The sequence below is a fragment of the Diceros bicornis genome, chromosome 23 (genome assembly GCF_020826845.1).
Source record: "Diceros bicornis minor isolate mBicDic1 chromosome 23, mDicBic1.mat.cur, whole genome shotgun sequence".
NCBI lineage: Eukaryota > Metazoa > Chordata > Mammalia > Perissodactyla > Rhinocerotidae > Diceros > Diceros bicornis.
Genome location: NC_080762.1, coordinates 14,283,262 through 14,427,440, shown reverse-complemented (window position 1 = coordinate 14,427,440; position 144,179 = coordinate 14,283,262). Strand labels below are relative to the sequence as shown.

The following is a 144,179-nucleotide window of genomic DNA, read 5'->3' as shown; positions in this document are numbered from 1 at the left end:
ATATATTTACTTCATTCCCTTTGTACATCTTTTTTTTTTCTTAAAAATCTAATTTGTCTTATTTTATACAGTGGTCTTTTATAATAACAAATTCCTTTTAGAAGCGGGCAGGCTATCAGTTATATAGAGAATAAATAATGAGTTCTGCAATTTTTTTTTTTTTGTGAGGAAGATCAGCCCTGAGCTAACATCCTATGCCAATCCTCCTCTTTTTGCTGAGGAAGATTGGCCCTGGGCTAACATGCATGCTCATCTTCCTCTGCTTTATATGGAACGCCGCCACAGCATGGCTTGACAAGCAGAGTGTCCGGGCGCGCCCTGGATCCGAACTTGCCAACCCCGGGCCGCCGAAGCGGAGCGTGCACACTTTACCGCTGTGCCACTGGGCCAGCCCTGAGTTCTGCAATTTTTGATTGCAGATTACTTTCCTTTAAGTGCAGCAAGAGGTGATCTAAAACAAGAGGACTAAATAACCTCTAATATCCCTTCTTCATCTAAATTTCTATTATTATGATTGGGGTTTTGAACAACTATATCCAACGTTTCCATCAGAACAATGAAAGTTGGTTTTATTTTAAATTAGGGGGTTGAGTAAATTCTAGAAAATTCTAATCGTTGAAATAATCATGAGGGAGTTGCATTTTTAATATTGTATAGTCGTATACAGTGTCTGATAATTCAGAATCAAGAGATCTGGGACAGATTTTCAGGAAAGAAAGATCCTTGCTTTCTTGAATGGTTTTCCACAGCATCTCACTCACTCACCTGAAACGTTGCCTATAAGTTGCATTTGTCATCAAGAAATAGGATTCACTTCAACACTAGGATTATTGTATAATGACAAGAGACATGGTTTTTCTTAGCGTAAGAGAAGCACAGCTTATGGAGTGTAAAACCGTGAGTTGAACCACTGAGTTAAGGAGGCAAGGTGATGTGCAGCAGTGCTTCTCAAACTTGAACATGTTCATGAATCACTTGAGAATCTTGTTAAATGCACACTGTGACTCAGTAGGTCTGGCGTGGGATCTGGGATCTTGCATTTCTAACAAGCTCCCTGATGGTGCGGATTCTACTGGTCTGGGGGTCTAGTATAACAACGATGTACATAACTCTGATATTTAGGGTAGGTAGGGTTAATATTTTTGATTTGAGATCTGAGAATGTTTAGATTTGAAATATACAAGTGTTTGGTGGTCACTTTCTCTTGTGAACTTGCACACACTAAAAGTATTGATGATAAAGGTGTGTGGTGCCAAGTAATGTTTTCAGCCATAAATTGTCCCTTTACTGAGAGCATTTGTGTACTGGATTGAAACCAAATCTTCTAACACATCAGGCAACTGTGTCTGCAGATCTGTGCACATGAGTTTCAGGGAAAATTAGAGAAGTCTCTCATGTATCTGTGCTATTTAGTTTTCTTCATTTTGGATGCCTCAGATGGCTTGATATGAACCAGGGGGCAGGGCGGGAAAAGATGCAGCAAGTTTATATACTTTTCCTTTTGAAATATACCAAAAATTTGTATAAGCTCTTTGCATCTAGCTATAATAGAAATGTTCTGTGGAAAAATGGGGACATTTAATAATAAGGACCCGTTAAGTCATTTAGTTAATGTAGAAGCTAAGAAGACTATCACTGTTGAAGTGAGAAATAATTTTATTTGTCCCCCTATTTGAGACATACTATTAGTGTTGCTATTAATGGTGACTTTATCAGACGATTTCCAGAGCATGACTTGGAATAAGCTCCCTTATTGATAATGATTAATGAATAATTTATAAACAGATAACATTCACAATTGTCAAAGTACTTCAAAGGCAATACAGATAGAATTTCAAAATAATCTTAGTTGAGACTGTCCTTGTTTGAATCTAATGTAAAAAAAACCTGTCTTAATTTTAGAGAGGAATGTCAACACTCGTTACTATTTTATGTGAAAACTTAGACATGAAAACTTAAGGCCATAGAAGTTGTCAGGAACAGAGCTGAGAATAGAACTGGTTATCTCAGAATTGTGTCCTCCACTAAATTCTCCAGATAAGTTTTCCTCTGAGCAAAATGTAAGTGAACAGAATTTCTTCTTTTTCCTTAAGATTTATTTCACTCAATCCAAAACATTTGTAAAAAGTCCATTGTGTGCTGTGAACTATTACTAAGTGTTTTGTGGAAAAGGATTTATATGAAAAATAAAACAAAACAAAAACAAACTAAAAAGCAAAAACAGATTACTTGGACTTCTCCTTCTAGTCAAGATGGGATAATAGGGAGCAGATCTACCCTCCTGCCTGAAACAACCATAAAAGTAGGCAAAATACATGGGACAATGTTTTCAGATATCAAACATCAGGCAGCACAAGATTGTGATCCCTAAGAAAGAGGAAATAAAGGAGGTAAGCACTATGATGGCCTCAGCTCAGTGTTTGAAGAGAGTTTCCAGGTAATAGTGCAGGGAGGGGGAACTCAGGCTGGGGGTGATCATTTCCCAGAGTTGAAGAGATAGAACTGGTCATCTGGGGAGCCAGAGCACCTAGAAATTGCAGGGCAGAGCCCCTGTGCAGAGAGAACTTAACAGAGAAAGAGCTCCTAAAACCTCCAGAAGATCCGCTCAAGTCTTCCGTTGGGTACAAATCAGCTTATGCATGTAAGGAAATGAGAACCAGCTGAAGGAGCACAAAGTCACCACAGCTCACACAGAGCTGAGAGTAGTTCATGTTCCTATACATGGGATTTTAGTCCTACTTCAAGATACATTAGATAGACTACTCAAAAAGTTATCATCTCAGGAGTGGAGCAAAATAAGCCCTAGACTAATGACTTCTGTCTTATCCTACCTCATAGAACTTAATGGAAAGCCTCAAAAGGATAAACTGTTTCAAAGTAACTGAACTATGGCTAAGAACAAAGTTCAATAATACTAATAAGAACACAGAAATAGCCATCACCCATCGAACAAGGCAAAATCATAATGTCTGGCATCCAGTAAAAAATTACTAGGCATGTAAAGAAGCGGGGAAATATGACCTATAGCGAAGAGAAAAAGATGTCAATAGAAACAATCCAAAATTGACACAGACAATAGAATTAGTAGGTGATGACATTTTAAAAGTTATTGTAGCTATATTCCATATGCTCATGAAAGTAGAAGACAGATTGAACATATTAAGTATGGAAGTATACACATGGAAAATATGTAAAAGATGCAAATTAAACTTCTAGAGTGAAAAATACGATACTTGAGATGAAATGGACACTTTAAAGAATTAACGGTAGATTAAACACTGCAGACATAGTCATAAAACTATTCAAAATAAAACACAGAGAGAAAAAAGACCAAAACCAAATGACTGGAGCATCAATGACCTGTGGGACAACTTTAAGCGGCCTAGGCACATGTGTTAATTGGGATCCTCAAGGGGCAGTGGGCAGAAAAACTATTGGAAAAAATGGCTGAAATGTTTCCAACCCAAGAAGAGCAATGGACCTCAAGTGCATGAAACATGATGAAAACTACACCAAAGGCATCATAATAAAGTTACTTAAAATCACTGGTACAGAGAAAAATCTTAAAAACAGAGAAGAAAAGATATATTTTGTACATAGGACAAAGTACAGCAACTTTTTTAAAGTATTCGGAAAAAGCCTGTCAACCTGGAATTCTATATTAAAGTCTTCTTTATTACTTAAGAAAAGGAATCTTCATTAAATAGTTTGGAATCAGTCAGGAAAACATGGGCCTTGTCTGATAAATCTTCAAGGTGATTGATTGTAGTCATTCTTTCTTCTTTCCTTCCAAACCTCTCCCTTCCTTTGTTTATCAATACAAGGTTGGGAAAAAGATTTATCTTATGCATATCTATTAATTGGTAATGCTAAGGTCTGATTCGTCAAGAAAGATGTCCCCCCTCTAGATATCAGAGTGCTGCTTAAACTCTAACTTTTGGAAATTAATTGTTCTCAGATATTGCTATCATCCTAAAGTTCTCTTCTGCAATGTCGATTACTCTGCTCCACTCCCCAGACTGTTGATCCCAAAGAGTGTTGCACAAGAAGCTACTGAGAGGGTCAGTGTGTTTATAAACCTACTCGTGGCTCACAGGAGAACCTCAATGGTTGGGAAGGAGAAGATGAAAAAGATGCAGAGAGGGGACAGTCTTTACTTATTTTAAATTTTGTCGAGGGCTGCAACTAATAAGGAGAATCATGGGTAAGATGCATATAATCCAAGAAGCTCAGAGAAATGTTCATGCTAAAGATGATATTTCAACTGTTAGGATATTTTAAATTAAGGAATACAATTTTTTGTTGTTATTTCCCTTAGATTTAAGGGCTAATGTTAATTTTTTTTACTGCCTTTCTAACACTTACATAGTATAAGGAAAATAACAACAACAGAAGTGTCCCAATTGGGTTAACTTTAAATTCTCAGTTCCCAGGAAATTTTTAAGAGGCTAGCCTTCAAGTCCAATGCCCCCAGGAACATCTCAGAAGCTTCCCTTTTTAGAAGACTCCACCCACCCTAAGTTCCATCAGTGATGCTTGAATTATGTTAAATTAGAGTTTGCCCAAATCAAAAACGACTCAACTCATTTTATAAGACAACTTATCATTCATTATATTTATCTACAGTTATGGAGTAATTCAGGACCATAATAAATAACATCTACTATAAATAATATAGTAGATACTATGAAAATGTTACTGGAGTTATGATAAAATATATATTTTCTAATATAATAAGAGAAAATTCTAGAGACACTGAGATCCTGTGTGTTAGGACTAATGAATTAATTTTTTAATTATTATGATCATCTAATCCTAAAGCTCCTATCTCTGATTTTGAATCTGTACACAGAAACAATTCATATAACAGTATGTTGAAATGTTTTCAACTATTTCTTATATATGTTGTTAAAAATAAAGTTTATTTGGGCAAATAAGTTACCACATACTGGTGAATCACAAAGATATCTTTGTTAAGTTTTAGATTTCTTTAATTTCTTTTGATGTTTTTGCCAGGTGTTAAGGTCAACATGTTGAAGAGAGGAGGAGAATGGTAGGTATTTTTATGTGTATATATACATAATTATGGTTCAGTAGAAAGGTGTGGATTAATTTACTTACATATTTATGCAAAAGTATTTATTGAATGCCTACTCTGGGCCAAGCACTTTGTCGATGCGGTACTGATGGATGGCTAGATGGTTAGCAATTTTTTGTTTTTGTTTTTTTTTTGGTAAGGAAGACTGGTCCTGAGCTAACATCTGTTGCCAATCCTCCTCTTTTTGTTTGCTTGAGGAAGACTGTTGCTGAGCTAACATTTGTGCCAGTCTTCCTCTACTTTATATATGGGATACCGCCACAGCACGGCTTGATGAGCGGTGCGCAGGTCCGCGCTCGGGATCGGAATCCATGAACCCGGGGCCACTGAAGTGGAGCACGCAAACTTAACCACTACACCTCTGGGCCGGCCCTGCAATTTTTTTTTATTGGTCCTAAAACATTCAGACTTGTCTCATTTACTGGAAGAAATTAGAAAATACTATTATGGAATATAAGAACTTCATGATAAGAAATTTATAGTATAACTAGGAGACAATACACATGAAAAGGTTTTAAGGACATGCTGAAAACTTAAGAGAATAATATTTTTCTTTTAATTTAAAATTGCTATACTGCCCAAACACAGGAAAGACAGGCTATAAAATTTGGATAGCAACTTGGCAAATGTTTGAATGAATTGATTGCTGACCCCGAAGAGTGTTGCACACGAAGCTACTGAAAAAATATGGAAAAAATTCATCAATAGGCCTCCATAAATAGATTACTTGTGAAAAGGAGTTTGAAGAAATTAAGTGACATTCTTAAGAGCAGAAGGTAGTAAAAATAAGCATACTCTTCCCTTGCACCAATTATGAATGTTGAAACAAGGAAGCCACATGGAGTGGCAAGTTGATTAGCTTATCTGGAAAACAGGATTCATGTTGGGAAATGATAAGAATTGAAGTGAGATGGAGATGGGTGGGTAAAGTGTTCTAAATGTTGGGCTGAGGAGTTTGAAATTAATAAAGAAGCCAATTCAGAGACTTACAGAATTTTAGAGCAGGACAATCCTTTAGTCCTATACCTTCCCCTCTGAGAAAGCTGACTTCACTGAGATTACACACCATTGGTGGCATTGCCACTGGGATTAGAGCCCAAGATTTCTGTTTCTGGTGTTCTTTTCATATACTCTGCTACTCTGCAAAACGATGCCCCATTGACCAGGAATGGGATAGAAGCATGAGTACAATGATAATTTTGAAATACTTTCTTAGGAAATTTGTACTGTAAACACTAAAAGGAAAGCAGTCTCTTCCTCTTCCCTCTGCTTCTCACTCTACAGCCTCTGATCTGAAAACCAGTCATGCCTTTTCATTGCCCAGCTCTCCCTCGGTGGATGTGGGTCTGTGGCATAGAGTCTGCCACACAGCAGGAGCAGGGTCACCACTGGGCAGTTCAGGCTCCATCCTCTTCTGCCATTGGCCACTATATCACATACCAAGCTTGGTTTCAGGGCAACTTCCTTAGAGGACACCCAACGGTGGATGCTCCTCTATTGGGCTCCAAACCTCAGTCCAGTTATGCTACTGTCCCGCTACCACAATTTGGGATTCTCTCACTGTTACTGTTCAGAAAATAATGGATGGAAACTTTGATGGAATTTATGGCTCCTGTTTTGTCATGAGCAGAAGGGAGAAAGGACCAGAGTGTGATGATTTTTAAGGAGAGTTCCATTTGGTTGTGGCAGCTACTCAACCATTTCTCAGAGTGCCTGTCAGCTAGAGGAGGAGGATGAGACAATACAGTTAGCATCATTTCCACATTTCTTTCTCCCCTCTCTAAGGGCTTTTAAGATTGTCCTCTATAAGGCATGGCTTGGGAAGCTAGCTCAGCCTCTGCCACAGATTCACAAGGTTATTCTTCCAGCTCTTATAAATCTCATATTTTTAGGAAGGGATGAAATAAATGTGGTTATCCTGTAAACTTTCCTTTAGTACCAGGGAACCACATATGTCCTCTGGAATGGAGGATGGCTGGAGAGAAGGAGTGGAGAATTCCATTTCCTCAATTCCCTGTAACCAGACTCGACACTATCCCAGGAATGAGCCTATTCTCCCCAATCCCTTTTTGTCCCCAAGGACAGATTGCTGCTCTTAGGGATGTAAAGTCTCTCTGGGCAGTTTTAATCTTCTGATTTTTTTTTTTTTTTGGTGAGGAAGATTGAGCTACCATCTGCTGCCAACCTTCCACTTCCTGCTTGAGGAAGATTCACCCTGAGCTAACATCTGTGCCAATCTTCCTCTATTTTGTATGTGGGTCACTGCCACAGCATGGCTTGATGAGCAGTGTGTAGGTCCACGCCCGGGATCCAGAACCCACAAACCCCAGGCCCCATTCTTGTGCATTTTATATGTATTCAATTTCATGGTTGGAAAGCTTTGTAAACATTGATAAGCCTCATATTGTTATAGCTATCCTGGTTTGCCAATTAGACCTGAAAAGCTATTAGCTTTTCAGGTCATTGTCATCCAGCCTGGCTATTCCTGTGGCCCCAGCCAATTTCACTGTAGTGGACTGAATGCTGGTCTCCAAGAAGATATATCCAAGTCCTAACCCTGGCACCTGTGAATGTAACCTTATTTGGAAAAAGGGTCTTTGAAGATGTAATTAAGGTAAGGAGCTCCAGATGAGATCATCCTAGATTAACTGGTAGATCCTAAATACAAAAAGTGTCCTTATAAGAAGAGGAGAATACAGACAGTAGAGGAGAAACAGAGACTCTGTGGAGGTGGAGGCAGAGAATGGAGTTATGCAGCTACAAGCCAAGGAACACCAAGGATTACCTATAGCCGCCAAAAGGCAAAAGAGGCAAAATAGGATCCTCCCCTAGAGCCTTCAGAGGGAGGACTGCTCTGCCAACACCTTGATTTTGAACTTCTGGCTTCCAGAACTGTGAGAGAATAAAATTCTGTGAGTTCAAATAACAAAATCTGTGGTAATCTGTTATGGCAATCACAGGAAACTAAGACACTAGCCTACAGAAACATGGGGTAGGCTGATGGTGGCTTCTGTCTGCCTCTCCTGCCCAGGTCTCAGCTAGCTTGGCCCCGAAGAGAGCAAAACTAGATGTCATTTGAAACCTTGCAGCCACACCCTTTCTTCTGCCATTCTTGGTCTCCCCTCAAAATAGGATCTCCTGCATTTCGTCTCTCCCGTACTCTAATCCCCAGAGGGTTCGTGCTGCTTCTTGCTTCACCTCTGCTCCCACTTCTCCGCTTCCTCCAAACAAGACTAGCTACAGAATTTTCGGGGCCCAAGGCAAAATGAAAATGTGAGGTCATTTGTTTAAAAATTATCAAGAATTTCAAGGCAGGGCACTAAGCAGAGCATTAAGCCAAGCACAGGGCCTTCTTAAAAGTGGAGCCCTGTGCTACTGCTCATGTCGCATAACCGTGAAGCTGGCCCTGCCTCCTAAATCTATCCACTCTGACCTTGCAGAATCCTCCTTCAATATTGAAAAATCCTACTACCCTCATAACCTAGTCACATTATGCTTCCTCCATTTTCTTGCTTTAGGGGAAAATTAGATTTCTTCTGAGAATAGTTTCCCCTAGATCTCCCTTCAATGTAGACTGCTTATTATCTCACACCCTAGGACCAGGGGCGGCAGCACTGGCATCCTTGTAGCTCCCCGGTACTGCTTTTGAACTGTGTACCACCTCTTCTACCAGCCCTTGATCCGGTTAGGCTCTTGCTCCCTGGATATGTACCTTCTGCCCCAGTTCTGCACAGTCATCCACTCAGTTCCAGATCATTCCACCACATCATCAAAGTCTTTGGTATCTGACTCGTTCCTTCTCTGCCCCTACATGGCTTCAATGTCCATGCAGATAGCCTTTTTAGTCCCTTAGTCTCCAATTTCTTGATCTTCACTCTATGTCAGCCAACACGAGCCACAGTTCTTCCATAAACCATGCCATCATTCTACTACTAAATCTTTCAAGAAAACTATCCCATCGCCTGACTACAACTTCCTATCTTTCTCTCTCTCTCATTTGATCGAGATTTGTAGTTCTTTGACTTCTTCTTCTCTCTCCTTTTATGTCTTCACTTATTTTCCTATGTAATCTTAAGTTAACCTCATAGCCCTGGCTTTCATACACTCTGTTACAAACAGCAGCCAAGCTTTCTCCTGTCTTTCTGTCAGACTACTTGATGAAACACCAAAGTTCGATTAATTAAACTTTCTGCAGTTAGAGTCATATATTTTACACAAATTCACACAATTGTGTGGAACTACTGCTACCACCAATTTCTGGACTCAAAAATACTTCGTTGTACTTACGGTGAGGTTCTGTCTACCATCCCCAACAGCAGCTACTGCAAACCTTCAGGCCATTTACCAGACTCCATCATCTCCCTTACTCTCCTAGTAGAAATGAGAGGCTAGCAGCAACCTTCAGGCCACTGTATACGAAGGCAGTCTATAAAAGTGTTTTCTTTCTTTCTTTTTTTTTTTTTTGTGAGGAAGATCATCCCTGAGCTAACATCCGATGAGCTAACATCCGATGCCAATTCTCCTCTTTTTTACTGAGGAAGATCGACCCTGGGCTAACATCCATGCCCATCTTCTTTTACTTTACATGGGACACTGCCAAAGCATGGCGTGACAAGCGGTGCGTTGGTGTGTGCCAGGGATCTGAACGCACGTACCCCGGGGTCCGAACCCGTGAACCCCTGGTGGTGGAGGAGGAGCGCGTGCACTTAACCGCTTGAGCCACCCGGCGGGCCCCAAAAGTGTTTTCTTAAGTCATTATTTTGTCTTAATTGAAGAAAATGAGGTTATATTTATTCATTTAACAGCTGCTTATTAAGCAGCTATTTTGTACAAGTACTAATTTAGGTACTGAAGATAGAGCCTTCATGGAGTGTACATTCAAGGGGTTCTGATGATTTCAAATATGTAACTTAGAAGCGTATCAGTGAGGGCAATGTTTTATTGAATTTACCCAAAAATACTGGTTTTACAAAACAAATTTTGTGAGTATAAGGAATACAGTTGCAGAATCATAAAAATACAATCATGATAGTGTAACTCATAATCCGAACATTTTAGATCTCTCTCTAGCATAGACTCTCTAAAATAAATAGGCCTTACAATAATTTACCTTAGATAATAATAATATTATATATTATTATATAAGAAAATAATAAGAAGCCGTAGAAATATATTTGATAATGCCAACTGAGTTTTGAAGTCATACTAAAGATATAAATAACTCTCAATTTCTTTAATTAATATTTATATGACCACACCGATAACTATGTTTTTAGAAAACAAACATGCAAATGCTGGAATTTAGAAAAATCATGTGCTTTATTAACAGGGTGTAATTTAAAAATGTCAATCAACCTTAAAGGCAGAAAGACTTGAGTTCAAAAACTGATTTGGAGTCTTCTTAGCTGTTTTACTTTATTCAAATTATCTAAACTTGCTGAGCCTCAGTTTATTTATCTGAAAACAGAGATTATTACCACATTGTGGGGGTAGGAATATTAATTGATTTGAAGAGCCTGATTGTAGCACCATTAGCAGACACTTTAAATAAAATATTTGCCTGATTATATTGTCATAGCTCACATAGCCTTTGCCTAAAAAGGAAATTTGGAAGTGGTCAGTAGTGAAGTGGCAGGTTTCATAGGCCCTGGGTAGGAAGCCTGAGCACAGTATCAATGAGCATATTGGTGTAAAGAAGTGTTTGGACACTAATAATGACTTTCAGGAAACCAGAGGAGATCTCAGGACTTCAGAGAGGAGAAACCATCTTCTCAGGAAGCAGAGAAGAGCACCTTAATTTTATCAACAGTACTGTCATCCATTTAATATGGTTTTTAAAAGACACAATGGGACTTGAATAGTAAGGACCTCATTTTCCTTAGTGAGAACCTGAAAGTGAACCTTGATATACATTATTTTCTGCTTTTCTTTGCCCAAAAGTTGTACGTTGCTTCCCAATCTGTTAAAATAATTTGTTGAAGAAGACTCAGATTCCGGGTGCAGATAAGAAAACTATGCACATTCTTACTTCTCCAAACAGCCACGATTAGATCAAAGGGCAACCTTATGACACAGAGCAGAAACCCTCCGGGCGCGCACATATGGATCCAACCAACAAGTTGTAGCAGCCACATCAAGCAAATTCTTAACAGAAGATGAACAACTACCCAGGGGAACTGAGAGTGGCGGGGGGCGGCGTGGGGGAGGACACGGGTTCTGTGATGATCTCTGATGAGTTGTCTGCTAACGCGCACGTAGGAAAAAAGAGTCGTGCCCAGGGCGCCAACAGGAAAGAGCCCCGTCGCTCTTCCCGAGAGCTCGGCGGGGCAGGGGCTGCCCCGAGGGCGGGACGCGGCCAGGGGAGCCGCGCTCTGCGCTCGGGGGCGGGTCCCGGCGACCGCTCCCTCCGCCCGCGGAGTCGCCGCCGCCGCCTGGCTGCGCCCCAGCCCGGCTGCTCAGACGCGGCCGCGTCCCCGTGGACCGTAGAGGCGGCAGCCAGCTAGAGCCCGCGACGCAGCTCCGGCCCCCGAGAGGCTGGGCGAGCCCGAGCGCGAGGGGACCCGGCCCGGGCGCGGCGGGCGGCTCTGCGCGCGGTTGGTACGTAGCCGGTGGAGGGGCGGGGGCGGGGGGCGGCTGTCGCTGGTGCGAGGATGGAGGGACAGGACTTCGGGAGTCGGGGGAGACTGGGAGAGCGAAGCTAGGTAGGTGCAACTTGCCCATTCTCCATCCTGGCTGCACAGCACGGGGGGAATTCAAAGCAGATGCCCCTTTTTGCTAGGGCGACCACACCATCAACGCGCAGACGGGGGTACTTTTAGAGTGAGAGGGGGCGCTCAGGTCAACAGGCGTAACCAGGGAGGTTTAGTCACCTGCTTTTGCCCACTGTGTCCTGAAGGTGGACCTTGGTGACCTCCTGTCGTAAGTTGCTGAGCCCTTCGCCTCTCTCGCCGGCAATGCCACGTCGTTTTCCTTGGGCTGCGCCTTCCCAGCTCGCGGCCAGGGTGTCAGCAGAGACCCGGGTTCCAACCGGCTCTGCCAGCGGAGAGCTGCGCGGCTTTAGCCAGGTCACCTCACCTCTCCAGTCTGTCCATTCTGTGATAAAATGCGATGACGATTAGAGCGGATGGTGCCCAGTGTCTCCTGCAGCTATTGGACTTTCTCTGAGCCTAGGAGGCCGGCCGGCAGCCAGAGAGGGACCCCAGTGTTAAGGGGTCGCGGGGGCTTAGGGGATGGTAGGCAAGGAGGGCTGGGCTGCTGCTGCTGCTACAGCCCCTTGAGGAAGCTCCTGAAAGCGCCTTTTGGGGGAGAGACCCTGCTTTACCAGCTGCCCCAGCCGGCAAGTCACTGCCCAGTGAGGCTGAGATGGACGGGCCAGTCCCGTCTTCGCAGAGCTCATCTCAGGGAGCGCAGCCGAGCTCGGCTCCTTTGGAAATGCGCTTGGCACCAGCGGGGCACACGGGAAACACTAAAAAACAAAACAAAAAACTACAGGTGGCATTATCAGTCGGAGTCTGTGCAGGACTGGAAAGTGGAGATTCGAAGTAGATGCCTACTTAAACGTTCGTCTAGATAAAATCAAAAACTAAAACCCTCATATTGTTGGTTTGGATACTGAAAAAGTGTTGGGTTAGAATTGCTCTGAGTATTGCATTTCCCTGTGTGTACATGTAGATTCAAAATCCATCTGTCCACCTTATCTCTTCTCAAGATGCCTTTCTTATTGCCGTTGCCATTAAAAAAAAAATTCCTCCTGGGATTTAATATTCAGAAAGCTCAGAATTTGGATTATGAAAATGAGAGCTGATGGCCATAAAGCTCACAGGAAGTACTGTAATGAGTAGGTTCTGGTTCAAGGTTGGTTACACCAGCATTTTGAAAACCTTTTTTGTTTCCTGTTAGTATACACTATCTCAAGGGAGTTTATTTTCTAAAAAAGGTGTTTTGGAAGATCAAATGATTCAATTTTGAAGGGAAGTATACTTTGGAAAAAAATTTTTGCAAAAAGTTTTTAGTAATTGACCTTTTAGTCTTATTTTTACCACAGCTTTCTTCAACAAAATATCCAAGGCTAATGGAGTAACTTATGCAGGATATTTAAGAATGTGTCAAATTTGATTTTTGTTAGCAAATTTTTTTCTCCTTTTTAGTCAATTTTAAACTAGAAATTTAGATTTTTAGAAATTTACCCCTTTCAATGATTTTTTAAAGAAATTTCACCAAGTTGTAAAATCATCACGGTAATTCCGTTTTAGAAAATTTTCATCACCCCCATAAGATCCCTCATGCCCATGTATAGTTAATCTCTGTTCTCACCCCCAGCTTCAGACAACCACTGATCTACTTTCAGTCTCTATAGATTTGCCTTTTCTGGACATTTCATGTAAATGGAATCATACAATACATGGCCTTTTGTTTATGGCTTCTTTCACTTAGCATGTTTTTGAGATTCATCCATGTTGGAGCGTGTATCAATATCTCATTCCTCTTTATTGTTGAATATTTTTCCATTTCCATTGTATGGATATACCATATTTTGTCTATCCATTCTCCAGAGCATGGACATTTGCGTTGTTTTAAATCTTGGCTATTATGAGTCATGATGCTAAGAATATTCACATACAAGTCTTTGTGAGTACATATGTTTTTATTTCTCTTGGGTAGATATCTAGCAGTGGAATTGCTGGGTTGTATGATAAGCTTGTGTCTAACTTTTTAAGAGCATTATAGAATGATTTTTATATAGAAGTTATATATTTACAAAATGTAGACAATTCTGGAAAAATAAACGTTTCTTACTGGATCGTACATGATTTGATATATAGTAGAGAGAAAGTTGGGAGGAAAGAAACACTTTGCTTCCTTTCAAATTTAGAGCTCAAATACAATCTTGAAAAAAATGTAACATTTCTCAGAAATAAACCATTTTTAAAGGTAATTTTTGGAGCAGTTTTAGATTCACAGCAAAATTGAAAGGAAGGTACAGAGATTTCCAATATACCCCTGTCCCTATATGTGCATAGCCTTCCTCATTATCACAATCACTCACCAGACTGGCACATTTGTTACAATAGATGAACCTACATTGACACATCATAATCACCCAAAGTCCGTACTTTAGGGTTCACTCTTTTACATTCTATGGATTTGGACAAATGTATAATGACGTGTATCCATCATTATAATGTCATACAGAGTATTTTCACTGACCTAAAAATCCTCTGTTCTTTGCCTATTCTTCTTCCCCCCACTGTCTTTTTTTAATGCTAAATGAGAGTAAATTAGGCTTAATCAAGATTAAATTTCCTTCAATATCCATTGAAAACGAGAAAGAAAACAATTTTAAAATTGTATTTTAAGATGTTGATGAGACTCAGACCCTAATGGCTTGATAGTAAATTCAGTGGTTTTCCATTCCTTCAACACAAGATTTTAATTGAGTTAGAAAAAATCATTCCTTTCTGAATATCAAAAAACTCACAGAACCTATAAATCCTATGATAAAATAAACTTCCTTAACCATGATGCCACATAATTCTTTTAAATAATAATTAAACATGTTCTATTGTTAGATGTAGAGATCTAAGGCCCAAGATTAAGTGATTTAAATGTACAAAAATCATGTATTAGGGATAAATTTAGGGCTCCTGTCTTCCTGTTTTAGAACTTCTGCCATTAGTACATGCTCTTCTGAATCCTGTTGGTCTCAGAAATTTTCATATTAATATACTCTATGTACTTTTTACAAGTCATTATCAGTTAGTGACATTACGGTTGAAGAAGTCCAAGTTAAGCATTTGAACATACACGTGGAAACAAAAGTGGTTATTATAATTTTTTCTTTTTATTGGAAGTACAGTTGATTTTGAGAAACCAAATGGATAGTTTACTTTTTTACTCAAGTGAGATGTACTTTTCATTCTAGCCTCAATGGCAAACAGCAGTTTTGGGCATCTGCCCAGGTATGGTGCAGACGCTAAGGACTCTATAGAGCAGAGTTGATCTGTGTCCTTCAGTCATTTCTATCCTTAAAATGTGATGGTGTCCAAGAGTTGGGTGCTTGATTGGAGAAGAAGTTCAGAGCTGTGTAAATAATAAAACAATTCAGATTTGTATATATTTCTGAACAGCAGGAGGTGATCTCCCCCAGAATCCTGGATCAGCGAGAATAGGATTTCTCAGGCTGGAAATAGGGCCCAGGGAATGGACACTTTAAGATTCTGTGGTCTGGAGCCAAGACAGCTTGAACACTTGCCTGGGGAGCAGCAGCAGAAGCATTTACAGACAATGTAAATAGAGCTAAATGCCTTCTTCTAGCTCTTGGATTCTCCCTCCCGCACTCTCTACTTCCTTCTAAGCCCTAAATCTACTCTGCTGATGAAAAAAAATCCCCATGTGGGAGTGTGACAATTAGCATAGTTAACTGTAGGTTTTTTGGGTGAAGTAAAGGAGGAAACAGGTCCAGTGTGATGGTTCAGCAACAAAACCATGGAAGACAGGAAACAGTCTTCCCAAGCATGCTTATATTTAAATGACCACCAAATAATTTACTTCTAGACTAATCTTTGTGGGCTGGGCTAATATGTCTTAGAAAAAGAAAATACTGTTCTTAAAATTAGTGTGTGTGTAAATAAGGATGGCTTACAACTCATGCAATTGCATGAATTTATTATGTTTGTTTATCATAAAAACGAGAATAAGTACTTCTATCATGGAGTCTCTGGAGCCAGGGATAATAGTACATCTCAAAACACTGAAATAAGCCCCTCTTGTTTGCCTTTTCCAAAGAGACCTTGAAATCTTTTATTTTTCCTAATAAAAAGCCAAATTATAGATATGATGGATTTTGTCACAGTCTCAAGGTTTGTAAAGAGTCTGTCAAGGCAAAAGCAGATGTTACAAGGGCCAGGGTTTCCACAGAAACCACTCTGCCTCTCAGTTCCTCCATCCCTGAAGAAGGATGTCTGTCATAATTGTGTGCCTTGCAGTAGAGAAGCAATGAGAAAAGTTAGAAAAACAAAAAATAAAAAACAACTCTACTTCTTTCTAATGTGCCATGAAGTTGTGTGTGTGTATCTCTGTATACTCTCGTAGCTCTGAGGAAGTTGGATTTGAGGGTTATTGGACAGACTGTTGTTGTGGTCCAAGAAAGAGATGCTGAACAGTGAGTCAAGGGTTGGGGATGAAGAATTAGAGATGAACAATAGTATTCAAAGTCTAGAAATATTAGGAGCCGAAAATGATCAATCTTGATGATAAGTGAGATATGAAGTTAGGGAGAGGTGGAATGAAGAGTGCTTCTTAAATTCTTCACTTGAGGTTGAGGGCTGGCACTATTTACAAAGATGGCAATCCAAGAATGAGGGCAGATTTGGTGGGTTTACTGGGTTGGATAATGTCTCTTCAAATTTCATGTACTTCCTGTAACCTCAGAATGTGACCTTATTTAGAAATAGAGTCATTTCAGTGGTAATTAGTTAAGATGGGGACATATTGGAATAGGGTGGGCCCTTAACCCAATATGACTGGTGTCCTTATCAGAAGAGGAGAAGAGACACAGAGATAGAGACACATAGAGGGAAGACAAACGTGGCGATGGAGGCAGAGACTGGAGTTATGCAAGGAATTCCAAGATTTGCCAGCCACCATGAGAAGCTAGAAGAGAGGTGTGGAGCAGATTCTCCTTCTGAGTCCCCAAGAAGGAACTAAGTCTGCTGACACCTTGATTTTGGATTTCTGGCCTCCTGAACTGTGTGAGAATAAATTCCTGTTGTTTTAAGGCACTTGGTTTGTGGCAATTTGTTATGGCAGCCCTAGGAAACTAATACATATGGGGGAAGATGATGAGTAAAAGATGAATCAGAGGTGAAGCTATCCAAGAGGCTGTTGCATAACAAGTTCAGCAGACATAGATTTAGTTGACATTGACATCCAGGAGGTAAATATAATGATAAGACCTACGGTAAGCACATGGAATGACAAGGGAAATGGGAGAAGGTGGAAACCTAGGAAGCGAGTTCCCTGGAAGCTCAAGAAGGCAAGCTGGAAAGGGCATTGTCATAGCAACAAGGGTATGTAGAACTTCAAAATGTGTGGCATGATCAACAGGTCATAGTCATCAGAAGACCTAGTAGAAGAAGGATTTGAAAGGACTTTTGATTTGACAAGTAGAAAGTGAGTAATGGATTTATGATTGGAAGGTAGAAGCCAGATTGTATTGGGTGAGAAATGGGAAGTAGTGAAATGGGATCAGCCAGTGTTGAGTACTCATCCCAGGATTACAGCTGAAAGATGGAAGAAAAATTGGGGTGAGTAGGGGGGGTCAGGACACAGGGTCAAATTAATATTTAGTTAATGTTTCAAGGAGAGCCTTGGTTCTCTCCTTAGATGTTATGAAGGAGTCATTAGTGTGGGAGAGGCTGAAGGTATGGAGAAGATAATTCACGGAGCTGATTTCCAAAGGAAGAAATGGGATTAGAGCAAAGGAAGATGCCTTAAACATGCATTATATTTTTCAATCTGTAATAGAAGCTTGAAATTTTTCTAAGGGACAGTAGTTATTTTTTCTTTCCATAAAATCGATGGTAGTACATGTTGAAAGAAGGGAAACTACTATGTACTGAACAACATAGGCCCCCAATTAAGTGCTTTCACATATTTCCTTGATTCTCCAACCTGTGGTGTTGGTCTTATGGCTCTATTTCCTAGATGAGTAGGTGAAGAGAGTATCTACCCAAATTCATTTAATAGGAGTGGCAGAGGTGAGATTAGAAGCCAGGTTTGATTGGTGCCTAAATCCCCAGCCTTGCTGCCATTCTCACATACTCATATCTGACATTCTTAAGAGTCACTTCTAAGCATGGCACACACTCAGTGCTCGTCCTCAATATCAGTTGTAAAGATGGTTACCAAAAAAGCAATGTGATGACTTTGGCAGGGCATCCACTGTATCCTGACGTGGTCAAAGTCCTGTATCACCGAACGAAGTATAGGTCTAAACCAGGTTATTTCAGGTTTTCCATTCAATTGTACCATATGGATTTGGCAATGTGGAAATGGGACTAGGCTACAAGTCTAGGGGTGAGTTTTTATTCAGAGAGGGGCAGAAGAAAGTTTTCAGGGGAAATGAGGAATACTGTCCTCACAAGGTAAATCTGGGCCAGCTCCCTGAAATGTTTGTGGACTTTGCCAAAGAATATTAAGCTTCAAGTAAAACTCGGCATAGGTTGTTCCAACTCTGAGAAGTCCATGTTTTGGGTTCTAGGTTTGCATGTTTTGAAAGGAAAACAAAACTTTCCGTTTTAACTGAAAAATGGGAGGAAACAAAGCATTTTTTTACCCATAGATGTTTACTTTAACCAACTCTTTGAAAAAATGTTTTAATTTATCCTAATTTATTTAAAACTTTTCATATTATCTGTCAATAATTATTATTGGTTTTAATAGTCAATTGGTTCAGTTCTTCGCTTTGTAGGTTTTATCTCAATGTGATCCACTCGAAATGTAGATTAATGAAATGTGGATTTTTGTCTAATGACAATAGCTTAGGTTATATTTAAGGACATCTCAAATTATGTTACAGAAGGATTGTTAAAAGTTTATTATCTTACTTCTTTGGGACATTTTTATCATAAAACCATCACACTGTTAAGAACACATTTTTTTTTTTGGTGAGGGAGATTGGCCCTGAGCTAACATCTGTGCCAGTCTTCCTCTATTTTGTCTGTGGGGTGCCACCACAGCATAGCTTGATGAACAGTGTGTAGGTCTGCACCCAGGATCTGAACCTGCAAACCCCAGGCCGCTGAAGTGGAGTGTGCGAACTTAACTACTATGCCACCGGGCCGGCCCCCCCAATTTTTTATTTCAATTCTAATATTCAGTCATAATCATTTCAATATTGAGTGTCTTCCAGTCTTTGTACATTTTTAAGGATATATAATGTAATATTGGTGTACAGTTTCTATCCTACTTTTTTTCTCTTAAAATTATTATTGCCAGAATAAAAATGAATAGGAACAGCAAATTAAAAAAAACAAATAACATTTTTCCTTATTATGTAAAGTGACCCATGAAATAGTTTTTGATGAGATAAAATTTCGGATCTTAAGGATAGGACACAGAGCATTTTCTAGTTTACTGAAAGGCTACATTCTAATTTTGCTGCATCCCGTAGTAATCATTGATTTAACACAAAAATGGGAAAATAAAATAAAAGAAAAACATACCCAAACCATTAAAATAGATTGCTTTGCGTATTAGCAATGTACAAGTGTAGAATTCAGTCTTTTCAAGGACAGCATATGCTTGCTATTGAAAATTCTTCACCAAGAATCATAGATGTGAAAATATAATGTGATTTTTTTTCTTTCAATCATCCTTTTGTCAACTGTCCATCCTAACATTATAATGAGTTATTCCACATGTTATTTTCTGGGCAGGTAGTATTTGCTACTTAAAATACCACCAAGTTTTAAACTTTAAAATTTTTAAATAGTGTTTTTGAAATAATATATATTGCAGTGTGAAAATCAGAAGTTTCAGAATAGTATTAAGAAGAAATTAAGGTCCACCTGTATTTCCACCAATTAGAAGTGATCATTATAAAATTATTCTTAGCATATATGTAGCTTTTTAAAAACAAAAGTAATATCAAATCATATCTCCTGTTTCCCACTCAATAAATCATCTTAGTGTATCTTTCCAAGTCAAAAAAATCGTATTTTTAGATGGCCACATAGTGTTCTATTAAAGTATTTAACTAGTCCTTTATTGGTAAATATATAGAATGTTCCCAAATTTGGCTTTATCAACAGTTTCATAGTAGATAACTCTTCATAATCTTTATAACACTGTACACACCTATATGATTAATTCCTTTAAATAAATTTCTAGGCATAGAATTGCTAGGTCAGAGGATATTCACTTTTTAAGGATTTTTGGATACATTTGCGAATTTTCTATTCAGAAAGCCTGTAGCAATTTATACTCAAAATAACATTTCTGCTAACATACTATTTCAAAAATTTAAAATTTAAAAATCAGTAGGAAAAGATAGCTCATATTTGTATTTCTTTGCTAGTTAGGCTGAATAATATGTTTATTGGATATTTTGGATTTATTTTTATGAATTGCTTTTTTATGTTCTTTGCCTATTTTTCAATCTATTGCCTATTTGTTTGCAAGAGCTTTTATTCATAAGGATATTAACTCTTTGTATATCTGCGATGTTGCAGTTTTTAAATCAGTTTCTTTTTTGCCATTAACTAGTTAGGGTGCATTGCTTTGTAGAATACTTAAATTTTATGGATCTCAAAGCTATCAATTTCTTCTCACATAGTTTCTGGTTTTGTTAAGCTTGAGAAGGACTTTCCCACTTGTAAAAATATTCACCTGCGTTTTTTTATAGTACTTTTGATCTTTTTTAAAAACTTAAATATTTAATCCTTTGGAAGTTATTTTAGTAGGGAATGACGTAGGGAGTGTAACTGTATTATTATTATTTTTTAATGACTAGTCTTGTCTCAAATCCATTTGTTCTGTACCGGATTCCTTCCCTACTGATTTGAAATAGCATCCCATGCCGCCTCACCCCTCCACCTCCTTGGAGACCTCCTTCCTTATAGCTGTCCTGGCCATTGTGAAGTCCCACAGACTTTCCACCCCGTGATCTCCTGGCCGCCATTCCTGCACGTGACTGCAGCTCTTCTATTATCTCCCCAAGCTACCTTGATCCACATCTGTCACTCACCACCTCACCCCAGACAGCAAAGGAATTGCACGGCCCACATCACAGCTGCTAGTTCTTCCTAAATTCCCACATTACCAGTTTTGGACCATATAATTATTTTAGCCCTGCAAAATAGGTAATTTTCTAATGCTTCAAATCTCTGTTTTTATCATTTGTCTACTCATTTTTCCTCTCTGCCTTGAAACCCTGTAATGCTTCGTGCTACGTTTCCCTGACCTAGTCTCGGTTTTTTATTCTTCCTTCTAAACCATTCCATCATGCCTTCTGAAACACCTGTTCAATAACAATTAACTCCTCTTAACCTTCACTTTTTTCCCTAGCCCTGAAACTTGACTCTCCCCTGGGCGTCTCGGTTCCGCTTCAGCCTTTTCTATTGGAGCCTGTTTATTATTCTATAGTTCATCAATCTCAGGGTAGGGAGGTGACTCACGTGCCCTCCATACACCCATATCCCACCTCTAGACCATTATTTCTCCACTCTCTTATACTCATCCCTTTTCCTTTGAGCCATCTGTCTATACTGTCCTTTACCATTGCCCATTCCTATCATCTACCCATCACCTGAACAAATTCCTCCTCCACTGAACTCCAGCAACTGGTGTGCAGTCATCTTCTCCCACACTTCTCTTGTCCTCAGTCTGGGTGACTTCACGTCTGCATCCAACACCACAACCTCAGTTTTTGACCTACATAGCTCGAGCAGTAATCTTCTCTTTTACCCCTTCTCACCCAACCACTCTGTAGCCACACCCTGGACTTGTTATCATATGCATTGTTCCTTCCTAAAATCTCAAATTCAGAAACTCTCTGGGCATTAGCATCCTATATTCTTTTTTTACACCAATCCAAAGATTCACACCTACACTTGTCCTTTGCCTTTATTGGGATGGCTGATTCTTTGACCCATCTATTTTCACTCTCTATGCTCTTAGTGTTTGAAGTAAGATGTTTCTCAGTGGCTTCCATGTTTTCATCAGCACGGGTTGATGGAGAACCTAAGAATATTTTGTGCTTCTGGCTAGTCCCTTACCACCCTCTCCCCTATAACCACAGCAACCTCAGAGTCTCATCACCACCTGCTTTGAGTCCTCCATGACCTAATGACCCCTTATCTTCCTGTTTATGCAAGTCACTGCAAAAATCTGTATACTCCCCAGTAGCATGACCAACTGTCCTGGTGTTCCTGGGACTGAAGGGTTTCCCAGGATGCTATGCAGAGTAAGTCCTTGACTTAAAGGCTCCACACTTTTGAAAATTTTGAAATTCCTTATTTCAAAACATCACCTGTTTTCATCTTCACTTTCAAGCTATAAGCTATTCTTTCATCTGAAGTATGTGATAGCTCTTACTGTTCCCTCCTTTCTATATGATCCTTTTAATCTGCTGTGTGTTGAGAAACTCAGATAACTAAGTGCGTTAGTTAGGAATGTTACAGTTGCCCATGATAGAAAATCGGTGTCAAATTGACTTAAGGAGAAAGGGAGAATTTATCAGATTTATGAAACCCAGCTTTCAGTCACAGGTTGACCTGGAGCTCAAATTATTTTGTTAGGAGCCAATTTCCTTCTACTTGGCTCTACCCTCCTTCAACTTGGCTTCATTCTCAGGCTCTGCTTGGTGACAAAATAGCTATCAACAGCTCCAGACCTAACTTCTGAAGTTTAAATTCAAAGGGAAAATAGTGTCTTTAGTTAGTAGCTTTGGCACCAGTCCTAGGATGGACTAACTTGCATCATAAGCCCACTCTTCAAGCATTTGCTGGGTTGGAAAAATGTAGTAAGCCTGTTGGGGCAGGTTTGAGTCGCATGCCACTTCTAAACCAATTACCGTGGCTGGGGGCATTTGGAGCTCTGATTTTTTGGGTCTGGGTCTCAACTCCATTCTTGGAAACAACTGAATCACATCACGTGGAGTGAGGCTAGGAGGGAAGGCTCCCCAAAGGGGAAATGGATGTTGGGTAGGTAAAGTTTTTACTATCCTCCAAACTGATGACAAACATGTTAAAAAGAAAACAGAGGCATAAACAGGCTCTGATTAAACCTGTAGGACTGTTTTATGGGCAAAACTGTGAACATTATTAGTGAATAGGTTTTATGACATTAATTTTGACTGAACAGCAGTATTTTTTAGTACCCTAATTCTTGACTGTATTCTTTGTAGTTTAAGTTGCAAAATAAGTAAGCTTTGTGTAAGTAAATTTTGTTCAATATAACTCTCTTTAATCACCATTAATTTTATTTTAAATTTTGCCTGTTCAAATAATATTTTGAAGATAATAAAGAAGAAAGAAGGGAATCTTTCTTTTTTACATAAATATTTTTGCAGCTAACATTTAAGAAACATATTGACACACAATTTTGGAGATAATAGTGGAAAACAAAATCACTAAACTGGGAATTGAAAAGCTTTGTTGTGAGGCCAACTCAACTTTTAATTAGTCATGTGACCCTGAAGAAGTCTCTTAGTCTCTAGAGATTTCAGTTTTTTGTCAACAGGATTACACCAATATGAATAATATGGTTTCAGTTCTTCATCTTGAAATCAGTACATTGAAAAAAGGACTTGTATTATTCTAAATAGAGTCTATAATTCCATATTTTAATGCCACATATGCCCATTCATTTCCAGGTTCATTTCTGTGGATGGTTGTATATGTCTTTTATTTAAGTGTCTAATGAATTTTGGAACTCACTACATGCATCTCTGAGATGAATAATTAACTAAATTCAAACAAACAAATATTTATTAAAAAGCATCCTCCTGGACTCAGGTACTCGTGTTTAGTGATATATTGCATAGAGGAGTGAATGAGACTCCGTCTTTTCTATAAGAAGCTTAGAATTACATCCTTTTGGGAGAGGGAGGGAAAATAATACACACAACTTTTCTGTGAGGCAGACTACAATAGAACTAAAACGTGCTGTGGGGTTTCAAAGAAGAGAAAGATAAACTTTGAAATTAATCAGAAAGACTTTATGAAGGCTGTACTAATCGGGATGGATGGTTCTTGAAGGACTGATGGAATTTCAATGAGTGGGTGAAACATTCCGGATTGAGAGAACAGCATGAACAAAGGTACAAATACAGAAAAGAAGAGAACAGAACTGTGTGGAATTTTAGGGACTGGGAGAAGTTAGGGGTGGAAAGATACACTGGGGCTGTTAGTGAAGGCTCTTAAATGCTATAGGATGAAGACTTTGGACTTAAATTTGTGGCTAATTTGCATCCTTGAAAGTTTTTGAGTAAGGAGTCATATAATCAGTGCTGTACTCTATGAGTCAAAAATTATTTTGACAGGTTGTTTATATGTGGATAAATACAAGAGTTGTATACATTTTTAAAAAGAAATCAGACAGAGAAGAAATGGTTATTAGCAGAATCTGTTAAAAATATACTAAAGGATTTCGGTTTATGGCCGATTCAATATGAATTGGTAATGTCCAGTGGTTGTCCAACAAAGGTAGTGTATTTTTAAGTTGTATTAATAGCAGTATCTTATCCGGAACAAGGGAAGTGATAGCCCATCTCTGTTCTGCCCTGGTCACATTGTTCTGGACACTCTACTCCTGCAAATAAATACACACATACGCTTTGATCAGGATGATGAGTTATTGCACAAATGATAGAAGGAATAGTCATAAAGTGGAGATATTTAGCTAGAAGAAATGAATACTTGGGAAAGAGGGCATGGAAGTGTAGTATAACATGATGTATGAAAAAAGGGAGAAACGGGCCGGCCCCGTGGCTTAGCGGTTAAGTGCGCGCTCCGCTACTGGCGGCCTGGATTCGGATCCCTGGCGCGCACCGACGCACCGCTTCTCTGGCCATGCTGAGGCCGCGTCCCACATACAGCAACTGGAAGGATGTGCAACTATGACATACAACTATCTACTGGGTCTTTGGGAGAAAAATAAATAAATAAAAAGTAAAAAAAAAAAGAGAGAAACAAGCACAAGCTTTGGAGTTAGATCTGGATTTAAATCTCTGATCCTAACTAGCTGTGTTATTTTGGGAAAGACACCCTTTTGTGGGCTTAGTTTCTCTTTTTATTTTATGGCATAGAGATGATACTATTTACTTGCAGTTTTAATGTTATGATTAATGATTGTTAAGTACCCAGCACATTTCCTGGCATCCAGTATACCTGCATTATTTTTATTTGAAGGACTGTCTTGCATATAAAGGAGTTTAGACTGGTCCTGTGAGATTCCTGCAGAAAGATTTAGAACTACTATTGGAGAGAGAGATTTTTACCTCAAAATAAAAAAGATGTTATAAAGGTCAAGCAGCAATAAAAAAGTAATAGTATGTCTAAGTGGGGCAGCACTCTCTGAGTTCAGTGGTGGTAGTGGTGGGCGAGAGCCAAGGCTGTGTATATCTTTTACATGCAAGTCAAGCAATGTGCCCCTTAACATAATCCAGGAGGGATGCCCCAAGAAAAGGGCTTCTCACTCTTTTCCACCAAAGAATTCCTGGAAATCTGAAGGCATAACTCAAAGTGCTCCATGGAAAAGTACCAAATTTCTTTGAAATGTCATATTCATCTTAGAAGTTTGTATAAATTTTGCGTTCTAGTTTATAATGTGTCTATTTTGTCTTAATATATAATTAATGCTTTAAGATATATACTATCAAGTAAAACTGCTTTGATTACAAAATTTATCATGTTGTTGTGAGTTCCTTCTGGCCTACAGTTAAGTATTTCCAAGGGTACAGGTTTCCTAGTTGAAGAAGCACAGCCTTAGCAGTATGTAGGACCCACAAGCTCGTAATAGACTAAGAATTCTCTCTCTAGACGAAGTCTATACAGATAGGCTAACAAACTACACAAATGGGCTAATAATTCCAATTTCCACTGATTAGAATTTGTGTTGTATGTATTAACCTCATATTAATGCTAATATCAAAATATTTAGTAATATAGTTTCGTAAATATATATGTGAACTTAAGAAGTTGCAGAGAAAGCACAAAAGCATAGTTGTATTTAAAAATGGAGGCCTGTATCTCTAGCTCTGGAGGTGGTGGGGGAAGAGGTTGAGTGGCTTTGTGATATCGCACTAGGCTGCTGCATTTGTGGGCTTTTGTGTATTGTTTGCTCATGTTCTTATTTAATTTTTTAATTAGTGCTTTGAGGGAGACAGATGTTGACTAAATGCTGTTTTGTGAGGTATTATTTAAGAGGTTTTAAAATTAGAATAACTTTTTCTTGCTTTTTATTTAGCCCTAAATTTTTTTTTTGGTTTCTTTTATATTCTCTTTCCTACTTTAGTTGCATCAAGATTCCTGCAAAAATTGCTTTAAGAGTTGCTAATCTGAATGGGAAATTATGTCCCCAGAGCAGCTCCAGACCAGCTTTTAGTGATCACGTAGTTCTCTGGAGTTGCATGTTATTATGATTCTAATAAAAGGGGCGCAGACGGTCTGATGATTTTGGCCATGTTATTGGACGGATTGGGTCACTGCAGACGTATCTGCTTATTTTCCTTCAATGATTCATCCTAGTTTCGGGAAAAGAAGACCAGCCCAGAAGACAGGAGATTAAGTTTTTGTTTTTGGTGAATTACTTTATTACCCATTCCTGGTTAATTAAGAGGTTAAACATACCCAATCCTCATTTATTTTATAATTTTGCCTACAGTACTGTTCTCTAATCATTAATAAACTATAGTATAAACACCTCCTTAATACTAAGGAATATGCCAGGCATCGAGGAGACCAGGTTGAACAGAACAAGATCCTAGCCTTTGACAAACATGGGGTTAATGTTGAGCAGGTAAATAACTGTAAAACATTGTGACTAATGCCACTGTTGCAGTATGAATCAGGTATGAAGACACTCAGAGGTGGTTATAAGTAATTCTAAAATCAAGCATGGCTTCTCAGAGGAGGTGATGTTATTGCTAGATCTTGAAAGATAACCAATATTTTACCAGACAAAGGGAAATGTGTCCTTGGAAGAGGAAAGAGACTCAAAGTGCATGATGTGTTTAGGGAACTATAATTAAATCAACATAGGGGGCAGTAGCAGATATGGTTGGAAGTTCAATGGGAAGTAGATTCAGAAGTGCCTTGCATGTCATGCTAAATAGCTTGGACTTGACTGAAGGTCTTGAATTAGTGGGGCAGTAGAATCTTATTTGTACTGTGGTGTACTGGCTGCAAATCCCTGTCTCTTGGAGCACATACGTCCTCCTCTACAACAGAGAGGTAAGGAACAGTAGGCGAGATGGGCAAGGCAGGACTTGTGTTTTGATGTGTGGGTAAGTTTTTAGATTGGTTGATCGAGTCATAGCCTTTGTCCTAAGAGGTTGGATATGGATGGGAAAATATGACTAATTTAGATTTATTGGGTTTAAGAGTCTAGACTGGGGGCCGGCCTGGTGCCGGAGTGATTAAGTTTGCATACTCTGCTTTGGTGGCCAGGGTTCACAGGTTCAGATCCCGGGTGAGGACCTACACACCACATGTAAGCCATGCTGTGGTGGCATCTCACATACAAAACAGAGAAAGATTGGCACAGATGTTAGCCCAGGGACAATCTTCCTCAAGCAAAAAAAAAGAGTGTAGAATGAAGGAGACGTTGATGTGGGTTTAACTATAGATAAGAATTGCACATCTTTCCTAGAAATTGCTATACTTAAATAGGATTATGTGTTAAAATATTTTAGGAACAGGCTTGTCATAAGAGTAATGTGGTTTAATTCTTATGTTTTTCCCCTTTTTGTCTGTTAACAGAAAATACCTAAATAGCAAAATGCTTTGAAATTTTGAAAGCTCTGAAAGTCATATTTCAAAGGTGCTTTAAAAAGGAGTGGCCTCCTTTCTGTGTGAGTGTGCTTTTTTTAATAGACTTTTTTAGCTACAGATTTTGGCTCTGATGCATTAGCTTTCCGTCAGCTTCTCTAAAGATCCAAGGATGGAGTTTAAATTAAGGATACATTCAAGGGTGCCCTTCAGAGTAAGGACTAGCCACACTCTGATTTTTATTTAGCAATAGTTGGAGAGCATTCGGAAAAATGTGCATAGATTATGTAACCAGTCACTGAGGGCCCCTGGCCTCCTGTTAACTTGGCCCTCTTGGGAGGCAGTGCGCTGGGAGCAGCTGGGTCAGACTCAGCCCTGTTGCCTAGCAGTCCCAGAGGAGCAGTCACAAGAGGTTGTTGCTGAGCAACCAGGGGGCTTATGGTGGCGCATCATCCCCCATGGAGTTTTACAGTAGTGGTGGACTTGCCCCCATGTGAAGCAGTACAGTCTGGCAGGGGGCCAAGCCTCCCTCAGAGGCACAAGAGTTGTTAGCAGTAAGTATTTGACCTTAGGATCAAAGACAATAACTGATGTTCTGTGAACATGCAAGCAATTTATGGAATTATTGATGTAAATTTATTTATTTTTTTAATTCTTTTGTGAGGAAGATCAGCCCTGAGCTAACATCCGTGCCAATCCTCCTCTTTTTGCTGAGGAAGACCGGCTCTGAGCTAACATCTATTGCCAATCCTCCTCCTTTTTTTTTTTCCCCGAAGCCCCAGTAGATAGTTGTATGTCATAGTTGCACATCCTTCTAGTTGCTGTATGTGGGATGCGGCCTCAGCATGGCCGGACAAGCGGTGCGTCGGTGCGAACCCCGGGCCGTCAGTAGCAGAGCGCGTGCACTTAACCGCTAAGCCACGGGGCTGGCCCTGATGTAAATTTAATTAAACATGACCTTGGAGCAAGGCAGGTAGCTGTGGCAGCTGGAGTTCTTATTTCAAATACTTTCATTCCAGTTTCTTTCTCCTTCAGGTTTAGCTGCAAGGTAAGTTTTCTGGGTCAATGGAAAGTAATTTTTCTTTATGCCATATGGAATATATAACTTGCCCTAGTAACATTATTTAGCAAAAGCAAATATTTACATTTGAGAAGAACTAGCAAGCTAACACTGGTATGGTCAAGTGAACCTGAATGGCAAAGTATTTGACTCAATATCAATGCGAGAACTTGCTATTAATATTTGAGATACCACTTTGAGTTTTCTTTCTGTATGGAAAAGTCAGAAGATAATTCACCAGGACCACATCTTATTTTATATTTAATATTTAACACAGTCCATAAATAACCGCTCAGGAAAGTTGATAAAATGTCGAAACTAATCATCTCTCATAAGAAGGCTGACTTCTGCTTTTAGGACTTAAAGTTGCCCATGTTGAGCAATGGTGTCTCCTGAAGATCCAGGCTCATATTTTAAAGCCCAAAATTGAGCTCTTTCAATGTCTTGGAACAACAGACAGTTGCATCAAAGGCTAAAGTGTGAAGAAGAGGAACGTGCAACCATCAGATTTGAGAAATAATTAACATTGGCCGGCTAGAAAGAAGTGATGTAAACCTTTCTTATCTCCCTCCCTCCCACTACTTTTCACCCAGTACTTCTGGCCTTGGGCTGTAACTGTTTGCCTGCTGATCAGGAGGGTTCAGGAGGCAGGGCTTCGCTCTGGGTACAAAGGGGAGGCTTCTTTGTTGTCTTTGGGGTCTGCATTCTTTGAGAGATCTATATTTAAAAAAAACATACTTAAAAACTTAAAAATTTGTATTAAGAATTGCACACAGATTTTTGTTTTGCGTGTACGCATGTATGCTCCCTAATGTGCCTAAGTCATTCAATTAGAGTACTACTGAGATATTGTATCAATAGTAATAAAAAATGGAAAGGTTTTTCTAAGATACTTTATTTAAAGCTACTTAGCGTTTCTTACCAACTTAACATTTAAAAGTGATCTTTTTACTGTTTTTATCATATATCTCATTGGCAAGAGTATTCTATCTATCTTTGTTATGTAAGAGTATTAATAAACTAAAATATATTAAGCTCAGTATGTACCAGGCATTGTTCTATATGACTTAAGTGTGTCATTTAAATCCCCCAACAATTCTATGTTATAGATACTATGATTATGGATATTTCACATATGTAGAAGTGTAGGCCTTCCCAGAAAGGGTGCCCAGGTTAAATGTACACAGTAAAGATTTATAATCAGAAAGTCTGTCTTCAGAATGTGTGGTCTTCATCATTACAGTATACTTTAAGTACCATATCATTTCATGGTGACAACCCAGTCGGTATTCACAACAAACTCGTTTTTAGGTTATGATGATATAATGAGAGAATGTAAGAGAGTGAAAACTATGAAATCATTTACATAACTAAGTTTCTTATTTTATTCTTTGGGCTTATAGCCTACAGCAGGAAGCCTTTTTAATCAAGCTTCTTTATATCCATCCAAATTCTATGAATGTGAAACATAAACTCAGCAGGCATTTAGCACTGGAGCTGTTTCTCTTCACTGTGAGATGTGAAGTATATTTTCTTTTGTATATGAGACGTGAAGGAAGGGAAAATGGTTAAAAGAAAAATCAGAGGAAATGAAGAAGAACTGTTTTTGAGTCAATTCTCCAAAAAATTCATTTTCTTAGAGCTTTGAGATAAGAAGCAAAATAATAAACATCAAGGAACTGCTGTTTAGTCGTAAGAGAAACATAATATAGAGGAAAAGTTATACATAAAAGCTAGGTCAAAAGTCCAAGAATATTGTGAGTCATTATGGTGCATAGTGGATCAATCACAGACTTGAGAGTCAGACGGACCTGACCTTGATTCTTGTCTCTGTGACTTATTAGCTGTGTGACCTTAGGGAGCTGTCTCACCATCTCTAGGTTTTGAAGAAAGTCCACTATGTGGTAGATTAACTGTGATGACTAAATGGAGTAAAATGCGAAGTATAAAATGCATGGCTTGTGACGCAAAACAGGTGTTTGTTAAATGTTAAAGTCCCTTTATCTCCTCTGCCTCCCAGCAACGGCAACAACAACAAAGTAAAAAGAGGGTTACCCTGGGACCTGAAGGGTCAGGGAGTTTCACAATGGGATTATGGGGTCAAGGTTTCTCAGCATTTTTAAGACCCTTGGTCAGCTTTGCCAAATTGCTGTGTAAAAGCAGTTGTACAATGCAGGCATTACATTTTTTAATTAGAAAACCTGATTTTAATTTGCCTATTACAAATGTTGATGGTATTTACTAAGAAGATGGTTAGACTGGATGTTTAACTATTTTTTATTAACTGAATCTGAAACATGAATATATTTCTGATTCTTAGTTATTTTCATCAGTTCCTCTTAATTCATTCTTCAGTTACTGAGGCTTCAATCAAAAATTTTTTTGAATTAATAATTTCAGATAAGTTAGAGATGTACCACTTAGATAAAATTTTGATTTTGGTCATTTGTGTATATTTCTTATCAATTACTCTAACTATAATCCTCTGTCCCCTGAAATAGGGTCTCTGTTTCCTCCACGGAATCTACCACGTGGTAGACAATAATATTCGCTGAATGAATGAATGGATGAAACAGGTTATTTGCAATTTTATGCATGTAAAATAGCTATTAAAGCTTTTGAAAATGTAGCAGTTGCCAAGGATCTCGTTAGTAGGTTAGTTTAAAAACTATTAGGGTTGTAGAAGTCAAGTGTATATAGTAGGAAAAAAATAGGAGAGAAAAGGCTAAAAGTCAATAAGAGGGAAACTTAAAAATAAGTAAATAAAGCAATTTGAATAGAATACTGCTAATTTTGTAGTGAACACTTTTATAAATGAATACACGAGTTTTCCATATTTTCACAAAGTTATAAATTTATGATATAAATTCATCTTTTTAGAACTACATGGAGCAAGAGTGAGTGTAAAACATTTGCAAATATTCATTTTAAAGTTATGATATACCTTTTACTCATGTAAGTAAAGATGCATGAATTTTCCATTCAGTAATCACTAATTGAGTAACCATGGCATATCATGCTAAGTACCAGAGATGGCTGAATAAGACATTGCCATTCAAGCCGTTCACAGGCTGCTGCAGAAGAATGATACACACCCCCTAGCTGTAATGCAAGCCGACCACGATAAGTGTATCAGAGAGTTACGAACAAAGTGATTCGGGAGTGGGGATTATGATTAATATCCAACTAGAGCAATTCCAAAGAGCTTTACAAAAGAAGCAGCGTTTGAGTTGGGCCTTTAAAGATGGCCTAGAGCCTGCTAGTGAGAGCAAAGGGTGATGTACATTCTACGCAGAAGAAGCAGCATGTTTTTTTGTATGGCCTGTTTGTGCAATTCTTTTGGCATTTGTTGCTAGCCTCATGTGGCCAAGGGATCCAAACCAGCACATCTTATCACATCCTGTACAAAGTCTCATGCACAGGAGGCACTGTAAGTATTGGTTTCTGAATATCTGAATGAATGAATGAAGAAAATTACATACCCTTCTTAATATGGGACAATAATTTTCAAATAAAAATTTATACTTCATTGAGGGCTGTTTTTCTTTACCTCATTAAACCTATACAATTCAAGGGAAAAGTAGAGCTTTGTGAACTCTAATTAACATTCATCTCACCAAATTTTAAGAAAATATAGCTGTGGTCTTTATACTTACCACTCTGCTCTTCTCGTTCTATACTTAATTTCTACACTTTCATTGGTTTGTTTAGATGCATGAGTTCAAATATATCCCTCTGATTTTTTAGTCTAAAATGAAAACTTCCTTGAACTGAGGCTACAATGCTGCTTATCTGTGAAGTGATATTGGGTTGATATTTTTTATTTCCTCTTTAGAAGCAAAACAAACCCACCCTATTATACACATTCCACATTCTCCAATTAAAAATCTACAAGACAATGATAGAAAATAGGCAAGTATTTTCTATTAGATAGTATCCAGTAATATCTGGAGTCATTACCTGGGTTTTAAGGCAATTGCATTTAAATTTGTGCCACAAATGACTGTTCAATTATTTTAGTTAAATGGTAGTTTCAGCCAATTAAAATTTGTCACTGTTTTGAGCCCCTTTTCCTTTTCTTTCCCTTTTAGATTTAGCATGTCTTGGAAATTCAAGTATATTAGAGTATGATTCCTTTATTATTTTTTTTTCCCCTTTGGAAGCCAAAACAAAACTCTTTAGAACATCACAATCCCGAAAGGAAGCTGTAAGACTTAAGAGTGTGATCACGGCTACCTTTCCAGCATCCCAGTCCGAGTCTAGTGTTAGACACAGCAAGCGCAGTTTTTACCTTTGTAGTTCTTCAGGGAGGGTAATAATAATACTGCATATTTGGTATTTTATTGTATGTGATCTTCCTTGATTCCCAGAGCAACCTGGAGAGATAAGCAGGATAAATGTTTTCATCCCCATTTGATAAGCAAGGCTCTGTCATTTACCTACAAAACAGGATATGACTCCTCAGAGTCAACAGCTGATAAATGGGTGAGCTGGAACTAGAACTAAGTTTAATGTGCATCCACCTCTGTATTACAATGCCCTTAGTACTTTCTTTTACTGGGTTACTTGTAAGCTATGAGGAAATGTGAGAAGCAAAGGAAAAGAGAAGAGTGATGAAATTGTTTGAAAACTAACTTAAAATGTGGCTAGCATATTTCTGTTGGCATTTGGGGAAAAAGATACTTTATTTGAGAATCATGGTGAAATATTTCCACGACATATAATTCTTAGGTTTTATACAAATTAAAAGGTCAGTTACTGTCCCAACATGAACATGGACTGGAAGGAACAAGTCTCAAACCAGAAGGACTAGTGAGAGATGTTATCATCTCTATAAGAGTTGATGAGATGGAGGAAGGTGTGAGTGAGGAGCTTCGAACTAGATTGTACCTATGGGAATGGAGTTGGAAGGAAGAGTGAGCTGAGGAACACTATGAGCCTAGAATAGACATAATTTGGTGGTTTATGAGAAATGAAGAGAGGAGAGAAGAAAACAGCAGACAGCAATGGACTCTTCCTGCTCTGAATAACCCTAGTAAAGTTAGACAGCTCATACAAGCATAGGAATATTCACGTTACCGGCCCCACACTTTGTAGAAGAAGGAACAGATGATCTCCATAATGTGAAACAAACATGGCTCTCTCATCTAGGACAACTAAGCAGTTACTATGTGTCTGCTCAAACATGTAGACTGCCCCAGTGAAAGGGATGGTTTACCTAGTTATCAGTTGTAGCCCCACTGTCAGGAGTATATTTGAAAATGAAAACAACTAAGTTGTTTTTTGTACTATTAGTTTTAAAATGGGGGCTTTTAATATATAAATACCTAAAAGGAGATGAACAGAAAAACCATGCAAGTGGGTCGGATGCCTATTCCTAGCAAATTTTCAAGTTACCGCTTGATGCCGAGGCATTATGTGTGGGCTGGATTTTATTGGGCTCATTTTCTCTTCTGGAATTCCAATCACCATATTATATAATTGAGGAAACAATGTCGTTGCTCCTTGGCATTGGAATTCAAAGATGAACTACTGCAGGGATTTGTTGCTTTTAAAATCACACATTTGAGAAGGACTGTCACTCAGTTAGTGAACCTATTTTCAATAGAAATTTGAAAAGCTGAAGAAAAATATGTATCTTGTTATATTGTTGATTTTCCTGTTTAGTAAGAGTGTCTCTGACTGCTTGTGTTACACACTCTTAGAGCAAAACACAGGAAAGATTGCTCAGAATACAATTGATGGGTTTGAGTGGTGAACAAAGAAATAAAAAGAAACATACTCCTCATTTATAAGGGAGTATTGGGCTGCTTACACAAAGAAATTTATCCTGGTGCCGCTATAAATCAGAGAAGTGTAAAAGAAAAAGAAATCAGGATGAGGAATGAAAAAAAACAATGAATGTTGTTTTAAAATTGTGTAGCACGTTTGTCATTAAATTAGATGCTATTGCCCAAGGAAACATTTGTTTTTTTCCCAAAAGAGACAAGGAACAAAAGATGTTTATCTTAATAAATCTTTTTTTCCTCTTTGTTTCCTTCAGGGGTGATGGTATACTGAAAAGCCAGTCCATCAAGAGAAATCTGGAGGAAGCTGGAAACCGTCAAGTTATTGAGGCCACACAGGAGGCAGAAAATAGAGGTAGGTACACTTTTGATCCATTGATCCTGCTATTGGCAATGTCCCTGAAAATATCTTTGTCACTATAAAGCCAGAGGACAGCAAAGAAAAGGTAGCGTGGGAGGTCTTTATTTTAGAAAACAAATCAATATAGTTTAATCAAGCTTGATAGAATCTATTGTTAACATTAAATGAATAGCAAATAATGCATGCTAGAACTCGAGATACACATTTCCATCCTGTGTCTGCCAGTGATTAGTACAGTGACCAAGCTTGATGTTTACACTCATCTCTGGGCTTATTTAAATTGTTCTCAGCAGAGACAGCTGCCCACCAAATAAAGTTTTATATTTATAGGCTTTAAGTAAGAAGAGAAACTCATAATATTACCTATCAGCTCTTATAAACTTACTACTCTTCTAATACTAATCTCAGAGACCATAGTAATAGATTTATAGTCAGTAGATACAAGTAAGTATTCATGATGATGCTGATTGGTGGACATAAATCTCAAATACTTTTTTGAGAAACAGGTTTCTGTGCGCTGGTGGTATATATCTATATATCCATATAGATATCATATATATTTTGTATATATAAATGACACAAATGACAATGATATATATATAAATATAAATGATACCCATTTGTGTAGGTGAATATAAATATATGTAGATCTCTGTATATACTCATCTGTATATATATTATATGTAGTGTATACTATATATACTGTATATATCTGTATTTATTCATCAGTATTTATACTATATGTACTGTGTAATACTCATCTGTCTATATACTACATACGCTGTATGCTAGATATACTGTATGTACTCATCTATATATATACTATACTATATACTATATATACATTATACTATATACACTGTATACTATATATACTGTATATCTGTGTATACTCATATTCATGTATACAAATTGTGTGTCCTTTAAAGATGAGGCTACATTTATATTGCAGTCTTATTAATATTTCACAAAAGTTCTATTATGCTGGTAGGATTGCTATTTGAGGCCGCTCCAATCCCTGAGTGCTGCGTTTTTCCACCTGGAGTGAGAGACTTGCTCCCCTATTCCGTGTAGAAGGCAGATCAGAGAGCACGGAGCCAGCCTTAGCCCTGGTGAAGGCTCTAACATTCTCCTCCCACTCTCGGATTCCCATGAGAACAAAGCTCCAAGGGAACAGGAAAGAGTGGAAGACATTAAATTTGGTTTAGGCTCATTGCCTGGTTTTCTCAAAACAGTACAACTTTCCTTTCAACCCACTGTGATTTTATTTAGACAATGGCAATGGGTTCATTTTCATGTGTTATCAGAGCATTTTTACTTCAATGTTAACTTTTAAATTTATTTCAGCAGAGAATAATGTGTCTTATTTAAATCTGCCTTTTATATGAAGGAATTTCACACAAATAATTTTATCAAAAGCCTTTATATTTCTACATAAACAACTAAAATCTCCATAAGAAGAAAAAATAGCAAGTAAATTGTAAACATTAATTTTATATTTAAGGAAAATTAAAACTAACATAAAATAATTTATGGAATCTTTACTGTGGATGGAGTGTACAGGGATTTACAAACATAATCTCCTGTAATCCTCACAGTATCTCTGTGTGAGGAGGATAAGGAAGGTACGGTTGTTCCCTGCGGTAAAAGCGCACCTCGCCAAGTGTGCACATTTAATAGTGGGTGGTGCGGTCAGGATTTGGGGCTAATTTTGTCTGATGCTTAAGCCCATGTCCTTGACCAGCCTGGATAGGAAGATTTGGCAGAAGCTAAAATACTCTATTTGGATGAGTGAAGTATCTTGTTTTCATTAGGTATTTATAATCTGTGTTTGAAAATACACATTTTTAAGGAACACATTATCCCATACTTGATGAACTCTACAAAAGATAGGAAATATTTTTCTGATTCATTTAATAAAAAACATAATACTAAAAAACAAAAACCAAAAGAACCTAATAAAAGTAGCACAAAAAAGAAAAATCACAAAAATTCGTTGAAATATTAAATACAAGAATGTAGGGTTTTGTAGAAATCAACAAAATAGACTAATACAAAAATGGTGTTTATTCTAGGAATGTAAAAGTGGTTCAATATCAGGAAATTTGTTAAAATAATTTTGTAGTCTAAAGAATAAACTAAAGATTAAATACAGGGCTGGCCCCGTGGCTTAGCGTGCGTGCTCCCCTGCTGGCGGCCCGGGTTCGGATCCCGGGCGCGCACCGACACACCGCTTCTCTGGCCATGCTGAGGCCGTGTCCCGCATACAGCAACTAGAAGGATGTGCAACTATGACATACAACTATCTACTGGGGCTTTGGGGGAAAAATAAATAAATAAAATTGTAAAAAAAAAAAAGAATAAATACAACCCCTATTTTTTACTTCTTAATAGATTCCAAATGACATTTGATAAAATGCAAATATATTTATTTTAAGAAAACATACATACATATAATATAGTAATTTAGGAATATGGAGATGTTATAAAATTGTGAAAAAGCAATTTCAAAAAAACAGAAAAACATTAGAGGCTTACTACGTGCCCCATTTCATCACTTATAGTTAATATTGTTCAATAAATTCTAGCCAATGCGATATATTTAAAAGAATGACTAGCATTTTTAAAGTTCTTATAACATATGCTAGAAACTGTTCTAAATACTTTACAAATACTTAACTCATTTAATCTTAATCAATGATCCAAGCTACATGGACTACTATCATTCTCATTTTACCAATTAGGAAACTGAGGCCCAGAGAAGGTAAGTAGGTTGGCCAAGGTCACAGAGCTAATAAGTAGTAGAGCTCAAATGGTTTAACTCATGAGTCTTTAATCTTAAATAGTATAATATGCTGCCTCTCAAAGGTTACAAATACTAGAAAAGAGGTGACATCTTTTCTCCTTAAAGAAATGTATATATTTTTTGCTGTTAATAGGTGGCTTTTTCTCAAGAAGCTTAGAGGTCTTGGTCCTGGTGGTTGGCTAACGGCCATCATCAGTGTCCTCCTATAAGGAATTTTAGGTACTCATGAAGTTGTATCCTTGGCAGATCCATCCTGCTGGCTCATGAGACATGCCTGGAAATGTCTAAATTAAAAATATATGTATATACAGCTTAATCCCTAGCTCTAACACCCTCATAAACAAATATTAGTTTAAACATGTATCTTGATTTCTTCTTAGATGCATGCTTAGCATATATATTATTGATTATCCTCCGAAAAAGTCCTGGAAGTAGCCAAAAGAAATGTATAAAATGTTTTCTTCTTCTCATGAGTAATAAAAGCGAAAGAAAGGCTGAGCCACTTTGTGTTAAATAAGAGTAACAAAATCAAACAAACACAACCCTAAAGATAAAGAAATAAGTCTTGTTAATTTTCATGCTAGCCGGACTGTCACTTTTGAAGACTGTTAAAAAGCTATTTGTAAGCCGCCGTGCGTTCTGGAGGGGAAAATGGGCAACAAAGCAAATAAAACAACAACAAGAAACAAAAGAGCAGAACAAACAGATGCCCTTGTAAAGGAGAGAAAAGGGAATGCATACAAGAATGGAATTGGTCATGACAGTTTAGCATGATTGTGAGTGATCAAAATAATTGTCATTTAATGTTCATAGTGTTTGCAAAACTTATTTTCTCATTCCTTCATTCAGTAAATATTTACTGAGCACTTACACAATTTACCCTGGGCCAGGCACTGTTGTGAGCGCTGAGGATACAGAGGTGAAGACACTTGGCAATTCCCAGGGTTTGTGAACTGCCAGGATGGAAATGCTGATTTAGAGAAAAATTGACTAGAGGGCTGTGAGGAGACCCAAAAGAGGGTCATTTCAGAAGTGGCTGATGTTCAGTACTTTAAGGAGGTCCTAAGGATGACACGCTAACTTTCTTCTATCATGTGAGGAATATCATCTGCTCTGTATGATTGAGAAGGTTGAGTGGATGAGAATCAGAGGAATTTTTTTTTTTTTGGTGAGGAAGATTGTCACTGGGCTAACGTCTGTTGCCAATTTTTCTCTCTTTGCTTGAGGAATATTGTAACTGAGCTAATATCTGTGCCAGTCTTCCTCTATTTTGTATGTGGGATGTTGCCACAGCATGGCTTGATGAGTGGTATGTAGGTCCACGCCCGGCATCCGAACCCGTGAAACCAGGCTGCTGAAGTGGGGTGCATGAACTTAACCACTACACCACCAGGCCAGCCCCAAGACACGTTTTTATTCCATCAAAGGAATGGCTGACTGAAATTATAACAAGCTACCTCTGGTAACTGAGATGGTTCCAGAAGCTTGTTACCACTAGGAAGGAATGTGGCACATGGGATTCATATATGGGATGGTGAGGGGCTGGGGATGGAGGGTTGGTAATTAACTCATCTCTGAGGACAAAAGTTCCGGGAGCTGTTGTTGAGATCGTTGATGTGGGAAGGGCTCCCCTGAAGACAATACAATGAGGGGCTCTAAGGCTGCTTTGGAGTCAGGCCCAGAAGCTTTGCACTTAACTCTTAGACTTTGGCCAACTTTCTCATCTCTGAGCCTTAGTTCTTACTTCAAAGAAATGGAGATAGTAATAGTATATGTCTCACAGGACTGTAGTGAGAATGGAATAAAATAATGAGTGTAAATGAAGTAATTTAAAATGTATGATTTCCTTCATTAAGTAGTAGATAATAACAACAACAAACAAACACATAGAGACAGAGATTGGATTGGTGGTTACCAGAGGGGAAGGGGGGAGGGAGGAGGGCGAAAGGGATAATTTGGCACATGTGTGTGGTGATGGGTTGTAATTAGTATTTGGGTGGTGAACATGACGTAATCTATGCAGAAATAGAAGTACAATGATGTACACCTGAAATTTATACAATGTTATAAACCAATGTTACTGCAATAAACAAAAAATTAAAAAAAAAAATGTTTAGCCTATAATAGGCACTCAATAAATGGTACTATTTTTACGGGGCCTAGAGTCTCATCTTGGGATACTGCCTTAAACAATCCGGAATGTTAAAATGATACCCATTAATGTAGAAAGTCCCTCTCTCCCTATCCTGGGATTTGTAAAAACAAAATCTTTCTAAAATGTGCTATGAGAAGTAGTAAACATGTACAACGTGACCAAACACATTGGGCCAATTGTTCCATTTCTTAGCATTTGCTTATTTTTTGTCTGTCCTTAGATGCTGGAGAGATTCCTTTTTTAGCTCAGTCTCTAGCTCTTTGAATTATGCTAAGGGACCTATATTGTCACTCTCCATTTGTTATATCAAAGAGGGTCTTGGACAATGTGTTATGACCTGTGGGACACACGTTGGATGAGTTTGAACGTTGCTGGGGCTTTGGTTGTAACTCAGTATCTGTGTTGTAATCAGTTCGTGTCTCAGTCATGTTGTTGGTATCAACCACTGAATAATTTGGATCAGCCATTAAGAAGGCCAAAAGGACCTCAGGTGGTTGTGCTACAGCCAGGTTATGCCAGCATGACCTGATAAAGCCATTAGTGGTCGCCTGTAACATCAACTCAACAGACGGTGGTTGACTGCGAGTTATGCTTACCAGCTGCACAAACGAGCCGTTTCAATACTCTGTGCTTACTTTTCCAGGCCTATCTTCGATCAGCTCTACCTTCTCTTCGTTTCAGTAGTCCATGTTCTGTTTTCTATTAGTGTAATTTATATATTGAGACATTTAAACAATGCAGAGAAGAACAAAGAATAAAACCAACTCCCATCTCTCAATGTGACACTTATTTTATTTGATAGTATTTGCTTAAAGTCTTTTTTTTAAAGAAATAAAGTGCCACAATTAGTTAAGTCTCCTTTCAGAAGCATCTATGAATTAGTGTATATTGTTCCAATCCATTTGATACTTTTACCCACGTATTTATGCACCCATTCCAATATTTAGTTCTTGTTTCTGTTTTTTAAATTTACAAAAATAATATCACAGTGCTTTTCACAGTTCTACGTTTTTGAGATCTATGTAGTTATATATAGTTCTTGCTCTGTTCTCCCTGGTGAAAGTTGTGTTTTCCTTCCAACAAGACATTTGCTATTTACATCTAGTGGCCTTCCCTAGTCCTAAATCGGGCCCATAGATGACAGGATGTTATTGCTGGAAGAGTTAGGAGACAACATCATTCTAATTTATGTCTTTATGTATTGTCAACACTGGGACCTTTTGAAAATAGCAAAAGCGAAGCCGGATGGGAAGTCAGGAAAATGTAAATAAACTAGGACTTTCCCAGGGGAACCACAGTGGAGGATTAGCCTGCATATGAAGAGAACAAGGCTGCTGCCGGAGGTGAAATGACTTTCTGGTTACACAGCTGATTAACAGCAATCCTCAAAATACTCAGCCGCCGTCTAACTGCATGAGTCTTAGGAAGTCATTCAGAGATACAGCACAGTGCAGTGGAGCAAATCATTGATGGCCAGATAGGAGTCCCATGTGCACCATTTATCAGCTGTTTGTCCTCGGGCAAATTACTTAACCTCTCTGTCTCAGGGTTCTCACCTGTAAAATGCAACCGACAACAGTAGCTATCCTATAAAGTTATTAAGAAGATTAAATCAATTGATATTTGCAAAGCACTTAAAATAATGCCTATATGACTGATTGTTTAATAAAATTTTAATGTGATTGAACTTCATTGGGTTTGATTTCTATTAAGCATATTTCCAGTTTCAAGATTGCATCATATTAAGCTCCTGTTTCTTGCCTTTGTTTTCAACACCTTTAACTTATTAAACTTATGCTGGTGAAAACATTGCTTCTATGCAGAGTATTAGTGGCTATAAGGTCTAACATGGATGCTTTTTTTGTCGTTTGTTTTAAGTTAAGGCACATATGCATAATTAAAGAATTACCTTAAAATCAGGGAAAAATATCTATGTATCTCATAGTTGTATAGACCGTGACAGCCTCTTTAACTGGGCTTGGAACTTGTTTTTGCATTGTGTAGACATTTTGTTTACCTTCTAAAGGATTAATGTCACTTAATTCATTTTTCAACTTCTGTCTTTATAAATGTGCTACTGGATGGCAGGCTCTTTGGAAAACTGAATTTGATGATTGCTTTTCACCTCTGTGGTGTCAGTGAAAATATTCCACTGTCTATCAGGTTTCTGTAGTACAGGTTGGTACATGACTTCTATCTTTTTAAGCTTATTACTACACACCCATAAGTCTTTGTTAAACAATTCACAGTCTCTTTGATTAAGCTTGAAACCTGTTAAATTGAAATATTTTGTAGGGCACAGAGCAGTCTAATGTCAGAATCAGATCTTGGTGGTAGAGGGATGGATTAGTTTGTTTTTTAAAGACAGGACATGCCCATCAGGGTGAAAGCGGCCATTAAACTTGGAACTCATTTCAGCTGATGGGAGAAAGTCCTGCCAAGCTAGTGGGCTTATCATCTAGAGAGAACGATGATGGCTACAGAAGACCGTCCTGACAGGCAGGAGGTCGAAGTCCAGGAAGACCAGCAAGGTGTAGCAGATGGTGTCCCAGTGGGTGGGCAGGCCATGGTGACATAGAGTCCCACAGCAGGCGATATCCAGGCAGATAAACAGAGAGGTCTGATCACAGATAGTGGGCCCCAGGGTTGGGGTTGGAATGGGGCCTGACATTCCGGCCCTGGGAGAGCTGGATAGACTAATGCAGAGGCCCATTTTGGAGGGAGTAGGGTATTATCTAGGGCATTAAAGCAGCTCTGTTATGTGGGGCCACAGGTTTAAGGGAACTTGTGACACCCTCAGTTTTGGGGGATGTGTGGCCTGGAGGGATGCTAGAGTAGGCCGATCTTTACAGATGCTAAGTTTGATAGTCCTTAGTATAGACTCATGTGACTGTCTTTTGAAAATTGAGAAACTGCAAGTAAGCAGGTTAATTACTAAACTATGCTTTACTTTATTATTAATGACTTAGATTAAAAGGCAACTTTGATGTAATCAGCATTTTTTTTTTTTTTTTGTAAAGCTGGCAATAATCTTCAGATCAGACTGAATTCCATGTAGTTGAAACTGTCCACATGGGGCCTAGGTTAAGTGAAGCATACACTAGAGGTATTATTATTCCCTACTCTTCTTGGATTTATCCTAAGGAGGAGGTCATGTGTTGGAGAAGAGAGTATAAAATGAGAGGATTAGCAAGTAGGTGGTTGTTTCTGGCTGAGCTTGTTTGGAGTGGAGGAGAAAATGACGTGCAAGTTGCTGGATTAATTTCCTTACAGTGACATGGTGTTAACTGGCCCTTTCCCTAGCAAGTCATTATTTAGGGGAATATCAGGCCTTGATATGTTACTTGAGAGTACTCTGCATCAAACCAGGACCTCCACCTCCAAGGACCAAGAAAGAAAATTGGACATTGACTCTTTCACTTGTGTCTTAGCTTTTGACAGCTTTCTCCTGTTGATCTAGATTTTACGCTTCTGACATATTTGCGATGAAAGAGAAGAAACCCTAAAATAAAACAAAATTGAAGAATTCCTATTCCTTGCATTTTGAATTAAATCTTAGGCTGATGTTCACTTATTTTTTTTAAATTTTCCTTGGTTATTATGAAATTCCAAAGCTTCATCATTGTTTCTGCAAGTACTATTTTCAATAGAAGAAAATTCATAGTTCTTTCTAATGGATTTTCTTTGTGATAGTGAACATTGTCTAGAAACTATGCATTCATTTATCAAATGAGTTAATTTTAAGTAAATAGGATCAAGATAAACTTGGCTGTCACGAAATCTAGTTTAAAATTCTGACCTTTGTATAGCTTTGGGGCAAGTTATTTACTATACTGTGTTTTAGTTTCATATCTCAGTTTCTACCATATTCATAGAAATACTATATTTCCGGTATACCCTTGAGAATCACAATGGATAACAAAGTTTCACCTTTTTAATGGAAATTTTTGAGTGGAAATCTTTTTAATGTGTCCTACTCTTATATGCCCTCATAATTTGAACATAATTGTTCAAATTGTTTCCAGGTTCCACCGGAGAAACAGCTCCCATAGGAGATATACATTAAAAGACTTATTGCGGGGCTGGCTCCATGGCATAGTGGTTAAGTTTGGCGCACTTTGCTTCAGCAGCCCGGGTTCGCAGGTTGGAGCCTGGACATGGACCTACACCACTTGTCAGCCATGCTGTGGTGGTGACCCACATACAAAATAGAGGAAGATGGGCACAGATGTTAGCTCAGGGCTAATCTTCCTCAACAACAACAAAAGACTTATTGCAAGGGATTGTCTTATGTATTTGTGGAGGCTGGCAAGAAGAGTTTGAAATCTAAGGGCAGGAAAGGCAGGCTGGAAGCTCTGGGGCGGAATTAGTACTGCAGTCCACAGGTAGCATTTCTTCTTCCTCAGGGAAAACACAGTTCTGCTCTTAAGACCTTTCAAATGATTGGATCAGGCCCACCCAGATTATTGAGAATAATCTCCTTTACTTAAATCAATTTTTTGTAGATCTTAATCACATCTACAAAATTCCTTCACAGCAGCATCTAGATCAGTGTTTGATTGAATAAATGGGGGCCACAGCCTAGGCAAGTTGACACATAAACTTGACCATCACAGTCCACTCCTTGTCAAATGTGTGGCACCCCCACACATTTCCTTAAATCACACTTAATCTCAAGATAAAGACAATAACAAAGTCATACTTCCACCTAACATGATACAGCTATCTTGTGAAATAGAAAGCATGCTACCCTTTCCCCAGAAGAGGTTGCAAGGTCACTGGGTGTTCACTCTTCTCCTTATATCCTGTAACTTAAAATACTGTGATGTAAAATTAGCTGTTATTAATATATCTTGTGTTAGATGATAAGCACTTGAGAGGGAAGAAAGCAAAAATATTTGAGACAAACATACACACACAAACATTTATAACAAATAAGGAAGAAATACTCATAGCTTACGGTCCTCGTTTCTGGAATTGGTCACGTGGTCATAGCTAGAGTTTATAACTCCCTTTCTCCGCTACCCATTCCATATATTCCATATTCCCTTTGCTTTCAAACAGGGACCTCAGCTGTTTATGGTTCTTTGCCTGGTGGGGTGACCCAAACCTTCATTCCCAAAGGGTCTGGGCCATTAGCAGTTGTTTTATGGGTTTCATTGACTTCTGAATTGAACTGTGATTTTCATTGACTTTAGTCACAGAACATGGCAGTAATAAGAGATGCTCTAAGGGATCGCCTATATTCCAGACATAATCTTCCTTACCTTCATTATGTAATACAGCCCAATTGCCCCATGGTAATCAGGCCAATATAGAAACTCCCTTCTTTGCCCGTTGACTCAGAGGCCTGAGGAGCCCAAAGTTGCTGGTGGCAGTCTTTACTCTCAATTCAATGGAATTGTTGATGTGTCTCCTGGTGGAACACTCTTCTCTTTGAAACTAAGACTTCTCAACCAGCAAAGCAAAAGATCACAAGGATGGGAAACAAAGCTAGTGGATTGCTAGGGGTAATAGTGAGTGGTGCCACTCGCATTTCCACCCCTCGATTCCTGGACCCATCAATTCTGGCTATGAGAGACGGAGTGTCATATATTGGATGCTGTTTTAGAGTAAATATAGCCTCTTGGAGGATATTGTCAGGGCCTGGCCAAGTACTGCCACCTCACAAGCATGTATCTGAGTCTTCAAAGGCCATTCCACTGTTCTATCATGCCATCTGCTTCAAGATGATGAAGAATGTGGTAATACCAGTGCATGAGCATTGCTGGACTTCATATTCTGTGAAGTGAATTTCTTGATCAGAAGCAATGCTGTATGGAATACCGTGATGGTGGATAAGGCATTCTATAAATCCACAGATGGTAGTTTTGGCAAAAATATTGCATGCAGGGAAAGCAGCTCTATATCCAGAGTGTCTATTGCAGTAAGAACAAAGCACCTCTCCTTCCATGATAGAGGCAGTCCAGTATAATCAACCTGCCACCAGAGAGCTGACTGATCATCCTGGGGAACAGTGCCGTATCAGGAACTCAGTGTTGTATCTGCTGCTGGCAGATAGGCCTTAGTGAGTGCAATTCCATGGTGCTGAGCCCATGTGTAATCTTCACCTCTGCCATCGTCGCCACTGTTCATGAGCCCATTGGGGAATGACAGCAGTGGCTGGGAAAAGAGGCATAGCATCCACAAAATAGGTCATCCTATCCATTTGATTATTAAAATACTCCTCTGCTGAAGTCACCTTTTGGTGAGCATTCACACGGGACACAAATATCTTCTCGTTCTTTCCCATTCAGAGGAGTCTATCCACATACCTCTTTCCCAAATTTCTTTGTCACCAATTTTCCCTTCATTTTCTTTTCTAAATTACTGACCATTCAGTCAAACCATTGGCCAAAGTCTATGAGTCAGTAGTTATGTACCTTTGGCCATTTTCCCCTCCAAGCCATATGAGCACCTCACGGCACGGTTCAAAGTTCTGCCCCCTGGAGGATTTCCCTTCACCACTGTCCTTCAGAGATGTGTTAGAAAAGGTCTGTAGTGTAACAGCTGTCTGCTTGCAAATGGTGCCTGCATATCATCCAGAACCATCTGTAAACCAGGCCCAAGTTTTCTCTTCCTCAGTCAGCTAGTTTTGGGAAGTCCCCATGAGGCAGTAAGTATGGACTGGCGGGGAGTAGGTAATGTAGCAGGAGTGGGGGTCATGGGTATTGGGGCCACCTCCTTGTGTAATTTACTTAGGCCTTCAGGGCCTGCTTGAGCCCAACCTCATGTAGACCTCTTCCACTCGATATTGGAGGCCTGCTGTGCACACCCAGCTTTATGGTTTGGTGGGTCAGGCAGTGACCAGTTCATGATGTGAAGCTCAGGTCTCAGAGTAATTTGGTGGCCCATGATCGGACGTTCATTTTTTACTAAGGCCCAGCAGTGAGCCAAAAGTTGTTTCTCAAAAGGAGAGTAGATATCTGCAGAGGAAGGTAGGGCTCCTGAGGCTGTTCCAAAAGCCTCAGGGTTTGCATTGTGATTCACCTATAGGGCCTGCCAAATCTCCAAACAGCATCTTTATCTGCCACTGGCTCTCACAGGAGAAGGCTGAGAGAAAGATCAACAATGTGAAATTTTTGGCAGTATGGCAGGTTCTCAAGGGGAGTCAGCCTCCCCTTCTTTCAAGGGGTTCTGGGTGTGTAAACTAGGTCAAGACTAGGAATTGATTGAGAGGTAGTGACTGTTTCGATTATTCAAGATAGACTTCTGTTCACTAGTCTGAGAACTTTTAAGCTTATACAGATGAAGTAAGAATTTATTAGATTGCCCTCTATTTATTTTCTAGGGACACCGTGATCAACTAGCCAATGCCATAGGTCCCTCTCTGCAAGTCAGACTATTCTGATTACTGCTTTGACTCTGCTGTCCATTACGGTAACCATATGTACCTTGTCTTTGGTGATTAAGTGCTGCCACTTGGCCATGCCACGCTGGCATCCAGTTTTCCGCGTTGTATTTAGGGATCCCAGTTCAGTGGCAGCAATTCTGTAATTTCTGACCTATAGAGAAGAGTGACAGCAGAGTTCTTCAAGGATGCTAGGACTCCCCTCACAAACGTCTTTCTCATAATCATAGTAGAGGTGTGTCCTTTGGATCCTTCTGGAGTGGGTGAGCAGGTTTTACATGATACAGCCACTTTAACACTTATTCTACAGTGTACCAAAGCAGTTAGTTCCGGCATTTTGATTTAATTTAATGTTGGTTCATGTTTCAACCAACCAACCAAAATGTTAGACACCTTTCTAACCCCTTGAGCTAAAACATTGAATTCAGAATCTCTGCTTAGGGAACCCATATCAATAAATTCATTCTGATCCAACTTTATGTTCCTTTCACAATTATCCAGCACCCTTAATTCCATTCACACACATATTTCCTAGATTTCTCTCTGTATAAATTGGAAAAATCATGCATTTCTTTTGCTGTGTAGCACACTTCCTCATGGGCCACACTTTGTACCTCACCCTTTGGAACCTGCTGGAACATAAGTCTAGTTATAAGTCTAGAAGCAAAGAGGGGTGGCAGGGGTAGGTCCTGAGGAGAATCAGCAGTGTCTTGCAAGACATCTACCTCAGGAGACTATTACAGGATCTTCAGGCAAAGCAGAGGTTAACCTCTTCAGACAGGGGTGGAAGGATGGTTTCTATGGGCAAAGATGACTCAGCAGAATTTAAGGGTTTGATATCCTCAGCTTCATTAGGATTTCCCAGATGTCTCTATTCCAATTTTCAGGATCCCATTCCTTCCCAAACAATGCCCTCACTTTAACAGAAGATGTCCTGCAAGATTGGGGAATTCAATTTGTGTTGTAATTCAGCAATTTACAGGATGGGATTCTGGGTTTGAAATTGCAACCCTACAGCTACAGGAGATAAGAGTTTCCTTCTAGGTAGACATAGAAGCTTTGAGGTCATTTATGCAGAGCTTGAACTGGAAATCTCAAGCCCTGAGCTTATCCTTTTCTTTTTCTTTTCTTCAGCACACTTTGGAGCAACTAGCCAAGAAAGAGATTATATGATTATAGTTTATGTGATTGTAGAGGCTGGCTAGGCAAGTCCCAAATCCATAGGGCAGGTTGGCAGGCTGGAAACTCTCTGGCAGGAACTGAAGCTGCAGTCCATAGGTGGAATTTCTTCTTTCTCAGGGAAATTATTGTTCCACTCTTTCAACTAATTGGGTCAGGCCCACCCAGATTGTTGAGGATAATCTCTACTTCGGGGACTGTAACCTGGCCAAGTTAACACATAAAACTGACCATTCCAATAGTTCAATTTTGTTCTTGATAACTCATAGTCATCACACATATAGGCAGATGTAAATGATGTCTCCACCAAGATTGTGGCTAACATAGCCTCTAGAACTTGGTTTCTTAAAAAAGTAACAAGTTTGCTTTTTACTCATGAATTTTTCTTTAAAAACAGAATGAACTATTGCAGCTACAATATGTTCTTTTTTTGCAAAAAGCGTTAGTTGTAGTGGTTTTTTCTCAAAAGATTTTTTCACCTTCCAGAAAATCATCTTATCTGTGGTCTGTGGCTATTAGTGTCTTTACATTGACAGTATCTACCTGTTGACCTGATTCTGCTAACAGGTTTGGAATTTAGTTTTGTTTAGCTAAGAATTCTAGAACTTGAAAATTCCAGAAAGCTGGTCCCTGGAGAATTGAGCTTTCTCAGTATATTGTTTAAAATGTACTTCAAAAAAAGAGGTTAAGTTGACATATGACTAAAATGATATCTCTGCTGGGGGAAAGGGACACATTCCTGAGCGAACATTTGGTCGTTAATCACAAAACAAGGTGACAGGGCTTCCTGGATTATTTTCTCCAGGTGACTATCACCTTCAGCCAAACTCACGTGACCTGTTTATTTGGAATAATGGTGTGTGTTCAGCCATTCTCTTCTCTTGCGTGTGTTCTGGTGATGAAGTGGCAAGACATAAATTGCTCTGACAGGGTTTCAGGTACAATCTGTGGCTGTGAGAGAGAATTTTGTGGGAAGCCTCTAGGGCAGCTTAACTGATGCTTTACAATTCAAACCGATGAGAGAAGGGAGAAGGAGGAGTCTGATTCCAAAACGTGTACTTTTTCCTCCATATTAAACTCTCTGCATTCTATTTAGTACAACATGAAAGGATTGTTAGAAGGGAAAAACAGGGGCCGGCCCCGTGGCTTAGCGGTTGAGTGCGTGCGCTCCACTACTGGCGGCCCGGGGTTCGGATCCCGGGCGCGCACCGACGCACCGCTTGTCTGGCCATGCTGAGGCCGTGCCCCACATACAGCAACTAGAAGGATGTACAACTGTGACATACAACTATCTACTGGGGCTTTGGGGAGAAAAAGGGGGAAAAAAAAAAGGAGGAGGATTGGCATGGATGTTAGCTCAAGGCTGATCTTCCTCAAAAAAAAAAAAAAAAAAAAAAAAGAAGAAACAGAGAAAGAGCTGGTGTGGGGGGCTTCCTGGCAACAATCAGCAGCTTCCTCTTCCATTGGGTGCCTTTCCCTTCTCCATTATGATCAGCAGGACATCACCTCTTAGACCAGATAATCTTAGTGCTTGAGGCCAACCAAATTCCTTCTGCTGCCTCTCCTAGTCTCTCCTTATTCTACCTTTTCCTAATCATGAAGTTGGTTAAATTTTCTAAACCTTGGTTTCCTCACAAAGAAAATGCAGATAATTCAGAGCATTATATTGGAATAAGATCATGTGTGTGAAAAGTGCATGGTACATTGTAGGCACTTAAAATATATTTTCCTTGCTGTCCCCCCTCCATTTCCTGGAAGTAAAAATATGTACAGAAATAGCATTTAGGGTGGAGATGAGAGTTGTCATTCTTGTCATTTCCTCTAGTCCTTCAACTATGATTCCATACTTACATTCTAAAGGCAATCTCACACTAGTTACCATTTACTTGTAGAATATTGTTGGTGTTAATAGGCATTTATTGAAAGTCTATGATTTTCGGGGTTCTGAAACAAGGCTAGGGAGGGCCATAAATACCAACTGGCATTATTGTATAATTGTAGATTTTAAGAATGTAACCTACATTTTGGTATTCTATCCTCGAACTCTAAAAACAGATGTAAGCCTGGTTCCCAGTTATTAGTTGTTATTTTTTTCTGTATTGATTTACTCATAACCTGTTGGAATATATTACACTATCTTTTTATTTCTTTTTAATTTCATACTTTCTTACAATTTTAGTATTGGGAAGAGAAATTTTGACACCTAAATTCTTTGGATTTACTTTTTTAATGTACAAGAGAAATATGACACTTGTCAGTCCACCTTTTTGTTTATACTACTAATATTGTTAGAAATTTAAATTACTTTTGGCCATGTTTCTCCTCCTGCATTCAGCTTGTATACAGGGATTTTTAATTCTTATATATAAGTACTATATAGTCTCTTTATCATCATAAGTATTCATTCATTCAACAAAAATATATTGAGGGCCTACTTCAAGGATGGAATAAAAATGAGAATGGTACCTGCCTTCATGGAGGTAACATTCTAGTAGAGAAGATAGATGTAAGTAAACATACAAATATATAGCTACTAATTGTGATGAGTATTATGGAAAAAAATGTAGATTGCTAGGAAGAATAGATTTAATATTTATAGTGCTAACAATAGTAACTTAATTTTTAAAAAAATTAGATAGCATATATATGAAAGTTCATAGGAAAATAGTCATTAAAGATTTTATAAAACACTGAGAATGAAACAATTATTTATGTTGTGCCCAGCTATAGGGCTTTGAAACTTAGAAATTTAAGAAGGTGCTCGAAATTGCAAAATTTGAACAACAGTATCATACTGTAGTATTTTTTTCTACCCTTGATAGTAATTTATCTTTCATGATATTGTGAGTTTTGTTTGCCTGAATTTGTAATATTCTTAGGAGATTTATTTTTTCTTTCTAACTAGGAATCTTCAGATTTAGCACCTGCAAATGTTTATACCTAAAAACAACAATTGGTTATTGAGTTATTGTGTGTGACAGCAGAATCTGACCAGGGTCATGTTTATCTCCAGTAAATAACAAATCCAGTAAATGTGTTACATGAAAGAATATTGTGTTTTGGACAGTCTATCATCAAACTGTAAATGCTCTTTTAAAGAATAGTAACAATAGCATAAATCTTATTTTTATTTTAGGTAAACTGAACACGAAGATGTTAAGCATATTCCTAAATAATTGGAAAGAATCATTCATGAAGAATTAAATAAAGTTTGTTTACTTAAACAGATTTTAAATATAGTAGTTGAATTTGAAATAAATAAGTTTTGCCTAGTTGTTGTGTGGTAAGGAATTGCTCCCATGACATCAAGGAAAGCTTTTTACCAAATTGATTTATCGGTGCTGAGATTTGTCCCCATTTGTGTCATCTGGCTGGTTCTCTCTCCTCTGACCCTGGCCGCACAGTGCAGCGGGAGCACGGAGCTATGGCTTCAGACGTGCGCCAGCCAGTGCGAGGCCCAGCTGGGAGGAAAGGGGGGGCAAGGAGGTTGATGGAGGAGGTGCGACTCCTGGAAGCAGAAGTGCCTTCTGGGAAACAAGGACGTCCCTGAATTGTAGGTGTGGTACTGAGGGTGTAGAGGCAGAACTGGCTTGTAGGTAAAGTAGATCATTTTGTCGACGAAGACAAGGCCACCGGTGATCCACATTTGCTCCATGGCACGCTTGGTATATTTGCCACGTGCGACTCCACCTGGTTCACCTTTCCAGAGAAGCTGCCTCTGATCTCTCCATCTAATTTAGGTCCTCCTCGAGTTCTCATTATCCCCTAATAACCTATTTTTCCCCTTCATAGCCCTCATCAAAACTGTAAATTATGTATTTAATTACTTATATATTCTCTATAGTCTCCTTTAGCCTTTAGGATCTTCTCCTCATTGTTTATCATGTTACCTCCCCCTCCCCGCCCCAGCTCCTAGTTGTTCAATACATATTTGTTAAAGGAGTGAATGACCATCGAAGCTTTCAATTGGTTGCTCTCAGCTTTTCCCTTTATCCAATGGAACTCGAGTCTAAAATTGCTGCTCTTGGTTATTATTCATTCGGTGCTCTCGTGAACATCACCAAAATGCTCCAGACTGTTCGTGTGTTCTTTCAGAGTGGTTATTCAGTTGGCTTGCAACACCTGTTGGTGATTGCACCGAAAATGCAGCTACTCATCATAATTTAGTACCAAGATTTATGTCCTATCGTTACTTTTGATTGATACCAATGACTGATGTTAAGATGCATTTTGGAGCTAATTTAGCTTGAGTTTTGAGGGTAATACGTAGAATTGGTAGAGGCAGGAATTTATGAGTGAATGGTTCCAGAAGTATTTGGATTGTCTCTTGTTTTGGGGATGTCTGCATGCTGCTTCCTTTTTCATCACAGTTGAGCAAGAGCTGCTTGGGATCTTCCTTACATCGACATTTCTAGCAGACTGTATTGCTATTTATTGAGCTCTTTTCAGCTGTGTGTGTCTAAGCTTTGAAAGATTAGGGAGTAATTCGACTTAAACATTGGCTTTCAGTCACATCTCAATGCACTCATGCAACCAATAAAAGTTCTCTCAGTCCAGCTTCACAGATGCAGGAACCATGCAGCTCTTGCTTGAAGGGGCATAACTAATGATAAGGGCTTTATCAAATATCACATATGTGCTGGTGTGTATGATAACCTTAAAGGAACAAATTCTAATTCTCTGCTATTGTCCTGAATCTCTAGATTTAGCTCTTTACATCATGTCTTAGGATATATGTTAAAATTAAATTGCTAATCTTTCATGCAAATTTCAGAGAAACCTACCTGAAACTTTAGTTTATTAATTTAAAATAATTAAAAATTATTTAGATCTTCTGAGGATCTAAAATGTTTTTAGAATAGGTGGGTTTGGTACTGGTTCTGGAATAATTAGTAGGAAATATTACTTATAACTTATATTTGCAGAAGTGGTTTGGGTGAAGTCATTATATTATGCCTTGACAACACCTGCACATTTGGGCACTGGATTAGTTACTACATAATTAAGATAATCGAATGATCCTCACTAAACGATGAGTCAGATTTGATTTACAAATTCAGAAAAGTAATGAGATATATATATAAGTTTTGGCTACATAGTACTCTAAAATAGAGGAGGAAATGTATTGGCCTAGGTTGCTAAGTGCTTTGAGATTATGACTTAAATATTGTCCCTTGAGGTGCAATAAATCCAAAAGCCTGACTTTTAACTTTTCACTAACTGCCTTCATTCATTTATACATACATTTTTCCTTTTTTCAAGCTTGCAATTATTACTCTCATTATGGTGTAATGTGCACATCACTCTGGAAGTTTAATAAGGCTGAAGTTCAAGCTTGGCTTTTCCTTAGTAGTAGGGACCCTCTCTGTACAGAACCTTTCCTAAATTAAAGCCAGGGGAGAGCATCATGTTCTTGGCAAGAGCAGCCCTGACTCAGGACCATCACTGGCTGCTACATCTTCTTACCTTAAATCTGAACCAGAGATCTCTGAAGACAAGGGGTCTGGAGGAAACGTGGGTCTTTTCAACAGAGAAGTCCTCAGTATTCGTTCTATTTGTGCCTTTTCCTCTACAGCTCATCACAAAATGCACAAAGACTGTGTTGTTAGCTCAGAAAAGTTGTGAGAATTAGTGAGGTATGAGTGGATTTGGTCAACTTTGGATGTGCTAAACGTGAAAAAGGCAGTATCACATCCGTAAGACACTAACATTACTACAGGCAAATGGAAGAGTTTATAGTCCATGCGAAGGTGAAGTGAAAATCAGTCAGGTAACCATGAACGGATTTCTTGTCCAGGAACTACTCTGGGTCCTCTATTGAAAAGAATCCGGGTGATATATGCCCCTTCTGTCTTTATTGCTCTCATGTGCCTTTGAAACCACAATGACAAGGCTCATAGAGAAGAGGCTGCTTTTTGGGAGCAGGTTCAGGAATGGGTCAATTCTAGTCTGCCAAAGCTCTAGGAAAACCTTTATGCCCAGAAAATGAGAAGTACTAATAATAATTGGTTAGTGTGTTTGGATTGGACTCATGACCTAAGTTTGAATCTTGACCTGGCACTAACCAGCTTGTGGCTTGGGCAACCTCTCCCAGCCTCAGTTTTCTCATCAGTGAAATGAGGACAATCATTTCTATTTTGAGAATATTAGGAAAACTATGATAATAATTCATGTTAGTTACCTAGCGTATTTCAATTGCGCAGTAGAAGTTATTTTTATTACATGTTAATGCCTTAGCCGGGGTCCCACTGAAAGAAGGACTTGGAACAAAGTATTTGGGGAAGGCCATGCTATACCTTTCTGCTTTGGCTTATTACTCAAAAAAGGGCCATAATAAAAGCAAGCCCAATAATTGGAAATAATTGAGGTGAAAGCAGAGTGACGTACTCTGTGTGCTCACCTGTACATTGGAGGTAGTGGTATCTGATTTATAAGATTGTTATGAGGATCAGATGAGGTAACATAGGTGAAAGCTTACAACCATGTGTAGCACACAGGAATGGCTTAACAAGTGTTATTATTATTATGTAATTGCTAGTATTATTAGTACTATTGTCGTTACTGTAGAGTAGGGATTAAGCTCAGGCTCTGTAATCGGGAACATCTGAGTTTAAATCCCTAAACTTTCTAAGTGGGCAACCTTGGGTATTTACCTAGCCTCTGTGACCTTAGTCTCACCTGTAAAATGGAGATGACAGTGGCTTCTCTCCAGTAGGGCTGTTTGAAGATGAAAAGCAACAAAATAGAGAGTTTAGCATAGTTTCTGGCACATTTGAAGCGCTTGGTAATATTAGATGTGTATATTAAAAATGGCAGTTATTCATTTATTTAGCATTCATTTGACAAATTTTTATTAAGCACCTACTTAGCATCTGCCAGGCGCTCTTCCAGATACTGGGGATATAGTGTTGAATCCAACAGATTCATAGCCTAATGGAACTAACATTTTATAATATTATTAAACAGGAGGCTTGAATTATTTAATATTTTCAATCAAAGCATTTTTTTATGAGGAACAAAAACTAGACATTACCAAATAGAAGTCATATGGACTTTTTAAATGAATAAAGATATTTTAATTTGCATATTATTTACATGGAAATGGATGCTTCTAAATACTTTAAAATAGCGTGTTTTCTTGAAAAGTCTCTTTTGAATTTTATTTACTCTATTAATTTACTTATCAAAATTAATGAAGCTTTATTTACACATATAAAATACACTTGAATGTATTTTAAAATTTCTAGCTATAGAGTTAGTACATATATTTTAAATTGTTGGTATCAGGAGTATTCAGCTCTTACCATGCTGTTTCCCTCAGAGATGATGCAAAATTTAATTATGCTTCTAAAAGGCATTGTGAATGATGAATCTATTGATAAATCAAACTAAGTGTGAAATCATTCTACAAGACCATTTGGCTGTTATATGATTTATCTACAGGTATTTATTTTTATTTTTTCACACAAGCACTGAGTAAGCTTTAACTTAGTAAAGGAGAATATTATTCTGTCATCCTTAAGGCTCAAGGCAAGAATTTCACTGTTTGAAAAGAGACATACTCTTAACTAGCATTTAAAATTCTAATTTAGTAAACTCTCAGTCTCAAACCTTTTTGGGTAAAGTTGTCTATGTATTGATTTAATGAAGTAGCAAGAGGGGAATTTGTAAATGCAAAAGTGAAATAATTTGAAAATCTATTAGCTGAGAGATTTCTGCTCATGCTATCTTTAGAGGACACAAATAAAGAAAAAAAGTAAAAAACAAGAACCTCTTACATAAAAAGACACAGAGAATGACAGTCAACAATAGAAAGAGCTGCACAAAAGAAAAAGAAAAAATGAAAACATTTATCCTGTGCAGCATGATATTAAAATATTCTGAAAGAGCATGAAAATTTATTATCTGCTTTAGTTTGCCTCTATAAATGAGTTGGAAATGTCAAATAAATTTCTGGGTGAATGAGAAGGCTAAGCAGTGAATCACTTACAGGTGTTTTCTGAACACAGCAGAACCTAGAGGATTCTGACATGCATAAGAAAAACCCCACACAACATGGTGGATTTATCATACTTGTCTGCACATTCGTTGTTGTTGACAACATGGTCAAGAGCAAAGAAGCCTGTGTTGCCTTATGCGTTGAAAGACAACATGATGTGATGAAAAGAACATTGGGGAGGATGTCAGAAGACCGGGGTTCTAATTCTTCCTCTGCTTTTCATCTTGGCAACTCATTTAGGGACTAGAGTTTATAGGCCCTCAATTCTGAAATTAGAGGATTGAGATTAAAGAGTTAAATATATCCTTCTCTAAGGCTCCTCCCAACTCTAGCATTCTGTAGCTCTGTGATCTGTTGTTCTCTTACAAACTAAAGCATAGATGCTGTCATGTCCTCCTTGCATAGACTTCATGTCTAAGAGAGCTTACTATATGTTTAGAATGGTAATCACTGGAAAGCATAAAAGGCATGAATATCTTGGAATTGAATAAGTGCATGGGTACTTACACTAAAGAGTTCCTGTTCCATTAAGCACAAATTCTTGATCAGAATAAATTCCCATGCCATTTTGTGGTCTAAAGAATGTGTCTTTTTTTTTTTTTTGTGAGGAAGATCAGCCCTGAGCTAACATCCGTGCTAATCCTCCTCTTTTTGCTGAGGAAGATTGGCCCTGAGCTAACATCTATTGCCAATCCTCCTCCTTGTTTTTTTTCTTTTTTCCCCAAAGCCCCAGTAGATAGTTGTATGTCATAGCTGCACATCCTTCTAGTTGCTGTATGTGGGACGCGGCCTCAGCATGGCCGGAGAAGCGGTGCATCGGTGCGCGCCTGGGATCCGAACCCGGGCCGCCAGCAGCGGAGCGCACGCACTTAACCGCTAGGCCATGGGGCCAGCCCGATTGTGTCTATTGTTAAGTGACCAGAGAGAGCATGTTTTCATATGGAATTATGTGGCTTCTTCAGGAAAACAGACTTGTGATTGAGTTGTAAATAGAAAAGAAAATCTCAGTGATTGACATATTCCTGCGATCAATATTACACCATTCATCTAAAAAACTCACCCATTTAATAAATCTTTCTCTATACAAAGCATTTGTATTTATAGATTGAATATTCATATGTAGACATTTCTTACTATTTTAGAAGAATAATCAAAAGGTAGAGCAAATACAAGATGTTAAATTTGACAAACTGGCATCCTAATTCTGCATTCTGTGTTTAGATAAAAGAGAAAACAAGCTCAAGCTGAGATCTGCAATCAGTGTGTTTTTGAAAACACTATAAGAATAAATGGCTCTATGGATAAACTTGATTGGCATACTGCACATCAATCACTGCTCAGGTGTTCACACTGAACATTAACATCCTCTGAGGATCTTTTGCAGTAAACTTATTTAACTTTTTAAAAAATATCTTTATTGACATATAATTCACATACGAAAGAAGTCACCCATTTTAAAGTCTACAATTCAGTGGCTTCTAGTGTATTCATGCACCATCACCAGAATCAACTGTATGTCATTTTCATCACCACAAAAAGAGACCCTAAAACCACTAGCTGTGAGACTCCCCAATTCCTCCAAGACCACCCTCACCCCACCAGCCCTAGGAAACCACAAATCTACTTTGTCTTTATAAATTTGCATTTTTTGGACATTTTATGTAAATGGAACTGTACATGGATTTTCTTTCACTTAGCATAAGGTTTTCAAAGTTCATCCATGTTGTAGCATGTATCAGTACTTCATTCCTTTTTGTTGCCGTATCATATTATGTTGTAAGGATACACTACATTTTGTTTATGTGTTCATCAATTGATGGACATTTGAGTTGTTGCCACTCTTTGGCTATTGTAAATGACATTGTATGAAGCAATGTTAAAATGGCATTCCTGTAAAAGTTTTGGTGTGGACCATATGCTTTCATTTCTGTTGGGTATATACCTAAGAGTAGAATGGCTGGATAATTATGTTTAACAATTTGAGGAATTGGCAAACTATTTTCCAATGAGGCTGCACCATTTTACATTCCAACCAGCATTGAATGAGACTTTCAGTTTCTCCACATCCTTGCCAACACTTGTCATTGTCTGTCTTTTGTTATAATCATCCTGGTGGGTGTGAAGTGGTATTGCATTGTGGTTTTAATTTGCATTTTCCTAATGGCTAATGATGTTGCATTTTTTCATGTACTTATTGGCCATTTGCATACCTTCTTTGGAGAAACGTCTATTAATATCCATGGCACATTTTCTAAATCAGATTATTTATCTTTTATTATTTAGTTGTAATTGTTCTTATGTGCTCTAGATATAAGTCGCTTATCAGGTATATGATTCGCAAATAGGTTTTCCAGTTCTGTGCATGACTTTGTCACTTTTTGATGGTGTCTTTTACTGCATAAAAATTTTTAATTTTGGTGAAGTTCAATTTGTCTACTTTTTGTTTTGTCATTTGTACTTTTGGTGTTATATTTAAGAAAGTATTGCCTAACCCAAGGCCATGAAGCTTTGCTCTTATTTTCCTTCTAAAAGCTCTATAGTTTTAGCTCTTCTGTTTAGATCTGTGATCCATTTTGAGTTAATTCTTGTGTATGGCATGAGGTATGGTTCCAACTTTGTTCTTTTGCATCTGGAAATCCAGTTGTCCCTGAACCATTTCTTGAAAAGACTATTTTTTTCCCTCATTGAATTGTCTTGGCACTCTTGTTGAAAATCAACTCATCATAAAATGTATGGGTTTTTTTCTAGGTTCTCAATTCTATTCCATTGATCTACATGTCTATCCTTATGTCAGGATCACACTGTCTTCATTACTATAGCTTTGTAGTAAGTTTTGAAATTGAGACACGTGAGTCTTCCAACTTTGTTCTTTTACAAGATTGTTTTGGCTATTTTATGTTTCTTACATTCTAGATGAATTTTAGAATCAGTTTGTCAATTTCTGCAAAAAAACAAGCTGGGATTTTTTTTTTTTTTTTTTTGTGAGGAGATCAGCCCTGAGCTAACATCCGCCAATCCTCCTCTTTTTTTGCTGAGGAAGACGGCCCTGGGCTAACATCGGTGCCTATCTTCCTCCACTTTATATGGGACGCCGCCACAGCATGGCTTACCAAGCAGTACTTCGGTGCGCGCCCGGGATCCGAACCAGCGAACCCCGGGCCGCCGCAGCGGAGCGCGCGCACTTAACCGCTTGCGCCACCAGGCCGGCCCCCAAGCTGGGATTTTGATAGGGCTTTTATTTGAATCTGTAGCTCAGTTTGGAGAATATTGCCATCTTAACCATATTAAGTCTTCAGATCCAATATCTATCCATAAACTCTGTCTGTCTTTCTTGAGTGGACCCATTTCAAGGTGGAGGAAAATCTCTAGTGACATTCTTCATAGCACTGTTCTTGGTGAAGCTCTGTTTAATATTAGATAGTATTTTTTTCAACTTTGTTGATGACACAAAATTGAGAAGGGCAACATTTGCTAGAAGTGATACTTATTTCAGACGAGATTGAGGAACTGAAATCAACAATATGAAATTTGTCAGCCTTAAAAGTAAATAACTATATTTAGGTTCAAAAACAGTTTGGAGGAGGTTTAGAAAATACCAAATTATATATAGTTGACATTTATTTTAGTTTAAGAAGAAAAGACTTAGGGCATGGTAGCCAGATTTTTAGATATCTGAAATTCCACATATGGAAGATGAAATAAAACTAAGCAAAAGAATAGGATGACATTAAAAGGGGATCGATTTAGCACTATGAGCATGTTTTGTACATTATAAAAGGCTGTTCTGATATATTTGTTAGTTCAAAGTATTATGTAAAAAGATCATCCTAGTAATATTTGATATTCGGAATAATGACTATCAAAAACTGCAAGAGACTCAATGATTAAAAAGACACTGTCCTGTATAGTATCTTCTATTTACCAAACAGGAAAAAGGGATTAGAACATTTTAGAAAGATTCTTATCCACAAGATTTGCAAAGGATTTACTCTTTCTGTCCAATTGCATATAGTCCAAGTGAGGTTGTGGCATGATGGGTAGATTTTAGAGTTGCCCCATTTTGCAGCTGGCTATATTTCTTTCTCCTTTAAAAACAAAAAGCAGAGGCATGGAGTAACATCTCTTCCATGGGTGAAGTGGCAACCTAAGCTAACATTGAGATTAGTAATAACAATAATTGCTAATAATTACCGAATGCTTTCTTTATAAAGTTGGTGGAATTACTAGTCTCATTTTACTAATGAGTGAATTGAAGTTCACAGAGGGTATGTAACTTGCCCAAAGACACAGAGCTAGTCAGTGGTGGAGCTAGCATAACTCACGAGTGTCTGAGTCTAGCTGCTATGTTTTGCCAACTTCTGAGAGAAAAGCTTAAGCAAGAATCATGAAGGTTTAGGTTAATGGCTCAATTCCTTAAACCTATCTCTGTTATTTCCCTTATCCTGATTGTACCATTTCTTCTACACTTCTTTTGCTTTGAAAAACTTCATGGAAATAGGCACTCTAGTGATTCTAATACATCTCTTTGTTCTTTTGCATGTATTGGAACTTCTAGGCATGGGTAAACGTGGTGATGGATGGCTTGATGTCTGCTAATACTGACAGGTCATGAGATGACACCAGGAAGCACTAGCAACACGAGCTGTTATGGGATATTTGGTTCATCTCAAGCCATTTTTGTGTATTTTTAAATCTAAGATCTATTAGTCTGATCCTCAGAATTATCTACTTAGGGATGCTCTGATTTCAGAATAGTGTCTAATCTGAGTAAAGGTGGCCTGAAAGAACGGTCTGTTAAGTCACTGTGGTTCCCTGGGTCAACACAGTTTATGCCCATGCCCTCCAGGAGCTGCTGATACTCCTTCACTATCCCCAAATGGATGCCTCCAAAGGGCTGCCACACAAAGTACCACAGACTGGGTGGCTTAAAACAACAGAAACTTATTCTTTCACAGTCTGGAGGCTAGAAGTTGGAAACCAAAGTGTTGGCAGGGCTATGCTCCCTCCAAGGCCTCTAGGGGAGGATCCTTCCTTGTCTCTTCCAGCTTCCGGTAGCCCCGAGTATTCCTTGGCTTGTAGAAGCATTAGTCTAATCTCTACCTCCAGCTTCACATCATGTTACCCCTGTATGTGTCTGTCTGTACATTGTCTTCCCTCTTTTTACAAGGATATCAGTCATATTGGATTAAGGGCCTACCCTATTCCAGTATGACCTGATCTTAACTTGGTTTTATCTGCAAAGACTCTATTTCCAAACAAAATCATATTTACAGATACTGAGGGTTAGGACTTCAACATATCTTTTGGGGGGACAAAATTCAACCCATAACACCAAATCTGGCAGTTGTGATACTGCTTTAGTATGACTGATTGAGGCCAACCCCTCCGAGAAACACAGAGGTGGGTGGAATCATTCTACTGAAAATCAGTTCGTCTCTTAGCATTTAGAATGAATGCTCTTTTCACCACCTCCTTCACAAAACAGTTGCATTTTCATGATTATGAGGGTTTTCTCATATTTGAAAGTCCACAAGATGATGTTATTTCAACTAGTGCAGCATGATATGACAACAGTAATACTGCAATGCTATGCAAATATCAACAACCACACAACCAAAAGACTGAGCAGATGCTGTGACTGAACTAGCTGCGACAATCAGCCAATGATTGATGTGTGAAGCACAGCTTTCGGCAGCAGCTGCTTCACTGAGAATTGGTTTTGGTGAATCACCACCGCAGCTGCCATTTTTATCTGAGCCAGATAAATCCTGACATGAACAAGGTGCTGTTACAGGAGGTGTAAACTCAGCTAGTACTGAATGTCACTGGCCTGAGTATGAGACATGTAGTCATTCTCAAATACAAGGAAGGAGATAATTTTGGCACTAATTATATTTTTATTGAGTTTTGTCTATTTTTTTGCCTTGAATTTCTTGAATTGTCCATAATCTTCTTGCCTTGAATTTAATGTCTTGGAGTAAAACTTATCTAAATAAGTGAATTCATCTTCCCAAAAGCAAATATATCCTAACTCGTTCAGTTTACTCTTTAGAGATTGTTCTTACAGACGGTGCCCAAGAGTCACTCTTCAAAAGACCTTTTAGGAATGGATTTATCTCATAATGTTATTTCAGATTTTATCCCCTTAATTCCATTCTAAAATCTGAAGCTAATAATTCATATCTTATTTAGCTAGAAGCATCTAAGTCTGCAGCATGTTAAATAATTAGCAAAGATACATGCCTCTGAATAAGATTCCTCTAATACATTTCTCTTCTATGATGCTTTTCCTAGAAAGAAACAGCAATGACTGAGAATATCAGGACAAAGTAGATTCAAGAGGGAGACCTTCAGCCCAAGAAATGACAGGGTCACAGTCACACAGGAATTCATACAGTTAGTTTTGAAGAAGAAGAGAGGTTGTTTATAAAGTCAGTTTTTTTTTAAATTGAGATAGATTTGACATAAAATATGTTAGTTTCAGGTGTACAACATAATGATTTGATATTTGTATATATTGCAAAATGATCAGTTTTATTAATGAAAAAAATAATTAAAGTGCATTTCACAGACCTTTTCTGGTCCTGTGTTGGTAATTAGTTATTTAGAGGCAGTTTGGTTTTAGACGAAGCTGAGTTTATATTCCCTTCCTTCCAATCAAGAAATGGCCTGTGATCTCATGGTAGTCAATTAACCTTCTAAAGGGTAGTTTGGTACAAAGAATACCCTAATAATGACTGTCATTTATTAATCACTTACTATGTTATAGGCATTATACCAAGTACTTTTCAGACATTGTCTCATTTAATTTTCATAAAATCCCATGAGGTGGAAGTTTTGTTTCTACATTATTAATAAGGAAGTTGGGCTGAACTTGCCCAAGTTATAGCTGTTATATTCTAGAGCCATTCTGGCTCCAAAGCTTGTGTGTGTAGCATTATGCTGTCTTTAGTGGTAGAATCTCTCCCAGCTTTAGCCTTCTCTGACCAAAACTTTATGATCATCCGTCTTCCTTCACCCAGCGTTCTCACCATTAACCTTGCCTCTCAACCAGACTCAAGAAGGTTCACATTGCTAATTGCCTTTAGAGCTCCAATAGGCTATGTGTGCAGATGCAGAAACTAAAGTCCAAACGGTTTACTGTTTTGTTAGAGGTCATTATGTCCATTTCATAAGAGCATCTTGCCTTACCCGAAAGAGCACCAAATTATAATAATATCTATTTCAAAAGAAACTTTTAAAATTGGGGATCTATTATGGTTTTTGGTCCTCCTCTCCCACCTCCCACCTCTGTTACTGGAGGAGTCTGTCAGATCACTTTCTGGTATATATGCAAGATGACAACATGTTTCATGCTAGTCCCGAACTGCCTTCAAGGACATTGCTGTGCTTTTTAAAAAACAGATCAGGCTCCTTTGAACGGGTTACTGATCTTATCAAGGTGAGGATGGAGCATCTGGTATTAAAATATAATGCTAATAGGATGTCTTATAAAAACCACTTTGAAAAAAATATGTGGTGTATTCAAAGTGACCTCTGAAGCGAGTTCATCAACTTAACTTTCCCACATATTTACTCTTTGCTGCTCCTGTGGGTTGACTTAGTCAAGCACCACTACTATTAATGAGTCAATGTGACTTTGTGTCAGGCAGACCTGGGTTCAAATCTTGACTCCACTTGGTGCTGGCTCTATACAAGCTCAGGCTCCTTCATTAATATTTCCTTCTGAGAGCTTTTGTAAGGATTCAGTGAGAATGTTTAAATCATCTGGAAAATCATGAGCATTCAGCAATTATTTGCTCCCTTCCCTCCCAAAGAGTTGGTATATTCACTTTTATATACAACATAGTTTTCTTTGTGAGAAAACATTGGCTTTCTTTTGTGAACATAAATGTTTAAATGCCAGATCTAAATCTGCTAGTGTGGATATAACAGTTTTGAGGTTAGTACTTAAAATTTTAATTATCTTTTATTATTAACATCAAAATTACTTTATTAACTATGATTGCCTACCAGTTTTCTTGTTATCCCCAAATGTAGCTATTAAAATGTTGGAAATCGTGTGGAACACATCTGAGGCTTATGAGCTGATTTCCTGGTACTTGAGGGTTATGATATAGGCAAGAAAGTAAAATACGCTAAGAAGTTTAATATCACTGGGAAAATTTAAAAGTCACTTCCTTTATTGAAGTTTTGCAAGCAACCCTTAAGAAGCGTGAGTAGTTTATAATAAATGTGCCTCTGGTGCTTTGGTGGTGTGGTTTTCATGACACATGGTGAGAGGGTAGAGAGAGGGGCTTCCCTGAATGATCAGAGTGGCTTTCAGATTATCTGCTAAATGCAGGGAATTCTAGAACCACACAAGCCACACCAGAGGAGATGGCCAGAGCAGACAGGTGTGAAGCATGACAGTTTTGCAGGTTGAATGCTAAGTACTCATGAAACCTCCTGCCTCCACTCCTCCCTCCCTTCCCTTATACCAACTCAATGGACATTTAGGGTACTATGCTAAGCAAAATAAGTCAGAGGAAGAAGGACAAATACGTATGATCTCCCTCATAAGTAGAAGATAAAAACAACAAACAGATAGAGACAGAGATTAGATTGGTGATTACCAGAGGGGAAGGGGGGAGGGAGGAGGGCAAAAGGGATGATTAGGCACATGGGTGTGGTGATGGATTGTAATTAGTCTTTGGGTGGTGAACACGATGTAATCTATGAAGGAATAGAAGTGTAATGAGGTACACCTGAAACTTATACAATGTTATTAACCAATGTTACTGCAATAAAAAAAAAAAAAAAGAAAAGAAAAAAGCTTTTCTCCTCCAAGCTAATTTGATGAAGTACAGCAACCTTTATTCAGGTATTTTGCAACAATTTATAAAGGAAAGGTCATTTTAGGACAGGCCTTCCCACCCTGATTTACTTCAAGGAATGAATGGTAATGTCTGGTCATTATATCTAGATATAAAAAAAGAAGGGGTATGGAATCCCAAAATTTGAGCCAGTATTAAGGACTTTTAAAAAGATACATTATGAGGGCCGGCCCTGTGGCTTAGTGGTTAAGTGGACGCTCCGCTGCTGGCGGCCGGGGTTCGGATCCCGGGTGTGCACTGACACACTGCTTCTCTGGCCATGCTGAGGCCACATCCCACATACAGCAACTAGAAGGATGTGCAGCTATGACATACAACTGTCTACTGGGGCTTTGGGGGAAATAAATAAAATTAAAGAAGAAAGTCATTCTTATAAAAAAAAAAAGATATATTATGAAACTCTAGTATAACACCAAAACAAGGAGAAAAACTATTCCCCAAGCAGATTAAAGACCATGGATAATGCAATCACTATGTAAAGAGGAAAGGAGATTACTAACAGACTTCTCTTCAAAGGAAGGCAGGGGAATATCAATTTCTCATACAAAGTGAATTTGTAGGATTAGTTTCAATGAAAATGTAGTGATAAAGAATCTTGGAATTTTCTCTGGTGTCCCTTGGGTAGCGATAATGTACATGCTGCAGGCTAAAGATAAAGAGAAAATAATTTTAAGAAAAAGTTAATATGGTGAACTTCATCAATCTGAAGTGGACAGTGGGATGAAAAACAGAAATCTTTGGTCTGACTCTTCCCTAAAAATGCCCTCCTGGTTGGATGGCCGAAGCCAGGTGGGGAAGAAGGATTGTTGGAGGGCATGGTACAACATTGCCTGAATATTCTGGAATGCTGGTGACCTTCCAGTAATTGGACTGCATCTGGAAAATGGTACAGATTCCCAAACTCTTGCTTCTTATAAGTAATGGTTGACTTCCATGTTGCCAACTTGATATTAACTTCAAAGCATAAATTTGAAATTTAGATCCACTGTATCTTTGAATATAATTTCATAAAAGTTGAGGAGGGGGCTTTTGTTTCAGTTTGTCATTTCCACTTACAATCAGCCTCCTAGAAAGCATGAGGACAGTAGCAAAACACTTCTGATTTCATGTTCCTTTATTCTTCTCACCTTGTTCCTTCCTCTATTGTGAGAATAAAGAAAGGAGAGAATGATATAAGTACCTGTTGTTTGTTCTTTGTTTTCCTGGAATTCTGGAACTTTAAATAGAAACTAAAGCATGATTGAGACCCGGCTTGTTCAGAAACCTGATTAAAGCTTTTCTATTTCGAGAAATGGTTGCTTTAATTTTTCATGAGAACTTTAAACAGATTTAAGAAGTTTAGACCACGTTGAATTCCTTTTAAATTTGTTTGTCATCTTGGATTAAGGTTAAGTCTATTATTCCATGTTTTCAATCATTACTCTTCTCTTGTTAAGATAATAATGTTTTTTTTTTTTCCCTTTGCTGATGACTGCTTCCTCTTCCTGCCTTCCGTGAGAACATCTTATCATTCAGTTTTTGGCACACTCTGATCTCTCTTAGCCTGAGATTCCATCAATTCTCATCTTTTCGACTATACATATATACAAAATTGCTGAGATTTCCATTTTCCATTTTCTCCTCCTGTCTGAGTTCCATGCCCATAGTTCCAGTTACTCACCGATTGCCACCATCTAACCTCCACCAGCTCTCCTTCTCATCTGTTGATTTGTTAGTGGTTCTATTATCCTAGTTCCCTAAACATAAAACCTTGGATTCGATTCATCTCGTTCTCCTTCATTCACTATAGCCTATCACCACATTCCGTGGATTTTTCCATTTTGAAATGTTTTTTATATTCATTAGTTTGGCAGTTATAATCCAAAAAAACAACAGATTAAACACAGTGTAAGTTTAGTTCTGTCTTATGTACAGCCCAGGTAGCTGGTACAAAGGTAGTATAGTGGCTTGACTGTATTAGGGATGCAGGCTTCTTCCATCTTGTTGCTTTGTGATCCCCTAGGTATTGACCTTGTCCATCTGGAGAATGATAGCTCACCACCACAGATACAGTCCAGTTTTCAGAAAGGGGAGAAGAGGAGGGAAGGGCCACACTCCCCTCTCTTTTGGGGTATAACCTAGAAATGGAATACATCACTTTTGCTCACAGCTCATGTTTTAATGACAAAATCTATTTGCATGGCCATATGTAGCTGCAAGAGGCCTGGTCATATGGTCCTTAGCTCAAGTCTTTGTACCTGGCTAAACTTTCTATTTCTAGAGAAGAAGGGGAGGTGAGCTATTGGGAGCCGTATCTGCTATACCTTCCTTCATCCAATTTTACATCGCTTTGGTGGGCCTTTATTGCCCAGCGCCAGGATTACTTCTAGAGACTTATAGCTCACTTCTAGCTGGATTGACTGTTCGCTCACTATCAATTCACCCATTCTTTCTTTCTTCCTTTCTTCCTTCCTTCCTTCCTTCCTTCCTTCCTTCCTTCCTTCCTTCCTTCCTTCCTTCCGAGGAAGATCAGCCCTGAGCTAACATCCGTGCTAATCCTCCTCTTTTTGCTGAGGAAGACCGGCTCTGAGCTAACATCTATTGCCAATCCTCCTCCTTTTTTCTTCCCCAAAGCCCCAGTAGATAGTTGTATGTCATAGTTGCACATCCTTCTAGCTTCTCTATGTGGGATGCGGCCTCAGCATGGCCAGAGAAGCGGTGCGTCGGTGCGCGCCTGGGATCAGAACCCCGGGCCGCCAGTAGTGGAGTGCGCGCACTTAACCGCTAAGCCACGGGGCCTGCCCCACCCATTCCTTCTTTTAAAGAACCACTTTTTTTTTCTTGTTAAACCTCAGCTTAATAGCCCACAGCATGAAGTCTCTGTTTCACAGCTCTTATAATATGGTCCTATTCTATCTCTTTCCAGTCTTTTTTCAACTTTTATTCATTCATTAATTCATTTATGTATCCAGTAAATATGTGTTGAGTGCCTACTAGGTCTCAGGCTTGGAGTCGCTTGTTTTCCCAAGCTAGTTCATTTGGGTTCTGTGGAGAGAAAACATCCTCGTGAATGTCCGTGGTCTTTAATGTCACAATGATTCATTTCTGATGGTTGTTTTCACCATTGTAATGCTTGAGGGGTTAAATGCATCTTAAGAACAGCCTTTTAAAACCAGATTTTGAAGTTGAAGTCATTAATTTGCTTTTAAGAATCAGATGATGTTCACTTGACATTTTGCACTTTTAGGTGTTTATACATTTTAGAACTGTGATTTGCCTTTAAAAACAAGAATAGAAAAGAATGCGTATTGAAGCAGCTATAATAGATTTAGTAGCTCATTGAAATTGTAGAACAGCTCAAATGCAAGCTTGGACTAAGTATTACCTCACATGTTATATTTTCTAGTTGCTTATTTTTTTCCAATCAACTTAACCTCATCCTCAGTCCTACAGACTGAGGTATAAAGGTCTATATCACATAATACACCTTGACTGGACTTGTCCTCCAACTACATTTTCTTCTCCTTCTACAATCCTAGGTATTATTGAGGCAGACACCTACATAATACAACTAACCTGACATCGTTTTTATATTTGTACTACATTCTTCCAGAGAAGTCGCTGGACCAGGTCCAGGGCTAGGGTGAGGTACATGAGGCTGAGTTGTACCAGTGCAGGGTCAAATCTTTATCTAAAATTTGAAGTTTTGCTCATCATAGGTTTTTGCACTAATTTTGATTTGTAAAGAATATTGCATTAAAATATTATTTATCTTGATTTCTGAGGTTTTGGGGACCCCCTGAAATCTTGTGTCTGAGGTACACTGGGTCCTTCTCCTTTACGCAGATTGTTTGCATATTGACATGGCTAGCTGCTGGAGTCATTAAAACTTTCAAGTTAGAAAATGTATATTTTGAAGAGAAAATAAGTATTCATTATTTTACCAAAACCTAGAATTAACAATTATCTTAAATACTGTCAGATCATAGTTTAAGTATTTACATTTATAACTGAGATCAGGTGGGGATATATAGGGAAGCCAGTCCATGAAAACAAGGCAGAGGCACCAATAGGGAAGATGGACAAGCGCCCAGGATTAATAATTTTAACCACTTTATTACATTGTCGTGAAATGGCTGCTCTTGTTCATCTGCAGCCTGGTAGCCCCGTCTCTAAAATGGCAGTGTAGTCATGTAGTTTTCAAACCACACCCCTGGAGGGGAGGAAGAGAGGAAGAGAGAGTGGGCAGAGCCCCAGACCCTGAAGCTGCATTAGCCAGAGTGGTTATGCTTGTATCTGTCTTACATATTTGCCCGTTGGGACAGTGTTCATTTGGGAAAAAAAAAAAATTCCTCAGCTAAAAAAAATATCACTGGACTAGGTGATTTTCAAGATCTCTGCTAATTCACAATTCTGAGTGTGCATGTGTTTCTAGTTTTGATTTCTCCTGATCCATCCACACCTTGATCTGCTCCCCTTGCAAGGTGTACATCACCCTTGGGTGAGACCACTGGCTCTTTTGCCTTGGGTATCTCTTAGCTGTCATAAATATCACCAGGTTTTCTCTAGATTTAATTATAGTTCCAAGAGAGATAACAGAGAGAGAATTAGGCCTCATGTGATAGCAACATCTTGCAAATTCTGCATCCCATATTGAAGTTCAGAAAGAACAGAGTAGGACACCTAGCTACATTTATTTTTGTTTTATTTTAAATTTCTGTTAATGCATTTAACATATATAATAATTATAATACAGAGTATAGATTTAGTCTATCAGTATAGTAATACTTATCATTTATAAAAATAAAGAGTCATAAATAGGAGATGTGTGCTCAAATTTTTTTTTTCTATTTTTTGTTAAGTGTACCACTGTTCTTGAAACCTTTTCAGGAATTACTTCTCTTTTGTTAGTAAAGCTTTTGATCATTGATAACTTAAAGGATGAGTAGAGACTCTCTGTGTCTTAGTCTTTAGCATATTTGTGTTTAGCATATCCCCCATAAATCTGAATTTTGATGTGTGTGAGTAATCAAAATTATGTATGGAATATTATTTTCAAAGTCCATTGCATAAGCATATTTGGATGTAACAAACTGCAAAGAGGTGGAGAGGGAAAAATAACTATATCACTCTCTTTTATTTCTATTTTTTGTTTTTTGATTCTATTGCAATGGGCAGATAGGTGAAAATTCATAAAATGAAAGCACAAATTTAATTATGGAAAAGGTATAGAAATTATATATTTTTTTAAAAACATGCATTTTAACGACACAAATAGCAATGTTTAGTTTTCTCTGACTTTGAACTGGATTCCTGTTTGCAGTTTCTACTAGATCTTTGCCAAGACCTGTATGCAAATGTTTGAAAAAATTAGGACTGCAAAAATATATTTTCCTAATCTTGTTGTGTTAGGGGTACATATTTGCATTATATTACATAAACTTTGAAGCTTAAAATTTTTTTTATTACCACTTCTCATATGATCTTTTTTTTTTCATTTATTTTTCTCTTCCTCTTCTCAGTTCCTTATATTTGGCCCAAACAAAGAGGACTCAGTTGAAGGGAAACAGTCTCAGATACAGAGTGAGAGGAACAGCCAAAACCATATGGGAAGCTGGGTATAGGAACGAGGTCAAAAGATGTCTGCTTTTGCTTTTAATGTTCTTCCAAGGCAATAAAATATTCATTCAGGCAGCTCTGAGTCTGAAAAGCACCTCATGTACCTTGACATTCAACAGATATTTATTACATTCCTCCTAGCATGTGCAAAAACATTGTGCAAGATGAATGAGTCATGGTCCATGCCCTCAAAAGGCTTAAAAAAACTTAGGTGAAGTGGGGATGGGAAGGCTGACACTAATCAGAAATTTGTGATGTATGTGATCAGTTCGATGACAGAGATATGCCGGAGTGTTTTAGAACACGGAAGAGGGAACCTACCTAGCCCGAGGGGGAAGAGAAGGCTTCTGGGAAAGGGTACCCAAGTTAACCCTGAATGGATGAATAGATATTAGCCCAGGGGATGGGGCAGGGATTGAGGGCAAAGAACCTTAGCCACAGGGGCAATATAAACAAGGCACAGGGGTGCCATTGGCTGGGTGTGACTACAGAGCTTTAAAACTGGCGCAGGTCGCAGGTCGGGCTTGGGTGAAAATGAAGGAGAGGTAGCCTGGGGCCAACTCCTGGAGGGTACCATGCACTCTCTGAAGGGCTTGGACTCGATCCTGTAAGTGATGGGAAGGCTGTGAAGGATTAATCATAGAATGATCATGAGCAGATTAACTTTGAAATAATTCCACCTGACCTCTGTGGAAAGAACGGAGTTGCAGGAAGCAAGAAAGCATAGAAGAAATTAATTTAGGACATTGTTTCGATAGTCCAGGAAGAGTGAATGGCACGCTGAACTAGGGTAGTGGGAGTGTGGTGGAGGGAATTTGCAAAGTGCCCTATTGCTCTGAGTGGCTGAATACTGATGGTTCATACTCCTAGTATTTTTCACCCTTCCTTTGTCAAGTGCTAAACCCTGAGATACAGGGCCCATTCTGTGAACAGGAATTATATGTGTGTAGTTTATCTTCATTTCTAGAAGCAAGATGGTTGGGTTCCTTCCACATGGTCCCTGTGTGGGTGCTGGGAATACTGGTACAATGTCTCAGGGCACATAAGAAAGATGGAGAAGATTCTCTACAGTCATATTCCAAAAGTGCAATATGTTTCCACAACCTCCCAAAGGTATAGTCATGCCAAGTATTATTTTACAGTCATTTTTCTATGCCTACAAATGTTTGCTGTAATGGTCAGTCGTTTTTAGGTGATGACTTTCTCAACTTGACGTTAATCCCTAATAACACTGATGAAGTAATTATATACTGCATTTTGTAGCTGGCAATCCTAGGTACTAACCCCTGTTGTTTGAAATGAAGCCGTTTTGACTTTTAATAGAAAACTTTGTTGTAGAATTAGAAGTTCTGCTTTTCCCAAGAAAGTCAGGCAAGTCATGGTATTTACCGGTTTTAACTCAATTAAAAAAAAAAACATGCAGACAAAATGAGTAAAATTTGATAATCTAACTGGATTTTTACCTTTTCCAGTTCTTCATAGTTTTGTTTTGTTTTTTTTTTAATTTGCAGGAAAGAAAGTTTATCAGAGTTTCTTCCTAAACCTGTCTTAGAAATAACAGCATATTTTAATCAGAGATTTGTAAGTATCCTTTTCTTCTTCATTTAGGAAATTAGATATTGATTTTGTGGAAGAAATGGCTCCTTCAGTAAACAGTTGACAGGATATAGCTATACAATCTGAGCTGGCAAGTGAAATTTGAATGAGAGTAAAACACACTCAAAAATCAGCCCTCAAAAAACAAAACAAAGAAACCAAAACCTCAGTCAGAAAACCTTCTCCAAATCTATCTACAGCTAGTGAATATGTGGTTTATTTTTTGGCAATTTCTCTTTCATGATGTCATTTTCATTACTTTTTCTCCATTGGGAAAATATCTGTGTGTCCACGTATTTTAGAAAGTCTGTAATATCAGTGGGAAAGAAGAGGAAAAGAGTAGTATGTGAACACAGAAAAGGGAAGAATTTGTATTGTGTTAAAAGTTATACGGCTTGGACGACTTTGCATTTTCCATGAACACTTTTAGTAAATTTTTGAAAAATCAAAGCTAGGTCTCATAATAGCTAAGGTCCATTCAGTTTCATCATATTTATGAAATGTCTATTATTGTTCTGTACCCCAAACTGGTCAACTCAAGAATGGAGAATCTGGGAGATCCTTCCTATTTCAATTTAGCAAGAGATCAAGACAAGCATATCTTTTCACAAACAGATATTTTATTAAATGAATTGAGAAGAACTAGTTAGGGGAAAGAAAAGCTTTGTCCAAAAAATGTCTCTGTAGTAATAGCATTTTGCAGTTTATTCCTTGAAAGACCTTTCAAGTCTACTGTAGTCCTATTCTAGCACTAAAGCAAATAGTCAGCATATTGAGTTGAAGAGCACAGAGTCTAGGGCCCATGATGTAAAGCAGATTAATGAAGGAGAGTCATGTAACTAAGGTCTGGAGTTGGGTGGGTTCCTCGCTAGGTGTGTACGACCTTGGGCAGCATAGTTCTGGGCTTCTCAATTGTAAATATTTGTGTTTGAAGGTATTGACTAGAAATGATGACTACCTTAGATCATTTTATGCTTCCAGGAAGTCTCTGAAACATTGTTGCTTAGTAGGTAATAGTCATTTTATCTTGGCTAATCTATGGTTATCATAATGACATTAACATTTGCGTAGTAGCTAATAAAACCAACCAACAGGAACTGAGACATATTTCTAACTTGCTTCATCAGATAAGACCTCAGCAAATTGTTTAATTAAAAGGTGTACTGAACTCTTAATTACACATTCTAAAGCAATATAGGCTGTGTCTTAGCTATATGGCATTAATTTTCTGTTCCAATGCATCCATTTATGAATCTTGTGGTTTTGGGTAAGTTACCTGAACTCTGAATGAAATGATGAAACAATACAATATAAATAATAATAAAATAAAGTTAGACTGCAATCAGAATTTCCCCTCTCTCCCATATTGTTTCATAGACCTGGAGGTTTTATACATATAATGATTTCATTTGTCAGCATATGTAAGCTATTTTGTGAATGAAGTTGATGTGTATAAAATCAGTAAAAAAATTGTTAAAATGCAGATTCTTGGCCACATTCCCAGATATTTTTAACAAGCATCTTAGATAATTCACATGAAAGTGATCTACAGGCTACGCTTTGAGAAACACTAATTTTCCTTTAAAAGGGATCCCCAACCTGGCTGATTATCAAAGTCACGTGGGAGCTTTGTAAAAAATACATATTCCTAGGGCTTGACCTTGGAGATTCTGATTTGGCAGATCTGGAGCAAGGCTCTGGTGTTTTCAAAAAGTTGCCGCGGTGATTTTGATATTTGCAAACCACTGCTTTCCAGCCTCGCTGTATCTCCGACTTTTTATTGATAAAGCTTTTGGCTGTGCTTATCGTATGTGGATGAGGGGATGTTGTTATGGGTGTACATGTGCCTCAACTGGTCCAGATGAAGTTACGGGAGTGAAAGGATGAGTGTGGATGTCTGCATTCACCTGCATTAACCAGAGTGACTATCTCACCCTTGGTTATGTCGCTGCTTTAAGTAAATCCAAGTGCCAGACCCACAAATTGCAGAATCCCTGAGTGAGAAAGGACTTTTGGAGACCATCTCATTCAAACCTCTTATTTCATGGGGAATGAAAGTGAGGCTCAGAGATTTGCCTAAGGTCACAGGCAAGACCAGGACTAACACTTGGGTTTCTGCCCCCAGCGCAGTTCCATTTCCATTACAATTGGCTGGCTCTGATTCTGCCATTTCAGGAACCTGAAACACCTGTGAAACCAGCCTCTCTGGTGCAGGCTGTCGGCTTCTCAGCAGGCACAGAAAGTGCTCTGTGAGTCAACTTCCCACTTAACTGTCCTGCTGTCTGAAAGTGAGAGCTTCTTCCTCTCCAACTCCAGTTCTCTGTCCTGAATAAAAAGAGGCAGGAAGGCCACTGAGGGACCGAAGGTTCTCACCGGGAGAGGCAACCTGTTCTAGCAATGGCACCATCTTTTCTATCACTTTCTTGATTCTTTGTCTTAGCCGGAGCTGTCTGTGTCTTTTCTCCGACTCCATATCTCTTCCTGGCAGAGCCATCGTCATTTAGTCTGTCTTATTCTTACATCATTTTTTCTTTTTCATGGCAGTCCTTCCATCACTGTAGTTGCCCTTATGTGAACACTGTTCATTTCTGGAGTGCCATTAAGTTAAACAAATATTAAATGCTACTCTGTCCCAGAACAGTCTTGGGTACCAGAGATGTGAAATGAATCCGGCATGGTCCTAGTTTCAGAAGAGTTCACAGTGTCATGGAGAGGGAGGCCAGTGTGAGAAACGCTGCAGGAGCACTTGAGAGTGCCACAGGAGCCACAGCTACCACTTTTTCTTTTCCCCCCCAAAGCCCCAGTAGACAGTTGTATGTCATAGTTGCACATCCTTCTAGTTGCTGTATGTGGGACGTGGCCTCAGCATGGCCGGAGAAGTGGTGCGTCGGTGCGCGCCCGGGATCCGAACTCGGGCCTGCAGTAGTGGAGCACATGCACTTAACCACTAAGCCATGGGGCCGGCCCATAGCTATCACTTCTTAGGGGAGTCAAGCAAGGCTTTGGTGAAGAGGTGACATTGGTCTGTTTTGGGTACAGAAATCGCAACCCACAGTATAAATGTGTAACATTTTGAAACCCCATGAAGAGAATGTTTCTAAGGCTTGCTGAAGCAAGCTGACGCAATTGAGATTTATAAGGCAGGTGTCAGCCCAATGGAGAGAAAGGGACACTGCAACGTGTGGCAGGAGACCCATGTGACCACAGGCAATCCAGTCAGACTCTCTAGGCCTCACTCAAATACTCAAATAATGAAATTCATGTTACTGGCTGTCCTACATGCTGGGTTACAGTCAGGTGGAGGAAAAGTGCTTCCCAGAAGTGCTGAGCTGAGGCCTCAGTTTTGAGTAGTTGTTGACCCAGTGAAGAGGAGCTTTGGAAGGAGAGCGCTCCAGCAAGGAGGAACTGCGTTGATCCATTGGCTTGAGTCTGGAGGTAAAGAGGATGTGTCTGAGAGTTACAGGTCCTGAATGGGGAGCACTTCCTTTCAACTGCTGGACCAGAGTGGGGAGAAGGAGTGGCAGGAGGTGAGCCTGGGAAGTAAGCAGAGTGGAGATCACATAGGGTGTTGTTAGGCTAAGGAACTGGGTGACGTTTTCCTGGCATAAGGAGAGTGACCAAGGAGCGGAGATAGTGAGATTTGCTTGGCTGGTGTAAAGAATAGACTAGAGGGCAATAGAATGGAGGCAGGATACTCAGAAGAGAATAATCTAGAGAGGCTGATGACCTTAACTAGGGTAGTGAATGATGCCTCCTGAGTTTCTGACCTGTGCAACTGGGTAGATTATAGTGCTGTCCACTGAGCAAGAAAACCCAAGCAGGTTTCGTAAGGAAGACAAAGATCTCTAACACAGGGGCTGAGACCAGCTGATCTGTCCTGGGGCTCTTCAATATTAACTGGCCTTCCACATGCTGAGAATATCACACATGTTGTCACACTTAATCTTCCCAACTGTGGGAGGTATTATCATGTGCACTAAAAGATGTGGAGGCTGGGGCTCAGAGAGCTTCATGCCCTGCATAAGGTCCCTTAGCTAATAACAAGTAGTGGAGCCAAAAGTTCAGACCAGAGTGCTACGCCAGGTGTATTTCATTCTAAAACACACATACCTCCAATTGTATCACTCTGCTTTCCTTTTAGCTCTGACACATACAATCCTGTGAAAATAAATCACTTGTAGAACACAAATAACTTCAGACTTTATGGATTGTTAAATCGAAGACATAAACTCTACCTTCAAGTTTATCATTATCTCTCACTTGGAATACTGCAATTGCCTCCAAACTCATCTCTTGAATCCACTCTTCTTTTCCAATCTGTTCCATTCGCTGCAGCCAAAGTGATTGTTTCAAAGATCAATTTTGATCGTCATGCTATAGATGAAAAACCTTCAATGACTACTCATCGCTAACAGGATAGACCACATCCTTAACACGCCTCAGTGATGTGGCCCCTGCTAGCTGATCCACTTCACCTTGTGCCATTTTCTACCTTCTTCTCTGTGATCTGGCCACGCGGGCCTTCCTTCAGTTCCTGAACTGTGCTCTTCTCCTCTGCATGAATTACTCTTTTCCTACCTCTATACCAGCTAGCTCCTTTTCTTCCTTCATATCTCAGCTCACATTGTCAACAAGTCAGGTTCTGATACACTTACATAACACTTTGTAGTTTGTTCCTCTAAGATTTACCACATTTTGTATTCATACATGGATTTGTGTTGATTGTTTTTTCTTATCCATTAGAATACATGAAAGCAGTTATATAACTGTTTTGCCAGGCACATAATTGGCACTCGAGTCAATTAATAAACTTATAAATGAATGAAAGTGATTCTGAATTAACTAATTTATATTTGATTATTTATTTGGTATATTACTGTTTAGAATTGAAAAAAGAGCATTTTCTTTTATTCCTGTAAAAGAAACTGAGTTTCAGTCATATACAATGTTGTTTTTTAATACCTCAATGATATAGTATTTCCCCTGGTATTATATTGTAATTGATTTTCCCTTTCTGAAGTCAATTTTCTTTTGCTCAATGAGTGAAGCTAATTCCAACAACATAGGGGTAATTACCAAACTGACATTTTTTGGGTTAAACCAATTAAACCAAAGCAATTAAAACTTGGAAATGGCAACTATAAAAGAACAATATGTCATTATTCAGTGCACCAATGAAGGGTGGAAATGTGTTATAATTTGTTTTTAAATGTCACATCTTTATTGCACTTGCTAATTAAGTGAGACTTTTCCATCCCAGCCTCACTGAAAATAATTTCGAATTTTCAGGAGTGATATTTTATTTTTTTCCTTCAAGAATGGTTCTGTGCTATGTGACTATCGTAGTCTAACAAGTGAGGCTTGGAAAAGGCCTAGGGAAGGATGCCACTAATGTGTCAGCCCACAGCCCTCAAGTGGAGGTGGTCTTTCAGTGCTCAAAATTGGCTCCCAGGACTCTGGACTAAACAAATGATTGGACTGTGGGATGGAATCTAGCGTAAAATATTTCTGCATTCTATTTGCCAGATATATTGCTGAAACCCTTTGGAACTGTCTACTGAACATTGACCATCATCATTATCTAGTCTTTCTATCTCTAAGAGCCAACTGAGGATTAGATTAGGAGAGGGCTCAACAATTTTCTTTTAGCTTGAATAGTCTATAATTCTAAATGGAAGAAGGAGAGAATTAAGGGTAGGTGGAGGAAGGCTTATGTGTTAGAGATTAAAGTTATGGTTGGCACAGGAGACAGGGTGCTGGCCACTAGGGCCGTGATTTATGATCTGGTCCAATGCTTGCCAACATGGGGATCCTGGTCTCCTGGGATTCCATAGAATTGTTAGAGGGGTCTGTAAAGCTGTGTATTGTGTCCAAATAAATACTGCCACATACCATATATACTACCATTTTTCAAATGTGTATAGATTATTATTATAAAAATGAGAATTAATTTCTTTAAAATATTTATTTCATAGTACCTTTTCATCCATTATGTATTTTCCCAGTCAACAAATATCTCAAAACTGTAGGTTCTCCAACCTTGAGGAGTAACCTTGCCATTAAACCTCAATAAACACAGTTGTGACTCCCATACTACAGGGTGTACAATCTTCTTTTGTTTTCCCCACACCTAGTACTTCTGAGAATCCTCAGATTCTATGAATCTACTCTGCATACAACCTGTTACTTTTTCTGGTCTGATGCTCTGGTCTCTCTGATCACCACTTCCTGCTATCTCCTAAAGCTTTTTGATGCTGTGACAGCGCTGTCTAGTCCACATCACCTTAAGATTGTCCTCAGCATCCTCCCTTTGTTTCCCAAAGCAGAGATATCACTTAGATGGTTGTGGTGCATAGTAAACTTTACGAAAACTTGAGAGAATTATAGTGCAGAAATGGGAAATCTAGAATAGCGTATTTGACATCATTACTACTGGCGTCCATTAATTGCCCGTTCACAGGCATCCCCTATGGTTTGGCTGTCTCCTTAGTGTCCAGCCTGTGACCTTGTTTAGGCACCTACCCACCTTCCACAGGCAAGGTTGCTTCAGTCTCGTCCTACCTCCCTGAAATCTAGGCTAGAATCCCTCTCCCTGAACATAAAGAAATCAGTACATGTTATGATTATTACATTCTGGCAGTTCTGTGATTCAGTCCTCAATGAATACAACTTTCAAATCACAACAGTAAGTAATTTTTATGGTCTGAATTTCATCTTTCCCAAGTGAGATTCTCATTTAACCAAGCCTCTTTCCCTCAACAATCTACTCCCAAGCAAGAGAGCTTTGCCAATCAAAGGAGTGAATGATATTTTTAATAAAGCCTTAGAAGAACACAAATTGATTTCTTAGCAAGGCTCAAGGTCAAGTTATGGACATGTCTTTCCCCTAATAGACTTTACAGTCAGAAACCTTCCCCTAAGCACATGAAGGCCTAGCCCTCATAAAGAGGGGTAGCAGAATGCCTACCTTCCTCTCTCACACACCCTCTCCCCAAAGAGGCTGGACCTTTTTCCTTTACAAATTACACCCATTATGTCCACAGGTGATCTGATACTAAAGAGTGATTTTTATCTTTGAAAAAATTAGATTATCCCACTACTGTGGGATAAGTACTGGTCCAGATGTCCAGTCACATGATGTCTAAACAGTAGATAATAACAACAACAAACAAAACACATAGAAACAGAGATTGGATTGGTGGTTGGGGGGAGGGAGGCGAACGAAAGGGATAATTAGGCACATGTGTGTGGTGATGGATTGTAATTAGTATTTGGGTAGTGAACACGAGAACATGATATAATCCATGCAGAAATAGAAGTATAATGATTTTTTTTTGAAATTTTTACAGTGTTATAAACCAATGTTACTACAATAAACAAAAAATAAAAATAAATAAATAAATAAATGAATAAATAAACTTGATTCTGAAATTAATCAGATCTAAACTTGATTCTGAAATTAATCAGATCTCCATCATATCAGTAATCTGGTCTCCTTTTCCTCATCTTTGAAATCAGAGTTGTTTGTTTACTTTTTGTGTATTAATTTGCTGATGACTAAAGTTTTTTCTAACTCCAAAATTCTGAGATATCTCCAAGTTACTTATGGATCATCAATTGTTTTGTTTTTCTCTTAACAGTCTTTAATAGCGTTGATTAGTTTGACTTTGCATCAATTCCATTAAATGGTAAAATAGAAAAAAGAAACTGGATTAGGTACGCTGTGGTCAAGGTCAGATAGACATTTGAGTCTCTTGTACAAGATGTTACATCTCAATCTTCAAAATTAGCCCATTGAGATATTTCTCTGTATTTTTAAATTCAGAAAACACACTTATTAATCTTCACCTAGCTACTGAACTTCACAAGTTGTTAAAAATGTGTTGTGAAAAGTTGGTCACTTGCTCCCAGTAATAGATGGTGATAGAGTTAGAAGCTGAATCATGTTTCCATCACTACGCTTAATTTAAAAAATGGGAGTTACCACTAAAATAAATTAAAGGGAGAGATTGTGCCAGAGTGCAGATATTAAAAAATCGCAGTTTTAAAAAGACTAAAAATTCTATTTACAGTTATAATTACTACTATGTATATGAGAAATGGAGGTGAGAATGACAACATATGTTTCCTAGATAAATCTGGAGGCAAGTTATAGAAAGGGTTAAAAGAAAGAGAAGATTCTTAGGCTCAAAAGAGTTTACCTCATGCGTTAACACAGCAGCAAAGTGGCCACTGTACTTGGCCTCAGTTGAACAAATGCCTATGAAAAAAATTACTCAGTAAAAATATTCTGCTGTGACTGGGCTAGCTTATGTTAAATTAAAAATACATCAAAGAATCATGATGTTTCAGACTACAGAAAGCCTGCTGACTTAGAATTCACTGAGAAACAGGTACTGAATTTTAATCTTGGCGATTAACAGTACTTTAAAATACAAAGACTATTCAAGTTAACTGAAGATAGGCATCTCTGCTTTCTCTCCGTGCTCCACAGAGAGTTTGCTGGGGAAAGCAACACACACAGGTAGGTACAAAAAAAAAATGAACATTTGTATTGTTTTTCATTATTTCCAAATCTGTAATAGGGGCTTCTGAAGATGCCAGAATGCTCCTCTCTCTGTACTCTGTGATGTATGATTATTTTTTCTGTCCTGTAGACCCCAGTATGCAAGATTTTGCAGTTTTCTGAAACCTCAGTACGCTAGGGTGGAGTGTGTAGCTTGGAACTTGAGTCAACTCCTCTGAGACTGAAAGACTCAGGGACAATTGCCTGGTGACACAAGAGTAACGTGAACCAGAGCACTCTTCATTCAAGGGAAACAAGAGCTAACACACACATACTGATTAGATTTTCTTTAAGCTCACACTTTTTAGTGCAAGTAAAGTATAGTTTTTGTAAATTTTATTCATCTAGCTCAGAAAATTCCAAGTTTTGAGGTTATTGCAGTGAATATACCTTGTCTGTAGGTCTTAAAGGTGAAACAAATTGGTTTTAAATGCTTATAAGTGAATTAGAATATGTTTTAATCACTGCTTTCCTCTTTAGTTCCTGACTATTTTGGATGAATGATTGGGAAATTTAGGTGGGTTGGATTTCAGCAGATTTGTGTGTAAGGTAAGAGGAGTGGAAGAGGTGACAGCTAAAAGCTACTTAATTACTAGAAAGAAAACTATCAAAATCTAGGTTCTCCTACCTACACTGCAAATGGAAAATATGGAGAGACTTTAGTCATTGAGGGGACATTACGCGACAGGGACTAGGGAAACTGGGGCTCAAAGAGGTTAAGGAATCTGCCCAATGTTACACAATTGGTGGTGCTGGGAACACAGGTTTGACTCCATCACCCCCACCAACCTTAAAAATAGGCAGAAGATAAAATGCTGATAATTCAGGAAAATTCTCCATCTTTTCCAAATAACATTCCTTTTCCACTAACAAATTTGTGGAAATGCCACCATTAACAATTTGCTTCTTTGGTCTAAGACTTTGTCTGGAATTTTCCTTGTAGGGAACCACACACAGAGTGCACCCCTGTGAATGAATTAAGTAAATATTTTCCAAGAGCTGATTTGGCTAGGATGAAGAGGAAAAGGCCATTGAAAGGTCTAGGGCAGCAGCAGGGGCTGGGGAGGGAAACAAGAGGAGACTGATGGAGAAAGACGGTGAAGGGTGCAAAGCAGTTGGCCTGAGTCAGCAGTTGACCAGAGCCTGGACGTATTGCTGTAGGGAGGTTGTGCTCTAAAATGTGTTCTAAAGTGATCATGCAATGTTGTCTCCCTTCCTTCTCTGCCTTCATACATTCATTCTCAGTGTTTGTCCTGTTACAAACAGCTGTTTTACATGGATCTCATTTTGAAAGATTGCTTTTGAATTTTTTGTTCAGAAGATGAAAATCTATAAATGATTCCCCCCAAATACTAGTTGAATTACATGAGGTCTTCAACCATGCCTTTTTCTTAGTCCATTTTTTTTACAGTATCTTTGAGATGTACCCAGAGCAATCTTAGTCGATATCATCCAGGAGGTTCTGGCCTCTCAGGCTGACTCTCCAGGGTAAACAAGCTTTGGTGAGCAATTCTTTCTGTTACTTCCAATGTATCCATGCTTCCTTTCCTCTCCACTGGCCCCTGCGAGTGAGGATCTTTGAGAAATGTCTGTAATTATGCTGATTTGCAGATTATTACAAATGGAGTCAGCTTTTTCGTATTTTCTCCAGTTATTTTAATTATGATGGACTTGGGGGAATTTTTCCAACTAAAATTCTTCAGCATCTTTAATCAAATGTCAAAAGATAACAATGACAAAATCTGATATGAAATGAGTCAGAGTGGCAGGATGACTTGAAAGGTCGTTCTTGGCTCAGACGTACTGCTAACCTAGGTATAAATGCAGCAGTGCTTACAATGCCAACAGAGCTCTTTATCAAGTTCAATAATGTAAGCTTCCTATCCACACAGACAAGATCTGCAAATGATGTAGACTGCACAGTGTCAGATCAATGTGAAATTCATTCAGAAAGCACTCATTGTATACCTACTATCCACTGTCCACACTTAGAATCTGTTTGTTCTTGCCTCCCAGGAGGTATGGCCTTCTGGGGGTAAGGCAAGTCACCCACATAGAACGTTTAGTGAACAACATATTAAACTGAGTTAGTGGTGGGCTTCAGGGTTGGTTATTAGAGTGAAAGGTGAAAGAACCCAGGCAATGACTGATGTAGCCAAGGTTATCAGTGTGTGTCCTGATAGAGCAAGTCTGGACAAAGTTAATTTTGTGATTTATTTAATTTCTAATTTACTACAAGGACGTTTTTAATAAGGTCTGCAAGTGGATTAGTAGATCTCCAAGGCTGTGCATATGCATTGGTATACTTTGCTAAAACCACCAGTAAATAGTCAATTCTTTTGAGTGACACATGCTGTTAGACCCTGAATCAACATAATTTATGGAGTTATGGATTTTTTCCGGTGTATTATTAGAGAAAGATGGAGGAGAATCTGACCTCACCTTTACTCCAATTCAGTTATTCCTAAACTTGTGTGACAACAAGAATCTCCTTGGCTGTTGTCATACATATGGTGTCAAACAGACTGTTGGAGGCTCTGGGGAAGGCATTGGAAATCTGTATTGTTAACAGACTTCCTAGGTGAACCTATGAGCAGGTTTGGGAAACACTGCTCTAATTCATCTGGCATAAGATTAATTTCAGGTAAACAAGCTTTTTACCCACCCTTGCTTTCTGTCTTCCTCAATTTTTCTCCCTCTTCCCCATCAAGATGTTAAAAAAATCTTAGGAAGAGTTAATTTGCTTTAAATTCACTCTGTTAGTCTCCAGGTTGGCATAGGTGAGATACAATTTTCCCAGAGACCTCATTTTTCTGTCTTCTCCTTTCTACAATTTAATGAAGTGTTAAGGTGAAAAATCTGGTTCTTCTTTGTGGCGAGGCTCATAAGACAGAAGAGGAATTAATTTACACCGCCTGGTGTCAGGATGTAATATGATTATGTTGCCAATGCTATTAAAAGAAAATATCCAAAGCTTATAAAAAAAAAATTCGAAAGAGGTCATTGTTACAGCAGATGGATGAAGCAGAATGCCTCATATTTAGCAGCTACTGAGCTAAAAGGATATTCGGGCCAAAGTGTTCATAGCTAGGGGAGCTTGGAAAAGGTCACCAAATTATAAGTATATCTTTCAAGGGGAATTTTAAAGTAAAATACATATTTATTTGTCTTACTATATAAAAATGACTGCAAGGTCTGGTAAATACAATGCAGTCAACTATCAATGATATCCAGGTAATCTCATAGTGGGTTTCTTTGCTGCATTCTTTGGGACCTTCCCTCCTTTGTAATCAGAAAATGTCCTTCTATAAAATGCAAAATTATTTTCATATTTTAACAAAAAACTACAGAGATGGAGAACAGCAAAAAAAAGCCTAAAATTAACCCTCCTCCAAAAATCTTAGAATCTTTAAACAAAAGTTTATATTAACTTCTTACTATTTTCAATGAGTTCTGCTAGTTGTTGTGACATGGAAGATACGTTGGAAGGTGAAACTAACACATCTGAAAATAACAATAATTAAATTATAGATAGGATTATGCCACCAGCAATAGGAATTTGCTTCCATTTTATTCTGTGAAAGAATTTTAAGGCATCTGAATGTGTGTGTTCGATATATAATTATACTGTATATGTATATTATATAATAGTTAATGAGAATTGTCAAAAGAATAAAAAGGTAATTTTTTTCAAAGTTGTGTATATTATTTCAATCATATGATTTTCATGTTTAAGATTCAAAATTGAATTAATGTTTTCATATCAGATGAATTGCTTGAACAATGTGTTGAGTTTGGTTCAACACTATGGAGACTATGTGGTTCAAGGAAAGAAAATGTTCTTGTTGAAGTGATTCATGCATATAGTAAATGGCAAAGTAGGTGAGTTTTAGGTGGCTTCTGGGTCCTTAACTTTATAATTCTTGGTATTTCTATGCTGTTCTAATCTCTTCTAAATATATAAGGGTCTATGATTCTAGAAGGGAGGCAATATAGTGAAATGATTAAAAGCCCATGTTTTGGAATCACATATAATAAGGCTTAAATCCTAATTTAGAGCAAGTTCCTAACATCTGGCAGACTCAATTTCAGTTGTCTCACTTGAGTTTTGGAGATAACCTCCCCATCCCCATATCTCTGACATTAGTGGTAAGGATTATATAAGATAATGTATATAATGCAGTGTACTACCTAGCTAAGTAAGGGCTCAATTAAGGGTAGCTGTTTTAAATGTGTATAGCTGATAATTATTTTAATTATCAACCAAGATTTCTTTACTCCTTTACATTTCTTTTAATGCTTTCTGTAAACACTGTTTGCTGAGGAATGGTACACATAATCTAGAACAAGAGTTCACTCAAGTTTCTGATTGGTTGTGAACAAAGAGCTATAGTCTTGAAGGTCAAAGTTGTCTCTGGAAATAACCTGACATTTTGAGAGAAAAGATTTTTTGAGCTCTTTGAAACTGGAGAATTGAGAACAAACCTTTGAGTGAGAAGCAAGTGTATGACAACGTAAGAGTTTTTATGTTTCTGGGAAGAGAATTGAATCATTGACTGCGGTGGGAGAATTAAAGATATGATGAGGCCCTAAGCATTATCTGAATCTCTGGGAAGGTGCCTAGGACCCCAGCTCACTGAGTTGAGTTGGAGGGGGATTAAGCAATAGAAATTTGGATGGGCTTAGGAAATCCAAGAGCAGAGAGGACTATGCTTTAATTTTCAGGGAAACTGAGCACCTGAAAGAAGCTCCATATCTAGTATAACCCTAGACAGAGGTGCCTCATGGAGTCCCCAGGCCCTCAGAAGGGTGCAGGAGAGAGACTGAAATGACCTCCAGGAGGGCACAGAGTGATTTAAATAGCCACAGCCCCTAAATATCCTAGAGTTGAAACAAAGAGGATGCAGATGCACATACCTCTTCCTGAGGTTATAGTTATATTGAGACAAGAGCAGTGGGTCCCAGTGCACAATGACAAAATAGAACACATTGCAACTCAAGGAGGTCAGCGTGGATGCAGGACGTATGTGAACCTGATGCTTTGTCCTTCCTATACTTAAGGCTCCATTTCAAGAGAGAAAGGAAAGTGGTAATTGTGATAGGGCATTTTAATCACTCCCTATTCACCCCATTGGTGAGGGAGGGATTCCCACCCTAGGGTTATGGAGATGGCTAAACACACGATACCCAACCCTGGACGGGTGCAATCAGATGAGGTCAACAGCAATTTATTAGTCACATAAACCCACCACCTTGAGGAGGAGGACACTATGCAGGGCCACACAGGGAATGCACTTGGGAACAGAGTGAACAACCAGGGCTGAGGGAGGCAGGCTTTGCAGTGTTAAGAGGGTGGGGTGCCTTTGGTTGCTGTGAGAAGATATGATTGGTTTGTTTTTGAATAATTTTGCAGACAGGCAGGGACTGAAACCCACTACTCAGAGACGAGCAGGAATTGTGCCTGGTGCCTTTGATAAGGAGGGTTGTTTGGTGAGGGGACCTTATCCATGGGAGCAGAGTAGGGAGGGGAGCTTGGGTTAGGCCTTTTGAGGCCTATTTTATCAAATGTCAAGGCTGCACATAATACCAATCCTTAATTTTTGGCCTTATGCCACAATTGACCCCTTGATGCCTTGACATCTATTTAAACCTTAATGATGACAGAGACTTTTAGGGAGCAAAGTAGGCATCTGACTCGGACAGGGAGAGCTACATGGTGAGGTTGTCATAAAAAATATGAACTTCAGAGGTGTCCCCATTTATAGCCAGTAAAGGCAATTGAGAGATCTGTGTGGCATGGGTGTTGGGAGTGAGTATCCCCAGGGAGTGGGAGTGAATTTAAGCCATTTTGTGGCTTAAACAGAAGTTCTTAAATAAGCCTCTTGATTATACTGGCTGCCTGGGGCTGGCTGCCTGTGTCCTATAGGGGAGGTGGGAGTTTGATTGAATGCTTTCTTCAAGAGCCCAGCACTGTATATTCTGAGAAGTAAAATGAGTGGTTTGGTCACTATCAGTTGTGTGTAGAACTCTGAAGGGGTTAAGGAGTATCCTGGTGAGGCCTTGTATCGTGGCCTTAGTATATGTAGAGAAATCTATTACCTTGATTTATATTTTGGGTATCTGTGAAGCAAGAGATTCCCAAAGTTCTTTACCCTAAAGGGGGCAACTCGTAGGTAATGGCCTAAGAATCTGTAAAAATGTACAGGTGGGGCCAATTGTTGATTGGCACACACTGAAGTGTGCCATTTATGCTGACCCTTGGGTTCTCCCCTTTATCAGGGACATTCTAGTTAAGGGATGAAAAGCAGCAGCTCTCCTGAGCACCATCATTTCTCATGGTGGTGATATCATTAATAAAGTATATGAACTCTGATTGCTGTTCATTAAGTTGATCCTAAGGGGATCCCCAGGTAGCCAAGGGCTCTGAGAGTAGGGTGACCTCTTCTAATACTGTGGCATCTGTCAAGGGACTGAGGACAGGGCAGGCCACCCCCTCCTACAGGTGCAATATGCCAGAGGACCCAGGTTTGAATCCATCCTATAGCAAGGAGGGCTCAGGAGCCACGCCAAGCTCTTGGGGTGCTGCTTCAGTAACTCAAGGCATAAAGGGTAGCTGGGTACTGAGGGTCACAGTCTCAAGGTTTGTGAGAGCCTCTGTTCCAGAAGAGCCCAGTCTGTGGACAGTAATTGCCATTCTAATGGTGTATAATGCAAGGCTGAGAAAGGCAATTTCTTGCATCAGAGCCCGTGGGCAACTTATGACCATCATAGGTGGTCCAGAGACTCCAGGAACCCTGAGAGAAGGTTGCTGAAACCGCTATAGTGAAGAGGTCTCTGAGGGCATAAACTGGAGTGTTTGTTGATTTCAATTTGGATAGATTTCTAGAGCCTTTTGTTGGTGGGGGCTGCCTTGAAGGTGGACTAATTTGTAAGTAGCAGCATCAGTGACATTAAATAAAATTTGTAAATGAGGAATATGTTACGTCCAGAACCCAAAAGGGAGAAAAAGATGTTGGACTTGTATTAACCTTTTGCTGCTGAGAGGATCAATACCTGTTTCTTGACAATGTCAGGATGGAGCAACCTTTGGTTTACCAAATAACTTTCAAGAATTTAATGGAGGTGGCAGGGCCTTGCACTATGTGTGGGACAATGATCCCTCCCCTTTTGTGAGCTCCTTTGTGACTATTTGTACATCTTTAGTGAGTATGTCAAACAAAGCTTCTTGGAGAAGGATGTCATCATTGTAATGTCATACCTGTGCTCCTGGAGAAAGATGGATATAGTTAAGGTCTTGCCTGTAAAGATTGTGTGCAACGGCAAGACTGCTGAGGTATCTCATGAGTAGCCTTGTACAGGTGTATTGTGTTCCTTCAGTGGTAAAGGCAAACTGTGGTTTAGAGGCTATTAAAATAGGCATTGAACAGAATGTATTAGCCAAATTTATAGTAGCAAAATATTTACCAGTTGCTGATTGGATGGAGTCAGTAATTTTAGTAATTAGGTTTTTGGCTGTAGAGGCCTTAATGGGATGGAACCATGATGTTACTGTTGCAGCAATCCCCTATGGGATATCAGTCATTTGTTCCAAGTTTAAGAAGAGGCCAAATAGGGCTGTTAAGTGGAGAAGCAGTGGGGTTAATCACCCTTCATTCACCACCTGTTATATAACATATAACAAGTTTTAATCCTTGAAGACCCTGTTTTAAATTACACTGAGTCATGTTAACTATTTTTTTGGGGGTGGGGTGGGGGGATGGGTCACGGGTTCTCATTTTGTCAAGCCAATTTGTAAACGTCCAAAACTTAATTTAATTTTTACTTATTTTTCATTGGGTCAGAGCGTCCATACCCACTAACGGATATTTTAGGGCAATGAGAGCTATAACCATGGGGAATTTCAGCAAGATAAGAGTTCTGATGGTTAAGATGAGGCATACCTATTTGTCTTCCTTTTTATATTCAGTAATTTTCTTAAGTAAATCTCCCATTATGGGGTATGCCATGTTTAAATTTAGTAGGATCCCCAGGTATAACTGCAAGTTTAACCTTAGTATTGGTTAAGTTCATGAAGCTTTGCTAGTTGGTGAATGTCAGCAGACATTACAGTTAATGCAAACCGTATGTTATACAGGCACAAAAGCCAATCAGTGTCCTTTCATCATTTTCTGTATAAAATTCTTTTAGTAAATTTTGGGTTTCCAATTTGGTCAAGTTATTGGCCTTTAAGTTGTCTTTTGTTGGTTTTCTCTCCCTGTATCCAGGTTTTTTTCTTTCTTTCCATTATTTTATTTTCCTTATTGTAGTTGGTCACTAGATATACTTGTGGGCAAAGTGGAGAGATCTCTATCCCTATCATATTTATAAGTTTCTTCCTCCAGATAACCTCAAATAGGTATCATCAGAGTTAGGGGTCTCCCCCATAGTAATGGTTGATTTATATGGTTTAAAGACTCTGGGCTTAAGTTGGGTTTGAATTAACCTCCTCATGGTGCCACAGGGGTGCCGTGAGTGTTTCCCTATAATCCTGAGGATTAGGATCTTTGTTGCAACAGACACATAGACAGCAGAATGGTACAGGGGAAGAAAACTGGACCTACCACCCAGACTTGATGGATCAAAACCATCCTCTGCTATAACCCCACCCTTTCTGTCATATGGGCCTCTTTTGTTTTTCTCTGTACAAATTCTTGGAGAATGATTTTGGGTTTCTAGCCACATAAAGTTGCAGCTTTCAGTTTATGTTTGCACAATCACCTGTGGTGCAGACCTTCTGGGTGTTTATGGGGAAAGCTTCAGGGGCTTGGTGGCCTCCCTTGCAGGTGGCTGCCTCTTCCTCTAGGAAATGCCAGTTTTCCTGGGGTCAGGGTCTACATCCAGTAAAGTAATTTTGTCTATGCCTTGGATGGAGGCCATACTGCCCATAATTGCAAGATTAGCCCTCTGGTGTGCTGGTAAGGACAGTACTGAGCAAAGTCTAGGTGTATTGACTATGGGTTTTACAGTGGAAGAGTGGTTGAGTACCAAATACTCCTTCCTTTCCCCACCCTTCTTTTTTTCATCAGCCCCTGGGCCACAGGCTGCCATGGATGTGCACCTCGATACCCTTGAGGGTCAGGAGAGCGCAAGCAACAGCAGCAAGGGAAGCAGCAACACAGGAGACAAGCAAGGTCATTACCCTTGCATGAACGACAGCAACCAGGATGCCATACTTAATTCTCTATGGGATGGTGATCTTCTTCCTTTCCACAAACCTCACAAAGGGCTATTTCTGCGACTGTCCCAGAGATGCACAATTAGAAACAAAGTCTGTATAGCTTCCCCAAGCAGTCAGTGATGGTCACTAGACTAGCCTGACCCTTGGTAAGCAGCACTGGAGCACTGACTGGTTAAGGCACTGTGTTTTCATAGCCTTTACAGGTGGGAGCCTCAGAGACTACCTGCCAAACACAGGCTAAACTTGACAGCACCAGGTTATGCCAGTGTATAGTCAAAGAACAACAATTCTCATCTTGGAGACAAGAGCATTTTAGGGTGAAAAGAGATGGCAATGGTTGACAAAGACAACAGAATACCACACATAGCCCAAGCCTGCCAGCAATTAGCAGTTCTGTCTCAGGCAGCCTTTGCCATATCACAGAACCAGTTAAATTACTCAAGAGCATTTAATTAAAGCTGATCAGGTGTCCTCAGTCGTGGTTGGACATGTCATGTGGTTTGTGACACCAATGATTTTTATTGCCTGCTATTCACCCTGTTGGTGTGGGAGAGATTCTTGCCCTGGGGATATGGAGATGGCTAAACACACAACATTTGACACTGGAGAGATGAAATCCACAGCAGTTTATTAGTCACAAATATTCATAGTTCAGGGATAAGGACACCATAGACCCTGCAGGGCCACATGGGGATTGTACTCAGGAACAGAGTGAACAACCAAGGGCTATAGGAGGCAGACTTTGTAGTAACAAAAGATTGTGGTACCTCCTAGTTCCCACTAGAATATGATTGCCTGTTTGAATAATTCCACAGGCTGGCAAGAAACTGAAAACTGCTACTCAGGAATAAGCAGAAATTATGCCTTCCCTATGATAAGGAGGGTTATTTGGGTAGGGTACATTATCCCTGGGAGCAGAATGGGAAGGAAAACTTATGATTAAGCCATTTGAAGTCCTCCCAGTTTTACCAGATGTCAGGGCAGCATGTAATATGGAACCTTAATTTTAGGTCTTACACCACAGGGAGGAATGAATCCTGTGGATGATCATGAATTGGTTGGAAATTTACCCTAGAGAGAATAAATTTTAACGTGGAAGTGAATAATTTTGCTTTGAATCACAAGACTGTTTTCTGCTGTGAAGCAAAAATGAAGATCTGTGAGTTAAAATAAGTTCTGTTAAAGAATAATGCAATTACATTGTTGCACATCTGTTTTTTGTGACTGAGTGAGATAGATATCTTATTATTGCTTGGATAAGAAGTTATTGGACCTTCACCAGAACTTCCTTTTCTGGCACTATGGAAGACTTAATGTTCGTTAAAAAGCCATACTATACAATGTGCTAAAATGTACGATATAATATTTTCAAAACTCTTTTGAAATGAATGTCCATATTGGCAAATAAGTAAGAGAATACTTTATAAGCCCAGAACAATGAGAAATCACAAACCTAGAGGCAGGTGACTGCTATACCCAGAGGCTTCCTTGGGTTCCCTAGTGACTTATAGCTTATGTTTTAAAGAGCTGTGTTCTTGGAGCAATGGAAGAAACTTAAGACTCACTTAAGATGGGAAATCAGATTGGGTCCCCAGCATAAAGTTTAGACTGCTGAAAAATGACATGTTCAGTCAAAGGGTAATGTGGCAAAACCCCAGCCTTAAAGGAAGACAGTAAGGATATTTGTCAATTTTGGCCCTGCCTTGGATGGAAAAGAGGAAAAACGTTCTCCTGATCATTTATTAGCAAAAGTGGAAGCTTGCACATTTGCAAATGTGTAGTCCTTGTAGTCTGAAAAATTGCATGCTGCAAATTTAAAGCTAGCCAATTTGGTAGTGCCCCTAGACAGCCAGTAGAGGCAAATTTAGAGCCTATGTAGAGGAAAATACTTTAACTTAGGTCTTAGGTAATTCCAAAGAAAAGTTTTTAAAAACATGAGCTCACAACCAAAAATCATAAAACATGCAAGGAAATAAGCCACTATGAGAAAGATTCTACAGAAACAATTAACAACAGAATCAGACTACAAAGAATTCAGATATTGGAATTATTTATACAGAATTTTTAAATATATTTGAATTTTTGAATATATTTGAAAAGAATAAATGAGAGTATTTAAATTATGTATGACTAAGGAATAAGATACTATAAACCAATGAGGCAGACTTGAAAAATAGCCAAACATATTGTCTAGAAATGAAAAATAAAATATTTAGGGCTGGCCCTGTGGCGTAGCAGTTAAGTGAGCACACTCTGCTGCTGGTGGGGCCCAGGTTCAGATCCCAGGTGCGCTCTGAGGCACTACTTGTCATGCTACACTGTGGTGGTGTCCCATATAAAGTGGAGGAAGATGGGCACAGATGTTAGCCCAGGGCCAGTCTTCCTCAGCAAAAAGAGGAGGATTGGCATGGATGTTAGCTCAGGGCTGATCTTCCTCATAAAAAAAAAAAATTAGAAATTAAAACTTGCTGTATAGCTTATGCAGCAGATTAGACAGACATGAAGAAAGAACTAGTGAACTGGAAGATAAATCTGAAGACATTCTGCAGAATGCAGCACAGAAAGACAGAGATGCAAAAATATGAAAGAAAAGTTGGGAGACACGATCAGTAGAATGAGAGTGTCTATCTCACCTGTCTAATTGGAATTCTCAAGGAAATAATAGAGAAAGGATGAAAAACAATATCCAAAGAGATAATACCTGAGAATTTTCCAGAATTGATGAAAGTCTCAAATTCATGAATCCTAACAAATTCTAGGAAAGATAAACAGAAAGGTACCTAGGCACCTTGTAATGACGTTTCAGAACACCAAAGAGAGAAATCTTCAAAATAAGCCAGACAAAAAAAGGCTCTCCACACACCAAAACAATGACAATTATGCCACCAGTGTGTTAGTCAAAGTTCTCCAGAGAAACAGAACCAATAGGATATATAAACCAATTCTGTATAATAGATAATTTTTATTTATTTATTTACTTATTTTTTCCCCCAAAGCCCCAGTAGATAGTTGTATGTCATAGCTGCACATCCTTCTAGTTGCTGTATGTGGGACGCGGCCTCAGCATGGCCGGAGAAGCAGTGCGTCGGTGCGCGCCCAGGATCCGAACCCGGGCCGCCAGCAGCGGAGCCCGTGCACTTAACCACTAAGCCACGGGGCCGGCCCCTGTAACAGATAAATATATATCTATTAGATCTATCTGTAATATATATATATATTATATAGATACAGATAATTATCTATATAAGAGATATATATTTAATAGATATATATCAATGGATATATCTGTATATATCTAAATTGATAGATATATATTTATCTATTATGAGGAATTGGCTCGTGCTATTATAGAGACTAAGAAATCCCAAGATCTGCAGTCAGCCAGAAGGAGACCCAGGAGAGCCGATGGTATAGTTCCATTCCAAGTGTGAAGACCTAAGAAGCAGGATAGCTGATAGTGTGAGCTCTAGTCTGATCTGAGTCTGAAGGCGGGAGCAGACCCATGGCCCAGCTGGAATACAGTTGGGCAGAGAGAGAAAATTCTCCCTTACTTAGCCTTTTCTTCTGTTCAGGCCTTCATTGGATTGGATGCTTACCTCATTGACGAGGGCAATCAGTGACCACATCAGTAGTTACACTCTTTGTTACAAATACAGGGACCATATGTAAATGTGTCCATTTCTGGAGTCTCTGTTTTATTCTATTTTTCTATTTGCCTATCCTTGAAGAATACCACACTATCTTAATAACTAATACTCTATAATGAATCTTCGTGTGTGAAAATGTAAGTCTTCAAGCTTTATAATGAATCTTCAGGTCTGATAGTGTAAGTCCTTTTTTCTTTTTCCTCCTTTTTTAAATAAGAAGGTATTTTTGGTCTTTTGCATTTACATATAAATTTTGTAATCAGCTTATTACTCTTATTATGGTGGATTTGCTTCCAAAACTTCCCTTTTTAATCCTTATAATGGTTCTCCTTCACCTCAGTCTCTATTTTCAGACAATACATCTTATACACAGCTTTATTATGTGACTTAGAAATTTTCATGGTTCCCAAGTGCTCACAGGAAGAAATACAATCTCCTTTTTAATGATGTTAATTTTCTTTGCAACTTGGGTTCTAGTTACGACTATGGTCCAACTTATTTTTCCAACTCTATATGATATAACATTCCGTTACAGCCAGATGTTTCCTTCTCCTATGTTTAGAACTTGCCTTTTACACTCCCATCTTCATGATTTAGCTTAAGATATTTCTCTGGCTTGGTAAGCCTTTTCATTTTCTTTCTACCTGTATGAATGCTTCCCAAATATTAAGGCCCAATATGTGTTCTATAGCTTCTGTGAAGTCTCTCTTAATTGCCCCAAAATTCAATAACCATTTTCCTTCTACATTCCTATAGCATTTTTCATTTATACCACTTATTTGAATATATTATATGTTGACTTCTCTTTTATCTTTGCTTTAATATGCATGTATTTCATCTGTACAATTAGATCACAGGCTTTTTCAAAGTAAAGACCATGCATTATACTTTTTGTGTGTCCCCTCTGTGTCCATCACAGTGTTCAGTCTTATTTGGCACTATTTCTCCAAAATATGGTACTAAGTGAAGGATATAATAGATGCTTAAAAACAATTGTTTGAATTAAGACTCAGTCTTTTTTCAACAGATATTTGGTGAGATGATCGAAGGAGCAATGAATGAGGTGTCAGATGAAATGAGTTCTGGTCTTGTCTCTGTCACTTGCTAGCTAGATTGCTTTAGCCAAATCATTTCATCCTCAGTTTCCTCACCTTTAAAATAAAGATGGTAATAACTTGTCTGCAGTACGGAATCACATGAGCTAATTCTTACTAAAGTGCTTTAAAACAATGTGTGCTCAACACATGTTTATGCCATATTTCGTATTATAAAAGTCTTCATTATAGAAAATTTGGAGAATTCAATAAGGTTAAAAAAAATAGAAATCATTCATAATAATACTACCGACAAAGAACTACTATTAAAATTTTGGTGTATTTCCCCTACCATGTTTTTCTGTGCATAAAATTAATATTATATGCATACTGGCTTTGAACTTCTTTTTTCATTTGTCTATTGAATATATTTTAGATATCATTTTTCGTGGTCTCTTTTTTCTGTTGAACTTATATAATATTAAATGACTATAGTAGCAGAATTTATTTTTACAAAAGTTTGTTCTAAAAGTTAAATGCATTCATATAAATAATTTTACTTCTATTAACTTAATTGTAGGTTAATACTGATAAACAAATTTGATGAACAAAAATATTTCAATGGTATGACTTTTCTTTCTGAAGTTATTTGCTATTTGGGTTGGGAATTTTTTTGCCTATGTAACCCAGAAAATTCTCAAAGCAACTTTTAAATTTTTGCTACTGTGATTTTGATTGAATTTTGTTCTTGATGAAACACTAAAATGATTTCTTCTCCTGGAAAGAAAAATAAAGTACTGAAAAGAACTTAGAAAACAAATCAGAGCTTGAAAAGGCTCATTTCCCCCCTTTTCTCAGTTGGAAGAGAAAAAAAGATGAAAATTAACTCCATTCGAAAGGGGACTAAGAGATATCCCAAAGAATTTTTCTTTAAATTGATGACATAGAAGAAAAAGACATTACTGGAACTTTTAAAGTTGTAATTATTTTAAAAAGCTTCTCACTTATATATCAATTTGATTTATCCAGTTTAACTAAGGAAGGGTTTGTGAAGGATTTCAGTCTTTAGCCGTGTTTCTTACTTTCACCATTGCATTTGGCTTTGTGACTATGCATATTTTACATAGTTGGTATACACTCGGAAATGTTAGCTTTCTAGAGAATTTTTTTTACAAAACTTTCTTTTTTTTTTTTTTTGTGAGAAAGATCAGCCCTGAGCTAACATCCATGCTAATCTTCCTCTTTTCGCTGAGGAAGACCGGCTCTGAGCTAACATCTGTTGCCAATCCTCCTCCTTTTTTTTTTCCCCAAGCCCCAGCAGATAGTTGTATGTCATAGTTGCAGATCCTTCTAGTTGCTGTATGTGGGACGTGGCCTCAGCGTGGCCAGAGAAGCGGTGCATTGGTGCGCGCCCGGGATCCAAACCCGGGCCGCCAGTAGCGGAGCTCGAGCACTTAACTGCTAAGCCATGGGGCCGGCCCTACAAAACTTTCATTAAAAATTTACGGATAGGTGGGAGGACGAAAGGGGTAAAAGGGAACTTGTGTACGGTGATGGATGGCAATTAGTCTTTGGGTGGTGAACACGATGTAGTCTACACAGAAATCGAAGTATAATGATGTAGACCCAAAATTTATATAATGTTATAAATCGATGTTACGTCAATAATAAAAAAACACTAGAGGTATCTCGGCCGAGAGAGATTGTATTTTTAAGATATAGTACAATGATATCAAATAAGTATTATCTAGCTTTGAAATACACACATGTAAGATATGTATTTGATATGCTTGCGTGTGTGAGCACTGAAAAAATTCTGGAAGGATATGCACCAGAATTATAACAGTGCCATCATCAGATAATGGGATATAAGGCAATTTGTTTTTTCTTCTTTGTCTTTCAGAATTGTCATTTTTTCCCAGCAATGAGCATATATTTTCATATACAAAAAGAAAAGAATTGACTTTGAAAAGAAAAATGGAAAGATAATTATTTCATTTAGTAAACAAATTGCATAGAGTGCCTACTGAGTGAGTGCTAGGCAGAGCTTTTAGTGCTCTGAAAACATCCATGAAACAGCCTGCAAAACCTTTGCTTTTAGGGAGGGGGACAGACAGGAAACAATGAGTGCAATCACAGTAAGATCTAACATATGTCAAAGCTACCAAGTGCTAGGGAAAAGTAGAGCAAAGTACAGAGGATCAGGAGCTACAGGGGGACACCATGTTAAATGGTGGTCAGGGCAAGCCTATTGGGAAAGCAGAGTTCTCTCGCATATTGTGTGACCCTTCTTTCCTCGCCGTATTATGTCATTACGTTATTAACTCAGATTAAGAACTGTTTTTCAGGCATCATGAGGAGATTGAGACTTTCAATCCCATTGTAACTATTCAAGAAACACTTAAACATGGTTTGTTGTTGAAAGTAAATGAAAAGTGCTTATCTGGAACAGATGTTGCAGAAAGGTGTGTGTGTGTGTGTGTGTGTGTATCTGTGTGTGTGTGGCAGGCAGGGAGATTGTAAATGATTTTTTTTAATGATTTTTTTAAACACTTTTTAGTTTTTAAACACCACGTTTCTGGCAATGTCTCTGTGTTAATCTCTTTTGTCTTTATAACTCACCACATTAGAAGTTGTCTCTAGAGCCACATCAACACCATAGCTTAACAGAATAATTTATATTTATAATGATAATCTATTATAGTTCCTGTAAGTTAATATGACTAATTTCTAAACAAATTTCATTTCTGTAGCTGTTAACCAAGCACATTTATATCCATTAGTTTGTTTGATTCCACGGTAGCAGAATAGGTAATATTAATCCTACTTTTGATAAATGTGGAAACTTAATTAACAGAGAAGTTAAATGTCTTGCTGGAAAATGCAAATCTATTAGAAGGCAATGCAGGATTCAACTTCAGGAATGTTCACCTAAAAGGGTGACCAAACTTTCCATTGCTCCTTATGGACTGCTTAACAAACATGAGGACTAAATTTAAGGGCAGTCGTCCTAACAGTATGTTAATGTAGTTCAGTAATGTTGTCATTGCTCAAAGCTCTGCTTGAAATGATTTTTGAAATGATTTGAAATAATTTTCTTCTGAATATATGGGCAAATCTAAATTACTTAAGGAGGCTTTGAAAAGAACCTAAATTCGTTCTTAGTACAAAAAGATGGGTGATCAAATGGGATATACAGTTTTTAATTAAAAACAGTTTACTATAAAATATAATGTATTTTAAATATCGTATTATTCTACCATCATATTATATATGAGTATAAAGTGAGTTGCACTGATGGAGTCACAAAAATATTTTGAGAGCTGGAATAAACATATAGCTTCCCAAAGTAATTGCTTGGATGGATATGATACACATTTAATGTATAAATTTTGATATGTTCGTAAAAATAGTTCTATTAGTTTGTATCACACTGCATTTTTCCTTTTGAAGACAGGTAAATATATATAAGTTATAGAAGTTTCTGAAACGGAAGCATGCAATTAAGGTGTCTGTGCTTAAGCTATTGCTTTAAGTTACCTTTACCTTGGAAGAGTAATTACGGGACTATTTTTTGTCATGGATGTATCACTTTCAATAGTAATCATAGGCAGAGAAAATGAGTCTAGAGGATAAAGGGCTTAATTTTTCCCCTTGTCAAGAATAGAAATGGTAAAGGAGATTCACTTGAATAAGTTAAAAGTATAGGATCTGGTCTATTTAAAGTGTCAGAGGACTCATATTTGTAGAAGGGAAAGCTGATGAATTGTGTGTAGCTGACTTCAGGTTGGCAAGTCTGTTCACAGTTTGTTTATGAATCCCTTCCAGAGAGGGCCAGTGGCTGAAGAGTATAACTATCCGGATGCCCTGGATGAGGGTCAGTCTGTAAGAGTTTTTGCGTTAACTACTGCTCTGCATATGGCAATTGATGTTGCCCACGCCTGCAAGGCATTGTATTTGCCGCTGGTCTACAGCCTGCCTCCAAAGCTAGTTTAATGTTAACATAACAAATTCATTTTAATATTGCATATTTGAACTTTTAGTCTTTATTGAGAATGCTAATAATTAAAAGCACCTTTACTGACTATGCTTGCCTACTAATAATTTGTAGGTATCAGGTATTGATTCAAGATTTGTGAATTGAATTTATTAGGCAACTATGTTCAGTCCATGTACCAGGCAGAGGGATACAAAGCCATTTCTACTGTGACCACATTGGTCAGAGTTAACTTCCCCTTCTTTCCTTCCTACTGATGTCATCAAAAGTCACTTGACATTTTAAAACAACCGTCTCATTAAAAGGGGAACTGACTTCTCAAGTCTTGCATTTAGACCCTCCTGCACGGATAGGCTGTGTTCCCTCTGAGATGAGACGAGTGCAAGCAGATCTTATGAACCTCAAAATTGTATCATTTTCCTACTAGTGCAAATTCAGTTCTTAGGCTTTTGTGAGCTTGGAGAGTCTCTGTGCCCCTTTTGAAATCTAGGAACACTTTGTGTCCAAAAGCAGTTGGAAGAGGGCCAAGATGAGAAGTGGATAGTCTGTGAGCAGCCTCTCGCTGGAATCTGCTCACTCATTCTCTGGGGCCCCACTCAAATACTGTGTTCCGTGTGCAGCCAGGCCCATTTTCTCCTTTGGAATTACCCACTCCCTCCTCTGTGCATGTGGGGAGCTGCCCGGCATGCAGCCTTCCCAGCTCCCCAGCTGAGGCAGGTCCTTACTCATTATGGCAAGTCCCACAGTAACTAGCACTGTGATTTGCACAGAGTTGGTGCTAAATAAATACTTTTTGAATTGAATCCAAATGCTTTTTTTTTTTTTTGTCAGGAAGATCGGCCCTGAGCTGACTTCCATGCCAATCCTCCTCTTTTTACTGAGGAAGACTGGCCCTGGGCTAACATTTGTGCCCATCTTCCTCCACTTTATATGGGATGCCGCCACAGCATGGCTTGACAAGCGGTGCCTCGGTGCGCACCCGGGATCCGAACCTGGGCCGCCAGCAGTGGAGCGCGCGCACTTAACAGCTACGCCACAGGGCCGGTCCCAAATGCTTTTTTAAGCAGGCTCTAGGACCTTAATAACATAAGAATACAACTATATTTGATTCACTGATTGGAAAGGATAATGTGAGAAATAAATGAGAATGAAGGAGTACAGGCAGGATTTGAGGTAAGGTGGGAAAAAAAGAATGAGAATGGTTCCTTCTAGTCCATGCCAAATCCTCTCGATTCTGATCACTCAGAAAGATAGAAATAACAAGGTGGGAGGTGAAAGGCCAAACCTATGTAAGACGTAGGTAGGAGGCATGCTCTGCTATGGCTTATACCCACTGAGTATTACGCTCATCTAAAGGAGAACTGAAAATATCACTCTGTGTCCTGGATACCACCCACCACACACACACACACACACACACACACACACACACATACACACACACCACTCAAGGTAACTAATAAAAAGGGAAACTTGTTTTGGAGAGGAGCAGGAGGAATTATGATAATGGCAGAAAGGGTACTGTCTGAACTTGGGAAAGACTGACACACACCTGCTGTGTTATGTTAATGCATCACGTAAGTATCTGGATCTGGAAGCTTGGACTATATGGTCCTTTCAAATTTAAAATCTCATAATAATGGGAATAGTTTAGTGGTCCTTTTGGGAAGCTGCAAGGGGTTGGGAGGAGCCTTATGGCAAAAGAACTCCCTACCATCCTTTATGAAGGGTGTATATTGAATAATTTTTCTGGCAGGAAACTAAAGAGAGTAGTAGGCTGACCAGTTAAATGTGACCACCACACTCAAGGGGGCTAGATGGTTTATTGAGGTTAGTTTTGTTTTTATCTGTATCCACATCAGTCCATATTATTATTATTCTAAGGGACCCTATCTTAGTATAACAAGTGTCATTGTGCCAGCAAGGTATTCAGATTTGTTCATTACTTTACCTGGAAGATTATGGGAAAATAAATTTGACTTTGCATTTTGAATTTTGTAAGTTTAAGCTATCAAAAATTCTCTTTGCGGGGCCGGCCCCGTGGCGTAGCAGCTAAGCGCGCAAGCTCCGTTGCTGGCGGCCGGGCTTCGGATCCCGGGCGCGCACGGATGCACCACACGCCAAGCCAAACTGTGGCGGTGTCCCATATAAAGTGGAGGAAGATGGGCACAGATATTAGCCCAGGGCCAGTCTTCCTCAGCAAAAAAGAGGAGGATTGGCATAGGATGTTAGCTCAGGGCTGATCTTCCTCACAAAAAAAAAAAAAATTCTCTTTGGTAAAAATAGCTTCCGTGTGCCTACCAATATATTTTGAGAAGTCTGTTTATATCATTAACAATCATGAAAAAAATGTATGTGTCAACAGATAAAAGGTAGAATTAGAATTCCCTTTGGCTTATACTTGAGGCATGGAAGTGCCATAGGTGGAGGAATTTAAAAAAGAAGAAGGTCTCCATGTTAAAAAAAATAATTTTTATATACATATATACTTCGTGTAAGCTCTGTTTAGCCTAAATTGGTCTTGATACTTGGGTGAATAGGAGATGTGTTAAAGGACTCACATTTTAGAGGTGGATACTTATACTTTATTTGCAAAGAACAGGATTTGAGGTCAAGAAAGGCAGCTGAAAAGATAAGAATGTGTTTCATTTCACCAGACTGTGGGTTCCTCTTTGTAGGTTATGGGCCTAGCAGAGGGCCTGACACAATAATTTAGTAGGAGCTCCATAAATGTTGACTGGATGAATAAATATTTGTTTTTGTTGGTCCACAGTAAGAGGCAATTGTTATAGTTCTTTCACCTTGTTTGGAAGAGGTTTGTATGTTCCAATACAAGAAATCATACAAAATCATGATCTGTAAGCAGAGAATTAAAGAAATCTAGCGTAAGGTATTAAGATACTGAAAGCTGGAGAGACACGGATGAGGCATTTAGTTATCAGCTGAGACAGTGCATGTCTCTCTCTAACCCTTTCTCTCTGTCTTTAGGCCAGGAAAAGCACTGACTTTCCAAAATGCATGTTCTTTCTTCTTTGTTAATTTAGTGTATTTTCAGATTGCCTGACTCATACCCTCAGAGAACTGATTTGGTGGGTAAGAAGTTTATTTCAAGTCTTACATGCAGAATGAGTAGTGGTTTCACTCTGGCAGTTAGGGTGAGTGATATGGATCCAGAGATTAGAAAAAAAGGGATCCATCTCTTTGCAGTCTGCGCTTCAAGTAAGGAAGCTTGAGAAAAGAATGAATGTGAGCTAAGAGGATGGACTGTCTCAGTGGGGAGGGAAAGAGGTTGCAAAACTTCTAATTGTTTATAGTTATGCTTATAACATCCTAACGTGCTTATTTCTTAGCAGGCTCTTTTGAGCCCATTGGGAGCTTATTAGTGATTTTTTATATATATTTATGTTCCTCCAGTGCTCCATTTAGTTTGAACATCTTTGTCCTCTTTGGTTGTGCTGGTGTTGCATTTTCAATATTTTGGAGACTGCAGAGATGCTGGCATGTGTGTGTCCATATGACTGTGTAATGGTCTTTTATTAAGGCAGCCTGAAGATTGCGTATTTTCAATAGAGACGGAAGTGTGTCCCGGGTGATGCAAATCGCATTACCTTGCTGTGGGCATGTAAGGACTTCTGCGGAATCTCCAAATGTCCATGTGGTTTTGGCTCCTCTAAGCAGCCACAGTGGACAAAGCAGAACTCATCCCGATTCCTCTGCTAATTCTGTAGAAGAAAAAAAGGAAGAGTTGCTAGTGAGTCAGCTGCCTTGGTTAGCAAACATGAACATAATTAGCTTTTTAAGCCCAGAAAATTAAAAGAACCTGGGAGTCAATCTTCTCTGTTTTTCTTTGTAGTGTTTCCTCATCTTTGTATGTGTTATATAATTTTTAAATGTCACAAAGCATTCGAAGAGAGCAATTCTCTCTCTCTCTATATATATATACATACATATACATATATACATATATATACATATATACATATATATACATACACACACCATCCCTTTGGAAAAAAATCAAGCATATGCAATCAGCATTGCATAGGACAATAACAACAAAGTAAGGTGGCTATTTGGGGGAGAGAGAGGCTTTCACTTAAAGATATGCTATTTTTAGTTAAATTGTCAAAATGTTTCTTTTACAGTCTTTCTGTGCTAAAATATCTGTGTATTTATAATTTTGCCAGGCGATTGTGTTTCAATTCTTTTAAATTACAGAGGTAATATATGCTCATTATTACAAGTTAAAATATGTAAAGGTGTACCAAAAAATGGTTAACATTCTCCTTGTTCTCTCTTACATTCCCAAGTAGGATTTTTATTCTTTTTACAAAGTTATCACATTATATTCATTACCTTTCCCTCTTTTTCCCCTATACTGTAAATATGACTTTTAAAACTTGCTTTATTTCGCAGTGTATCATGAACACATCTCCATAGGTAGATCTAACTGGATTTAACACAGTCTTTATGATAGTTGTACAATGTTCCATCATATAATATATATAGTTTATTCAACCATTCTTTTTCTTATGGGCTTTCAGGTTATTTCCAATGCTGCAATAAATCTCCTTGCCAGGGAATTAAAAGAGCCCAGTTAAGAATCAGTCTGTGGTTGAAGTGCTCCCGCCAGCAATCTCTAAGTCATCAACATTCTGTCAGGAAGATCAGATGACTTTTCCCAGTAGAAAGCTCCCTCTCCCCACTGCCCTGTGGGGCTGGGCTAGGTGAGCGGTCTGTCTTGTGGCGGAGCATGACCCCCTGGTCACTCAGCATTAGTGGCAGGCTCTGAAAGAAAGATGGTGCTGGGAGAGCGCTGGGAAAGACCGAGGAAAGCTCCAGAGGAAAACAGCCTGTGGCTTGGCCTTCCTGCATATCCAGTTCTGCTTTTGATCTTAAAATGGTTGTTAATGATTATAACTTTGACAAACTTTTAGATAGTTTTGTGATGATCTTGTTTTCTAGTACCGATCGACAGAGAAGGACTAATTTAGATAGCCTATGCCTGAAATAATAATATAAAGGCAAAAGCAAAAAATCCCAAAATAGCAGCCAGCACCAAAGAAATGTTGAAATAAACTTGGAGCCCAGAATTTCTTCTTCCATGTTAATGGCCTACTCGACAGACCACCATTTGGAAGTTCTCTTTCAATATACAAATTCTAACTCAATACTCTTTTAATATATCCCATCTTGCTAAAAAAGTTTACCCATCATGTTTAAAATATATAGCATTTAAGTGTTTAAAATAACATGCCTTAATATTTGTATATCCATTGTTATCTTCAGTTTTAAGCTTTTAGACTATCAGCCAGTGATAATCAAGGTCTTTGTGGAGCTGCTTCTCCAAGCTTAGCATAGTTAACTTACTTGCAGTTACACAGAAATAAACACTTGATCACAGCCATGGCTTCTGATGTGATATTAATTGGCTGAGAACAGAGTGAAGGTCTACAAATGGGGTCTGTTTCCAAACTAGTGTCAGGTACTTCTCACAAGCTGCAGAGAAGAGATCTTTCACTGAGATGCATGTATCATGGGGGGCTCACAAGATAACCAAACATTAAAGCCAGAGAGGAACACCTGTGAAACGGCGCGGACTCTTCCTCTCTCTCTGTCTTTCAAACACACACACATGCACAAACAATTATGTGTGTGCGCACGTGTGTGTGTGTATAATTTTCCCTATTTAAAAAAGTAATGAAGGGCAGAAACTATTGTGTGCCCTAATATAAGTAGCTATTGTGTGGCTGTCTATATGTATCACAGGGATTTGAAGAGGTAATTTTGTGGTAATCCATGTCATCTTGCGTTCAGAGGATCTTAAACTGGATATGCATCCTTGAGTGCTAGATTAGCAGCTGTGCAACTTTCAACAAGTTACCTAACCTCCCTGAGCCCCAGTTTTCCACATCCACATGGTGAGGGTTATTCCTCACTACCTCATAGGATTATTGGAGGTTTAAAAGAGATAATAGATAATGAAAGTGTTCATGCAATGTCAAATAAATTCTGGTTTCCCTCTTTTTTGAAAACTCAAGAAGTCTGCCAGTAGGAAGATGTTTCTTGTTAGGATTAAAAGGGATACATAGGAGGGTGGTAAAGTAAATAAAACTTAATGAGATGTGAACACTGATGTCAATAATTAAACATATGGTTTTATAGTTACAAAGAGTTTCTATATACTTTAATCTCATTAATTCTTTTCAAGAATCCTGTGAATCAGTCAGGCTAATTTTTTATATTCATTATATAGGGGAGGAACTGTGACTCAGAGAAATTAAGTGGATTAACCAATATCGCCTTGCAAGCCTATAATGGAGTGAAGTTCTTTTTGACTAATAGTCCGGTGCTCTTTGCATTACTCTATGCTGTCTGTTGATGCCAGACAGTCAGTACATATTAAACATAAGTCTAATTGATTGGAAAATGGTGTCTGAAAAATCTAGCATTGTTCTCAAATTTTCTATGGTTCATGGAAAGATAAGGGTATGTGAGAAAGTAACCTAGACCACTCCTGGACTCCTGAGGCCCACACTAGGCTCAGTGTGCATTTCTTGGGTGCTGTGGACCAAAGGAGTTGCATTTCTGATATCAGATGCACCATGTTTTGTGACCATTTCGCTTCATTTTTAGCATTTCCAGAATTGAAGTTAAGCAATTGGAAAGGGCTCCCTTCCAACTATAGTGGAAAGTTTGGTTTGCTCTGTGTAGGCCAAGGTTCACCCATTTCTGCCCTCGAGTACCACAGATGATTGTCTCCATCCCTGGGTTGATACTTAGTACGTTCTATGTTATGATGTTATCTGTCCTTGCGTGTATCCTTTCCTTCTCCCCTCTGAGAGTGTAAGGCCCCTAAAAACAGAGAATGTATCATTCCTCTGTACTCTCAATGTCCAGCTGAGAGCCTAGCAATTAATAGGTTTTCCATAAATCCTGCTGCTGCTGCTGCTTTTGAGATAGTGTTCAGTGTTGACTTCTTAGGAAAGATTCATTAGAAGACATCATATGAAACAGGGTTCGTTTTAGAATAAGCAGTATCTGCTACCTCCCTCCCTGTATAGTGAATGATCTCTTGAGAATTCTCTCATGGAGAGAGACAATTGCTGGGAAGATAAAGGATGCTCAGGAAAGCACTAGTAATCACCACGTCCACTTGAAGGCAAGAAAAGGTAAAACAGGTCCTACTCTCCTGAACATGAACATAAGCCTATTCAAAATTAAATCTGAGACCAGAATAGAGAGAAATACGCAGCTGTCACCGGGGAAAAAAGCCTGTGAGATAAAGTGGAATTTCTTATTTCTAAAGAGTTAGGAACAGAGTGTGTTTTGTTTGGTCCCTACAAATTATAGTGATTTGGTTTCAGCCTGAACAAGCTCTACAAGCAGATACTGGCAGGCAGAGCCTCTCCGGGAGTGGCCAGATGAGTCGGTTTTTATTTCCTCCAAGCCCTCGTGTGGCTGATCCAGCCATAGAAAAGCAGAACAAAAGGCGAGAGATTACTGCACCCTGCAGCATCCAAGTGGCTCATTCCGCTCAGGGGTTATTTATAGCAGTCTGGCTCACACTGAGAACTTCCTGCTCTATTGAATGTGCGAATGTGCAAATGGAAGTTCCAGGACCGTAACAGTAGACAGAGGCGCAGGGTGTGATGAATTCTCAAGGCTGTTGTGTTTTTGATCTAGTCGTGCCTTTCAACCACCCTTGCGAACATTTACCTCTGATAGGCTCATCCTCTTCTTCATGTGCCATTCTATTTGTAGATGTTGCTATGAGGACAGATTCCTCAAAAATGACTGATGTGGAGCCCGTGGTCAACAATTTTGCATCTTCCGCAAGGACAGGCCGCCGGAATGCTGTACCAGACATCCAGGGCTCAGCTGCGACAGGCGGAAGCTCAGAGCTGCCCCTCAAATTGGAGGCCCTCTCTATGAAGGAAGGTAACACACAAGATCCTCACAAAATCAGCAGCGCTTACCTCTTCTTTATCAATCCTTTCCTCTGGAACAGTGTCCCTTTTAACGAGTTAAAAGTGCTGTTTTGTTCTTACTTGTTTCCTAAAACCTCTCAACTTTTATTTAAGGCTAAGTGGATTTCTGAAAGCTAACAATTTCATCTTTTTATCTCACGGTGTGTATGTGGAGACTGAACATTTGTTTCATCCTTGGCTATGTGTGGTCACGCACAGGGCTAGTGATTGGGAATACAAAGGTGGATAAATAGGATCCCTTCCCTCAATGAGCTTACAAAATGTATCGAAAAGCACTCAGAAATTAAATAATTTTTCTTCTGCTATCCATTGACGAATCACTTTGAAGGCTTCTGCTTCACTATAGCATTCTACAAGCCCTTCTACCTCTCCTGTCTAAGAAGAAGTTTATTATCAACTGGAGATGAGATCTTTAAGGTGAATATTTGTACAAAAGGCGATCATTCTTCAACCAGTAGAAAAAGTTGAATTAACAAAAAAGGATAGCTGTCAAACCAATGAAGGGCAATCTTGGGTCTTTCTCCCCACTGCTTACATACAGTTCATAGAGCTTCCAGAGGTTAGTCTTCTGAAAATAAGTATAACAATACTCTCAATAAAGTATAAAAAGAGTCCCTTCATTTAAAAATATTCATACCGGTTAAAGATAACTTTAGTTCCAAGTCATTACCAAAATACCTATGCCCTGTGCCCCATTTTAGACTTCAAGGTGGACTCCAGTGTGTGTGTAGAAATTTATTCCTGGTGGCAATGAGGCAAGAGAGAGCTAGAAGCTTCTGCACATCTACCCATTCATGTGAATCCCAGAGGAGGGCTCTTGGTTCTTTGCCTCAGGAGGTTATTTATTACCTGATGAAGTTACAAATGTTCCTGGTTTGATCCCTATGAAATACATACATCCATGTTAGGCCAGGACTGTGGCCAAATCCTGGAGTGCCATGGCTACCTCACGTTTTCCAGAGGTCATTGTGTTTCTCCTATAGGATACTACAAGTAATAGTAAAAAAATATACACATACACACACAACTACTCCTATAGGATACTACAAGTAATAGTAAAAAAATATACACATACACACAAACTATTATAAGATGGAAGAAATAAAAACAAGAAAAGAAATAAAAACGTGTAATGTTTTTGGCCTTTTTATTTTAAAAATGTAATGTGATTATCAGAACATGATGTTGCTATTGGTGGGCCATCCTCAACTTTTAGGGTGGAGAAGATAGGTTACTTGCTAGTATAATAGGCCTATTTAAGTTTATATACCCTAAATATAATGCTTATTGACATTACTTAGTTAAGCAAAAGAGAACAAATGCACTGTAAGAGAGCTGTCTTCTCCATTTCATTTTGTTCACTAGATAGACCATTATCTGAAAGAATATTGTTCTTATTTTTGTAATTTCCTTTAAATCATTTTGAAATAGATCAAAGGTATTAAGTAAGAAACTCAAAATGTTAAAAGTGGATCAACATATAACACTAGATGTTAAAGAAGATGCAAAAGGCAATAAGTTTATGTAGGTAGATGGCATAGACAATGCTTTATTAACAAAGCTATAAATAAGTGGCTTTAAGGCCTATCGTCTTTTTCATTAGTTAAGTACAAATATTATTGAGAATTTTAATATGAGTAGTTTCCAGTTGCTAGTAAAAATGGAAAGCTGTGGTCTACCTCAGGATTATGATTTCAATGTTTTTGTCATTTAAAAATACAAATTTTGGGAAAGATCTGCAGGTTTCCTTCAGATATATCCTCCTTTGTATTCATTTTTTGATATTCTTGGGTGGGATGAAATCTAGGATCTCAAAAGTCTTGAATCCTACATGAAATTAACCTGTCCAAAATTTGCCTAGTTCGTAATCTGTCTTAATCTATCTCTTCTTAATTGATAACCATAGTAGGGAGGACAATCATGCCTATAACATATCAGCAAGAGGTGACAAAGGGTGACAGCCCAGGAAACTGTAAATGTCACAAAGGGCCTTTTCTTACCTCCCGCCATCATTAGCTATTCATTTGATCAATCATTCAATTTAGCATCCACTAAGTGCTAAGCATCATTCTAAAAACTAGCAGTATGGTGGTGAATAAGACAGTCATAAATTCTTGCTGTCATGGATCTTCTATTCCAATGAGAGAGTTAGATTATAAACAAGTAAGTATATAAGTCAACAGAGATATGTTCTACAAGAGAATTAAAATAGAATGTTATGGTAGAGAGTTATGGGGTGGCTACATTATATGGAGAAATTAGGGAAGCCCTAATTGAAATCTGAAAACTGACAATGATATGTTTTGAATAACAACTGAATGACCCAGGCACACACATCAGAGGTAAGAGCGTTCTTTGCAGAAGCAGCAGCTAGTCATAAGTTCTGAGAGTGGAACAAGATGAACATGGGCAAGAAACATAAAATCTGCTGCTGTGTCTTGAGGGCAGTGGGTGAGAGGGAGAGTGCTACAAGATGATGGAGAAATAAGCAAGGGCTAGATCTTGTAGCTTAGCAAGGGCTTTAGAAACGTAGATGAATAAATAGAATTTTATTCTAAATGTGAGGATTTTCAGCAGGGGAGTGACATATATGTTTAAATGTTCATTCTCTCTGTTATGTGGAGAATAGATTGTCAAAGAGAAATAATGGAAATAGTTGAATGAAGAGGTGCAACCTCCATTAGGAAATCTTTTTAGGCCAAATTAAACGTTCAGACCCACGTGACCACGTGGGCACCAATCTACTCAGAAGTGTACGGGTTGAGAACACGGCAGGCCAGAAGGACAGCATCACAAAGTCGTCTTCCAAGGGAGTCCTTGCAGCAATCCATATAGCAGTCCTGGGGCCTAGTCTGCCACCCACTCCTCACCACTAAGTGAGAACTCAGGTGCAAGGAGACAAGATCTGCATCAATGGAGGCAATGGATTAGAAGCCCCATGTCTATGGGAGCTAATACTTTGTAACAAGTCTTTGGACACTGCTTCCTAGCCTCCCTGCAAGAGACGTGCAGTTAGAAGAGTGTTGCGTCCAGGGAAGCCCAATGCTATGGTTTCTGACAAGGTATTTTTAGTTCCTATATAGTTTCTCTCTGTACAGGTGTATTTTACCACTTGGGTCATTTTTACCATAAGCCTAGTAACCAGACTGACATTCCACCTTAGTCTGGTTTCCAGGGTAACAGAGCTAGAAAATTAAACTCAAGTCAAATATTCCTTAGAGAAGGGGAAAGGGTTTTGTTAACTTTTACCCCTGGGGACTGTTGCAGTAGTCATGTGAGAGATGGAAGTTTCAAATAGGTAGTAAAGATGGAGACGGGTAGATGGATTTGGGGTATACTCTATAGGCAGAATAAATAGCGCTTGCTGATGAATTGGATGTGGCAGAAATGACTACAGATAATGAAGAAGAGAAATGGAGGATAATTCCTAGAGCAATAGGGTAAATGGTGATGCCATATACTGAGAAGTGCCAGCCTGGATGAGGGGCAATTTTGAAAGTTAAAGGAGTGATTTCTGCTTCCTCCATTTTCCATTTGAGATGCCTATGAGATGCCTAGAATATCCAAATGGAGGTGTCGGTTAAGCAGTTGGATATATAGGTCTGGGGGAGCAGTAAAAGAAACATTCAGAGATGTACATTTTGAAATATTTGAATTTGTTTTTTCAGAATCTTTTTTATATGATAGAGGAGAAAACAGCACAAATGAAATTACCCTGTAACTGACAAGCCACATGAGTAGACTTTTAATACATATGGAAATACAGAATGTAAGAAGGAGAGGGAACTTGAGAAAGTCCAGCCTTTCATAGATGTTACCGTAACTAAGCCCCAAGCAGGTTAGGTGATTTGCCCAAGCTCACAAAATTGGGTGATATTAGGATCTCTGGCTCCCAGGCCTTCATCTTTCTCATTATGCCAACTTTTATCAATGAAAATTTCATGGAAATTCTTCTGGATGTTAACATGTCACAGACAGAAAAGGGTGCTGTTGTCAAATAAGTTTGGAATTGCTGGTAAAAACATACCTGGCTTTTTACACTTCTCAGAATGTTTCCTTTATAAACAAGAACTTCTCAGAGCCTTTGTTACAAAGACTTTAACACACCCTTGTGTCTATAGCCCTCTAAGGATGGGAGATACAGCACTTCCTTCCCTCATTTATTTGGCCATCCTTGAAGAAGCATCTGATAGAATTATTGTTCTGCGAGGCACTCTGATTTTGTTGCACTGTACCTCGTGTTCTCACAAGGAGTGGAAAAAGCAATTGACACAAAAAAGAGAAGAACATGATAATGGAAGTAGAAAAATGTGGGGGAAAAAAAGACTATTCTATCCAACGTATTTTAAACCTATATTAATTTAAAAGCATAATTCAGTAAATGGTTCAAGTGGTATGTTGCCTAAAGGATACATCATTGCATTCTGAATGTGGTGTTTATATAAAATAAACAAGTTACCACCCATGTATGTATAAAGACAATCATTTCAAAGCTATACTTCTGGACAACAGAATCAACCCAGATAATTTAGGAACCAGCATTTTCTTATTTTTCCAAAAATTCTTATTAATTACGATCATGAAAATAAGATAAACAAGTGTTGAACAAAGCTTATTCACATTTGAAAGGAAATGGACAGGTTTGAAAGGGAAGTTTGATATTGTACACTCAGAGATTATGTTGAAGAAATATACTGAAAATGTATTCAATATTATATTGAAAACACCTGACAAGTGCAGAAGGCAGAAGAATAATAATAATGATAAATATCCTAGAAAGTGCCTAATATTATAAAGAAAATAATTTTTTGTTTGACTACTGTTTTCCTTTTATTAACATCACAATACAAAGTTAGCAGTAATCATAACTTCTTTGAGTTTATTGCTTCCTTTTCTCTCTAGTCATCTTTCAATGTATTTCTAAATATCCATTTTCATATTTTAAAGCAAAAAATGAGACTGGTATAGGAGGTGTTTGGAACCACATTTCGTATTTTGCTGATAGCCCTGAGCAAGATATGAGGTCATCAATAGATGCTCTCCTGCTAGTCTTCATCTAATCATTATCTTGAGTTTCTAGTTGATTTCTTAGCAAGAAAACTATTTAAGGGGCCTTCGTATCACCATCTCCTCATTAGACCAACTTAGAGAAAGCATAGCTGACAGCTCTTCTCGGAAAGATCTAATGCTATGTGGGTAGCTTTCTTAGAACCTGTGGTAGCAAATGCTGCTTAAATCATTCTGGAAATAATTTAGTGCTTTGAGTACCATTTCCTACCGAACCTGCTTTCCTGAGGGAGTTGTTTCAGTAAGCACTTAATATAAGAACTTGCTATATTAATCAGAAGGCAACTGAGTGTGATTGCTAAGATTCAAACCCTCTCTTGGTCCCAATTCTCCTTCAAGCTACTGTTTTGTCGCAAAACTGCTCAAAAGACTTATCTATTTTTCTGCCTCCAAATCCTTTGTCCATTTTTTCTCTAACCCTAGTAAGACACTCATCCCACCGCATCACCCCACTGCTATTTCAGGATCACAAATGACGTTGTCTCTGCTGAAATCTGTGGTGCATTCTTAGTCCTCACCTTACATGATCTCTTAGCGGTGTTATCATGATTGACTGTCCCTTCTTCCCCTCAAAACTTTTCTCCCGTTGGCTTCCAGGACGTTCCACTCTCCTGCCTCACTGGCTGCTCCTCATGCTTGTGTTTTCTTATCTCCTGTATCTTTTAATGAATTGGATGGTACTAGAACTCAGTCTTTGGGCATCTTCTCTATCAACACTTGCTTTCTTGTGATATTACCCAATCTCACTCGGATAATGATCATCCTTCTGATAACTCACTGATTTGCTGTCTCCAGCCTGGAGCTCCTCTGAACTTCACACTCATGTATTTAACTGCCTATTTGACATCTCTGCTTGGGTATCTAATAGGAATCTCAAACTTGATGGATGCTGAAGCGAACTCCAGATATTCTCCCTGAAACCTGCTCTTCCTGCGTCTTCGCCATCTTGGTGAATGGTGATTTCGTACATCCAGTTGCTAAAGCCAAAAATCTTGGAATCATCCTTGTCTCCCCTCTTTCTCTCAACTCTACATCTAATCCATCAGCAAATATTTTCAGCTCTACTTTCAAAACTGGTCCAGAAATCTGCCTTTTTTTTTTACCTAAGAGATCTAATCTCTTGGTACCAATCTGACCCTTTTTTCCCCTCATTTTTCTCCACACTGTCCCACCTGCAGTTCCTTCCTGCACGTTTCTGCCTTGGACTTTGCTGTTCCTTCTGCTTGGAATGCTCTTCTCTCTTTTATCCACATAGCTAGGAGATCCCTCCCTCACCTCCTCAGGGCTTTACTCACATATGCCTTCTCCGTGAGGCATCCCCAGCCAACTGTATCTAAAATTGCAACCTCCAGGCTCCAAGACTTCTTCACAATTCCTATTCTTTAATTTCCTCTGTAGCACTTATCACTTCTCACTTGCCACACATTTTACTTAGTTTATCGTCCATTTCCCTCACTAGAAGTTCCCTGAGAGCTGGAATATATGTTTTTTTCCCACTGCTTGATACATAATATATGCTTAATAAATATTTCATGAATGAAGGTTGAAGAATTGAATAGAGTTCATCAGATTTATCTTCAAAGATGCCATTGATGATGTTGGTAGGAGCAGTCATGGAGAAATAGTAGAGACTTAATAGTCTTATTTTTAAATGGAGACAACAAAAGATGATACATTTTAAAGGATAAAGGAAAAGACAATAAGTGGAAGAATTGCAGTTGAAAGAAGGCCTTTGTTTGTTAGATTGAAGATGGTAATGACGAGGAAATGAAGGAACCAAGAGAAAGAGGGAAAGTCAGATGAAATGGAGAGAGGGAGGTGATCATTAGAGTCAGCTTCTCGATGAGGCAGAAATGGATAGGATCCTGGTTCATGGAGGAATTAGACCTGGATGGTATAAGCAGCACCAGGGCCAGCTCCAGAGGAGCGTGACCAGTGCAGTTGCACAGGGATCTGGGCTCAGAAGAGACTCGCACTTGGTTTAAAGGTCTAATGTTGCCATCTTGAAATTTTCCATATTTTTTGAATAAGGGATGCTGTGTTTTCACTTTGCATTGGGCTCCAACAAATTATATAGCCAGTCCTGAGGAGCACATCTTCCATTGTACTAGGAGGGAGGGTGGAAGGAATCAGTGCAGACCACAGGAGTTTTAGAGATTTGGTGGCAGAAAGTTGAGGGAGCTCTTATCTGATGGCCTCAATTTTTGTTTCCTGTGAAGTAGAAAGTGAGATCATCTCCCAAGAGCAAGGGAGGTAGAAAGTGTGAGGAAACTGGAGAGAGTGTGATTCAGCATAGGGAGATTGGGAAGGGCGTGAACTATGGAGCCAGTCAGCCTGGGTCCAAATTGTGGCTCTGTTACTTACTGGCTCTGTGACTTTGAGCAAGTCACTTAACCTGTCTGTGCTTCGAAGGACTAACCTATAATTGGAGACTGTAATAATACCTTAGAAGATTGCCTGCCTCATAATAATTCTGGAGAATAGGAGAGAAAAGTAACTAGGAGAACATAGATTCCCCAACCTACTCATGTCTCTTTTCTTTGAGTAGTTTCCACATCTGAATGGAGGGCAAAGTGTGTCCTAATCAAGTAGAAAATGACTAGAGTGCATAAAGGAAAAACCAACTGTTTTATTCCAATATAATATGAAATGTATATCAATTTATTCTATGAATGAAAATTATTTATTGTTTTAGATGTGAAAAAGAAAGATGAAGAAACAACACAAGATGAATTGGAAAAGCCCAAAAATGAAGAAAAATGAAGGCTTATAACCTATCAAGAGTGCTGAATTTCTGCACATTGGAAGACCTGGTGGCTCTGCTTTCCTGAGATGTTTGACTTATTAGCAACTATGGTAACACTGCAGCCCTCAGCAACATGTGTGTGTTAGATCATTTTGTTGTGATGCTACTCAGTTGGATTGCAACCATGATGTCCAACGTAGGTTATTAAAAGGCAGACCACTTGCAAATTGCACCCAAAGAAAAGGTTAAGAATGTATGGTCACTTAAATACATATCATTGTCTATAAACCCTACAAAATACACTGTTCTCTTTTGGATTTATTTAGCCAGATGTATTTTTAATTCCATTTTTATGATAACGAGTAAACCATTTCTTGGTAAATATAAACCAAACACCATTAATTTATAACTTTATGGAGTATGTGGGGAATTATGGTTTTTGGTGAAAAGGTATAATAGAAAAGTCAAGAACACGTGGATAGAGTGTAGTTGTGTCATCTTGGGCAATTTACATCATGTCTCTAAGTTTCAGTTTTTAACCCAAAGTACACCATTTTTTCCCCCAAACCCTAAGAAGATTTGGAAAAATAGTAAACGTGTGACAACCTAAACAGATCTAGGATGTTTTTGTCTGATATATTTTGCTTCTAGTCTATGCATACTGTGATTTTTCATGTGGACTCTTAAAATGCAAAATTTGCAACAAATTGTTTGTGGAAACATGCCTATTAAATGAATTTCACTATCCTCCTTAACTTTGATGTGTGTATGTGTGTGCATATATTTTTCTTTAATGTGAATTATACAGAACACCTTACTAGTTGCTTTACACTGTCTGTTCTTATTCTTAGGGCTTTTGTGTATATATAACTAGTTCCTAAAATAATTTCCTCAGGAATGCAGACCTTAACTTTTATATCTTTCCTAAAGTAGTTAACATAACAGTAGGCACTTAAATATTTAGTGAATAATGTAGGTAGAAATAGCAAAGTACTTGCTTTTAATATATATTTAAGTATATATTTTAAAATGAACAAAACCCAAACCAAAGCTTTAGTAAATTTTTATTTAGTAGACATTTTAGGAAAATAATAGAATTCTGAATTTAAAAAAATTGACTAATGAATTTATTTTCATTTTCAGATGTATATGCATGCAGTTATACTTTATTTGATTGTGACTTAGGCCATGTCTGTATAGGTAATCAAATAAACTCTTCACTGTTAAAGAAACTTGTTACTGCCACAATCTTCTTCATTTTTTCGTCTAAAGTAGACCACGTGAAAAATGGTGATGCATTTTAAAGAAGGAAGCTGATAGTCTCTGCAGTATGAAGCACGTCCTACTTATTATTTCACTGACAGTTTACTTTTATGCCTAATATACACCAAAGGGGTAGATTTCAAAGAACCAGATTGTTTTAAGTTCTCAAATATTTATTTTTCTTTATAAAATAATCAAAAGCAATAATTAGGTGTAGCACTAATTTCATATTCAATACAGTGTATTATAGCCATTAAAATTATATTGCTGAGAGTTATTTAATGACATGATATTATATAATCAGTATAAAGAGGGGTTATATAGTTTTCCCTTGGGGGGAGTGGCGATTTTGGCCCCTAGAGGGCATTTGGCAATGTCTGGAGATATTTTTGGCTGCCAGAACTAGGGGGCAGGGCTGGGGAGAGAAGGCGCTGCTGGCGTCTAGTGGGCAGAGGCCAGGGATGCTGCTAAGCATCCTACTCCTACAGGGCAGACCCTCGCGATAAAGAACTGCCTTGTCAATGTGTCAGTAGACCTGAGGTTGAGAAACCCTGGAAGAGAGTTAAACCGTTAACCACATGGATTTTGGATTCAGATGCTCTAATCACAGCTGTGTGATCTTGGGCAGTTTACATCATCTCTAAGTCTCAGTTTTATCCTCTGTGGAATGGTATTAATAATAGTACATACTTTATGGGGCACGTGGAAGTAGTAAATGAGATTTTATATGTAAAACACTTGACTAATGCCTGGCAAAGAACAATTATTCAATAAATATTAGCTATCATCGTCACCATTTTTATTCAGATGCTTTTGCCATTATTCCCTGGTAGTGGAGGTGGTAGGCAGCTGGATTGCTTAACTTGGCTGTCTTCTGCCTTCCTCTGCGATTTCACAAACATCCCCAATTCTTGGTGCTGGGAAAAGACACTAGGATGGCGATTGACAGTTCATGGTAATTACCACATTAGTGCCAATTCAGTCATGCTAATGAGCTGCTGGTGGGTGATCTTACCCTTTAACAATGACTCCCCTCACTAATGTTTTATGACAGTTAACACAACAAAACAGAATTTTGAGTCAGTATTTAAGTGAGTATCTTGTTCCGTGAAAATGTAAAAGAAAAAAAAGCAACATAGCTCTTGGCTCATCGTGTTATATGGTATTTCTCTCTCACTTAGAAGACCAGGAATGAAGCCATGTCCCTCCTCATTATTGCTAGTGATGACATATATTCCGAATGACGTATATCCTAAATCACTTACTCGTCACAATGCACACATAAACGTCCCATGATATACATATTTATAAGTATTTTGTGTTACGCAAGGTATCAGGCTTGTTGAATATTTGCCAACAAAAGGATTTTTTTTGCTGAGAAGGAATCCAGACAAAGGAGAATGAGAGGTCAGTAGTAGTTTAAAAGACAAAATTGAATTCGCCTACCAAATTTTAAAAAAAATCAAGCTATTTTGGGGAACCTACAGTGTTTTTTAATAGCAGGTAGACACTTTCCACAAAGCTACCTCGTTGGGGCTCGTTCAAGAAAGTCTCCATGCCCATTTTTGCCGCTGTCTTTTTATAAGCCTCTTGTTTTAGTCATTTTCATTTGTGGCAATTCCTCAAAGTGGACACTAGGTGGTGCTAGCATCACACTTCTGACTGACAAAAATTTTTAGCAGGTTTCTTAAGGTTTCCAATTTGTTTTGATTTGTTTTGTTTTACCAATTCTGCTACATATGTTGGGCAGGATTATTGCAAGAACAAAGTAAAACAACAACAACAAACAAAAACTACAGTATTTCAAACACAATTTTTCTAAGAAACAGTTTAGAAAGGAGATTATAATAGAAAGTGTGCTAATCTCTGGCTATTGATTTTTAAGATACCCTGTGTTCTTAGGTACCAAAAAAGAGTGCTCTAATACATCTTAAAAATACACTTCTTAGGAATACAAAGGCTACAACTTTTTCTTCCATGCACCAAAGAATTCTTTTTTCTGTATTACAGGGTCGACTGGATTTCTTTCTTTTTTCAAAATTTAAGACATTAGGAACAAATGTTTTATTCATTAAAATCAAGTTAAAAACAGTTCTGAATTCTCTACAATTTTAGGTTCAAAATTAACCTTTCATGCTTTTCAAGCTAAAAGCACGATTTTCAATTTTGACCTTGAGACTTTGAAAAGCTCCTGGCAGCTTGAGCCCAAGTAATTGGTATGTGAATGTGTGGCTTTATTCTTGATTTAATTCAAAATGTCTTCTATGACTTAACAGTTTCCCCCTCCACTTAGGAGAAAGACGGGTTTCATGAAAACAGAATGGGGGTTAACTAAGTGATTATCCTTGGTCTTCCAAGGGCAGGAAGGGGGATAGGGAAAACTTTTCCCACTAATCCCGCTGTATGTTGTGTGGGAACATTGAGTGCACAAAGGGAATGCTGACCAAGTAGTCTTGGCAAGGCACCTGCTGGGGGTAAGAGGCCCTGAGCACAGCTCTTGATGTCTCTGGAGCGCTTTCTCTGGACGAGAAGTTCCATATTCAATGATGGGCCACATGTGGGTGAGCAGGGTGGGGAAGCGACAGATAATGCTTAATAAGCATTAACAGCTAACACTTAATATGCATTGCGGAGTGTTCCCAGTGCTTTATGTGTGCTAACTTATTTAATTCTTACAACAGCCCTACACATGAAAAAAAAGGCCTGGAGGAGTCTTTCCCCAAAGACCCACTAGTAAATGGCAAAGCCAAGTTGCAAACCAAAGCAGGTTGAGTCCGGAATCTGTGCTTTTAACTACTAACCTGTATCATCTCCCCAAAGGAGAGCAAACACTTATACAGGGATTACTTTATGCCAGATACTGATACTGTTCCCTGTGCTTTACCCATATTAACTCTTTAAATTCTCACAACCTTGTGATGTAGGTATTATTGCCCCTACTTTACAGCTGAGGAAACTGAGGCACAGATCAGTTAAAAGGCTAAGATGGTGATTGAAGTGAGGGTGTGCTTAAAGACAAGACTTTAGAACAAAGTCCACGTGAAGAATACTCAGCAGGTGTAGAATTCAGCTCTGAGCCCCTCTCCCGTTTCTTCTTTCCCTTGGGTTCTCTTACTTCCATTGATGCGGCCTCCTCCAGCCTGCTCCCAGCTGCACTGGCCCTCTCGGGCGGCTTTGGTCTAAGCATGGGGATGATCGTTTTCTCTTGGTGCCTCCTGTCATGGCTGGGATTTTCCAAAAATATGACACTAAATATAAAGGGAGGACAAGAAACACTAACTGCACTGAGTGCTACACCCTGAGATAGCACTGCTTCAGCAAGAAGGTTCTGGGGCGACTTCACTGAAGCCCACCTGCTTCCCAGCAGCAGCCTGCCCTGCACAGATGCCATCTTTCTACTAGTTTTCCCCTTTCCCCCCACAGCCAAGATGGCCTTGGGTCTCCTCCCCAAATGTGTGTCACCCCTACTGGTAATTAACAAAATGAACAGTCCCACTCTTCCAACGAGAACACCTGCTTCCCTACAGCAATGGGTGTTTAGTGGCTGTCCAGGAGATAGTGTGAGGGGAGGGTGCTCCATTGGAGGGCATGGACTCAGGGAGATAACTTGTTACTTCACGTATTAGCATAAAATGAGGCCCAGTGGGCTGGATGATTCTGTCACCAGGAGTGACAGAAAATCCAAAAGAGGAAGAAGAAGAGGTTCTTTTCCATACAGGTTCTTTTCAGATGCAAACATTCTTTATTTCTTGAAACTTCGCTGTTCTCATACATAGAATGAAGTTATTGAAAAGTCCTCTAAATCCCACCTAATTCTGATCATCTCTGATTTTTGGACTCATTTTAAGAGATATTTTGAGACAATAAAATTTATTTTCAGTAATAGTAGCATATGTACTTCTCACTTGCAAATGAATTCACATTTTGTTTTGTTTTTAAATTTTTTCTGTGCTACTTATTTCAATTTTCTGGCTGAGAAGAGACAGACTGTCCATTGTGCTTGCAGCATTCACAATTGCATATTAAACAAACGAGTGATAATGTAAATTCTCAGTACTAATTGAAGAAATGATAAGAATCTCTATGGTAAGTAATGCTATATAAAACTCTTACTTACTCACTTTAATTCAACTGAGTGCCTTATCCAGACTGTCCTCACTATCCCCTCACTGCTTCTTCAAGCTATGGAAATTGCTTCACTCTGACACGTCTGCCTTACCTGTGTCCTGTTACGTCATATTATAATGGGCAAGGAGCCACCCCATCTGAGTGGCTGGTGACTATAAGGACATTTCTCTCCCTTTCTTAAGACTTTCATCCCTCAAAATAATCTTCCTGTTCCTCCTCGCCTCTTCGGGTCCCTATTCTTAGATGGTTCTGGAGTTAACCACATTTGAGGTCTTCTGGCAGCAATGGTCAGAAAAGAAAAGAGGGGAAACCAGCAGTGGCTGCCTTTCTGGGTGTTCTTTTAGAGTATTTACTGCTTCCCTGAATATAGGCCTGGCCGCAGATGATGGACCATGCAATGTGTGGAACCAGGAGAGAATTTCAGCCGTGACCAGAGGCTGAGAGGAGGCAGAAATGCACGAGGCGTATTTGGAGAGAAATGGGCTGGTGTGGTTGGCGTGGAGGTGCCGAGAGAAGTAGTGGGAGATACGGCAAATAAGATTGGAAATGAGATTCAGAATAGATTCTAGAGACTTAGGGAAGGTAGGCTAAGGCATCTGGACCTTATCCTGTAGGCAATAGAAGGACTTAAAGATTTTTTTTTTTGAGTAATGAAGCAATGAGGTGAAAGTTATCAAAATCCTTTATTTTTCTTAAGTCGTATAAATGAAAATATTTTATACCTTATTCTTAGCTAATACATGGAAAATGGGTGGCAACTAACATAAACTAGCTGACTCTGTCAAAAAGATCTCCACGTAGAGAACAAGATCCAGGTGCTGTAAGAAACCTCAGCTGTACAAATGGCTGCTCAGCGTTCACATATTCCCTCCTAGAACACTTGATGTGTTGCTTACATATTTAACTTAACCCTAGCTGGTAATCTGCTAACAAAAGCAATCTCTCCTCAAATCAAAGTTGCTTCACCCTTTCTCTTTGTTTGTTTTTAGTGTTGTTTAAGAAATAGCATTTCAAATGCTCTCTTTCTTTGGAGAAAGCAGGCAGATGTGGAAATTAGAGGCTGTACCACTGTTGTTTCCATCACTAAGACTTCTGCATTTTAATAAGCTTGTATATAACCATGCTCTGGTAGCATAAGTGAGCAGAATTTCCACTTTTGTGAAGGGTCTACTGTTGATTTTCTAAAACGGAACAAAACAGTAACCAGGTGGTAGTTGACAGGCCAACTTTAAAGGCAAGTATCTGTTTTGATCTCTTTCCTAAGGGAAAGAAAGTTAGATAATTAATAGAAGAAAAGAGTAAGAGAGAAAAGCAGGAGGATAAGAAATACTAAAAAAAAAAAAAAAAAAGAAATACTAAAGATAATGGATAAAGAGAAATCTGAGGAGGAATGGCTATTGGAAAATAAGGGGAAAAAATTAACCACTTCCAAAAATAGAAAATGAGAGAAAAAAATATAACTGCAGATTTTTCATCAAATGGTTGCCTAGGAAACTTAACTAGGAGTGGTTCTGTCTCTAATGAGTAATTGTTGAAGGACACATCGAATTTACAGTGTGTTGGCTCTACCAGCATCAACTGGAAAACAAATACGTTTCAGGCATACTAGTTATGTGCACTGTATTTTGTGTATTATGTTTTTCTCCTGGCAGTTGAAGTGGTTGATTTTTACAGTCTTGGAGGGTAATAGGAGAGGAATAGTTAGATTGAAACACAGGCATGGTGAGATTTTTGAAAGGTCAGATTCATCTAGGATGGCACATTAGTGTGTGTAACCGAGTAACACACTGTGGAAAAGTAACTTAGGAGGCAGCTCAAAGTCTGTTTGGCAATGTGAGATCGCCTTTACAGTTTGCCAAGATGCTGTTGAAAAACTTTTTCCACATAAAAAGCTTGGTACACGTGAAGCCATGTAGTGTACAGACAAAGAAATTTCACATTACAAAGCAGATTTTTATCTTCCATTAACATGCAGCTCCTATGGATCTTATTATCACTGTTTGCCTTTTAATCAAAGAAAAACAAAGAACAAAAAGGATCAAAAAATGCTTTACTAGGGCTGGCCCCATGGCATAGTGGTTAAGTTCAGCGTGCTCCGCTTAGGTGGCCTGGGTTTGCAGATTCAGATCCTGGGGGCCGACCTACACCACTCGTCAGCCATGCTGTGGCAGCGACCCACATATAAAGTAGAGGAAGACTGGCATAGATGTTAGCTCACAGCTAATCTTCCTCCAGTGGAAAAAAAATGAGGAAGATTGGCAATAGATGTTAGCTCAGGGCTAATCTTCCTCAGGGGGAAAAAAAAAGCTTTACTGCTCCCATTTGAATTTGTTTTTCCTATAGTTTACTGTATCTTCCAGAAAATGTTAATATTATATTGTTATAAATAAGTCTATCTCTGGGAAGTTGTCTGTCTTGTATTTCTTTGCTGAATTCTCGGTTTGTGTGTTGTGTGTGTGTGTGTGTGTGTTTGGAGTTGTGTGGGAGGGGACAGAGCAACAGGAGTGAGAGGGATTGTTTTACATAATGACTGACACCATCTCTTTTTTCTAAACAAATATAGGAGTTAAGAGAATTTTTGCTGTTGTTTGGAAATATACTTTGGTTATGTCACCCTATTTTTCCTTCACATTAACACAGGTTTTCTATAAGGGAAACTTCGAAAATCATATTCTATTCTGTGGGATAGAATGAATCCTAGATCTTCAATATTTTTGCTTATAGACAACAAATTGGAAAGGCATAACATAAACAAAAAAATTATCTTTGACTTTTGGCAAATGTTTGAATGTCCTCCTTGGAATTCATTTTGTCAATCATTTACTCCTCCTTACTTTCATCTAGCATGGAAAAAAGTAAAATCTAAGAAATTCATAGCAGGACTAGGAGCAAAGCAAATGTAATACTCAACCCTTGGCCACCTATCTGGGTTAAAGTCAAGATTTTGTCCAAAACAGGAATGGGGCAGAGAAAGTTAAGAAAATCATGGTGGGATTTTGCTCTAGTTGTATTAATTTATTTTCCTGGATCTAAGTAACACTGAAAAAAAAAGTCATATATGCTTTCCATATCTCTGTTTATATCACTTATGCATAGTTGATGTATGCACACATATATTTTTTCAGATCTTTGTATGTTTTAGTTGAGCAAGATAGCCACACATTTTAATTCTAAGTAAATCTTACAGAAGAGTAAAAAATAATGTAATTCAAGAATAAAGATTGTAATAAAACAAATAAAATTTTGGAAGTTCCAATCAAATTTGGTGTTATAATGTTCATATAGTATATTTCTTACCTGCCGTCTCCCAGATTATACTCAGAGATTAACAATTAGCTGTCTGTATGACATTGATCCTCCTCAAATATTATATGAGGGAAACCGACTAGACGCTCTTTTAAAGATTCTGTTCTGAAAAAATCCTGTATATTTTACTATTTAAGAAAGAATTCATTATATAAAACAAAGGAAAGATAAAAATTGGGGAAAATATTTATAATTACTTAGACAACGTAAAAAAACTCAAGACAATAAGAAAAGCATTAATATTCAAGTTGAAAAATAAATAAGGAATGATACCAGAAAATAGGTCACAAAAAAATGGAAAAACGAATGTTTGAAAAAATATTAAGTGAATGTAAATAAAGTACAAATGTATTTATTTTTTGACTATTGAAGTAGCCAAGCTAAAGCACTGTGATGTGGTGGTGAAACGCCTGAGCTCTGAGGCAGACAGGCCTGACTGGAATTGCTGGGCTCACAGATTGCAAGCCTTGGGCAAGTCTGCATTTTCCTGCAGTAATTGGGGAGTAACAAAAGCTTCTACCTCACAGGGTGATTAACGATGACTTAAATGAGATTACTGTAATCTGTTTAGCACAGTCTCTAACATGTATTAAGAGTTTAATCTTAATAAATTATCATTGCTCTTATGCTGGTGGAAATGTACAATGGCACAGATATTTTAATAAGCAATTAGATAATGTATTGATAAAATACTAAGTAGTCCTCAACGTGCTTTAAATAGTTTGTGGTAACACCAGAAAGTGGATCTAGCAATCCCAGTTTGGAAACTGCAGTGAATTGAATGTTCCTAGATTGTTCCTTTAGCGAAGGCTGTTAACTTCTAGGCTGTTTTGAGTCAATACCTCTTCTATGAGAATAGTATATACAGACACACATATACATATATGCACATAATACATATATACATGTATATGTATATACATGTATGTGCACATACAATATACATATATGCATCTATATATGTACATATACATATATGGGTGTATATATATATAAACAAAAAACAACAAAAATCTAAATAAAAAACTCATCGATGTTTGTTAAAGGATATGTTTTATCACTATTATATAGTAAATTCTGTATCTTATTTTGAAAATTTGAACATGAGCTTTTATTTGTGGAAATTAAAAATTTATTTCAGGTGATTTTCTAGAGGAATACTAATTTTTAAAAATTTTTTTTGGTATTGCCCACAGGTCTCTAAAATTTCTAGCTGTATAGTTTTAAAAACTCAACTATGGGCAAGTTTACACTTAAATTCAATAAACTTACGTATTTGCAAAAATACTGACATTTTTCACTAATCAATAACTAGATGACTTAACCACATTGTTTATTCTTCATATAAGATTCTTGAGAGATTCTTCTAGTTTGGTTAATATATTTACATTAAATCTGTAGCTACTTATAGTTAGGCTGCTTAATCACCAAGAAACATGGAGGTATTAGGCATAAAACACGTTTTGTTAACTAAGAAAATACTTTTTCCATTTAATGAACTATGCACAATAAAACAAAACTACCATGCAATAATAAATAAATTTCCATGCAGGTAGTAGTTATATCATACTATCTGTAGCTATACATTTCATAGTATCTTATAGAATTTTTTACAACATATTCAGAATAAAAGATTTCCAGTAGATAAGATTTAGCAAGCCTAAGCTTGATCATAAGTTTTTAATATTTGGTGAGAATGAAAGTATACTTTTAAAAAGCTAGCTATCATAACACTTTCATATGTAGAACCGTTTTCCCATGGTAGTTCTTAATTCCTTTAAAGCAGTGAAAATATTTAAATCTTGATTTCCAATATACTGACTGTCACAAAACACTTTCATTTAATCAAATTATTATTTTTCTATGGCTTTTTGGTAATGAACTAATTCAACTTTATTGTTGGGATTACATAGTCTCTTAGGCAACTGATTATCAGGATTTTAAAAGTTAATGATTTGTTATTCTAAATTTGCTATTTGTAGTCAAGTGTAATCTAAAAAAAGAGAAAAAGCTCTATTTATTTTTTGCTGAGGAAGATTCACCCCAAGCTAACATCCATTGCCAATCTTCCTCTATTTTGTATGTGGGTCGCCGCCACAGCATGGCTGCTGACGAGTGGTATAGGTCCATGCCCAGGAACCGAACCTGGGCCACTGAGGCCAAACGCACCAAACCTAACGACTAGGCAATGGGCCTGGCCCCAGAGAATAAGCTCTATTTTTAACTGTATTTTACTATTTCTTACATATGTGCTCATGCTCACAGAGATTGGTAAATTAAAATGGATTTTCCCAAGTATCCCATTTTTCTATTATTTTTCATAAAGATCAATTGTCTCAATTTTCTTATTGCAATTTTTAAAAATCTCCATCTCTCAAAATAAAATAATTGGAATAGGGCAGTTTGTCCCACAAGTCCAGTATTTTGAGTTTTCTGGAAAACATGAAGCGAAAAAAAGGTTCAGGCGACGGAGATGGAAGTACTGAAATGGTGACTTTCTTCTTCATGTCATACGTTGTCATTCATACCATGTGTACTTTCACTGTTTTCAAACGTCTAATCCAACTCTTAAATGTCTGTTATTTGGAGACACTAAATCAATTAACCTTTGCTTTACAGTTCACTCAATTCTACTAACTAGCTGGGAGAGGGTCTTTAATGCACACTTTTTATGATGGTGCAATTTGTATCACTCATATCACCGCTAAGGACATTGCACACACTCCTGCTCTGTCTTCCTCTACCTGCTGCTTGCCAAGACTAGACAGTATGTATTATATGAATCCGTACTTAACCATCTTAATCAAGTTATCACAGATTAATTGAGAGCATTCATCAGTGCTCTTTGATTGCAAGATGCAGACACTCAATATGAATTTAAGCAAAAATAATGTACTGATTGACATAACTAAGTCCAGAGTTGTAACCAACCTCTGAAAAAGGAGGTCTAAGACCTTGAACAATGCTGTTGGGCTCTGACTACATTCCTTAACTCTCTGCATCTGTCTGGTTTATTCATGGCTGTGTCAAGGAGCTCCAGCTATGTCACCAGGGCTCTGAGTCTCACCCTTGGTTCTGCTTGTCTCTGTCTGGCTTGTTTTTTCACACTAGGACTAGACATGTGACAGGTAAGTTGGCCACCAGCAACCCTAGACTCCTAACTCCCAGATTAAACACCCCACAGGGGAAAGAGACTGTTGCTCCCCAACAGCACCAGCAAATAATTTCTGGAATACTTTGGTTAATCTGACTTGAGAGATGCTCCTGAACTGAACATTTTACCTATAGAAAGAAGGTGCTTGGATTGGCCACCACTGACACTTGTTCTCCCCACTGTGGCAAGGAACAGAGAGGGTCAACCCCGTCTGAACCCAGTGGAATTCAGCTGAAGGAGAAAATTTGATACTGACACTTATCAAAGCAGCAAATCAGCAAAAAGAGGCAAACACCTTATTTTCTTGAATTTTAAAAATATTTTATGATACTGCACACGTTTATTAAAGACCACATGACCAAGATGATAACAGTGGAAGCTATATGATAATTAGTGTTCTCTCTACATCTGTGTATATGTGAACATTTCCATATTAGGGAAAAGAAGTGCATCTCTGTTTCTAGGGATCTGGTGCTCCCAGATGGAATAGCATGGCTTATAGCCCTAAATATCTGCTCTCATGACTAACACCATATAGTCCCCAGGGAATCAATTCTCCATATATATCCTTTCCTATAGCCTATATTCTTGAAATGAAATGCAACTATGCTTAAACGCCATGAGTGTTTGTGGGCTGTTGTCAGTGTTAGAGACAAGTGATGCTTTGAGAGCGGGGTAAGGTTTGAGCAGGAGAATCATTTAGCTAAGTTAAAGACAGATCAACATGTCCAATTCTCACAGGCAGTAAGAATGCAGTAGATTCTTGCATCATGAAATATCATTTCCCATAATACCAGGTACACTGTTTCTTGCTTCTTTTCATGTTGCAGTTTGCGGTTCCCGTAGTAACCATAATAACAGCATTCGCAACAGGGGCATGTGATGGACTAGAACATTTTATAGTATTAAGCAATTTATATTACTTTTGTAACATGAATTGTGATACCAGTTCAACTAGATGAAAACTGAATGCTAGAATTGGGAATAGTTTTAGTTTTATTAACATATATAAGAATTATGTAAATTTAAAAAAATTAAATAAAATGTTTAATATTCATTAATTTTAATGTTTAATACTCATTGATACCATTAACTTTATATTTGCTTTACAATTTTAATAGACAATGTTGGATGTTTCAGAAGAATAATGCTCTGAAAATATAGAAAATAATTTTAATTTTTGGATTTTTTTCCATTAATTTTAATTTACTTTTTAATAAAACTATGTTCAAGCTTTGTACACATTAACTATAACTACATATTGTTTTTTAATGCTTTAGAATAACTACCGTAGTTAGAACACAAAATAGGTGAAAAATCTCGATTATTACAACATAATTACTTTACTTAAACGAAGGCAAGAAGATATATTTTATGGAATAATAATTCATAAATTATGTTTGTCATTATTATTCATCATACACTGATAGTTTATTAACAGGTAGGTTGTGAAATTATAACTAATTCTTTTGTTTTTGATAGTTTGCTAGTATTCAGCCTTATGAAATCATAGTGTTACACACGGCTTTTGATTACAAGGGTGTACTTGTCAAGGTAGGGAGTCATTATGAAGGTCTATTTGTTAAGGCAGGGAGATAGAACACACATTTAACAGTCTGTGGGCCCCTGCCTTTACTCTTACTCTGGGATTCACTAACGTTAAAGGCAGAATGAACAGAGAAGACGATAAACTTGGTCTAAACCTGGATATCGTGAAAGCATTGAAGCAGTTGATAAAAGCAGCATTGGGATGATTTACTCTAGGGCAAGGTGTGTAAAGAGAGGAAAATTAAGGCAGGAGAAGCTGATAAGTGGGAGAGTAAGGGAAAGTTGAAAGCCTAGGTTTATGCTGAAGAGGAAAAGACAGACTGTGGAATTTTTCCAGTTCTTTTGGATTGCTTGAGTTACTCCGATTTTTTCTGTATTTTTGTGCCCAATATCCTGTTACTTTGATTCTCTAATATCTTATACACATAACACTTCATAATTAAAAATTCATATTAGACCTTTTTTTAGTGGGTTTAAATCTTTGTGTGAAAATTCAGGTGTGTAATAAATTCATACTCACACACACATATATACACATAAATATATATGTATACTTAAATTTTTTCTTTGAGCACTCTAGAAGGTATCATAAAACTGATGTCAGTCAATTTTACTTAATCTAAACTAATTCAAGATTTTTATTCTTAACCTCTGTGTGCCTGTTTCCTCATCTGTAAAATGAGTTTATAGTGGTACCTACATCATAGGATTGTTGTGAGAGTTAAATGTGTTAATATATGTAAATTACATAGAATAGTGCCTGGTCTGTAGAAAGCTCTATATATTCGCTACTATTGTTACTACCTCTGCTCTCATCCTTGCTGTTAGGCCTACATTCCAGGTGATGATGGTGGTCACGAGGGGGCAAGGTATGGCTGGGGTACATCTTGTCCTTGATTCTTATCATCTATTCGTGCTGGCATCCATGCTGAGACGTCACCTTCCTTTAAAGTTTCCACTCAGGTTGCTACCACATTCTGTCTGCAAGGCCTTTCTGGTTTCACTTCACACTTAGCAATTTTCACACCTCTTTTCAGCACATTTAGCTCCGGAAAATTCTGTGTGAGACAAGTCTACTTAGATGCAAATGACTCCCTACTGCTTTGCTGCGCTGCTGGGTAAGAAGAGAACTCAAGGAAGCTTGCTACCTCCTCTCACTCCACCTGAGAACGGAAGCACAAACTCTTTGTCTCTCAGATCCTTGCAAACACATACAGGACTTCTGTCCTGTACTCTACCTCAGGACTCTGGCAAAAGGAGGCCGGTGGAAGACGCTGGGCCTCAGCAGGGACTCACTAGCTCCCAAGCTCTCTGGCTTCCTTGATTACATCCATTCTTTTTCCTTTCAGATCCTGCTGCCCCTACCCAGGTAATCTTGACTTCCTCTGGAGTTTATGGAATTTGAGCTGGCGTGACTGGCTCTTATATCATCAGGCATTCTTCCAGATCCATAGTTTATATCCCTGGGTCCCCAAATTCAAATGCTTTGACTTCTATAACTGAAAATCCACTGCCCCTCCCCAGCTTTCCACCCCTACCCCCACTCGCTGCTTTTCTCTCTGGGCAAACCTCCTCCGCTGGTAACTTAGCTGACTCTCAAGGTAATTCAATAATTTGATTGAGAGAAAGGCCAAGGAGCAAAAGGAGAGAATCAATGATTTATATTTCGAAATACTATTTTGTTCTAGTAACTCTTTGTGTTCTGAGAAAGAAAACTGACTTCTCATTTAAATGTGTTTGTTCCTGTCTGCACGCTCCCAGAAGGTGAAGACCATGGTAACTACTTCATCATGCAATGCAGCCTGTGCTTCTCTGGGTGATGCTTCCTCCTTCCTCTCCAGGCTGAAGCCCCGATAGTGGGTTCCATGTGCAACTCCCTTGACTAGAACTGCCAGTTATTTCATAGGGGTTTTCCCTCCTTCAAGTGCTGACCTAGGCCTCTCCCATCATTTGTTATCCTCCTCCGGGGACATTGGTCCTGATGCAGCAGAAGCTGTCCTTCATGAATAAGCTCTGATGAAAGCTCTCGAATAAGGGGTGAAGAGGTGGCTTTGCTTATAGATAGGGTGATTTGTACCCCTTATCTAAGCTTTGGACACTTTTGAAAGTGAAAGGCGACCTTATTTCTAATCACTCTATGCCAGAACAATAGAGGTGCATTGGGATAGTCTCTCTCCCACTCTGCAAACCAAGCTTTATGGCACTCAGAGTTTATCAACAATGTAGCCTGTTTCCCAACCCAAAGTTCTAGCCACATCTATTCCTTCCACATGGTGATTGCCCAGTCTTTTGCCATCAATTGTCCAATTGAAGAAAATGTTGGCTGAGCTTAGGCTACAAAGGGTCAGTGGCCCCTCTCTGATTTGTTGAGTCCTCCTAAGCCAGTGTGGTCTCTGTTGTTTTTAGCTATGGCTTCTTTTTAAGAGTCTCAGCTAAGAACAAAATGCTGTTTTCATAAAGGCAAAGAAAAGGAAAATACTTGCTCCAGACTAAATGCTTAGCAGCTGTCTGAAACAATTCTTTCTCTGGGACTCAGTGGTTCCCTCTGGCTTTACCACGGAGTCCAAACTCCTCTCCCAAAGAACGGTCTGTCTCCAGGCTCGTGCCCCGGGCCACTACTTGAGTGGCAGCTCTGCAAGGTAACTGGGGCTCTCTGTCTTGCTGTGCTTTTTGTAGAGAGCATTTTTTTTAAGAAATTCAGAACCTAAAGACTGGGCTCTAAGTAAAACTTGCACTCCTTCAGAGGGGTTCTCCAGGGATTTAGAGAATTGAATCTCTGTAGCAATTTATAAGGCTCTGTTGACTCTTGTTTCTTTCCTTACATAGGTTCCATGCATCTACCTAGAAAATTCAAAGCATTCAGTAACTTGCCTACACTCAGTCTCATCCCTGTCCAGCAGTTTATCTGAAATTAGTATTGACTTTGGAGTCAGCCTCATCCCCTTATGCCAATTCTCTTCCATCTATCACCTCAAGATAGTTTGGTTCCATAGCACATGCATTTGCTGCAGACAGGCGCCTACATATAGTGGGTACCGCTATTAGCCTACAAGACTCAGTTGTCTAAGAAATGTAGCTTTATTTTCTAAATTCAAACTTACCTTCAAATAAGAGTTCCACAAAGTGGTTTCTACCTAATCTCCATCAATTCTAGATCATCTCACTTCATTTAAGGTTTGTTTTCAGCTGATGAATATATCGTATTTCACAGAGGAAAATCAAGCATTTCCTCATCTTCTCCCATCAAATCCATCACCTTCCCTGCTTCAGTGCCCATGTGCTCTGCCATCCCCCCTGTTTCAATGGAAGAAATGTCCCTACTCCTCAGGCAACTCCTTCACTGCGCTGTAGTTCTCAGACCCTTCCACCTTCTCCAGGACTTCTCTCCTGAAATTATACCCTTTTCCTTAATTTTCCCTGAGACCTTCAAGTAATTCAAAAAGTCAGGCTTTCTCAACTCAAAAGTGTTAGCTTCTGAAACTTTTTTTTTTTTTTTTGCCTTTCCCTCTCCCTGTTCTTCAGTGGTGACAACGGATGCCCTGAAGTCTACTTTGAAAGAGAAACAGGATAAAAGAGAATGTCGAGGGCGAAAAACCACATTGGTTAAATAGTACGAAATATATTATCCTATTTCACTTTGATTTACAAGGTCACTGTGTCTCCTCCAGCTTTGACCCTGCCCGTAGCAGTCTCTAAGGCAGACCCATAGAATGTTCAGTGCCTCTGCTGAGACCACCACTGCTCCCCACCACTCCCACTTTTTACTGCTACACATAGTCAATGAAGGCTGTAATGAGGACTGAGCACTGACCTCCTCTAGGAGCCAATCATTACGAACAGCCTTACTGTCCCTGATGTCCAAGCCTTTCTGGTCATCTTTCATATTCTCATCCTTTATGGCTCTAACATAGCTCACCTAACATAGCCCACCTCCAATCTTCTAAAACGTCACCATGCCAGCCTGCAGGAATGCACAGCCCGTCATCAGCAGAACCCTCACGTACTTCACCCTCTTAAATTTATCCTTCACCTCCTTGCTCTAACTGAATTCTGACTTTCCCTGAACAATGGTGACCAATCTCCTCCCACACCTCATGGACCTCTGAACCTGGAGGTGGGGTAACTTTCTTCCTTGTTCTCTCCAATTCTTTCAGATCATTGTTTCTTTCCCCTCTTCATGTGCATAGCTTTCTTTGAAGCACATGCTCTAAGACTGTCTTCTCTACTGTCCCTCCTTATTAGCTTAAGAACTTCTATAACATCTATAACATCTATAACATCTCTTCATTTCATAAAGATTAAATCACCTGGCTCACTGTCTATCTCTTAAACTCCTCATAATGTTTGTAGCTTCAATATCCACATAGAAGATCTATCCAACCCCCAGGTCTTGCAGTTCCTTAGTATCCCTTCCAATTACATTGTTCTCTACCTTTACTCACCAACTCCTCTTCTGGTCATATTCCAGATATTGACATCACCAATAACTGTACCACATCCGGATTCTTATTCTCTAACAACCACTTATTTTCTTTCCAGTTCACTATTTCTAGTACTGCTGACCCAACAATCCTTTGAACCACCCGGGCTCTCCGATCAATTCGCTCTGCCATTTCTACCCTGTACCTTATCCCTCTTACTTCCTCACTTCTATCAATACTTGGCTTATACTCCATGATTCATAGCTATACTTCCTTGTATATATCTTAAAGTCATTTGACCCTCTCTCTTTCCATTGTTCTCACTGTGTGAAACCCAATCCTGTAAAAGCCATCTCTCTTCCTACTCTGGGCTGTACTTGAATAGCTAAAAAACACAAACTCATTCTGATTATTTTTATATTATTAACATATTTATATAATATTTTATTTTAATGTAATATAAACTATTATATTATAAAGTATATTATAGAGTATTAATTTCTATTTATAACCACGATTCTGAAGTAGACCCTCAACACTTTCTACACCTCCAAGTGCATTTCCTGAATGAATTCCTTCCCCCACTCTCTGAGGCATCTATTTCCTACATTCCCTCTCCTCAAATGCCTTCCGCTCTTCATTCTACTAATGAAGTTGCTTCTAATTTCAGTGATGAAATAGAAGCAATCGGAAAAGGGCTTCCTCCCTGCATCACCATGTTCACCAACATACACGCATCTGTAGCAATATAATCTGCGTTCTATTTGCATCTAACCCCAAACTTCAAATTATGCCATGGATCCTGTGTTCTCTTGCTCACCTAAGTGGTTTGTTCCTACCGTCATTCCCTACCTATGTCTTGACATGAGTACAGCCATGTTTGGCCGCTCCATTGACCTACAGCCACCAGCACAAAAAGAAATATGAAAGCTGCTTTCTGCGTGGTGGGAACTGGCCCTTCTCTCACGGAGGGAGTTGCAAGTTGTAACATTTCAAGGCTCTTGGAGCGTCGTAGCACGGGATGGACTGGCCATCTGTGCCGGGCTGGGACGATAACCAAAGAGAACAATGCACGTACACAACTACTGGGCTGGGACGTTAGCCAGGGGGCTCAGTGCACGTACGCCACTGATAACCATTTTGTGCATGGGAACACTAAATGCTTGCTCTGCAAACTCTGTAATTGCTTACTCTGAAAATTATTGATGGTATAAAAACTGCTGGAAACTGAGACCCAGTGAGAGTTCTACCTGTGGAAGGGACACTTTGCCCAGGACGTGTGATCCTTGCCCAGCCGCGTCGATTGACAGGACTCTCCCGGCAGTGGGGCGTGGATATTGTGAGTTTTTGATTTGATGTGAAGTAATTGATTTGATATGAAGTAATTGATCTGATGTGTTCTCTTTTCGGTCAACCTGGTGTTTCTCTTTCCGGTTGATTTGTGTCATTTCTCTTCAGCCGATGTGGGTGTTTTCCCTTTCCAGTCGGGCTGATGTTTTTTCCCTCTTAATATTTGACCTATTTGGATCTGTTTGCAGACTATTGCCTTTACTATCCTCTATATAATAAAATATACCTTCGGTCCATTTGTTTGGAGTGGAAAGTGTCTTTTACGTCTCCGATCGAATCCCCGAACCTCTCATAACATAATTGGCGCAGCGAGCAGGGTTCGATTAAGGAGATGCCTTTCCTATTCAAACGAAAGGTAACTGAAGCCAAGGTGGAAGAAATTCCAGGATGGGAGGACCCTCCCTCTTGCACTCTGGCTGGGGAGTGGACTCACAGGTCAGGATTATGTAAAACTTGGGATGTTCGTCTGCGAGATATAAACCATTGGATGTGACCAAAGCTTTGCAGACAGTAGGAAAAAAGAGATAATGTTTCTTTTCTGGCACGGAGAGGTTAATGTTTATTGACTGCTTATCATCGGGCTATGGAAGATAGGGATAAAATACAAGGGAGAATGTACTCTTGAAAAAAGAAGTTTCAAATTTACAGTCCCAGCTGATGTCACCCAAAATAGAAACTCTTTCCTTGCCGTGAGCCTGGCATTCTAGTTTTATTTGGCCCCTCTTAAGTGACAAATAGAGAGCCTAAATATGTATCCAATAATAATTTGGCGAGCCAGCCGGGAGGCTCTTTGTCCGTGGCTCGGTGGGCCCGGGCCGGGTGGGATGTCCTGGGAAACAGTCCAGCAGCTGCCTAGGTGATTTGCCCTAGGGACTGCTCCCAGTGCTTTCCATCTGACCTGGCACCGCTGACCCTGGGCACATTTTTCTTATGACAGGGAAACAGCCTCTAAAATTATTTGTTTGTTTGCCTATTTGTTTGTTTTTGCTTACACCAACAACTCCCTTCCCCTCCATCTGGAGTCCTGTCTCTTTAAGAGGCAGGGCTATCCCTACTGGAATGGGAATAATTGTAGGACTTTTACCCGGAATCTGTTAGATGCATCTATCTGTTCTGTTTGGGATCCCATTTAACTGTCTATTCTGTATGTTTGTAATTTCGAAGGGGGGAAGTTCCATCTGTCCCCAAGGAGAGCCCTCTGGGCCACCTCTTGGCTAAACGGGCTATATTCAGCTAGGAGCCCATATCCAAAAAGATAGGTTTTTTTATTGTAACACCACATGGCCACAATATTCCATAGACTCCAGAGAGGAAAAGTGGCCAAAATGGGGCAATTTCAATTTACCAAAACTGATGTATTTGCTTATGCAATTAGAAAAAGCCAGCTAAAAAGTTAAACTACTAGTGGGAAGCCTATTTTAATCTTTTGAGGTTTTTAAACAAAATCAAAAATACTGTACTACCTCTTTAAGAAAAAATAATTAAGTAATTAAACATGCCAGCAGCCTAAGCTGAATCTGCTGCTCCCCTCCCCTCTCTTGCTGAGCTTCCCCGCTTCAACTCCCCCGGGATTCCTGATCTGAAATTAAACAAGTGAAAATAAGTAAACTTTTGAAGTAATTTGAAATTGGGATGGCTATTCTAGAGAATCTGTTTCAGATGAGTTCACCTTAAGGGTCACTCTTAAAAGAGAAGATTCAAAACCTCTCACGATAAAATACAATCTTTAATTAATACACAGAGGCTTCTAAAAGACAAAGTTATTTCAAAAACAGCTTCCAAAATCTTTTTGGTAACTTGAAGCTTTAGAATTTTGCTAAATTAAGTTGATAAAAATTTATTGAGTCTCTGGGTCGTTTCCACATAAGATAAAACATTAAAAATTGGTTACTAAGCATAAATTTTCTGCCTATGGTCTCTTATCTCAAAAAAAAAAAAACTGAAAGATGCTTACATTTAATGATAAACATGTTATGTGCATGTTGAGGAATTTTTTATGAGAAAGTACACATTTCTGGAAAGTCTGTATACAAAAAAAGCAAAAGGTATGTTGTCCATAAAGAAGGTAAAAGAATAGAGATATTTATGTTTGTTTTGTTAAGAAAAATAAATTTGTCCTAAAGTACTAAGAAAAGAAAAAAGGCGTAGGACAAATTCTAAATGTAAAAAAATAAGTGACAGAAGCTTTGTGAAAGTAAAGCCCTGAGGAGTTTTGCACATGATCAAGTTGGCTAGAGTAAGCTGAAGCTGATAAAAAATTAAAATTTGACTTTCTCTCTTATAAAGGTAATTTTCTTAAACTTTTAGTCTGCTCTTTATATAGAGATTAAAAGGTGCTCTTTTGAGTAAGTCTATGTAAAAGACAAAACACCTATGTTTTGTTAAAATAATTTCCTATGTTCAAAAAGACTGAAGTCTCTCTATTAAGGTTTTTCTTTTTGTTTTTTGACTGTTTTAACTCTCTGTTTGCCTTTCACTATTTTTGTTATCCACTTGATTAAATAAATAACTAGGCATTATTTCCTATTTGACCAAGTGTTTTAAAATCTTTTGATATTTTTGATAAACTTCTGCCAAAAATTAAAGTTTTTTAACTTAAAAAAGAAATTACAAAAAGACATATGATTAAGATGCCAAAATACAATTGTTACTGTATTTCATGTTGATGCTCACAGTTCTTTAATTTCTACAGAACAGAAATATAACTCTTATGCTGATCAGCTGGTGCGAAGTCATGCAACACACAACCCAGGCTTAGCACAATAGGTCCACAAAAAGAGTGGACACTTGGGAGAACAAGCGTCATACAGGTGGGCACAACAAAGGGGAATCCTTGTCACTCACGGTAATATTGCCACTGCAGTACAACAATGTCAGTTATGCCAACAGTTAAATAAACGGGGAGTTCCACACCCCTACCAAGGTCATATTATTAGACCATTGCCAAATTCTTGTAGATATACTTATGCCTGCACTGCTGTTGATACATATTCTGGTTATTTATTGGCTATACCAGCTAAAGTGGCCACTCAACAGAGTGCCATAAAATTATTAGATATAATTAAGTTATATTATAAAACACCAAGGCAAATTCAGAGTAATAACGGTTCCCACTTTACAGGTAAGTTGATTCAAACTTATACCAAGGAAAATTATATAGAATGGATTTATCATATACCTTATTACCCCCAAGCTGCAGGCATCATAGAACAAATGAATGGATTGCTTAAACAACAATTGAGGAAACTTGGTCATGGCTCATTAAAGGCGGGGCACAACCATCTAAGTACTGCTCTAAATATGTTAAATAACAGGCCACTAGGCCCTAATGAGACTCCTCTGTCAAGGTTGTTACCAGCAAAGATTACAGAAGTGGCAGCCGCCACCCATGAGTTTATGACCTTAACCTATTGGCCCCTGACGCAGTCTGCTAAACCGCCTTTCCGTGCCACGGCCGAAGCGGCTGGATTGGATTTATCTACTGTTCATTCTATTCAATTGCCCCCTAGGAAGCAGTCTATAGTCCCTACTGGGATAGGGGTACAGTTTCCCAAAAATACCTTTGGTTTGTTAAAAGGATGCTCTAGACTGGCAGCAAAAGGTATTGATGTACTGGGAGGAGTTATTGATCCAGATTACCAAAGAGAAATAAAATTTATATATAATGGTAGTGACACAGTACTAACTGTAGAGTCTGGGGAACGAGTGGGACAATTATTGGTGCTTCCCCTCTCGACTCCAAATGTGTCACAAGGACAACCTCCAAGTGAATTAACTAAAAGAGGAATACAAGGATTTGGATCTACAGATGGATGGAAACCTGGAGCAAAAGTGTGGGTGACACATCCACCCAATGCGGCTCCCCGTGCCGCAGAAATAGTGGCCCAAGGGCCCACTGCAACACTCATAGTAATGTATCCAAAAAATGAACAATTATATCATGTTCCTAAAAATTCTGTTTCTTTGCGTGAATAGATATTCCTGCTGTGTTTACTATGCTGTGCTGCACTTCCATGTCTGCTGCAGACCTACACGCCAACTAATGTCTCCGTAGGACAACCTTTGACCCTGCACTGCTGGACCAACTGCTCTACACCAGTGGGACCTATAACCTGGACTATGAATGGCCGAGAAATTTGGTCTCAAAAACATCAAGCAATCTCTCGGTACAAGCCTATATCTGACCAGTCACACAATATCAGATAATTTCTCTATTACCCTGCCTTCTGCTACCCTCTGTAATGGGGGCTGATCTGGACTTCTACAAGCTAGTTTGTTAGGCCCAAGTTACCTTATCTAATGTTATCTTTGATGCTGTACATAATTTGCAAGATCAAGTTAATAACATTTCATATTCTAAGGGGTTATTTGATTGGTTACCTTGGGGTTTGGGTCCTTTATTGTGAGATAGTTTTATAATTATTGTAGTCATTGGATTTTGGATTCTTGGATGTGCCTTATGTACTTGTGTACGAAGTTCATTGTCTGTGCGTATGGTGTCTTATGGTTAATGGAGACGGCCACGGCCAAATGTGTCTTGACATGAGTACAGCCATGTTTGGCTGCTCCATTGACCTACAGCCACCAGCACAAAAAGAAATATGAAAGCTGCTTTCTGCGTGGTGGGAACTGGCCCTTCTCTCACGGAGGGAGTTGCAAGTTGTAACATTTCAAGGCTCTTGGAGCGTCGTAGCACGGGATGGACTGGCCATCTGTGCCGGGCTGGGACGATAACCAAAGAGAACAATGCACGTACACAACTACTGGGCTGGGACGTTAGCCAGGGGGCTCAGTGCACGTACGCCACTGATAACCATTTTGTGCATGGGAACACTAAATGCTTGCTCTGCAAACTCTGTAATTGCTTACTCTGAAAATTACTGATGGTATAAAAACTGCTGGAAACTGAGACCCAGTGAGAGTTCCACCTGTGGAAGGGACACCTTGCCCAGGACGTGTGATCCTTGCCCAGCCGCGTCGATTGACAGGACTCTCCCGGCAGTGGGGCGTGGATATTGTGAGTTTTTGATTTGATGTGAAGTAATTGATTTGATATGAAGTAATTGATCTGATGTGTTCTCTTTTCGGTCAACCTGGTGTTTCTCTTTCCGGTTGATTTGTGTCATTTCTCTTCAGCCGATGTGGGTGTTTTCCCTTTCCAGTCGGGCTGATGTTTTTTCCCTCTTAATATTTGACCTATTTGGATCTGTTTGCAGACTATCGCCTTTACTATCCTCTATATAATAAAATATACCTTCGGTCCATTTGTTTGGAGTGGAAAGTGTCTTTTACGTCTCCGATCGAATCCCCGAACCTCTCATAACAACCTACTACACAATTTTCATCAGCATAGCAACATGCTGTAATGTCACCCATCTTAAAAACAACAGTTCCCATTACTCAACATAACCTTCCAACCACTTCCCCAATTTGTGGGTTCTTCTTTATGACAAACTTTTTAAAAGTCTTGTCTGGGGCCGGTCCCATGGCTTAGCGGTTAAGTGCGCACGCTCCGCTGCTGGCGGCCCGGGGTTGGGATCCTGGGCGCGCACTGACGCATCGCTTCTCCAGTCATACTGAGGCCGCGTCCCACGTACAGCAACTAGAAGGATGTGCAGCTATGACATACAGCTATCCACTGGGGCTTTGGGGGGAAAAAATAAATAAATAAAATCTTAAAAAAAAAAAAAAAGTCTTGTCTGTACTCACTGCATCCAATTTCTCTCTTAGTTTTTCTTGAACTCACTCTGCCCCAGCCTATGGAAATCACTTGTATCAAAGGCATCAGTGACCTCTACGTTACCCAGTCTGAAAATCAACTCTGTCTTCCTCTCTCCCAATTTCTCACCTACATTTGACAAATCTATGCAGTCACTCCTTCAAGTACTTCTTTCTTTGGCTTCTGATACACGACTGTATGCTTGTTTTCCTCACACCTCACTGTTTTTTCTCAGTTTCCTTGTCTGGATTCTTCTACTCTCCCTGATTTAATAACGGAGGATTCCTATGGCTCAGCTTTGAATCATTTCTCTGTGCTGTCCACATTCACTCCCTGGAACCTAAGAGTTAAATGATCCAATTCAGTCCCATGGCTTTAAAGATCAATTATATGCTTCTGGTGGCTACTAAATGTATATCTTACCATAGACCTCTCCTCTGAGCTCCAGACTGCCATATTCAAAAATCTACTTGATATCTGCTTTAAATGCATAGTAGACATCTTACACTTATCATTTCCAAAAGAGAAATGCTGATTAACCCCTTCTTTTTTTTTTTTAAAGATTTTATTTATTTATTTTTCCCCCCAAAGCCCCAGGAGATAGTTGTATGTCGTAGTTGCACATCCTTCTAGTTGCTGTATGTGGGACGCGGCCTCAGCATGGCCAGAGAAGCGGTTCGTTGGTGCACGCCCGGGATCCCAACCCGGACCACCAGCAGCAGAGCACGCGCACTTAACCGCTAAGCCATGGGGCCGGCCCAGATTAACCCCTTCTGAACTAGCTTTTCCTTTAGTTTCCTCAACGTACTTAATGGAATTACAATTCCGTCAGTTGCTTCAGTCAAAAGTCTTGTAGTCTTTCTTGACACAGCTCTTTCTCTCCTGTGGGACAGGAAACATCAGCATCAGAGACACTGGGGATGATGCCAGTGTCCAGAGAAAATGATTGAGGACTAGATGTTGTGATGCTACCAGAACAACCAGTTCCTTCCTCACCCTTTCATCTCATCCCCTGTCTTCAGATCTTAGACGAAACCTCATGGAGAAGGAAGAAGAGAGAATCCTTGAATTGACTTAGTGAAAACCTAAAATTCCTCAGTAATCACAGATTTTAGTGACTTTGTAGAAAAGTGACTATACTATAAAGTTTTCTGCTGTTAGATAAAAATGAAAAGTTGAGTTAGTAATCAAGTTCAGTTACAGAAAAACAAAGCTACACATTTTACATAGGTCTGGACTGCAAATTCATACCCACTATCCTTGAGATTTCTCTCCTCCTTTTGTGGCTTGTGGACCTTCTTTCCTGATTGGTGACTCAAGGAGGGTACATGAATCCCAGTGAGTCTGCAAGATGATCTATTAAGGTGTCAGAAGAAAATATTAATATTCTCATTCACATTTAATTTTATATAAAATGAGACAGAAATTAATCTTTACTACGGTTTATATGTGGATTGGCACTAGTCCTTTACTCAGACATCTGTCAGACAGTCACTGGTAATGAAGTATCTTGAGGAAAGAGTGCATGATAGACAGTGGCAGTCTCATTTTTCATCCCATTTCATCTTACTGTGATTTACTGTATTGCATGTGGATCCATTTAAGCAAATTCGTAAATAATGTTATCTAGTTTTTTTTAAACTAAGCATTACAAACTGAGATGAAAAGATTGGAAAAATGTCTTTAAAAAACTGAGGATTTAAAACAATGCTAATAACATACAACCTAACAACAAAAAGTGAGTGCTAATATGTGTTCTGTTCCTAGTGCAAGTTCTTGTCAGCCACATTCTGAGGCGCAAATTGGGAGCATAGAAATAGTTTTAACAACAAAAAAAAGTTGGCCAAGCAAGTTCACAGTTACAAGAAGATCACTTGAAATGTGAATTTATATCCATTATTACTGAAGATAATCCTCAACCCTAGGTGTATATTTGGCCTCGACATAGTAGCTAAGAGTAATATGAAGTAATTAGCATGATGATCATTAAAATAATTAGCAAGACAATATATAAAAATATTATTTATTTCAGCTTCACCTCATTCTCTTCAATGTATATTTCATATGTATTATAATCATACTGTGTAACATGGCAATAAATGCATATAAGTTATAAATAAATAAATATACATATGAGGTGAACAAGCATTTTATCGATGGGGTGCAAAATAAAAAATATTTAGAGATCATTGTTCAATAGGACAGCAATTAGTAGGGCTGATTCTAAATCTTATAGCAGAAAATGGTAGAGCTACACAGAGCTTTAAGAAGTTTCCTAAAGAAACAAGTTCCCTTAGGATCAACATCATATTTCCTTCTCCTCTTGGGTAAAGTTATTTTTGTAAAATTTCTTTTGTAAAGTTACAAAGCAGAGCCACTAGCGTCACATGTTCAGAATGTGTCCCACGCCCTCCCATTCATTAATTTATTCAAATATACTCATTAAGCACATCCTAGGTGTAAAGTGTGACAGGACAGAGCTCAAAGGTTCCTTCTGAGAGTTTCCAAATCAACTAACAAGAATTCTTGGCAACAATTCTAAAGTGTATTTGGCTGCCATGTTTCCCCATAGGGTGTGTGCCAACTATGCAAATCAAATTACAGGAAGAGGTTTGTCATTGCCCAAGCTAAAAATCCAGACATGCAAATGAATTCTAGTTAATTCCTGGGTTAAAAACTGATTTGCAATAAAAGGCTATTTTTGTTTCCTCCTTCTCTTCCTCCTCTTATTTGTCTCCTTTCACTGCATTAAAATAATGTTACAAATTGTCAGAAGCACCCACTGTTAATCAGGGTTAAGCAGAGGATATAGAATATAAAAGCTAACATCTGTTGAGTATTTGCTGGGGCACTGTTCTAAGCACTTTATTTGTATTAACTCTCGTTTAATCCTTACAACGACCATTTGACTATGACAATGCCCATTTTAAAGAGGAATTGAGGCACAGAGAAGTTAACTAATTTAGTTAATCTTACATATGGTAAGGAGCAGAGGCGGGATTTAGTCCCTGGCAGTCTGGCCAAAGAGCATATGTTCCAAATCATTACGCTATAATACAACTCTAGCCCACTTCTGGTTCATTTGGCAAATGTCAATTTTCTTTCCCTTTTTAACTTTATTAAGACATTATTTACATACAACAAATGTATCCATTGAAAGTATACAGCTTGATAGTTTTGACAAATGTTCATACGCAAGTATCCAACTAACTAATGAAGATGGAGAATATTTTCACACTCTAAAACGTTCCCTCATGCCCTTTGCAAGAAATAGTAACTGAGTAATTGATCCTTTCATGATTATAAAATGTCCTTCTTTTTTTTTTTTTTTTTTTTTGGTGGGGAAGATCAGCTCTGAGCTAACATCCATGCCAATCCTCCTCTTTTTGCTGAGGAAGACCGGCCCTGAGCTAACATCTATTGCCAATCCTCCTCCTTTCCTTTTGTTCCCTTTTTCTCCCCAAAGCCACAGTAGATAGTTGTATGTCATAGTTGCACATCCTTCTAGTTGCTGTCTATGGGACTCGGCCTTATTGTGGCCAGACAAGTGGTGCATTGGTGTGCACCCAGGATCCGAACCCATGCCGCCAGTAGCGGAGCGCCTGCACTTAACCACTAAGCCACGGGGTCGGACTCCTAAAATGTCCGTCTTTATCTCTAGTAAGGTTCCTTGTCTTGATCTACTTTGTCTCATAATAACACAACCAATCAGCTTTCTTATGATGAGCATTTGCATGCTATTTTTTCTGTCATTTTACATTTAACCTATGTGATTTTACATTTAAAGTAAAATTTCTTACAGATAGTATACACTTGGGTTGTTTTTTTTTTTTTAAGATTTTATTTATTTATTTTCCCCCCAAAGCCCCAGTAGATAGTTGTATGTCATAGCTGCACATTCCTCCAGTTGCTGCATGTGGGACGCGGCCTCAGCATAGCCGGAGAAGCAGTGTGTCGTTGGTGCGCGCCGGGGATCTGAACCCGGGCCGCCAGCAGCGGAGCGCGAGCACTTAACCACTAAGCCACGGGGCCGGCCCATTGGGTTGTTTTTTTTAATTCTACCATCTTGCTCTTTGTTTTCTATTGGTTCAGTCCCATCTGTTCTTTGTTCCTTTTTTCCTCCATTCCTGCCTTCTTTTGGATTAATTTAATTTTTTTTAGCATTTCATTTTTATAGCTACTTGTGGCTGATTAGCTATAACTCTTTTCATTTCATTTTTGACTATAAAAATATGGTTGAGGAGTAATTTATATTAATTATTAAATTGGTCAATTGAGCAGCTAGTTTTTTATAAGTTGCTCTCTTTTGAAAACAGTGAATTTCTCAATTTGTTATAACTTTATATTGAACTAATTTTATTTAAATTAAATAAATTCACTTTATTGGTGTATTATACTGGTCAAAATGGATATAATGAAAACTAGAAAACGCAAGAAATAAGAAAATGAAGGTTTTTGGGGGATGCATCTGTAAGCGTGGCTTCTTCAGTGTATTACTTGTTTCAAAATTGATGTGAACAATAAAATGAGTCTTTGCCAAGCATTTTCTTTGATGTTGGCTTGCGCTATTTCATTAGCCATAAGTACTTAAAAGAAAATGGTGAATTGACCATATATCACTGTAACAA

General features: G+C 38.6%; 1 protein-coding gene across 3 annotated transcripts; it reads left to right on the top strand.

Moving 5' to 3' along the window:
- The first annotated feature begins 72,319 nt into the window (after positions 1-72,319).
- Positions 72,320-115,417, top strand: PKIB (cAMP-dependent protein kinase inhibitor beta). Of its 3 annotated transcripts, none has more exons than XM_058566368.1 (3): positions 72,320-72,382; positions 106,623-106,799; positions 114,612-115,417. In XM_058566368.1, exons 2-3 carry the CDS (start codon positions 106,631-106,633, stop codon positions 114,677-114,679), a joined length of 237 nt encoding a protein of 78 aa, XP_058422351.1. In that variant the 5' UTR covers positions 72,320-72,382; positions 106,623-106,630; the 3' UTR covers positions 114,680-115,417. The 3 variants fall into 3 exon arrangements, with proteins under 3 accessions (XP_058422351.1, XP_058422352.1, XP_058422350.1); XM_058566369.1 differs by lacking the exon at positions 72,320-72,382 and adding an exon at positions 80,903-80,921; XM_058566367.1 differs by lacking the exon at positions 72,320-72,382 and adding an exon at positions 90,041-90,133.
- The last annotated feature ends 28,762 nt before the right edge of the window (positions 115,418-144,179 follow it).

Bases quoted from the DNA above. Each gene is read 5' to 3' on its own strand.
- PKIB (XM_058566367.1), top strand. From the start codon at position 90,049: ATGGATGTGCACCTCGATACCCTTGAGGGTCAGGAGAGCGCAAGCAAC. The intron at 90,134-106,622 runs GTCATTACCCTT...TTCTATTTGTAG, and splicing joins CAACACAGGAGACAAGCAAG to ATGTTGCTATGAGGACAGAT. The intron at 106,800-114,611 runs GTAACACACAAG...TTATTGTTTTAG, and splicing joins GGCCCTCTCTATGAAGGAAG to ATGTGAAAAAGAAAGATGAA.